Source organism: Sylvia atricapilla, chromosome 2, assembly GCF_009819655.1.
Source record: "Sylvia atricapilla isolate bSylAtr1 chromosome 2, bSylAtr1.pri, whole genome shotgun sequence".
NCBI lineage: Eukaryota > Metazoa > Chordata > Aves > Passeriformes > Sylviidae > Sylvia > Sylvia atricapilla.
In genome coordinates this window covers 80,371,602-80,515,780 of record NC_089141.1, presented here as the reverse complement: position 1 = coordinate 80,515,780, position 144,179 = coordinate 80,371,602, and the positions used below count along the sequence as shown (strand labels likewise).

Below are 144,179 nucleotides of genomic sequence, written 5' to 3'. Positions count from 1 at the left end.
CAGGGAAAAATACCCTCGTAGCACGGTACTAATAATTTCTAAGTGTGCCGCTGGTGGATTTTTTTTTTTTTTCCTTCATTTCTTCTTGTCTGAGAGCACCACCTAATGGAATCGAAAGGAAGGTATCAACCTTTGAGATTTTCCATTAAAATCCCTCTCGTTATTTTCGTGCTGGCGCTTGTGTGTTGCCAGAATGGAGTGTGGGAGGAGGTGCATCCTTTGACTTTTGGAGTAAAGGACAATTGGTGAACAGGAATTTTGTACTATGTAATCTCTTTTTTTTAGTAGCGCAGGATTTGAACTTACTGCAAATTCTATAAAGGCAACTTTATGTCTGATTTTTTGCACTCAGTTTGCTCAACTGCAAGATCTGTCATCTTGCACAGTGAGAGCTTCTTACCTGTGCATACCACTACTGCATATCACTGCAGCACTTTTCATGGGTAGGAAACAAATAACTTTCAAGATCAAGGTCCAAATCTGCAGGGAGAATAAATGAGACCATAGGACTACTCATATCCACACAAACTCCGGAGACAATGCTATTGTTATTGCTCTAAAGTAAAAAGACTTTGTAATAAAGACTTTTTGGGTGGCAAATCATTCCCAAAGATGAAATTTCCACCTTCAGTATTACCCCTGCAAACATTCAGAAATAAAGAATGACTGTCCCTTCCCTCTGCCCTCACCAAAGTCATGTATAATGATAAAAATCATGAACCTACCTTTTATTTGATTCCAGATTTTTAAATTTTTTATTGTTGCTGTAGTAATGTTTACAAGGCTTTCTTTGCAATAGGGAGGGGTAGATATTTCCCCTTTTTGCAGTGAAAGCTGAGATCCTCACAGTAAGCAAGACCCTCTAGTATCCAAGACCGGAGGGACATGATGTAGCACATCATTAAACCTGCAGCCTATAAAAACCAAGACAATTGTGTGTATTATTTTAATACCATAATCCCCTTACTGGCAAGGTGTTTTTTGCCTCAGCACAGAGTGTTAAACCAAATGGAAGATGGTAACACGGCCAGCAAGGAAAGCAAAGCAACATGAAAGCAAAGCAAAATGCAATGAGGATGCTGTTTGTTGAGGAATATGGCTTCCTGATACCTGTCAGACTAAGAAGATTTTACTCTTCAAAATCTAAGCCAAAGGATGCTACGTTAGAAAGAGGGCTGTGGGTGCTGACAGGTGTCTAAGGAAATAGAGAGAAAAGGCCATCAGCAGACAGGCAGTTTCTAGTGGTGTAGAGAGCAGCTGAGTCAGATGCTCTGTATTCAAGGTTGCAATGAATGGCTGAAGGTCAGGTAAAGGGAAATATATCCAGATAATTGTGGTGCTTTAAATACCATATCAGTATGCCAGCATTCGTACAGTAGTGTTATTATTATATTGATATTGTTACAAATATTGTATTATAAGCCATGGTAGACTGCCTCAATTCAAAAAGGAAAGAACTCCAATTAAATCCCTGCGTGACTTGGTAGAAAAGGTAAGGAGGTCACATTATTGCAAGTTTCAACTTATGAATGTAATTACTTGATTCTGAGGATGCATGAGAGGGAATAGACTGTGGAAAATTGTAAACTCACTGTAGGAAGATTACTGGGCTGAAATTGGAGAAAATTGGGAAGCTGTATTTAAATTCTGATGAAATTTATAGCAGTACAGAAGTTATAGGGTGAAATGCAATTGCTGCTTCCTGGATGGAATGTGGTTGGCATGCATGAAAACTATTCCACAGTGACTCCCCACACATTCAGCTTGCAACCTTAAGCACATGTTGAGAGGGATGAAATGGGGGGTAGAGCATAGTGAAGACATGTCAGCCAGGCTCTGCTGTAATCCTTGCGGGGAGGGGACCTCGATGGCATTATGTAGCCAATGAAGTGCACAGCACCTGCCAGCCAGGGGAGAGGGGAGCAGATGTATTGTTGCTGAACCAGCAACTGGCAAAATCGCTTTCCTCAGATGAACTTGGTTCATTATAACCTAATTATAATGTTAACAGACACCTCCCAGGTGTGCCTTGCCTGCCTCCAAGATACGACCACCCCTTCACTGGGGTCTGCTGAGTGTTTTCCTGACCATAGAGCATGATGCTAATAGTACCAAGGCCTGGTTTGGGCCCTGTATGTGTAAGAGTTGGACTCAATGATCTGTCTGAGTCATTTCAAGCTCAGAATATTCTGTGTTTCTGGGATTTAGGAGCAAAGTGAGAGAATTTTACACCAATCAATAACAAATGTATGCATGACCGGAGTGAATTAAGGTCCACCCAAAATTTAAAGAAATAGTGTGAAAGTTACGAATGGGAAGAAATTATGGAAGACTCTATCATAACTTTTGAGATCAGCTGACAAGGCTGAACATGTCTTCTCCTAGGAACACTTATTGGATAAAAAGAAACTTACTCTATGTGTGCTGAATGATTATCTCAAAATAACTTTCATTGGTGATTACAGCCTATCTGTCTATTGCTTTAAATTTGTTTTTTGCTATCAACTGCAACCTTATAAACTTAGCTTTTCACAATTTTCTGTTACCAGACTGCTTAGTGATAAAGTCTGTTATTCCATAAACTATTTAGTGTGTGTCCTTCAAGGCTGTTAGAGGTCATACTCTAGCATTCAAGGTTGCAATGAATGGCTGAAGGTGAGGTAAAGAGAAATATATCCAGATAACTGTGATGCTTTACTGTATGAATCCTGGCATACTGATATGGTATTTAGTGTGATTATTGTATCAAAACTGTTACAAATATTGTATTATAAGCTATGGTAAACTGCCTCAATTCAAAAAGGAAAGAACTCCAATAAAATTCCTGTGATAAAAGTGGGGAGATCCAGGAGCGGGTTCCTATTCCTAAATTTTTCTAAAGTATTCAGCTCTGATAGATTGTCAGGTCATGTCTCGGAGCAAGTCAGCTGTACAGCCCTCCAGTACAGCACACTGATCAGTGGAGTCTCCATAATGGGACACTGGCACACTGGGCAGGCACGAGGGTCTCAGTTTCGGGGGCAACCACAGACCAAACAAACATAAATGGTTCAAGGAACCTCTCCTTTTATATTACATTTTCATACTTGCCCTACAGAATATATCATGCTGCCACTGCTGAAAGGAGAATAATGGTTGCAGGGACTGCTGGGGTGATCCAGATGGATATTTCTACATCCCTGTTAAATCTTGTGGTTTGTACCTGCGGATAAGTGCAGAAATGAGGCTTTGTTCTGAAGGCCTTCATTACATGTCGCTGTAAATTTGTTCTGCTCTGAGAAACTCAGAAATGACACATATGGCCATGCTTACACTTTCAATGTGGTGAAGAAAAAACGTGAAGGTGTGAGTCTCACAGAACACCACTGCTTATGATGGCTTCTTGCCTCAGGCTGGAGCTAGAAGAGGCTGCTACTGAAAAGCTGTGAGCAAGCAAGGCTACAGGTACTATGAGCTTTCTTCTTGGCAAGGAGATATAGCTGATTCTTAAAAGCAAGCAAGCTAACATCTACTTCTAGCAATAGACACATTTTAAGAAATCCTGTGCCTAAAGTCTATGTAACATCTCCTGTTCTAGTTGTGGTACAGCCTGACTTGTCACGTGGACACTCAAGAGTAATACTGCAAATAATAATATTTCACTTGACAGTGTATTCTATACTAAATAGAAGCTGAAACATGCTGTGGGAGATGGAATGTGGTTTTTTTTTAATGAAACTTTGACTGTATTAATTCAGCTACAAGGCATCTTGGACTGTGATAGTCTAATTTCTGGATTATTTTATTCCTTATATATAGCAACAATGAATGAGCTTCACCTCATCAACTTTATGTGTCTGTAGTCTTGTGACCATATCTGAAGCACATCTGAACTGCCTTTGCTATAGATGGAGGGAAATAAGCATTTTCTGGTGTACCATTCATTTTGGAAACCACGACGTGTGTCATTTTCTAGAAACAGCCTTTTCATTATATGATAAATGGAGTCTAAACAGCTAATTCAGATATTTATGTCCAGCCTTGGTCTGATGAATTTTGCTCCTGATGCCTACACTAGACTGCCATATACATTTGAAAGAACAACATAACTGTTTCAGGTGCCTGACTTTCAGCTGAGACACCATGGGTTAAAGCAGTCTCTGCTTAGGAGAAAAAAAACAGTGAGAGGTCTGGAAAGATGAGATGGTGAACAAAATTTGCTGAGATTTACTTCTCAGTTGTTCCACTGCCCAATCCCATGACTTCTACTGTCAACAGCAGCTGCTTCATGAGTCACCATGGTCAGGCTGATCTTTTTGCCCTGGCCTACAAGTTCCCCAAGATCCCGTGAAGCTTTTATACTGCCAGCTCTCTGGGGTTTCCTCTCAAGTGGAATGTGGAGAGAAGTTTTTGTGGGAAAGAATGTGGTTGACTGCAATATGATGCTGATTCAGTGCTCCGGCTGAAGTCCCACAGGACATATGTTAAAATTGGCAGATGATGCAGAACTCATTTCATGTGATTCCTGTCATAACTAATACTTCAAAGTAGCTGATTTCTGCTATGTTTTATGCCATGCTTTTCATGCATTTCCTACTTCCCTCCTTTCTCCTGCCCCAGCTCCTCCTTGCCTCAGTGTTTGCTTTTCCTCACTGTTCTCTATTGCTGCCTGTGCATCATTTATGTGGTGGCTGTGTCTTTTGGGGTTGTGCTGCAATGGAGAGACAGCATCTGAAAAACAAGAATCAGCAGCAGTGCAAAGATACAGCTTTTGTGGATCTCAAAGAAAAAAAAATGTATAAAATGCACTGATCTTTTTACCTGCTTTTATTCTGCTGAGGATCTGAAATCAGTAAATGCTGCAACTGTTACTTAAGAAAGAGGAAATTATTACAAGTGTGAAGTCAACCAAGTTGTAAAGATCAGGCTCATTCTTTCATCCTTGTGAAAATTGTTCATCCACTGTTGATGAAAATTAGTTTAGCTGTACTGCTGTCTCTAAAGCTTCAGCTATGCTAGAAAGTTTAATATGCAAGGATTGTTCTCTGTCAGGGGCCAACTGACCCCAAAAACCTGCACCTTTGGAGCTCATAAATACCGACAGCAGCATGGTCACTTGCACACATCATATTTGGACCTGTCAATGGCCCAATCTGATCCCTGAGCTATGCCTCCAAATTCTCTGGGCATCTGGTCAGGCTAAAACCATGACCTGAAACACTTTTAGAGCTTAACAACATGTTTCCAAGGTGTGTTTATTGTGAACAGCCCACACATGGCCTTGATGTCCAGCCTAGTGTGACTGTCACCTGCTCTACTGCAGGGTCAGGTGGTAAAGGGGTGCTTGGCAATAAACGATCATGGGGAAAGTAAAGCTATGTATAGGCTATGCTGAATCCTGAAAGTGACTGTTATTACTATTTTAGTCTTGGTATTCCCTTCATGAGTTATCATGAATTCAAAATTTATGAATGTTGAAACTTTATAAACAAGAGACACCTCAAACTGAAGAACAATTGTGAACATTTCTTTTGTAGTGATCAATTTTCTAAAATATTTAATCTTAAAAAAATTATTAAAGTAATAAAATTTATAAAGATACGGGAATATTTGAAACAAATGATGAACAATTGGCAGATTGTTCTGCCACTTATTTATGGAAACTGGATCCCATAAATATGGGATTATTTTTGGTATTATATATCTACCCAGATGAGTATTTTTTGCACAAACTTAGAACTGGATTTTTTTTTCAATAAATTCATTAAAAGTAACATTACTGCAACACACTTCTGTTAAAGTAATTTCTTTTTTCTAAGTCAAGAGCTCATAAGCTGATCTTTTTATTTCTTTAGGGACTACCACTCTGCCAAAGACAAAAACTGTCTGCTCTGAAAAGCTAAATTATTTCTCTGGCTAAGATCCAGAGACAATATTGCTCTGTTTGAAACATGCAGGCAAATTGGCGACATCTATGCACCACCCCTCTTGAACTGCGCACTGTGAACATCTCTAGGGAGAGGTCCAAAGGCTTTTGTGTGTGAAGACAGGGAGAGGATAGTTCCTACATGCTATCCCATGAGGACTGAAGTGATTTTGGAGCTATATGCTGTCTCTAGCTGTCAAATTGGAATTATAATACATTTTAGAAGGTCACCTATGAAAGAGTTCAAAGAAGAAAAATGCAAACAAACCAAAGTAAAAAATAAATAAATATGGATAAAACTGAGAATTCTCCTGCTTCCTGCCAAATTGAAAGCTGAAAAAAAAATACTTCTGTCTAGTCAAATTAAATATCTTTCATTTAGAAGAAAAGATTTCCTTTGTTTCTGTGACATTTCTGGAGGAAACAAAGGGGGTTCTGTTAAAAACAGAAGTAAACTTCAAAACCAGCAATTTAAGGTGCTATATTGCATGCATCTTGACATTAACTGGAGCACAGAAGTCATTGAATGAATCAGATGATTTGTTCTTGTGGAGATTATTAAAATTCATAAGGTCTAACATTCTTTCCATGCTGCAGTGCAGGTTACTTTGAAGTTTCTTAAATTTCAGACCCACTCCCTTATATTTCTTAACCAGAAGCAAATCTGTTCTTCGAGATGAACCTCTCTGATTCTGTGAAATCGGTGTTTCTTTTCCTGCCAGTGTAACATGTTAGGAAACATGACTTAGGATCTCACTTTACTACCATCACCTTCAGAAGCATGCCTTCCACTGTTTTTACTGATAGCAAGGTGAGTTGTTGCTACAGAATGCAATATTTTCCTGTGAAACAAAACCTGTGCTGATTTCAAAGGAAAATTTCCTACTAATGAAGCATAGGATTAAGTAAGATGATTGTGTTTTTCACCTCAATGAAAACAGAAATTATGCAGTTGCTTTCCTTAGCTCATATTTTGTAAATAATTTGCTATACTGCAATTAAATTATACTTCGTAAATATAATTTTGTAGGCCAGAAATTGTGAAATGTAAATATTAGAGCCTAACAATCTGATTTAATTTGAATGTATGACAGCAATTGGCTAAATTCTTTCAACTCCCTGGACATACCAGCAGTGCTTTTACTTAAACTTAGTCTTTAAAATAAATTTTTAAAAGTCTGGCTGGTTTTCTAGGGACATGATTTTAGTAGCTATACAATTGTTAGATACTCATACCGTCATTTGAATAATTCTTAGCTTGAGGATAAGATTAAGAGTTCATAATCTGTATTTGTGCTTCAAAGTTATTTGTTAATACTTTATGTTTATTAATAGAACAATAGACCAATAAGAAATTCTGTACTATGCACTTGTGGTCTGGTGTTCTTAGAAGAGGTTTCTAATTAGAAATGGTGCAAATATTTGTTGTTCCTGCCTGAATATTAAAGAGAACAGCAGAATTTTGGTGAAAAAAACCCCAAGCAAAACACTAATCATGCATCATGGTATATGGACCTCTACTGTAGAAGCCTTCAAGAAGAGAATTTCATAAAGAAACTAACGGGATTTCACTAGTGGCCTTAATAGATTTGGAGAAAAGCCAACAGCAAACCCTGGTGGAAGACACATGGGCAGCTTCCCCATCTTGTCTCTCCCTGCTCCCAGCTCCTGCTGGAGGTAGAACTTTTGAGGTGCTGGTCAGTCTTTCACAGCATCTCAAGTCAGACAGGGAAGGCAGAGCTCCAGAGTGCATCTCCCCACGGTGATGCTGACCTGGGTGGCACATTTCTCAGCAGAAGCTGAGCACCTTTCCCTCACAGGGGACACTTTGGTCAGAGCAGCTCCCACAGTGGAGTCCCTCTGGTTGCAGCAGCATCACTGCATAGAGCAGCTGCTGCACATTTTGGTGGTAATCCAGTTCTGCACAAGATTCTGGTCTTGACCAAACTATTTTTGCAATATATGCAGTGGGTCTGAATGGAAGATGGCTGTGGTTTTGCTGCAGTGGATGGCAACTGCCAACACAGAGGAGGATTTCTGTGTTTCTGGGACTGTGTTTCAGGGTCACAGGCTTTCAGCTTCAGCCCAGCTGGGCATTCTAGTTTTAATGCAAAAGCACTTAGATTCAATTAGGCCAAACTATAGGAAATCATTAAGAGCTCAAAGATTTCTAAATTAGATCTAGCTGAAGGCTGAAATGTACATTTTCACATAGCAGGCACAACGCCTGCCAGGGGAGGTCTGGCAGGGCCGTTCCAGTTCCCTGCTAGTAACTCCCTTCTGACAGAAGGAAAAGAACTTAAGTCAGCTTGAGGCATTACATAAAATCAAAAATAGGGTTAGAATGAAATTACAATTACAAAGTGCTAATTGAATCACGAGCACAGTGACTACTGGAGCTAATTAGAAAGGGACAGGGATGTCTGTGTACCAGTCCCTCACTCAGGAAGGGATTTGCCCCAGTTCAGGTTCTTTGCATCACTTGATTTCCACTCAAAGCAGCTACTGGCAGACAGAGAGCTGCCTGGCTAATACAATTTCCCACCTTGGCATTTTAACATAGAATGCTTCAAGGAGACAAGGGCTTAACCACATACAGTGTTCTCTCATGGCAGATTATTCAGTTTAAAACTCTGATTTACTGCAATTTAGTGCCAGGTGAATGGGAATTGTCCTGCAATAGTAAATAGGCATGTCGAAGCTTGAATGCGTCTAAGAAAAACAAAACACAAAGCAAAAACTTGTTGGCCAACGAAATTAAATACTGCTGTCAGTTATATCTAGTATGAAGAAAAAAGCTTCCCTTCTTTATTTTTTACATTTATTAGGCATTAATTCTGTTCTATATAATGTAGAATACATTGAAAAACAAAATAAAAAGCACTGCAAAACTAATTTTTACCTTTCTGAATCTTACTGTTCTTTTATCCTTCATATAATGTAGATACTGTAAAAGATAATCATATGCTATTATGGATGATTTATTCATACTTGTTCTTTAAAAAGGGGAAAAAATGACTGTGTTATCATTGGAATTTTTGGCTTTTTTCACTATTCTATATTTGTCATTTCATCATGAAGTAGAGCAGACAAAGCCACTCGCTAAATAAAAGCACATCTCTCTTTCTCCTAAAAGCAGAAAAAGGGAGGAAAGAGAGCTTGCATTAGAGGGCTGGCTAGTAAGGAAAAAATAAATCACAGTACAATTTCACCCATTGTTACTAACTGTGAAATAAAAGTAAGATCCTTTACCATCTCCTGGCTTCAGAAATATTCAGAAATAATTCCTACTTAAGTAGTATGTGTGCTTAGGTACACACAATACTGAAGAATGCATTATGTCCTACTGCCGGAGACCCATAGAAATCAATGGATGCTGACACTGACTTAGAAAGGGATGAAAGTGGAAGGAATTTTGCCCACTGGTACCATTAACTCTTTAACATTTCCAGTTTAGTAATGTGAAAAATGTTAGAGCAGGAACAGACTATATACTTATTAACCATTTATAAAATTTCTACCAATTAATTTGCTTCCAAGTATCCCAGCCCATGTAATTGGCTTTTTTTTAGTGTGTTAGCCATAATTATAATTGATTTTTATTGCCCCTTCTGTAAATCATGGTTAAAAATAAAAAAGGAACTTACTGTTATCTTCATGTTGAAGTTATCCGAGTGGAGATTGCTGCTAAAAAGGGTGCCAGGAATTCATGAGAGGGATGACAAAATGACAATGACGTTGATATCTTTGCAACTCAGTTTTTCCTTCCATTGGTACTTGGAAACTTCAAATACTTATAAATTGTTACGTCAATATTGTAGAGAAAAAAAAACACTGTGCAGTTCAAGGAAAAATTAGAACATCTTCTATCACTGGCTGATTTAACACAGCACCAGTGTATCGCAGCTCTTCCCAGGAAAAGAATATGATATCATGATACAATGATGATGTCAGAGACATAAGCAGAATGAAGTCTTCCAGAAATGTGCTTTTAGAGCACTGAGGAGCCAAGCCATAGACTGAACTGTGACTTAGAAGCTGAATAAAGTTTGATGACTGTGCCTAACCCAAAGAATTTAGGAAATGTATATGGTGGAGTAGTACAGTTTATCGTGTGGCCAGAGTGGTACAAGCCACATGTAAATGTATCAATCTCTGAGCGTCCAGCACTTGCAGATTGGCTTAAAATAATTTTAACGAGACTGCTCTTCAGAGGTGTTTTGTAAAGTAAAAGGTTTAATGAGTTAAAAATAAAAAAGTAACAAAAATTATGGAAAACAAAAGAAAAGCCGTGCACAGGTGGCTGAGAAAACCTCTGACACCCTGCTAGAAACACTCCAAAAAAGCCCCTTAGTTCCTTTGTGCTCCTTCCTAAATACTTAATGTTTTAGGAGGGACAATTTTGGCTTGTTGTCAATAGGGAGAGGTACAGGATTTGAAGAACAGTGACAAGATCCAACAGGCTCTTATCCCTTGGTACTGAGCCAACCACTGTCAGAAGGGCATGGAAAGTTCTAGGTAAACTTCCTAAAATGTCTAAAGGTAAACTGAAACTTTTTCCTTCCACAGAGATCTCCACTTGGAGGTAGGGGATTCTTTACTACAGTATAGGAGATACAGCAAGGCTATTAGACTCAAACAGACCTTTTTAAACAATGTTTTATGAGACTGGTATGTGTAAGATAGTTTTTTGACCATGTTAAGCCAAAAAGAGATGACAAAGAACATGCAAGTCTAAGAGAGGGATGGTGTAAGGAACAGATGCTGCTTCCTGCAGAAGAAAGGAACCTAGTCTGCATATGGCTTCGTATCTGAAGACTGAAGAGCTGGTCTGAAATGCACAGGCCATTCTGAGTGTTTCTTGCAAGAATTTCAGAAGTCCTTCTAAAAGAATAAAAATCAAGCACATTTTCTTTAGCAAGTTTATCTTGGGAAATTAAATAATAGTAGAAATTCGAGCGTCATCAAAGTACCTCAGCATAATTAGCTGCCTCAAGACCTTCAGAATTTATGTGCTTGCCTATCACAATTTCCAGCAAGATAGGAGAAAAAACAGACTTCTCTAGGCTGACTCAAGCAATGCTAAGTAAAGGAAATGTTAAGCAGAAGAGCAATTATGGACTTGATCATATTACTCCAAATATATATTGATTAAAATATATATAAAGTTAGAAGAGGAGATCAAAACAAGCCAACGAAATGAAACAAAAATTTACTAATTTCTTTATATGTTTGTAAGAGTTAAAGATTTCTTTTCTGTCCTATCAGAGAAAAAAGAAAAGTAATTTTCTTAATTGATTTAATCACTTAATCCCTACATTTACAAGTTAGGATTTTAAAGCTCATAATTTTTCTCACAAACTGAACAAGGGATTGTTGATTTTATGGACCTAGTTCGTTTGTATCCTCTCATAATCTCTTCCCAATTTATTTTCCTATAATTTTAATAACACCCTATATACTTCAAGCAGTGTGCTCAGTAGCAGTAGCAAGATCCTGGAGCATTACCCTACAGGTGAGGAATTTTCCAGTTGGATTTTTAAGGACAATGAGGTTATCAATCTTGGATGAGGTTTTCCTGAGCTCCCCTAGATGGCACTCTGTATGGATACAACTAAAACTGCAGCAGTAAATCTTTCTTCACCTCAGTTTTACGTGTTTTGCTAACCAATTTCTTCAAAGTCGTTGTGAAGTGAGGGTGAAAATACAATTTCCGTCTTCAGAAGCAATAAGACATAAAGGCAAGGGGGGGGCGGAATGTAATATTCACAGTGCTTTGCACACCAAATGGGGTTGGAAAGTTCTGCTTCCAAGAACATAATCACATCATCAGTCATTATTCTTTTCTTTTTTTTTATCTTTGTTTATTTACAGGCGATCCCTTCTATACAATATCTTGCCACAGGCATAACTACAACATGTATGGCTCTGTTTTTTTGCATCTCACAAGATGGAAAAAAGCAGCTCACTAACAGAAATTTCATGCCACTATTATGTGTCTTCTTTTATTTGGAATGATAATATTAACATAGAGGGATGCTTGATTTCTCATTTCTGGCACTCCAGGAGAGATTTTTTTCATTGGTGGTGAACGTGCTAGATTTCTACAAATCCCCTCTTCATTTTTCTACTATCCTCTGAATGCCTAGCTTGCAAATGGCATGCCAAAGCAGCACACTTCCAGCCTAAAGGATTAAAAGAGGAAGTGTATTTTTGCGTTCAGCCTGAATTTTGAGCACACATTTTATGTGTGGGACTGCAGATGCATCCTCATGCCCACTTGGCTGTACCTCCTGGTGCCTGAGAACATACCCTGAATATGCTGGCTATTGGGGGACAGGTGGGCTGCAGGATGAAGTGCTGCCCCCAAAACCCTCGCTCACAAAAGTGTAGTCTGCAAAATCCTTTCATAGCTTATAAAATACAGCTTGCTCATGATTAAAGGTTTGTAGCCAGACATAGCATGTAAAATTTCTAAGCTTATTTTCATTAGCATGTTGTGAAAACAAAACAGAATGGTTCTGTCCAGTGACTGCTTTATCTTTTATTCAAAATAGAACACAGCAAATGATGAGAAAAGGAAGGAAACAGACCTACCATTTCTGGGAAAAATCTAAACAAATTTGCAAATAACTTTTACCCAGTGGCATGCTGTGAACTAGAAAGAAACACAACAGGAGAGAAAAGCAACCATATACAGTCATAGAATCATCAAGGCTGGAAGAAATCTTTAGGACCATCAAGTCCAACCATCAACCCAGCACTACCACTGCAGCCCCCAAACCACTAAATCATCCCCCAGCACCAGGCTCAGGGACTGCTTAAACCCAGGGATGGTGACTGCACCACCTGCCTGGGCAACCTATTGCAGTGAGTGTCTCAGCCCAGTGCCATTTCCTCTGCTCTTCTCACTGCAGGCACAGTAGAACTGACATATTCTCTAGTCCTGTCATGAGCCATGTTGCCCTTTTCTGGACGTGCTCTGTCATCTCAATGCTCTTTTTTACAGTGAGGGGCCCAGAACAGAATGCAGTATTGGAGGTGTGGCCTCACTAATGCTGAGTATAAAGGGATGTTCCCTTCCTTAGTCCTGCTGGCTACCCTCTTGGTACAAATGAGAGCTTGTGCCAGCAACAATTATTTGCCATAATCTTGAAAATAAAAGGGCTAGAAGGAGAATTCCATTATGAAAGAGTGAACAGTGTAAGACAGTTTGAATTTTGAAGTCACTGTCAACAATTTTTCAAAAAAAAAAAAAAAAAAAAAAAGCTGCTTCAAGGCCTGAGCAGAATCTCTAGTAGTCCAGAAGTCCAGAGAGCTGATACATGTCTGAGGCTGGGTTCAGGATGGCAAGGTGCCTGACTCCTGGTCTTCTGACCAGAAGTCTTCATTTTCCAGGGTACTATTTGCTATCGTGGACTATTCTGGAGTGGAATTTTCATAGTTGTTTAAATACAAAAAGAACAAGTCTTTCAAGGAATTGCTAGTTATCTTTTAAAAACTTTTCAACTTGCAGCTCTTGACACTTAAAACCACTAGGAACCATCAAAGGCTTTTGCCAAAATGGGGAAGGAATACAACAAAAGACAATAGGGTTTAAGGTACACATAGTTACACAAGCAATGCCCTCGAAGTCAAAGAAATGAGAAAACAAAAAACCAAACATGGATAATACTGTCATTCTATAATCCCTCCCAGATATAAAGGTTTATCCTCAGCTATTAGAGTCAGTAAACAGGCTCTCAAGATCAAGCCACTGCAAACAAAGACTAGTGCAGTGATGTGTTTTAAAGCAGCTCGTGCATTGCACTTGGTCAGCATATTTTTCCTTTTTATCACTTGCAGAAAGCCTGACTGCTGTCTCTTGAGAGGCAAATAATTTAGGCTGTGTCTAGGAGAGCTGTGATCTAAGATTAATAGCTATTATCAGAGTGGCAGAGTGACACATAACGAGTCATGGAGCCTCATGATGACAATCTGATTGCTGGTATGGAATCTTGTATTATCTGTGCTAGCATAAGAACAAATTTCTATAAATATGTGGTAGAAAGGGTGCTATTTGTTCTTCATATAATACCTGTTTTATGCTCTAGAGGAGCCAACAGAGACACTGAAGTATCAGCACACCATTACAGTGTTTTTTAAAGTATTCTCACAGAATCTGAAATTGTGTATGTCTCTAATTAGGTCATCATCAAAATTTGTGAGTATTAGCACACTGGTTCTTGCAAAGTGCAGCTTAAACCCAAGTGCTAATATAAGTTGTTCTCAAAAAATCAGGCTGCAGAGGATCCAGGCTGGACTTCCAAAACTGTGGGAAGATTTCCCCTGGGTTCCTCTGCATCTCAGTTGCTTCTTGCTTAAACGTGAAGGGTACAATCTCCCTCTCCCACAGGAACAATGTGATGGTGAATTCATTCAGTTTCTTGAAGCACCTGTATCATGGAACACAGAAAAAGTCGTGGAGAACAGGTACAGCACACAAGCTGGGCTGAAATAATAAACAAGGCAAGAGGCTTCCCCCAGAGCAGCATGCTGACAAAGGAAATAGCTGCTCAGGAAATGATTCATTCCCCTCACGGCATAGAGTGATACACCAGGACCAGTAGGAAAAACCCCAATCGTTTTAAGACTTACATCACACTACAGATTCCCAAATGGTACAAGACAGCATTCAACAGCTGCAAAATGTGCTCTGCTTCAGTATGTCTTTACTTTTGAGACATTAATTTTGTAATTCCTGACAAAGTACCAGTAACAATTTGATTATTGTTGCAAAAAAAATGTCTTCAGACAGCCTTGAAAAAGTAGAAACTGAGTCTCCTACAAAGATCACTCTGATTAAAATGAACTTTTCAGCAGTGTTTGCCCTGCAAGTCCAAAACTGTCCATTTTCCCCTGTTGGAAAGATGCTCACAGCTTTGCACTGGAAAAGCTGAGCACTGCTTTGTGCTGCTCTATCAGTATTAATTTAAGACTGTGAAGACTTAGAATATTTCTAAAGGAAAATTTGATTGAAAATTTTGAAAAAGTTGAAAATTTCAACACATTGAAAATTTATTTAGCCAGCTCCCAACCTTTATCACGTGTTTTCCCACGGTGAGTGACTAAGGGTCTCTTTTCTGTCTTGCAGCGACAACCAATGGGCATTACTTCACAAAGAAGACAAGAACCTCAACTGTGGGTGTCACTGCAACAGGAGACGTGTGTTATATACAGCTCTACGCTGTTAATTGTGACTTTAGAGTTCCTGAACACCTTCATCATGTTTTCATTGATCAGGGACTTAGAAGCACACCATTTCTTTATTGCTTTTGCTGACTAATAGCATGCAAAGGGGTATCCTGCATCGACATTCCTACAAATGGCTCTATTGAACAGTAGGGAGGGAAACACTCACATGGAAAACTTAACATAATGCTCAGTGCTGCCTGTGCAGCTCTCCCAACAAATCCCAACAATCTTCAGAGGGAATAAGGCACTTTGTGGTGCCACAGATGCCAGTTTCAAAGTACAAACATAAAATGAGCTTTGTCTACAGGGAGATGAAGGCAACTTCCTAACTCTGTGTGGAATCTGCAGATATTGTTTTGCTTTAGCTGGAAAGGCTTTAGTTGTCTTTCAAAGAAATATGGGTATAACATGAGTATGACACCTTTTCTTCATGTCTTCTATATCAAGTCACTTTATATCAAGAGAGCTCAAGTCCAAATCACCTTCTCACAGCACTTGTATCCCAGGAGTACCTCATGGCCTGTGAGATATGCTCCTGTGAGGTTCTTTAAAACTCTTTTGTTATTATTATTTGTTTTTATTTAAAATTTCACAGCATAAAATGAAGAATCAGAGGTAGAGTAATGCAGAAGGCTGCACACTGCATCTGCAGGAGGCATGCTCTCTTCTCTGAAGACAAGGAAGTTTAATAGCTTTATTTTATAAGAATCTACACCAAGATATGAAAGATGGCAATGAGAGTGTTACTATGAAAGAATAGCCTCCTGCATACTTATGAGAGTTTTGCAATACAGGTTTTAAATGTTGGTTCAGCTTTCTTTGGTCTTCTTTAGACTCTCTCATATGTAAAGGTAAAGAAGGAATTAAATTCGTGGAGTGGGTTGTTTTTTTGTTTTGTTTTGTTTTTTTTTTTTTTTTGGTTTTTTTTTTTTTTGTTTTTTTTTTTTTTTTTGTCAGGTGTTCAGCATATGACAAATCTCCATTTCTGGTAGAAAGCTTTTTTTTTTTTTTTCTATATTTTATTTGCTTTCCTGGCATATGCTGAAAGGCCAGAACTGCTCTTCTATTTCAGTTCCCAGATTTGTGTCTGATTTCTTCAAAAATCTACAGGTTTACTGTGCCTCAGATTTTCTATGTAAAACACTGTCTTGTGATATCATTAGCTGAAAACAATGAAGAAAGAATGAGTACACAGGAAGTTTGTAGAACTGGCAGAATTATATTTCTGGAAATTTGATTTCAAAACATTATTAAAAAAACTTATCAGTTTGTAGAACTTATTGGTAGCCCAAAGACATGCCCAGAAAAAGGGAGGCTTTATTTATATGGAATATAAACTGTAAGGCCAGGGAGAGAGACATCATAGTATATTCTTAACAATGACAAAGAAGGGATGGAGAAAGAGAGCACTGCTCATATGACACTTAGAATATTAGGTCATATTGTTTGTACTGGCTTAGGTACAGTTTCTTCTTTCTGCTCTAACTAAAATAATTCTTCAAAATTCACCAGCATTCCACTTGGAAGCAGGTGGGGTTTATAACAGTGGAAAAGTTAATTTTGGAAGAGAGAACTGGGATTCTTCGGCATTAAGCCAGTTACAGTTTGGAAAGCAGAAACGGAATTATGGAGGAAATGGTTTTTCTGCTGATTTTAACTGGGGCTTGATTTTTTTGTTGCTTTTTTTGTTTGTTTCTTTGGGGTTGTTTGTTTGCTTTTAAATTTAATCTTCAATACATAGAGCTATATCAGAGCAGCTACCACACAAAAAACTCCCTAAGAAGATGAACAGGACTGTATATACTCCTTTGAATGTTGACATCAGCTTCCTCTGCTAGGTTTCTACTTTGCAACCTCATCATAAAATTTTACACTGGGTTAAATTTTGGCATGATTCATAAGAAGATGAGCCAGGAATTAATGAAGAGGAAGATTAAACAACATGATAACCAGAAGCTACTGTTACTACTGTTTGAAAAACTGGGGTAGGGAAAAAAGGAGAAAGGGAAACTTTATCAGCAAATATCAGAAGATATTTGCTATTCTTTCAGTTCTCCGAGGAGATATTTTTATCACTCCTTATTGTTAGCAACACCTTTTGCTTCTGTGATTTCCCTACAGTCTACTTATAAGAAAAAAATTGTGAAGTTGTTGAATATCAACCACTACCTAGAGCCAAGTTTTGCTTTTAAAGCCAAATTTTCATTTGGATGAAAATGCCAGATTCAAAGGCTGAATACAGAACAGTAAGCTGAGCTCATCCAAAACAAATGTTAGTAGAGCAGATCTTTTGTTTCCCCAACCAACAGAGGCATTCACCTCTGTTAAGCTCAGTCTTGCGACATCTCTGCTACAGCTGCATAGTAAAAAAAAAAAAAAGGTCTTATAAAAAAAAAATCCAGTAATGATTTCCTTGGGAATATGCATTCATTACAGTGATTGCACAGCACTCTGACTATGTGTCCTTTTGCTCCTTTCTTGTTCTCCAAGGAGTGGAGATTAGTGTTAACATGACATCCCAGCTAGTTCAGCAGCTAGTCCTTTATTACAGGTTTTACTCTGCATCTGAGATAAGACTGCGCATCTTATTAAACATTGACCTTGAGATGCATGCTAGTAAAGCCATAATTTTTGTATTTATTAAAGAAAGAACAAATTATCTTGTCCTGGTGTTCTCTTATAACAAGATTTTGCTGTACAAAATTCTAACTGGTTTCCTCCCTTCATCACTCTTCTTAAGCCTCACCTAAAAGGCCACTAAAGTGATTTGTTAAAGTCTTGTTAACAGCTGTTCCCTTCCTGTGACTTTCCCCTCGTGGCTGTTGTGTGAAATAACTTTCTGTAAGAGAAAAGCAAATGAATCATGATTATTTTTCAGTACATCCTCACTCATCATACAAGCCATCAGTGTTTATCATGTCGGCTCTACAGCCACCTGGGATGGCAAATGCAAAGACAATTCAGTCATCATCTAATATTGAGGCCTATTTAGCTCAAGGAAAAATTACCTGGCTGGAAATAGAGGGATTTTTAATTTTATACATAAGACAGGCAATTGTAGCTGAAGTACAACAGAGCCTTGGGAAGCAAATAAACTTGGCTTATTTGTTCGCCTTCATGATGTTCTAATACTTATGTATAAGTAATACAAGGTAACAAGTGAATATTTTTGCATACCCAGTGCTGAAGCAGAAGTGTGTGCACAACTAGTGGTTTTCATCAGGATCGTAAATACTCAGTCTCTGCCTGTTCAGGTTGTTACAAACTGCTCCATAAATGATTTGGTTACATGACCTCTGTACAATGGCTGGTTGCTTTTTTCCCCAACAGAATGCCTCTGTTATCTTCAACATTCTTAAGAGTGTTTTCTGATTAGAGATCTAACATTGCCAGCTGTATCTTCCTGATAACCTCTGCATGCTCTGGGGTCACTGAACAGGTCACATGCACATTTTACAGAGGCACAGCTTACTAATAAAATTCATGTCTGTACTGCTTTTGGCAGCACATTTTATTAACATATATTAATATATATTAACATCTATTATTATACATTAATAGACTATTATTAAAAATATGCTAGTGGTGATCTCTTCAAGTTAGAGCTCAGCAGTAGCCAGAAGTACATAGAGTGACCTCAAAGGTAGGAGCTGTTCAAGATGTCCCTTGAGGAGATGTGGGAGGGAAGGAGTGAGAATTAGTCTCCTACTTTGCCCCTCCACTGCCTGCTCTCTGAGAAAAGGTGTGCTGGAAAGGAAACTGAAGCCACCCTCCCTGTTAGTGACTTGCCATGTCCCACCACCATGTCAAAAGTCACCATCTGCATCTTCACCTCTAGATCAGACACATCAAGTGGCTCAACAAATGCCAGCCTCTGTAGTGACCAGAGGCCCTTCCCTTCCCCTCCAGCAGCTGTGTATTCATTTAAAAGGGAGATCAGTGAGTACTTTGTCTGCAGGTGGCTCTCATGTGAGGGTTACTTTTCTTGGGACAGGGTGTTGTGCCATACCCAACTGTCTTCCCGTTGCTACAGCAGGGATCTGAAGTGCTGGTGGGTCAGCTCCTGGACAGCTGCAATTTGCAGCATGGAGTTTTCTGGTTTATAACCAAGATCTGTCACAGTTTTCAGGTTTGTAAACGCAAGATGGGTTCAATGCATCAACTATATCCAACTGCCAATTGTCTGATGAAAGAAAAAGACACCAGCGGCTCATTAATCTGTCCCTCAGGCTTCTGCATCCATTATGCTCCTTCCAGTTAGATGGAAACAAGATGAAACTCTGGAAGACTCAAGTAGTATCGAAAAGAGAAGCACTGGAGCACTGTCCAGAGGAAAAATGATGGAAGCAGCCCTGAAACAGGGAGATGAAGAAAAGGAACTCTGCTTAGCTTTCTTTCTCCTTTCTGAGAGGCTTCAAGAACCTTTCTCAAGATTTACATCTATTAGACAAGTTATTCTTCCCAGGAAAAGTGAAGGACCCACTCCAGGAATTAGGTCATACATTCCAGCTTCCTGGCAATAAATAATGGAAAAGGATCTGAGTGCAGGTATCAGTCAACAGATATCTGTGTTTTCTTCCTCAAAGCCAGGAAGTCCAGTCTATGTTTTCTACTGCACTGCTGTCATGGCATAATCACAGTCACTTACAAAGCATCACACAGCCACTGCATCTGTCCCCACCCCCAGTGGGACAGGGGGGAGAATCGGAAAAAGATTCCACCCATCAGTTTAATTAAGAACAGTTTAATAACTTAAGTAAAATATAATTAGTAATAACCTTCATAGTAGTCATAATGGAGAGAAAAGGAGAGAGAGAGAGGGAGGAATAAATACAAAGAAAGACAAGTGATGCACAATCCAATTGTCAGAACTCGCTGACTGAGGCCCAGCCCATCCCCACAAAGAGATCAGCTCCTCTTTTCCAAGTCCCTCAGTTTATATACTGATACTCTATGGCATTCCTTTGGCCAGTTTGGTTTAGCTGTCCTTGCCTCTTTCCTGCTTTTGTATATACACACTGGCAGGGAGTATGGGCGCCTTAAAAGTCCTTGACTTAGACTAAGCACTACTGAGTAACAAAAATCCAAAACATAGCACAGTAACTTAAATTACAGCCAAACCCAGAATGCCCACTCTTGGGATTTGAAGTATCATGACTCCTACAGAAACACTAGGAGGTTGTCTTTTAATTTCACTTGGCAGATCCCAAAGTTTATTATAAAATTTGTCTATTAAAATTGATGATTTCTTTTTTTTATAGTGAATGTTTATTGATTACAATTTCTAGTTTTCCCCTGTTCATTCAACTCTGACACAGCTGTATCTTTTGGTCAATATCCACTTTCTAGTAACTAATCAACCTCTACTTGCAAAGTTCAGATTTTATCGATTGGTTTCAATACAGTTATTTCAAGAAAAAAAAAAACAAAGAATGTAAACATTTTAAAAAAAACTTGTAATACACAAAACAAAACACTCCAAAACCAATCCAAATTAATCACCATGATTAATCACCAGCATGATCACCATGTAAAATTGACTACTTGGTCATTATTTTCATTTTTATCTGGACTCTGCACCCCTGCCCCATGTGCTTTTGCTCAGCCTAGAAGCCTCTTGAGGCTATGTAGCTCTACAGCACAGTTATGGATGGGAGGGCTGCCAGTACCAGTGCAAAGAGAACACTCAGCAGTGCAGTAGTACTGTACCAGAGCTACAGAGAAAATAAGACTATTAGCAGATCTCTCACAACTCTCTCCTTTCAGTATTGTGGAGTTATGCATTAGAGCAGTATTAATCTGCAGGGATTCTATTTAAAAAAAACAAACAAACAAAACAAAACAAAAAACCCCAAACAAACAAACAAAAAAAACCAAAAAAACCTGAAGTCAGAAGAAAACACACAGAAATGAGGCTTTAAAAGAGGAAGATTTTAGAAGATACATTTCTCTAAACAAAGCCCAAGATAAGATGCCCTGTATCTGCAAATAGTTGGAGTAGAAAATATCCTACCAGAAGTAAACTCATTCTTGGTGAAAAACCTCTTCTAGGTCATCTCATAAAGTCAGATCAGGTTCACTTTAATAAGGCACAAAAAGCCATTTTCAAGGTCAACATCATCTTGTTGAATAGGACCCTTGATTGATGCCTACTGGGAGTTGGCAATGTGATGTGAGATGAAGGAATTCATAGTACCCATGGGAAATTTTAAAACAATGTCAGCTTTCCAGAAACGACATAGTATGCTTGTAGAACAGTTAGAGGAGCAAAACTCTAAATCAATTACTCCTACTGACCCCTGCAACCAAACCATCAGAGGATCTTTGGAAAAAAACCCCAACCATCACCAGCCAACAAATCTTCTGGCTCTACCTGTTCCATAATTTTAAGAAACCAACCTGTTCAGATCCTTTGAAAATCCTAGGTACAGCATGCCTGTGACATTACTCACAAGAGTAGGAAAAAGTCTCCTCTCTCCAGGATCTTTATGGAGTACTTAAACGAGTAAGAATACATGTTATTTTAAAAACAAACAAACTCAGAGTGGGGTAGATGTAAACCAGGAGGGTGAAAGGAGAGTTATGACAAACAGGAGATGGGAATGAATCACTGAAAGGCAAGTGATGGAAATGCAAATGACATAAGAAAGAATTTGAAGCTTGCAAAAGAGGAAAGCATAGAATGCTTATGACTGTTTCAAAGTAATTCATCAACATTTCCCTCTCCTCTGCTGTTTTTGAAGCAATCAATCCTTCCCAAGTATATGGGGAGCGCCCGTTTCATTAAAAAGTCATGACGGAAGCTGAGATCAGCTGTGACTTCTTCCTAAAACAGTTGCTAGTTTTCATCCCTGAGATGAGCAAAGCCTGAGGAAGTTCTTGATTATAAAATACATTATTTTCACAGTACAGGGAGCTAATTCATATCCACGACTCTGCTCAAGGGCTGGATGTTAGTTCTGCATTCTATACAGCTTTTTGTGGAGTCTAAAACAGATGTGACATGCTGTTTGCATAACTCAAAATCTCTTTATATTTTTTTTGTCATAAAATGAAACCTCTTGGAATCAGGTGATTAAGAATAGACCTTTGTGTTTTCTCAATTTAAACTCTTCATTGTCATTGTTTTAGAGAAATTGTCATGGTTTCAGAGTCACAGACAGGAACTATAAATGTTAGGTGCAGAATCTGGTAAGATGAAGTACATTTTTTGAATCAACTACTGTAGTTTTTTAATAATCCAGTATCATTTGATGATCAGTATAAGGCTTGTCCTGAGCAGCTTGTTCTGGCTGACCTTGCTTCAGATGGGGTGAGTAGATGATTTCAAGAGATGTCTTCTGACTTCAAGGATTCTGTGATTCTGTTTTTGCAATGTCAGGCTGTTCATTATGATTGTAAAAGAGTACATCTTATAAACAGCAAAAAAGACCTGTTGTTTTCTGTTGCTATGTGCCAGTCATTTCCCAAATGTTTCTCCCTGTAGTAGTAAATGTGTGAGTGCAATACCCTCATATACAAACACAAAACCAGATGGTCCTTGCTCTTATCTAGTCTGTATGAATAATGACTTCAGTATGATAAAATGTAGAGCTGGAATTTCTTTTAAATACCTGTGTCAGAATGATAATTTGAGCCAATATGAAGATGATATTTCATTAATTGTGTTAAATCAGGGACAAAGGTGAAAAGTATGAATGTGCTAATCTCATAATTCTCTCCAAAACATTTATTATGCACCTCTGATATGTCACATCTCCACAAAGGAGGAAGGGAGATCTGAGAAATAAGCCTTCAAATGCAGCCCCTCATATCCCACAGTGATTGTGACGGTCTGTGGATGTGTGAGAGTCACAGTATTCCAGAAGATCCTTAGGACACTGGCACACAATGGCACCATTCCCAAGCAGCCATGTGCGAACACTTCTTGAGTACATCACCTACAGAGCCTGAACATTGTGAACCTAAAACACAGTAAGAGATTGGTAAAATCAATTGCACTGTTATTCTGTGGAAAAGATAAATCAGAGAGTACTACTTGCATTAAGGTAAGCAATCACACCTTGCCATTTTTTTCAAAAGATATCTTTCTTGGTGTCTATTAAGTTGCTGAAGCCAGTGCCTCCAGAGCTTTAATGAAATTGTAAACAAGAGTCCAACATGTACTACTAGTTTTAGGGCAGCTCTTTACAGCATTTACTTTCTGCTCTGAGCACTGCAGGACTAAGGAGAGTAGTCTACTTGCCTTTCATTTGTCAAATTTCATGTATTATACCAGGAAGACTAAAATTTTTTTTTTTTTTTTTTTTAGGATAAAAGCGTGGAGAATTGTTTTGAATACAAATACCTCTATGAAGCACACTTGAGACTGTAATGTACTTTTGGATGACAGTGGAAAAGAAATCTTATCCACAGACAATTTTTTTAAGCTTTCTTTTATTTAAAGCTGTTACAATATGTTCAATATATTGACTGCACAGCAAAGAAATCCTACAGGAGAGAGAAGAATAAATCCAATTGCCAAAGACTTGGAGTTCAGAATCCATAGGTACCATATCAAAAGCCAAGTTCCTACACAATATTGTGAGAGAATAGAATACATTAATTGAAATTGTTCTCACCCTCTTTTTATGGAAAACCTAGGCTATTACAAAACTAGTCCAAATTGTATAACAACTGAGTGTCAAGTGCACACTAATGAATCATCACTCTTCCAGAACCACAAACCTCAGGAATGGATGACTTGCAGGGAAGGGGAAGCAGTAGTCACGAAGCTGTGAAGATTATTTTGCACTTGCTGATCATCTTTAATGGATGCATTTTACCCCTTCTCCCATTCGAAACGAAGGATGTTATTTCAAATTCTCAAGTTCAACCAAATAACACCACAGAAGGAAAGGTCATAATCTGAGAGCAAATGTCAGTATCTATCAGCATTTTCACTAGCAGCTTTCCTTATCTGAAAAGCTACCCAAGCTGTTTCACACAGCTGTTTGCACTAATAATTACTTATGTCCTTGCTGTGTTAGCTTAAATGCTTATTGAAGTTCGCCACAAAAACCACGTCTATGACTAAAAAAATAGTTCTTAGCTGATGGACTGTTTGCAAATGAATGTGTACTGGGACATCAAGACTAACATTTCCTTGATTGTGCATTCCTGAGCTTCAATGGAGAGTTTACAAAATTGACTCTGCTGGCACCTCAGCAGAAAGTCTGTGGCTGGAAATGCTCCTTCTCTGAGCCTTCCAATAGACTTTTCACATGTGACATGTGGAACAGTATCAACTTCATCTGGGTCTTTCAACACAAATCTGACAAGGTGATTGCAGTGATCTCTTTGAAAATCGTCATTGATCAAATGGTAAGTTGTTTTACTTGACACATTCAACCTATATCTGTATAGAAAGTTTTGCCCAATTATATCTTCCTGATTTTCCACTCATCTAGTGAGAGTCTTCATGAAAAACAAAGCAGTTATTCTAGCTGCAAGGATAACCTTGTTCTCTAAACTGCTTAAACTCTTTTTGTATGTCCTTTTACCTTCAGAAAACAAAGTAGCATAAATGAACAAGAACCACAACATTAAATGGAACAACAATAATGTTTGTCTCTTGTTCAGTCATATTAAGCAAGTGCTAACAATGCACTTGTAGTAAATACTTAGAAAATGCTTTCTCTTGTGTTTTGGAAACACATTCTAATTGCTGAAACAAGACAGGAAGGATGTCACTGGCCTTTTTGGCCATCTAGGCACACTGCTGGCTCACGTCCAGCCAGCTGTCAGCATACAGACACAGCTCCTTTTCTGCTGGGCAGCTTTCCAGCTACTCTGCCCCCAGCCTCTAGCACTGCATGGGGTTGTTGTGACCCAGGTGAAGGACCCAGCACCTTGCCTTGTTGAACCTCACACCACTGGCCTTGACCCATCAACCCAGATCCCTCTGCAGAGCTTTCACACACTTCTGCAGACTCAACACTCCAGCCCAACTTGGTGTCATCTGCACACTCGATCTCCCCACTCAGATCTCTGATGAAGATGTGAAACAGGACTGGCCCCAGCACTGAGCCCTGGGGAACACCACTGGTGACTGTGTGCCACCTGGATGGAACTCCAGGCACCACCACCCTATGGGCCCAGCCATCCAGCCAATTGTTATGAAGTGAACAGTGCACTCATCCAAGTCATGGGCAGCTCATTTCTGCAGGAGAATCCTGTGGGAATTCACGTGAAAATGTTACTAAATTTTCCAGGCAGAAAAATTCCTTCATCCACTGAGTCACTCTGTCATAGCAGATCAGGTGGGTCAAACAGGATGTGCCTTTCCCAAAACCATTCTGTCTGGGCCTGGTCCCTGGTTGTCCTGCATGTGCTCACAATGGCACACAAAATGATCTGCTTCATGACCTTCTCCAGCATCAAGGTCTGGCTGATATGTCTGTAGCTTCCTGAATCCTCTCCCTGACCCTTCTTGTAGATGGGGGTCACACTTGCTAAGGTCCAGACAACCAGGACCCCCTTGGTGTGTCAGGACTGCTGGTAAAGGATGAAAAGTGGCTCAGTGAGCTCTTGCACCAGCTCCCTCAGTACTCTGTATCCAGTTGGTGACCACACAGACAATGAAGAACAGCAGATAAGCCATGTCCCACTATTCCAGAAGGATTTTGAAAGCATCACAGGGGCGTCATACAGAAAAAGATAAAAGATAAGAAAGCAAATATATTTTTTGACTTTGCATTCTTCCTTAACTACTTAGCAAATGACATCCATTTTATTTCCAATAGAATGAATTTTCTTCACAAGAATCAAAACCAACTCTAAAAGAAGGCAGCTACATTCTAATTGTAAAAACCTCTTTTTCAGGGCAGGCAGGAAGTGGGATGATTTCCAGACATCTGTGAGTCATAGCATGCAAACAGAAGACAGATGGGCACGCTTACTCGGCAGAACTTTTTTATAATTCGGTGTAACTATTCTCTTAGCTTTTTCCTTAATTACATTGACATGAGGTGAAAAGGATAACAGGTCCTAGGACGTTTGACTTGGATTTGCCCTATTTGTACAACTGTTATGGACAAATATTTCAGGATTTTAGAGGCTAGGACCAGATAAAGCCAGAGATTGAAATAGGCCCGTGTTTAGGACTCTATTTCTATGAAACACATTCATAAAACGTTACATTGAAAAGGAGACTAGAAAAGCTTGGATTCAGTGCTGTTAGTACTGAAAATCTGCTAAAACCCCATCAGTCTTTGTAGCTTTAAAATACATTTTTAATACTGTGTTTCACTAGTCTCAACAGTATTAATCCACCAGAAAGCCATGCATACATAGAAGGGCTGGAGGCCCAGGAATAAGATTTAAATGTTATGAATTTCCATGAGCTGAAAGGATCTGACCAGTTCAACTGCAGTGGAAATGGATTGCTACTGCCTAACCCTGCCCCAAGCACAAAATTTTTGGCTTGCAAATGCTCCCAAGAACCTAGGCTGTTACTTAATATCCTATTATCTAAGAGCAGGATTTTTGTATTTGGCTCAGTGTGCTGCATGCTCCTCCCAGAAACACAAAACTAGCTTAGCTCCAGTTTGAGAGAAGAAAGGCTGGAACACCCAATGCAAAGTCCACTGGGCAACAGATCCCCTTCCTCTCTTTGGAAATTCACACCTAGATAAGGATGTTTTAAGATTTTCTTCTAAACCCAATATTTAAGATGAAAATAACCCAAACAAACAACAAAGCCAAACTACCTATGGTTTTTCTATGTTAGCAGGTGGTAATAAATTCATTTTTATGTGAATGATGTCTGGGAACAATGAAAACAGGAAGCCTCTGAACTGCAGCTGTGCTGATCTTCAGCTCTCTTCAGAGATCATCTATTGCATACAGCAATAGAGAGAGGCTAGAGACTAAAATAGTAAAGATTCTTCACAAACCCTAGGTGCTGTAGGAGTTAGAGTTTTGCCGTATATAAATATTGCAGAAGAAAAATATAAATACTGCTCCTTGGCAAACTTTCTGGTCTATGCTTATTTATTTGGAGTTTGCTGAATATGCAGTCTTAAATGGATGGGCCATGAATTCCTGTTATCTGGTTTTTAGCCTCTATGAATAAATAAATCACAACCTATGAAAAGATTAGCAGTGTTTTCGTGTTGTTGATAAGTCAGAATCCAGTCAACTAGTGTAGTACTCCAGGCTTCTGTTGGTTAAAAGGCTCTCAAAGACTTAACTGATAGGAATTTAAAGTCTCATAGTTTCACAATGGAGCAAATCTCCTTCTGAGGGGATGATAAGATAAACTGCAGTGCTTGGTATGGAGCTATTCAGCAGCCATTTAGTCAGTACCAGCTAGGACTCAGAAAACAGTCAGTCTTGACTAAGGTTTTGAAGTTTTGCTAAGAAGTATTTTACAAAACCCAGAGCATGCAGAATTCCTGTGGGAAGTCAGGTCCTCCACCCTTTCGGTAGAACATATACTCCACATCTGCTCTATTGATGAGTGAAGCTCTCCGGAGAAAGGGAAGAAAGTTCAATCTTTGTTCAGCCAGAAAGTTCAGACCCCTCCACAGATGCAGCTGGGGGCTTTACACTGCCCTGCACAGCTGCCTAAGCAGGCATCTGGGATCTGCCAGTGTAGTGGGAGCACAGAAAATACCGATGACTAACACTTGCCACTCACACCCTTGCATTACTTGCAGTCTGACCTAGACAAGACCGCCCTTTTCTGATATTTTGTCTTGCCATACTCTCAGTCACTTCCAGAGGGGATTGTATCTGACATGGTGATTTTTTGTTATTTAGCATTTGATCTTTTGACAAAAGTCAGCATTTGGTCCCCAGCAGGCAGCTCTAGGACAGCTGAAGTGTCTAAGTCTAAGAAATCACAGATGAGCTGGTTATATCACACAAAAGCCTTTTTGTGTCATGACTAATTTCAGACCCTCCCTGTTTCTTATGCAGATTCCAGCCTTGTTCACTCATGCACAGAGAATTAAATTCTATGCCTGCATTTCTTTTTGGCTTCTCCTCTGGGACACAAACTTATTCAGATAAGCTCAAGAGGCAAAAGAAAGACATCACCAACAGCACTGGCTACCCACCCTGCAGGACTCCTTTGCTTTTCGGTGCATGACTGTCCCTGGCACTGTAGGGCTAGAGGAGCCAGCCTTCTTCCTATAAGTGTACTCTGGGTCAATGGCCCTCTTTTTTCTTTTTCCCTTTCCCAAGAAAAGCATCCTCTAGGACAAACTCTAGACTGCACTTTCCTGCTCACACTGAGATTTTAGTTTTCTGTGTTTTCCTGCATGTTCTGGCTTTGGAAGAAGTGACGCCTATGTCAGATGAGTGAGTATCTCTGCAGCTCTGTTATCCAGAGCGGTCTTGACTAACATCTGAAGGATATTCCTCTTCACAGGCACAGCAGGGCTTGTTACAGAATTTTATCTGGCCTTTGCATCTCTGTAGCCTCATACATACAAATGCCTGATACTGGTAGGAAAAAATCAAAGGGGAGGTAAAGGGAAAGTAGAATGCCTGCTCTATTTATAAATTTATTTATTCTCTAAATAAAATTAGTGTATACAGAGGTGTCCTGTTCCCAGGAAGCCATACTCATTATGAAACAGAATTCAAATATGAATAATTAACCTACTTTATTGTGTCCAGTTTGGGGCAAAACAAAACTGCAAAGAGGAAATAAAAGACAAACAAGTACATAGACCCTACTGAAACAAAGATTTCACTTCTGGTTTAATTCTGATGGGACAGCTGTCTTGCAGTTTCTGCTGCTCTGAGTAAATCTGGCAGATTTTTTCACTCACAGAGTACTGCTTTCAGAAGCAAAACTTATTTTGGTTACAGCTCACTACTCACATGCTTCTTTAAATATTTTATGAAAGCAACATCAGGTGTGTCAAAAGGCACTCCTTATGACTGCTCCTGCAATTACAAAACAAGTCTCCTAGATATTATTTTCTCTTTACATGGTTAGATGAATTCATTATATAATAAACATGCCTTCAGTTTTTGAGCATTTGTACTGTACTTACCTCAAAGGACAGACATACTCCACAGCAGGACCATAACATATTATGATTCCCAGTCACCCTGATTACGGGATCTCCTGAAAAGTCCTGCAACTATCTCCCATGCTTAAGCTTTCAGGAGAGATGTATATCTGGGTCTTCACCTTATTCAGTACAGAAATGGTGCAAAGAGGTACATCTGAAGCCGAGGGGTGGAAATCACTCCCAGGTTACTCTGGTAGAGTAACAGCTTGTGCAACTGTTGATGGAATTCTTTCATCTGTTTGAGAAGAAAGTGCATGTTTTCGTGACAATTCAGCAATATTTCTGTTGTGCATATCTCTCTACCTCCCTGCTTTTCCAAAGACAGAGAGCAGGAATAACCACATATAGCCTTGTAATTTGAAGGAATTAATACTTTTTTCAGGAACACTGGAATAAAAATTTTTGCACTCCATCCATTACATATTTAATAATAAGGGAAAAAATGCTGAAGAACCTCAATGTTCTCTGCCAGTGTCTTCCCTAGATTATTTTCAGTTTGATCCTGTTGCCTTTGCTCTAAGTTTCCTCAGATTGTAGCTCCATGACATAGCACCACTGCCAGTGTGTTGGAATCCAGGGCATTCCTCTGGGTGCCCTGGGAGACCACAGACCTCGGCAGAGAGGTTTGGGACTTGAGCGAGAGGGTCTTGCATCAGTACAGGGGGGTCTTGGTGCTGTACAGGGGGATAATAGACCCTGACACAGAGCCCACGAGGACACTGCCTTTGACTTCACTCCATGGGAACGGCTTCCAACATTGAGAGAAGAATTACAAACCACAAAGATGTGAAAACAGTAGTTTAGCTTAGTATAGGATGAAAAATTACGTAGTTTTGACTTTTTAGAATATAGGTATATGGGGTACAAGATGGAGGATTTAGGGTGGTGCCCTTAGTTCTTCCTTCTTCTCCTCTGGCCTCCATCTTCTGGTGATGGTGGCACAAAGTAGTTTAAGGAGATTGGGTCAGAGTAGAGTTGATCCCTTTAGTATAGGTGATAGGTGTTGGACATAACTGTAAACAGGCAATAGGTAATTTTCTGTATAAAGGGGCTGCGACGTCCCACTGTGATGGGAGTCACTGTGTGTCGTAGCTGCTGTTCAGATCTTGGCTGGGCACAGAGAACATTGTGAGATATGAAATAATAAACCACACGAGAAATTAAGAAAACAAGACCTTGAAGACTCCACTTCTTGCAACCTGGTTCAGAGTTTGCAGAGGCAAAAAACTCTTAACCACCTTAATCTCGGGTGAAGAAACCAAACCCAAGACCAGTGATCTTTTCCAGTTCCCCATTTCTAAAGAACAAAAGGTTGCCTCGGTTTTGCAGGTGACATATTAGCTTTTCTTCTCAATACAACACAAGGGCTGCTTTCCTTCCCCAGAACCTCAAGGACCAAGCACCATGCTCAAACTCTCAGAGCTGCCTTCTAGAGTGCTCTGAAATCCAAACAAAAGTTGACATTGAATTCTTCTTCCTGATTTTCCCCTCGACAGCAGAGGCTAACTTCACTCAGCCAATAGCAGGAACACTCCCTCAGCCATGTCCTCATCTGAGATGTCTTTAAGCAATCAGTCAGCTGCTTTGACCAACACAGTGTTCAAAGTGAAGAAAATATTTTAAATTATATGCAAGACCTACATAAATAATTAGAGAAGTATAATCAACATAAAAAAATCACACTGAAGACAACTGATTATGTACCAGAGAAAACAAAATCAAAATTATAGATATTCTAGCACAGAATTTATAAGAGAGATACAGAAACATTCCAGCCAAGCAAAGTGGGACTTGCCTTCGAGCTAAAGAGCTGAAAATATTTGGTCTTTAAGCTAAATATTTTGTGACCAACTGTTATTTGGGAGCAGCTTTGTTAGTAAGATTCACAACAATTTAAGAAGAAAGATGCAATAGCCTGAGGCTGGAACTCAGTATTTTTTTTCCTACAGTTCCTTTTTCATACTGAATTTAGTCAAAAGATTGCAAGTCCAGTGCATGGGGGGGGAGGGGGGCGGGGGGGAAGCACAAAAATTTTCAGCTTCAGTTGCTCACAGCACAAACTATGCTGACCTTTTCCAGACAATTACATAAACCAGCAATGATAAGCAGTAGGGATCCCTATTAAAATACAACACACAGTTTTTGTATGTGTGCATGCCTTCCTTTTGAACCACAGTTAGCGGCTACACAAAAGAAGATTTTATGAAGAAAAACAACAGATATCACAAATTCCAACAGAAATCAACTTCGAAATATGAGTGGCAAGCATAATCATAGCTGAATTCAGCATTTGCTTAATTCACCAGAGATGGTCTGAGGCATTTTTTTATCTTTCATATTCAACTCAAACTAGGCATGCCAGTAAACCCCTATTCATCTGTTTCATGAGTCATAAGCATCTTTGTTCTGTTCGCTCTGCTGACTGTTTCCTCTATCAGAGGGTGGAGAATGTGCTTTGTATAAAGTTTCAACTTGTGTGTAAGTTCTCTCTGCTAGAGTGTATGTGCCCTACCCAAAAGACTATTTTCCTTTACCACATACTGCTGCAGCTGAAATTAGCTGAAAAACCTCAGGCAGGAAATCCCTTAACATGAACTATGGAGCTGTGCTTCCTATAGCTCTTATTGCTCATTCACTGTGCCTGCTGGAACACCCAGATCCTCTTTTCCCTCTCTTTGTAAAGAAATGGAAATAACTCAGCTGGCCTTTGGTCACTTGCATTTTAACATAAGGGGTAGGCAGTTGTATCTAACAAAAAAGGTAACGATATCTAGCCTCAATGTTGCCTTGTTGGATCACCAATACAGTGATTGTGGTTGAGAAGTAAGCTGTGGTGAGTTTTGGCTTGCAGAAAGCACTTTTCTATGGAAAAAAGAACAGCAACCTTTCCTGCAGTTTGGAGGGGATCAGGTATCAGTTCATGGCTACTCCTTGTGACTTTTCCAGCAAGTGGGCATTTCTCAGACATTGTCCAGTGTTTGAGGATGGCAGCATAAATGAATGATCTTTTCTTCTTGAAAACAAGCTCAAAACCACAACCAGTAAAGCACTAATGGCCACATAATGCATCCTCCTCCCAGTGCAAAAAAAAGAAGAAAATTCCAGCATAAGCTTATAAAGGAACATACTTCTGAGGATGTATAGGCAATTATTTTCTTCCACTCTTCCATTCTCTACAAAAGAATATTTCTGAGCTCTAAAATAGCTCCACAAAAAATGAATGCTGTTGAAATAATGAAGGGTCTGCAAGCCAGATGCCTGAGAATTTGCTCAAGTGATCAAGTGCTGTTTTTTACTTTCCCATACTAGAACTAGATAAACTAGAACACTTGAAAAAGGATGTAAAAATCTAAGTGATGTAAACTTAATCTAATTAAACTGAAACAGTATTAGATTTTGTTTATATAACAAATAGTTGTGTGTATTAATCTCATGTTTTATATTTTAAAATCCTTTGTACATTGTACAAATGCTTCACTGAAGAAATGCTGAGTGGAGGGGAGAAGACTATATATATTATACTATGAATTACACTGGTATTTAAACATACTTGGAAACTCAGAGGAAACCTAACGAGCTGTATAAAAAAAATAAAAGTTATATAAACTATTATTTGCAAATAAAGGCAAAGAGGCATTTGCAAGAACAGCATAAACTTGACATTCAACTCTTGCCAAAACTGGTGTGCTGAGCTGAGTTTTTGTTAAATCCCATTGTGTTGAGTTTAAAAAGTTCACTGCAAAAGCATTGGGTGAGAACAGAATTTGTTGGGTCAGATGCAGGTTTGTCACCCTCCTAATGTATCCTCTCCTGCCCAGCATTACTTCTGAAGCAGAAAATTCATTACTATAAGACAAATAGATAAACAAATCTTGATTTTTCCTCTCATTAGCCAGTTTTAAAGTGTGAAGATAAGGTCAGTGAGTAGAGCTAATGCAGCAGAGAAAAATGCTGTGAAACCTGAAGGTGTTTCAAAGTATTTTCAGCTGTGCATAAGACAGTAAAGAAGAGATTCTTCTACGTCCTTCTCAGTGCTGTCTTCAGAAAGTGGGCCAGGAAGCTATTGCAGAAAATGGCTGGTGGGGAGGAGACCTTTGTACAAAGTGAAGCCTCTGGAAATCAATGGGTTGTTGTTGCTATGTCAGAGAAACAAAACATTTTAAACATCTGCTTTTTCTGGCGGTATCAGTTTCAGGATGCCAAGCCTCCCCAGCACCAGAATGTAACACAGCTGAGGCTCAGTGTGCTGCATGCTCCTGCTCACACAGCCTCTGCAAAGATGTTGCCATAAGGCTTTGGTCAGTTTTTCAGCTGTGCTAATTTCGGCTGTGCGGGCTGAAACATATCCTTCCTGGTTCTGTATCCAGGAAGACAGAAATTATGCTTATGCTACCTGTGGTTTGTTCAAGTCATCCAGTGCATCTGCAGGGGCTGTATCCAAGGTCAGCATCAAGAATATTTTATCTTGGTAGAAAAAATCAGAGCTAAATTTTGGAAGTTTCATGTCAGTCCACATGTAGAGCTATGGAAAGAAATTAGAAGCAAAGATTCTGGTGTTTCAGTAAAAGAAATAGAAATCTCAGTTTGTAATCTCTCTATTTGCATCACTAAACAATCACTGTCCTTGCTCAAAATATAGAAAATCCTGTTTGAACCTTTATACAAACCAAAAATAGTTTTGTACATTCTGTACTCTAATATAGAAGAGGTCTGTAGGACTGGGTTACTTTAATTATAAAAAGACTGTTCACACCCCATAATCACATTGCCTCACAGAATATTCACAGAGAGAGGCTTAGGGCACCTTTCTCTACCTTTCTGCAATGTTCATCTAAACCACAGGCCACAGCTGTCCCCAGTGTGCCATTACATGGCAGTCTCCTATAGGAACCCATGCGAACAGGATGCATATGGAGAGAAGGGTAAAAATACATGCTTGACACACAAAGCACAGATGTGAACACACAGTTAGTTCTTACTAATAAGCAGGAAGAAACTAATTATAGACTTCTGTATTTTTTTCAAAAAGATTCTCCCTGACACATATATCAGCAGATACTAACTTGAACTGGGGACCATCTATAATAAAATACATAATTATGGTAGAAATGCCCTTTACAGGTCTATAAACTTTACTGCCCTTCTGAGATATAAGATATGATCAACAGATGTATTCCACTTTCTTATCTGGTTTTGAAGTACTGAAGCCTGTCACTGCACTTAGCACAGTGCAGGCTGAAGCATAACAAACCATCCCAGTTATGGTTTGGCAACAAACGAGATGCAACATAGTCAGTAGCAATGCAAGACCTCATCAATACACATTTGTGCTTTTGATCCCTCCTCCACATCTGATATCACTATGTAGTTTTAACTTCTTTTAAATCTTGGCAAGCATTTAGCTTCAAATTTTACATTAGAAGGCTGCAGGGAAGGGTCTGCAGTTAATCTCTCTCTCAACATGTTCTCCTCTCTGACTTCATAGCACCAGACATAGCTGGGGGTGCTTAACATTAAAGCTGTGGTGAATTCCTTTGCTGGCTCCTGTCTAGCGCTTTCAGCTGACAGCAAAGACAAGTCTAATTGACTTTTCCTATTATCCAGATGCAGAAGAAGGAGACAAGGCAGTGAAATGGAACAGTGTCTGGGGAAAAGAAGGTAAAGCAATGATAAGAATAGCAAAGAATAATAACTGAGATTTTTAAACCTGGCAATAACAAGCCCCATAAGTGAAAAATCTGGCTCTATCAGCACAAATAAGACGTCACTCTAATTCTCCACTCTGCTCCCTGAAAAAAGAGGCAAGAGGATTTGCTGTCATTTGTTTAAGCTTTCTGATAGCACTCTGGGCAGTTAAGAAAACAGCAGCGTAAAAATAAATGAGTCACAAAAATGGATGTGGGAATGACAAATGCATGAGCTATTTTTCTCAAGTGACGCTTGATTTCCACGTTTCTCACATTCTGTGGAGAAGTTATTCACAGCTAGTGTTCCCAAGAGTTATGGTAGCTTGTTTTATGAACTCAAATTTTATGTGTTCCAATGGAAATGGTGTATTGTTTGACTTAGAGGCTTTTCTTAAATTTCACAGGCAGGCAAAAAGGGAGTGTTCCAGCTGTGTGGTTTGTATTTCACATACATACCAGTTTCCCATTTTTCCCTGTATTTATCTTTTTTTTTTTTTTTTTTTTTTTTTATTTTATTTTGCAATGCAGTAAATTTTAAACAATCAAGAACATTATAATTTTACTTTCGAAAGCTCCACTTCATTTTTTTTTCTTTAGGTAATAAGAGGAAAATATTATAAAAATACAGTTGTGAATATTCTTAATAAGAATTAAAGTGTAGATCTCCCTCTCCAGATACCAGCATTAGCAACAAACCCACATATAAATATGTATATTTTTATTCATAAAATATCCTTTAAGGAAAAAATAATAGAAAACTTGAATTAGTTAGTCTTGCTAAGTGCCTTTCTGTCATATATGCTTTTGTTTTGCATACGAAGGGAGAAAAGCAGAAGTGAAAAGGAAGCAAATAATTAGTAGAGAATTGGAGGAAAGAATATTACCCTCTGTAGTACGGAGAAAACGCCCAACCCACAGCTTTACTCTTGACCTTCAACTAAATTTAAACCACAAGTTAAAAAAAAAAAAAAAAAAAAAAGTCCAACTATGAAGCAACTGATTAATTTGTGAAATATATTATCACTTCTTGCAAATTGAATCATAATAATAATTTTAACTGCTTTTGATTTCTTGATTTTCCTTCTCTCAGCTGTACCACAATATCAGTATCTGCAACTCCTCAACTCTCTGTTTTCTCCACCTGGACAAATACCTAAACTTCCCCATCATTATATCCTTCTTTCCACACTGGAACAAACTGCAAAGAAAATGATACAAACAGCCTTCCTCTGGGACCCAAACTCAGGAAACCAATTTATTTTCACCAACAGGGTGCACAAGAACATCCATGTATTTCTGTGTCATGATCTGAAAAAGAGCTTTCAAACATTCACCTCATCAGGGGGACATTTGACTATTTGTATTCATTTGTCCCTCAGAGCACGCATGATGTGTTGAGCTCTCTCGTGCATGACTTCAGATAGATTCTGGGCATTCCCATATTTAAAGCACTGCAACTTTCTCACAGCCATGATCTTTCATTCATGCTTGTAACTATGTCTTTTCTATAACAGTGTCTTCATGAACAGGCACCAAATGGAACACCTTTCCAACACATACATGACTTGAGTTTCTTTTGGTCACTGAGCCTGTAGCCAGGATATGCAGCGACAAAGACCACTGTCTTTCAAACCGTGCTAGGGTTTCAAGCATAAATTTAAAAGCTTTAATAATAGAATGGTTTAGACAGAAAGGAATCTTAAAGATCATTCAGTTCCAACCTCTTGCCATGGTCAGGGACACCTTCTGCTAGACCAGGTTCCTCTAGACTATCCCTTGTTCTCTCACAACACTCCCTGATACGGAGTTCCTCTCGCTCTTTCCTATAGCTCCTTTAAGGCTAAGGGCAACAACAGTACACTTCATAACATACTGGAGCAGCTGCAGCACAGGGCTAAAATAGTTTATTCCTGTCAGGCTGTAGATGGCTGAAGTTGCCAACAGCATTTGCCAGAGCATCTTAATGAAGGAGATCTAAGCAAGGAACACAGAGATGGTTTTGTTTTATCAGTGGAGCTCGAAAGATTTTGCCCTGATGTGATGCATCTTGTGTGCATATACAAAAGTCATTATGAACAAAATGTCTTCACAAATGAATGCTAAATTCTTTCCATATTTGTCAGATCTGCTGGCCTCTTTCAAGAACCCAGCTACACCCTCACCGTGTTTACGAAACTTAGCAGTCACATAACTCATCCTACATAACAGAGGTGGAGATACAGAAGACAGCAAACCATAGAAGAACAATTAGCATTCATTAAACCTTACTTTTCTTCTCTGTTGTAAATCCTTTTTTTTTTTTTTTTTTTTTTTTTTTTTTTTTTTTAACTTGAGCCATCAGCACATAACCTGGGATTAGTCCATTAGGAATTCCTAAATTCTGGTCATCTTACAGTTCATGCAATTGGAATCAAACTAAAAGCCCCTGAAAGGCCACTGGTCCAGCTCACATCGCTGGTGCAGGTGGCTTTGTGACCCACACTGCAGGAGGCTTCAGCTGCATGGATCAGAGGCCATGCAGCAAAGAAAACCCTGACAAGCTCTGGTTACACTGTGATGCATCCCCCAGGCAAGCAGGAATGGAACATAGGCAGTGACATATATGACTGCTTCCTTCCATTCTTACAGAAAAGATGTTTTAGGAAACTTGACTCTGAAACAATGAGACACGCAGACTTGAGCTTAAAAGGGAGATTTTGAAGAATAAAAGAATCTTCTCCCCTTTTTTACTGTCTAGACAATGTCAGTACTGGGAATACCACAACCATTGCTCTGTTATTGAATATGAAGGCATTCCAATTCTGTTTTACTTCTTGTGAATATAACAGTTTATGACAATGAGCTATTTTTCCTTTGAGGAGAAAATGCAAATGAGAACAAAAGCCTTAAATAGGCAATGTTTAGATAATATGGCAAATGGCAGCAGTACTTGAACAGTTCAAACATATACTCACATGCTCCTGTTTTATAGAATAAAAGATCTCTAATACATGTCAGGAGTGCCAAAATCACATTCACTTAGACTTGGAAGGATGCAGCTCAATCAAACAGTATAAACTGCATACAGTGGCACTTACCTGTTTAAGAACTGCTTCAGTCAGTTTTCTCTTTCCTTTCTCCCTGAAGAGCAGAGACAAGCAGAATTTAGTAGCAGGAGAAAAAACATACAAAATCAGCATAAAGTTACCATCTTAAATTTTAATTATTTGGTTCTTGAAATAAAAAGAAAGAAAAAATTGAACATCAGAGGTTTTTCAAAAGGTGCAAACATTTCATTATTAAGAATGTCACTTTGCCAAAAAGAGGGAAAAGATATTCCAGATTTTCTTTTCAGTACATCAAATATTTGTGCTACATAAAATTAACTTAAAATACACAAAACAAAGTTTCATGGTACAATGAACAGATAGAAGAAACAGGTTTCAAAAGATATGTAGTGAACCATGAAACCTCAATGTCAGCAATTAAATACAAAGACAAGTTTATATAATTAGCATAAAATTGAAACATTATTAGCGGAATCAAGAACTCCTATCAGCAAAAGACCTACTTTACTTTCCTTGGAAAAACTTTTACTATAGCCTGCTTTAAAAGGCTTTATCTTAATTAAAAAAAAAAAAAAAAAAAAAAAAACAACAAAAAAAAAAAACCCTGAAACAATCTTTTTTGCTTTAATTTATAAGTAGAAATCTATACCATCTACTGCTACAACCAGACTGCTCTTAGCATTTATACTAGACTAGATAGTATAAATATAGTATAGTATAGTAGATATATAGTATACTATAGTATAAATATATAGTATACTATAGTATACTAGATAGTATAAATATATTCTAGCTCATACTTTATGGAAAAAACTACCATAAATGTCTCTCCAGACACCAAAAAGCTCAACTTACTAGAATTCAGTAAAGTTACTATAGTCTAACAAAACAGGAGTTAAGAAAAAACATGTTAAGTGTTGTTGTTAGAGGATTTATTTACAGGGGTGCACAAAAAAAAAAAATCTCTGTTTCAGAAAAAATGCAATATTACTGAGAAAATATTTTTAAGATATATAAATTATTTCACTAATCAATAAATTGCATTTTCTCTTATGGAACAAATCTTTGAAGGCATCCATGTCATAAAATAGCAGCTACTTTATAAACAACTTTTTGCCTAATGTCCCTTCAAATGCAGATCATTCTGCAGAAAATTGATCTAAAAATTGTATTTTCTTTTACAAACTGTTAGGAAAAAAAAAAGGTATAATAGACTTTGGACATAGAAAGGTATTTGGATAGTTACTGAAAGATAAAAACCAACAAAACAAAGTACAAAAAAAAATATGTGGGGTGAATTTGAAAAGGAAATAATACCCAGCTGGTATTTATAGTGGGAGAAATGGGCTGAGCTTTAAAGGAGATGGGTTCTCAGTTGCCATAGACTTTGGTGCCAAAGTATGAAAGCCAGTGCTGAAAGTTATGTAAGCACACTGCAATTATTACTGCTGCTGGAGGGAGCAAGAGGTACCAGCAGAAAGAGGACATTTACTGCACGAGAAGTTCAGGGTGGCAAAGATCAGGTAATTTGCAGAAGTTGTTCAGAATCACCTGCAGAAACTCCTTTCTTAAGCACTATTTGCTATCAAGCAGTTGGTTTTAGAGGAATCTAGTCTGCTTCCTTGGGAAGAAACACTTAGACTGCAGTATCTTAATGTCTCTCCTGTCCTGCAATGCAGAGAGCATCAGAAAATAGCATCCAAGGGAGAGCCAGCAGAGATTCTGAAGCCTCTTTGGACTCTTGCTTATTTTGAATATATCTTCAGAATTGGGAATATTACGGTCACTTTAAAAAAAATCAAAACAAAAACCAAAACCTAACCAAACAAAACCCAAACAAAACAGATACAGTTTTTATAATTTGTGACTAAAGATCAAATACGGCTTAACTATGTTTTTAACAAGTTATTTATACTAAATCCTTTTAAAAAAATTATTATTGTATTGACTGACTACCATATCTGTTTGTGGTCCTAAAACTTCACTTGTTGATAAAATACTACAGGAAGCTTTGCTGGTGGAACTAGCCCCTTCTCACAACTCAAGATGAAAACACTTGGAGAAAATAAGGTATTAAATTTTTGACTTTAAGTTAAAAGTACATACAAATGTAAACATTTATATCCTCACAGTGACAAAAATCCTAAAGATCAGAGCTCCTACTTCAGTAGATGCCATGACAGAAACCAGAAGTGAAACCCTTCCTGCTGGAATTCTGCAAACTGAGGATTTGGGCTTTCTGTGCTGAGGGTCACTGACCCTTATGGAGGCACTGCATTTGGCCTGGGCTGTGGAGCAGGATTCCAAAGTTAACTGATAGTACTGAGATTGTGGGTGTGTAGTTTGAATAGAATTGTATGATATCACAGGGTGAAAAATGAGAATTTAAGATTCTAGTATACAGTAATATATATGGGGAAAGATGGAGATTTTTGGGATGGAGGTGAGTTGTTCTTTTTTCACCATGTTCTTTCTTGTTCTTCATGGGTCTGGGTGATTTTCTGTAATTGGTTGATGGAGTTCACATTGCAGACTTCAAGTAGTTAGTTACTTGGTTTAAAGTAAAAATAACTTAGGTGGCATTTCACAATTGGATGGATTGTCCTTGAAAAGACCTTGTAGAGACAGAGAGGTACTCCATTTTGCACCTTGTTAACTAGAGGTACTGCAGAACTCACAGCTTGTGAGACTGTAATATGGATAAGAGTTAATAAACATCTAAGTTTGAATGCAAACTTCATCTCTCATGCTATTATTAATCCTGACCTTGGCAGAGAAAGAAGCCAGAACTGTCACACCTGCCCTTCAGTTTGATTTCTAAATGAGTAGAAAACAGGAGATACTTATGGCAAATACTCTTCTAATGCATGCTGTTAGATGGAGCCACAGCATCAACACACTCAAATACAGGCCTTGGATCTTGCTTCTTAGCCTCATAAGCATTGCACCTGAAATACAGTTATTACAGAATATTGCCAGAGCCTGGTGAAATGTAAAAGCAAAGAAAGGCAACATAATTTCTAGGGTTAGTTTTGTGCTTATACCAGTTTTATAGCAGTAACAAGTGGGATTCAAAGCATAGTTTGCCAATCCTGCCCATCTCCTTTCTTTTTTCCTTTCTGCTGTCTTAATCCATCTGCTTCACCATCCACAGACAGTGGCTGTGGCCCTCTGATTGCAAAGGGTGTCCCTGGGGGATAAAGCAATTAGGTTTTAATGGCACCATGAAGCTCTGTTTTTCAGCAAATAAAAATCTGTTTGTCTTTTCTTTGCTTCTTTGGCCATCTGGAGAGCTATCATGTTTCTGGCAAGGTTGAAAACTCATAGGTAAAAGGGGAATAAAATAGGGTGAGGCAGTAAAAGAGCTACAAGGATCTTACTTCAGAAGAGGAATTGGGGGAAACTGAGAAGAAAGAGCATTTACCTTCATAGCTCAGAGACAGCTCTTCAGCTGTGCAGAACACAGATTTTATTTGAGTTTGAACAGTTTCAACTGGGTTTACAATTTCCAGCCTTCATTGTGATGCCCTATAAAGAGATTTTATTCGAGTTTGAACAGTTTCAACTGGGTTTGCAATTTTCAGCCTTCATTGTGATGCTCTATAAAGCCACATTTTTCTGCAGATCAAACCACAGATCACACACGTCTTTTAAAGTTCATGTTTTTTTAGAAATATACCATATAGCAACTTTTTCTCCCACCACAGCATCTTCAGATCAGAAAAAATGCCCACGCTGTCTGCAGAGACTTCCTGGTAGAGGCTATGGACGGTACAGAGAGAGTAAAAGACTTGCTAGGACAACCACTGCAAGCTGGGCAAGACAAAGATGGGTGCTACTGGAAGAAGTGGGTCTCAGATTACAACAATTACTCACACAATAGGAAAACCAGCCTTATTACTAAATGATTTTGATTTTTTACAGATGAGTTGGCTTTACATGTGAAACCACAAAGCTTTGACTTTTTTTTCTAATCAAGCCCACACATAGAAGAGCTGGTAACAACAAATCAGGAACCTCATTTTCACAAAATATCAGTGAAAATTTCAGATCATAAGATTAGTAAGACTGAAAAAAAAAATCAGATATTTATAAATTTGGAAAATTTATTAGCCATAAAGTGGCTAGTGCCAGCTAGTTGTGCCCCTGCTTCAAGGATGAACCAAGTGAAAAACACAAGCTCGAGTACAAAGTGCAGTTATTTCATGTCTGTTCTAACAGGAAGTTGCTTTTTTACTTCACCTGAAAAAGATAGCTTTGATGAAGAGTGATTCTGGCAACAGGAAGCTACAGGGTCCTGTTCTGACATGGTACTATCAGTGAGAAAACTAGGTTTTCTCTGTTAGTTCTGCAGGTCTTGGGGAAAAGAAATGTTTTGGTATGATGTGGTTAAAGAAGTGTGCAGTAGTCTAAGGGATAGCAATTCGTGTTCTTTTTGGCAAGGGATCAACTTCTTAGGCGATTCCTAACAACAACCATAAGCACTCTGTTGAAGGATATCCTTTGAGAAACATTAATAATTTCCTGTGTATGTGTATATAGCATTAATGGCAAGACCCATACTGATGGATTACACAATGCATGTGCACATATTTAATCTTACCTTCTAGGCTTGGAGTATGGCAAAAATGGGAGCTGCTAACCACCGTATAATGCTGATTTCAATACTACTCCTGCAAAACTGATATACTTTAACGAAAAAGGTTATCCTTAATTTAAAACACAGCATAATTTTAAGTTTTTATCAGTACAGTTAAACATAATTCTTTTATGCCTTAGAGTAAATCTAAAAATAACCTGATTAGGCACTGTCCAAAAAAAAAAATCAAAACCAACCAAACAAAAAAACACCAACCAAACAAACAAAATAACAACAACAAAACCAAACCCAAAAAAACCACCCCCAAACCCCCCCCAAAAACCCACCTCATCCCCCCCCAAAAAACCAACCAACCAAACAAAAAAAAATCACCAAACAACAACAACAAAGACCCCAGCAAACCCCCATCAATTTATGAACCGGTGACACTGACTTGACATTCCACTTTTCCAGCTGGCAAGATCCTACAAATGCTAAATTACAGGTATGGAGCCCTCCGAGGAAATTGTACGCCTATGACTACTGAATCCAAGTCAGCTCACATAACCAGCTAGCTTCTAAATCACACTGTGCGTGTCACTACACTGTTTATTATCCAGTCAATAACCAGCGCACACCCGGCAACTGAAGAACCAGGATTTGGGGGCAGTGTATTTTTCATACGTGCCCCTCAACACAGATGAGCACAAGCGTCAAATACAAAACTCAAAACTATTTTCCTCTGACCAAAGGGAAAACAAGCCTGCGATGGGCAGCATTATTAGGTGTGCTGGTGTGTTTAATGCTGGGTAACTTTTCCTGAGGAAAAGCAATGAAAGGGAGTGCCTGGCTTAAGAGCGGGCAGCGGTACTTGAGCACCTGAGCATTCATCTCTGCTATTAAAACCTGGGAGCAGAGTTTAAGCGCCGTGGCCTCTTTTCGGAGCCCCGTTCGGTTCGCAGGCAGGCTGCACGGCAGCGGTCAGCGCCCAAGTCCCATTCCTCCTTCACCTCTGCGCAAAGCCGGCTCCCAGCCCCGCAGCGGGAAGGAAGGAGGGGCCCCGGGCGCGGGCTCGGAGCGCGGTGGGGCGGTGCCCCGGCCCCGGGGCGGTGCCGCCTCTGGAGCAGCTGCGGCGGGCCCGGGAGCGGCTGTCGGTCGGCGGGCGGTGTGTGTCTGTCTGTCAGCCTGTGGTGCGGGCAGCCATGCGGCGCTGGAGGCTCCTTCTCTTGCCGGCGCTCCTCGCCGGGCTGGTCTCCGTCAGAGGTGAGAGGGGCGGGAGCGGTGCCGCCGAGGCTCGGGGACGGAGCGCTCCGGGCCGGCGCTGCGGAGCCCCGGCAGCGGGGCGGCCCCGGGGGGGAGCCGGGCGGGCCCCTGGCTGCCCGCTTTTCCGTCTGCCCAGACCGGGGAAAAGGCTCTCTCCCTCCAGCCTTTTTTTCCCCCCTTCTTCTTTATTCTCATTTAACTCTCTGGGAAAGTATCTGTGAGCTTTCAGCCCGCCTTCCGCGCTGGAAGCTGACTGGTTTGTCAGCTGCGGTCAATCCGTGGTTCTCGCCCCAGCCGGGCCCTTGGGCGCACGGTGGTCCTCGAAGGAGATTGAAGGGGGTTTCGCGTCCCGGGGAGCTCGGCTGGAGTGTAACTTCCATTTTAGGAAAGAAAGCGGAGTTACGGCAGTCCCAGGGCATCGATAGTTACTCACCAGAAAATCTGCTGTCCCACGACAGCCTTTAAAAAATAACTCTGGCGAAACCCCAGGGTGAAACACACTGGTATGTTTCCGAAAAGCTGCTTGTTGCTTCAGTATGTATCAGGGGCGATTTTCCTGAAACGTGATCAAAAAAGTCTGTGTGTAATAGTACATTGGTATGTGGTAAAAAAGAAACATTTGGGTGTGGAGAAAGCAGCAAAGTCCCCAATATGGAGCTTTTTTTTTTTTTTATTTTCCAAGCGGACAACTGCTGAACTGGAAAATGCAGTCCAAACTGTCATTGCCTATTTATATGACTTACTTTTAAGACAATTTTTTTTTTTTTTACTATGTTAATAAGCATAGTTGCTGATATGCCTAGCTATTTTTTTCATGTACTTCATGAAAACAGCACCTCAAATCTTAAATATATTACCTCTTCTCTGTAAAAGAGAAGGAAAAATACGTGTTCCTAACGGTGTTTGGAAGCTGTAGATAGTGCGCACATGATGCCAGATAAGCAGTTTGACAACAAGGCTGCTTGAATTCAGTTTTGCTGTGGCCCTATTGTGGTCTTGATTTTCAGGTTGTAGAAAAGTGGAACTCTTGGAAAAGTAGTACTATTTTACAGAAACCACTTTTAAAACTGATAGATGACTCAGGCTGCTTACATTTATCATCTTTCTACTTGTGTGGAAAACTTCCTCCTCTACTTCTGCAAGCAGTCCTCATGGTCGTGGACAGCGAGATCTTTGCTGTGGTGCTCTTAACACGTGGAAGTATTTGGGGCCACTAAGAAACAGGCTTCCTAAACTTTTTGCCAAGTGTGGAAATGAGGTGTCTGGATTGTTCTTTACTGAAAGGAAGGTGCACAGCAGCTGCCTCTGGGGATCTTATTTGGAATTCTGAGAAAAATGATACTACATTTTAAACTGATTGCTTTTAGAAAGCTGGTTAATTTGTATGAGTACTGGTTAACGTCAATAATGCAAGCTGAGTAGATAGGTTATAATTAGTTCGGACATTTTTTCCTTGAACAAAATGTGTAAGAATTTGAGAACTGCTGAGAATGTCAGCTTGGACAGGGTGGAGCCCTCCAGGGGAATTTCAGATTTGTGCTCATGCAATCTTAAATGACAAAAGCAAAACCTGAATTACATGCTTTTGAAAAACTTGATTTCACTGTTGGTGGGCTGTCTGTAGTCTGAATTTACTGCTATAGAAAGTTAAGGGTCTTGCTTTATCAGCAGTTCAGCTGTCATGCAACAGTGTGGAGCTGAGTGGTTTCACTGGGACTGCCTGCTTTCCTGATTCAAGCAGAAGTATCTGTGCTCTGGACTGATTACTTCTTACAGGATCGTCCACTTTAGGCACAGGAAAGCTTTCAGTGTTAAATCAGTATTCAAAATATCAACAAAGATTTGAATGTATTATTAAGCAAGGGTGAACTGTGTTATTTGAGCTTGCTTAGAGAAAGAGCTCACAGTTTTAACCTCAAAGCTGCTATTTAGGTGTTATTTTGTGTGCCAAGTATGAACTCTGCCAGTCTGGCAAAGCTGGAATTGAGATGTTGTTGGGGTTGTATCCACAGGAAAGTTGAATGTGAGTTTTTTATATCACGGTTTTCTATAGGCAGATATGACAATATGCCCCTGCTGAGGAGCAGGATCTCTGTTTCTCTTCCTCCTTATTGTTTGGTCTGGTGCCCATCGAGGCCTGCACTGCGATGATTCAGCTTGATAAGTCAGCAAATGACTAATCTGCATTGGGTGTGCTCTGCGGAGTGTTTGATGTGTGTCCCTGCCAGCACAGGGGAGTGGCAGGGCATAGCACGGGAGAGTGGAAACGAGGTAGGTACAGGGGAGGAAAGGGCAGGAGGCTTCGTGCTGTGGCTGGCTGTGAGGTGTGAGACCAACTCAGCCATCTTATCCCTGCAAAATCATCAGGTTAGCCCAGTGTCTAATTCAAGACATCTTGTTTTCAAAATACAATGAAGAAAAAAAAAAGAAAAAAAAAAGAAAAAAAAAAAGGCAGTAGGCAGCATGACTTCTGTACAATGTGTATGAAGACCATAGCAGATGATAAATGACCAAAAAAAAATCCCAAACAAACTCAAAAAAACCAAACAACAACAAAACAGAAAAACCGCTTGCATGATACTCCATACATGGACTTTATTTTAGAGGTCTAAACCAGCCTCAGTGATTCCCTGTGATTCTGTGCATGACGAGCAGCAAAAACCTGCTGCATTCAGACACAAGGCTCTAAAGTCTCCCTTATCTACTGTAGAAAGATCAAGGCATAAAAAGGCTGGCTGCTTACTGAGGACCTGGAGTTTGGACAGGGATATATGGTTTAAGTATCTCTTGCAAGAATTGGGTAGAGCTTGATGATTGAAACACAGTTCCCACAAGGATGCCTGGAGGTGAGTAAAATGCAGGCTGTAAGATGAGGTATCCGTGTGTTAAGATCAGTAGCCTGGGGTGAAGTGCAGGTGGAGATCCTTTCTGTAATTAGAGGGCTCTGAGCAAGGGAAGGAAACACTTGTTTTCCTGGCTCCTTGCTGTGGCAACTCAGCGTTGGGAGAGATGACTAGTTTGACTAGTTGGGTGAAAGATGGTGAAATGATCCTGTCTGTAATCCAGTAGATGGAGCTTTCAGCTGGGACAGGGAGGTGCCGCAGGGACTCCTGGAGAGTGAGTTCTGCTTTGTGGGCTCTGGAGTTGTTTGCCTTTTAAATCTGATTTTGAAAACTCTAACAAAGCTAATAATAAGCCAACAAACCACCATATAGTTTTCATTTGAACAATTTCAGCAGCAGTGCTAGAGTGCATACATGGCAGCATGAACTTTAAAAATGCAGCACTTGTTTCTCCCTCTTTCTATTTTCTCTAATGTGAAACAGCTAATAATTTTTTATGTGGTGTTATATAAAATGGCCACTGCACTGTTACATCAAAATGATGTCAGTGCAACAATCCTCAGGCTTTCGTTAAGCCATAACTGTTAGTTTCAGTGGTTTCACTTGGCAAGAGTTAAGTGTGACTCAGCCATCTTCCATCTAGCCAAGACCAATTTCAGTATTTTCCTGATGTTACTCTGGTTCATGATTGGGTCGCTTGTGCTTGAGACTCTTGTCTGCTTTAACTCTTGCTGTCTTGAACTTCTCACTGCAGTCATCTTGAACTACATCAGATGTCAGCTGTGTTAGAAAGTGTAATGATAATAGTAGTCATTGGTTAAGATCATTTTGACAGGAGCATTCTGCTTTCTTCTTGCCTTCTGCAAACTGCTTTTGTATGCTCTGGCACAGAAACCTGCTCTTTGGAGTTTAGTAAAAATGTTTTGAGAGAATGTTATGAGCAAAAGTCTCAACTCGTGGAACTTAGTTTAACTGTCAGTTTAGGCAAACTTCTAGTCATGGGTTTGAGAATTGAGAGAAAATAATTGAGCTATCAAACACTAAAGCCCCTCCCTCTTCCCTACTCTAATTTTAAGCCAAAACAACCCTACCCTCTCTATGTCAGCTTCCCTGGTTTTCACTGCAGGTTGTGCTCAGCCCATCTTCTGCTCCTTTGCTGGGGTGACATGCAGAGCAAGAAGGTTGTAATGAGCTTAGTGTCTTTCTGTTGCTTCATGCTGATCTTCCTCTGCTCCTCTTTGCTTTTCCATGTCCAACCCACTATAGGCTGTGAAAGTCCAGGAACTTATTTCTTTGTGGTGTGAGGCCTGTTTAGAATACTTTTTCTAAATACTGAACAAGTTTTTTAAGTGTAGAACACTTCCTTTAAAACGTTTAGTTGATATGTCAAATGCAGGAGTAACTCAAATGTGTTTTGGGAAAAAGATCATTTTGAAAGAAAACTTTCACATTTTAAGTCAGGTCTGATCACACAATATCATTGACTGCATAACAAATGTATTTACTCTGTGCACATTTCAGTCATTTGTGAAGTGTCCACATGCTCTAAATATCTGAAAATGACATCCTTAGCAGTATTTGTAAAAGGAGGGCCTCGTGACTGGGGTAATGGTTAGTTAAATGCAGATGTTAATTCTGCTCTACTTTTCTCGTAGCTTGCATCCTGTAAAATTCCAATTGGATCTCTTCTTGCTTCCAAATTTTTTTGCAGGAAATGGTATCCGTTTCTTGATGTGAGTAAAGTATCCACAAAGCTCATTTCACTCTTTTTTTTAAGAGTTTTAATCATGATAAAATCAAACTTTGTTTTTTGTTTTTAGAATAGTAGTCCTTCTTTCATTGGTTAACAGTTAAACTTGGTATACAAGTTGATCTTTCCATGAAATGGAAGTGCTTTTTGATTAAATACCCATCAATTTAATTGGTAAAAATCTGATCTTAATTATAAAACTGTCTTTGCATGCTTTTTTGCTTAACCACAGAAAAAAGTTGCTTGAGTATTTTCTGTTTGTGAAGAAATCTGTGAAGCAAGAGTTTCTGGAAAAAGTGCAGTTAGAGTGTTCAGATTTTTACTTTTTTACTACTTTTTTTTTTTTGTTGTTGTTCCTTGTGATTTGGAGAAGAGTAACCTATGTGAAGAGGAAAGGAACCAGTGGAGATAGTAGCGAGATGTGGTGAATAAAAAGTGAGGCAAATGTGTTGGGTCGTATACAGTGTTTATTAGAGCTGACGCTATTGTTGGACAAATTAGACAGCTCTCGAGTCACACAAGTCCTTGTTAAACTTAGAAACAAGAAGTTTCAGGATAAGCTTTGGGGGAGGGGCTTGGAGAAGCCTATGCAGAAAGCTTTTAGATAAGGCTGTCTTTTTCTACATTCTATATCAATATCTTTCAATCTACTAATTCATCCCTCACCTCCAGCTATCCATACCCGTCTGTAGTTTTTCTCTTCAACACCAGAAATGCCTTTCTGCCTACTCTGTGTTTCTCATTCCATCCTGGATGCTGGGCATCTTGCAATTGGATCCCAAATTCAGTAGTTACTTATTATATATATATATATATATATATGTATAACTACTATTAGTAGTTATCTATTGCCTGCTCTCTCCCTCCCCAAATCATGCAAATAGTTATTGAGACATCTCTTCTTCACCTCAGAGCTACCGCTGCTTGTCTTAGGCAGCAAGTTTGGAATCTGAATTACAATATTCTTCTCCACCATTCTCACACAAACTTTCAGCTTTCCTTTTTTCTAATTTGGCCTTCTGTGAAGGTTGGCTCTTTTCCTTGTATACTAAGCAGAGATGTGGACCTTTTTTTCCCCAAATTTCAGGCCAGACTTGTGATTCTAAAGCTTGTGGCTGTAGTGAGCTGACAACTCCTCTGTATCCAGATTTCTCCCCCTCTCTCCTTCTTCTTCCCTGTCACTGTTGTTTCTACTCCTATTCCTTGGGCATTGCCATTATATCTTTGTCACTGGCTCCACTGCCAGTCTTATATCCTGGCACAGCTCCTTCAGCTTGCAATTCTTACCTGTCCTGTATCCATTCCCATTGCTTTCCTGTGGTGTTCTGTGAAATGATTAAGTTCCTAATAAATGAGTAAGTTTATAGTGCAAACTGAAGTCTGGCATGTGTGATGTCAAGCCTGCAAGTGGTTAGCACTGGAATATAAAATCTAATTTGGTTTTAGGAAGTGATGCAGAATCAAAGTGAGGATGATGAAAGTAATGCTTAGAGTGGACATGGAGAATTCTTGTTAAAGGTTTTGTCTAAATATAACAGCAAGACTTTTACAAGATGCAGTTGAACTGGAAATGCCTACAAGTCCGCTGTGAACGCATTCCAGCTGTTTTTCTGGGTTCATGAACACACTGAAAGTACTAAGAATATACAAAAGGGAAGACTTGCCTTTTTCCTCAAGTACTAAAGGATAGGAAGTACAAAGGAAAACCTCTTAACCTTTGTCAAATGAAAAACAAAACTTATGTCACGTTTCTGGCTTGCCATGTATTTGTGTCAACTTCTATGACTCAAATAGTTGTGAACACTGTACTGAGTCTGGTTTCCTCAACCCACACTTTCTCCATAGGAAACCCTCATCATAAAACCCAAAGTCTTCCTCTTTCTTTTAGCACAAGAGGTTGTAACTTGTTTCAAGTACACAGATTGAAAAGTCTGAAGAGTCTTTTTAGCCATAAGTGAACAAGCCACAGTGAATATAATCTGGAAAAGCCAAGTCAATTTTACTGTTCAGTTAATGTTTCTGGTTAGATTATAGATTTTGTTTGGACTTTACTATTAGTATACAAATGTACTGAATTGGTAAGAATTGTGGTGAGGTAGGTAAAAGAAAAAAGCAGTGAAATTGTCATCTTACAAGTATCAGCAGACATAGGAGTTCTGCTTACTGTGAATCTTAAGTGTGCTGCTAAAAAAATAAGAGTTTTCATCTGGCTCTGTATGCATTGCAAGTGCATATTTCAAATAAATTTTATTTTAAAGAAGGAATTTATTAATCAAAATCCAAGTTCCATTAATTTGTTCAACATAAATTATAATTTAACTTTTTTGTTCCTTAATCAGAGTGAGGATTATTTACTAGTCTAACAGTTGAGGTTTTGGGACCAATGTCTGTGCCAATCATTACCCAATGTCTGCCAGATCATAAATTTTGTACTTCCTACTACTTTGTACTTAGTACTTCCTCATTTTTTGTGCCAAAACTTTACCATGTTTCATCTAGTGCAGATTGCTCTAATCTTTTGGCTCATGAACCTTGCTTCTACACTTTGTTTTTCCTCTGAGCCCCCCACCACACCAGGATTACTCTTTCTTCCATTCCTCCCTAACCAAATCCAAGAGGCCACCAGAGATGCAGAGTGTGAGGGTGCAGATCAAACAAAATGCTATTTCTTAACTGTTTGAGAAGCCTTTAGTCTATCATCTTACAGACTTTATTGCTGTACGAAGTGTTTTACTGATTCGGGATGAGCAGAAAAAGCATGCAGCCCTTGAAGTCGTGCCCCAGACATCACACAATTGCCCTGAAGCCCTTCTCCCCTTCTCTGCACTAAGCTGGGCAGGGTACTGAGCTGCAGAAATTCATGTAGAGGTCTGACTACTTGTGATGGGGCCGCTGTTTTGAGGTACACACTTCTGGCCAAGAGTCTTCATGGATGTCAGATTCTTGTCAAGAACTTTTGAAGCTCTTGCTAGATGTAAATGCAGAAAACCTTGAGAAGTAATCAGAGTCTTCAACATTGGAAGAGGGAGAAGTGCTGACATTCTGGCTTTGACCTTTGGAGGATGTTATGAAAATTTGCAACAGACCCTTGCGGACAGAGAGGAGGGCTAGCATGCAAAATACAGGATTACAAGGGGAAATATTTGTGTGCATGAGGTATCCTAGCCATACTGGGCCATCCCAAAAGTAGTTTTACACGGGGTTCTTGTAGCTTTCAAATGTTGAATATGACACAATTTGACTAATCACTAACACCCACAGTACTGAATACTAGTCATGATAAAACTTTGGAAAGCACCTATATTTTATACTGCTTTTCAACGAATTCAGACATTCTTGGAGTCAGATTCACTTTATTTAATTATCTGTGATGCCAGCCAATACTAGGAGGGTTTCTAAGAGGTGTTACAAGGGTTACGATGTTGGTTGTCCAGGCATATATTTTGTTATCTCTAAGCTTCTAAGAAATAAACTCAGTATTTAGAGGGCCAAGCTGTCCTTTGGTTTATTTTACTTTAGCATGATCAGTACCAAAGTGTCCATTAAAATTCCACTACTACATTGCATTGTAATGTAAAATGTGAACTAATAAACGTTAACAAAGTTAATATACTTCTATGCTACAAAAACTGATTGATACAATAGTTAGGGAAAGGGAACTTACATAACAAGGGTAAATGTGAGCCTTGTGGTCAGAATGCACCTGGTTATGGAAATTTAGGGTATGTGAGTAGTAGCTGCGAGGCTTGTCAGCTTTGCAAAAGCTTAAATCCTGTCTGTTGAGCAGAAGGAGCTCCTGTTTGAAGCTGTAGACTGTGAGCAACATGCAATTAGAGAATTTTGGTATCTTAGTCTTATAAAAAATGAACTACTGACATTTCTTATGCCAAGACAGAACTTCAAAAGTGTCTGAATGCAAAGCAGGTGTTCGGTGACTTCTTGATCTTGGTGAGGTTTGAGAATAGATTTTCCTAAGACTGCTTCCAAGCTCCTGATCCAACCCCCTGACCACAGAGGCAGTGATAGAGATCAGAGAGGTCTTGGTCCCTTGTGAGCTTCCCTAGACAAAAAGTGATTACACTGAGACCTGGGAAGAGGGGCAGGGGTACTCCTTGCTTACTCCAGGGGATGAAGGACAGGACAGGGCTGGCTTCAGCAGGTGCTCTGTTGATGCAAGAGAAGACAGTGGCAGCAGTGGCCCTGGGCTGGCCTTGATAACATCAAAAAATGTCATGTTTAATGCACAGAGTGACATCAATGTGGTTTAGGGTTGCTGTGAGGAAGGTTCCATGAACTCAAGACCAGTTACCTAGATGGGTGAAAAATTCAGCATGCAGGAGCAAGAACTAAACGAGCTTTAAATAACTAAGGCGAGGCAATTTAATCAAACATCTGTGGCCTTTGTCAAGGATATGCTGCGCGCAGATGCTGACAAGCCCATGCTTCTGTCTGCCAGTTGCATGTTGTTTTAGTCCCTGAATTGACACAAAAGGTAACTTAGTAATAATTTAAATGCTCAGAAATTTTATGGTCACACATTTACTAAATGCATTTAGGTTTGTTAAGGGCAAGTACATAGATGAAATATAGATAAGCGTTGTGTATGGCACTTACAGTCTTGAATTGTGGTCAGGTCCTCCTGAAATTACAGGTAAGAAAAAAATGAATAAAAGATCAGATAAATATGTCCAATGACTTTTGATTATTTGCTATGTGGATTCAGTACCTTTGTTACAGTTTGCAAAACCCTTTTCCTCTCTTTCTACTTCCCATCCCAATGCCCCCAAAACTTGCCATCTCTTGGTGGAAGTGCCATCCTTCTGTCACCCAAATGTCCTTCTAACAGCTCTTGTTAGTGTACCTTAGGTTTCTGCTTACAAATTTCAGGAGACAGCAATGCATTTCAGTTCTCATTTGTAAAAAAGAATTACAGATAGACAGAGTGACTTATTTTATCTATAGTTCTAAGACTTTGTTGCACAAGGAGTATGATCCAATGGCTAGGATTGGCCCATGCCACAGAACCATAGTCTGCTGAAGCTGGGCAACATCTCTGGAGCCCTCTCGGTCCCACCACCCCTTGCTTCAGAAGGGTCAGCCACTGCAGGTTGCCCAAGACTGTGCTCAGTTGGGTTTTACTTATTTTGAACACGTGGAGGTGGTAGTCTCTGCAGAAGTCAACTTTCCCCAAAGCATGTTACAAACCAGTTTAACACAGAAGACCAAAGGAAAGTAAGCCTCTGTGAGTAAAATGGATTGGATCCAGAAAGGTTCAAAATATACCAAAAAATGTGATTAAAACCAAATGAGGTTAGATGTTGGTGCCAAAAAAAATTATGTATTTTATTTAATAGTCAAAGAGGAAGGGGAGGAAGGGCTGGTGAGCGGGTGTGTGGAGGGTGTAGGGGGACAGGGAGAGAGTGACGGGGCTTTGGCAAAGCGTATCAGTGACGTCTTATTGCTCCCCTCCACCTGGTCTTCTTGGTGGTGGGGGTCCCCTGCCACCACACCATGCTGAAAAGTGTGCAATCCTGTGGGTTAATGTACGTTTGGGGTAGGTGGGAGTGCCCACGTGCCTCTGGGGGGACTAGGTTTGACACTGTCCCTTGCAAGACTGTGGATCGTGCTGCAATGCTCTGTACAGGGTACCCCTTGGGGGGCCTTTGATGGGCCATGACACCCCCTTCTGCTGTGGATATGCTTTCCCCTGGGGAAGGGGCCCCTCAGCCGATCTCCTCTGCACAGTGGGAATGGGTGTTCACTGCCTCTGACCAGACACTTTTATCACCCCACACACCCCAAACCTCTCTTCCCCCCCACGCTGGTATGAGGGTCTGTTCGAGCCCATCAGCTGATAGCCCTGGGCTGTGGCCTCCTCCCAGAAGAGGTTAAGCTTGATCCCTCTGTGAATGTATTTATTCTCTCCCCAAACTTGAATTTACTTTATCTTATCTCCATCACAGAGCAGTTCAGAGCTTCAGTCAGAAGGGCTGTTCAGGGTGTGGTGGTTTTCTCTGCAGCTTTTGTAATACAGTTTTGCTGTAATAGGCAGAGATCCTTCATGAAGATGTTTAATGTATAAATCATAACATTCAATCTCTGACAGCATAGAATAATAGTTCAGCTCTTTCCAAGCTGCTGTCAGTGGCAGTATCTTGGAAGTCCTTTAAATCTTAAGGAGAAGATATCGGATCTGTGGCTTTTCTGATTGATGTTGTTTTGCCACTGAGTGCTATCACTGAACATCCCAGCTGCAGTTTGGAGGGAAAGTGGTCACATCCACTATGGACATGAAGAATTACAAACGGTAAGAAATTAATCAGACTGCGGTAGACAACTTATCCCTGGTTGGGTTGTGATTAACATGTCATATATTTGCTTTCATTCTCACTATCAGGTTGAAGGGACTCACAGGAGTTCTTAGTTTTGCAGTTCTCTTTCACCCCTTCTAATGAGCAGCTCAGCATTTGGCAGGCTGTTGCCATCATTTTGGTCTCCTAGCTTTGCAACTGATTCAGCCCTTCTGTGTGCTTTCTGCTGATTTAGAGCTATTTATTCTGTCCTCTTATTCCTATGTCAAATCCTCCCTTGGAAAGCTGCTAATAGTGCAGCTCTAAGAGCTCCATTGTATTTTCCTACTTTCTATAACAAAAGTTGCCTAGTCCATGGGAAACTTGTAAGCAAGCAAAATTCCCCAAACTGTTCTTCAAAACATGAGGGTTTTCTCTTCCAAATGCCTTATTTTACCATGTTTTGTTAAAAATCCCTCACACTACTGGTTATTTAAATAAATATTTTTGAGTCAAAATATGGCCTATTTATAGGCTTTCTAAAAATGCTGAATTTCCATTTTTGAACAGAAGAAAAAGTAATTTGAATATTAAACAAGTCTAAAAACTCTTTATTAGCAGTCAGATCAGGAAAAAATTAGGCCAGAGAATTGCCTAACTTTTTACGTACTGTGTTTTCTAGGTGCAAATAAAGTAACTTTTCAGGGAAGCAGCTTTTGGATCACTGTACACAAAAGAAATATGATCATTGTTAGGCTTCCCTTATTGTGAAAAACGAGATTCACTTTTAATGTAAATTTTAGGAAATAGGTTTAATAAAAGATTAGACAATTAGGAGATAAAAAAAGCAAATTACAGTCAGCCAGCTGGGTGACTTGGCATTTAGCCAAGTCCACACCCTTCTATTTCAGAGACTTTCTTTAAATACCCTTTCTATTGTATCAATTTGTTGAATATTTATATTTTTCCATAAACTAGTTTCCATATTCCAGGGACTGTTTTGCATGGCCCCTCCTTGGGTCCGCCTTTTTAGAGCATCCGTGTTCCTTGGCTGTGTCTTCCTTATCACCTCCAGATTGGGCCTTGGTCCGTGCTTTCTTCAGATGGGAGATGCTGATAGCTGGTGTATCAATAGCAGAGTCGTCTTTACATGTTCACTGGATATTATCCCAGCCAAACAGACAGTTTAAGCATACTATATCACTACTACCACTATGCCTAATTTTCTTTACTAACAGCAGAAATAAAAACTCATATCCTTACCACAAAGTTATTAATCATATAGTACACATCTTGTGAAAAGCCAACTTTATAATAGGCATTTATAACACTTATGCATCTCTTTGAAGAAGAAATAAATCTTTTCTTTGGTTATAGCAGAGATCTAGCTGACTTTATTCCCATTGGTTACATTAGTGAATGCCCCACATGTGCGGAAAGCAGACACTCCCCCAGATGTAAGAAGTTATCTTTGCTTTTTTTTGCTTATTTACAGCTGTTATTCATGCTTGAGGCATATTTATTTTAGGTAGGAAGAGGGCTTCATTTGCCAAGCAGAATTTTATGCAAAGTTTTTTGTTTTCTCTTACTCTGCTGAGAAATCAAACTTAAAAAGCACAACAATAGGTGGGTACAAGGTTTGAAAAAAACAGTGGGATTTAATTTCATTGGGCAGGGCTAATTATAAACTGTTGCTTTTCAGTGGGAGTATCAGCATTGCCTGACACGGAGATCTTGCCTGCAAACTTCTGCACTGGCTGAAAGAGTACTGTTTTAAGTACTTCTAATAGCTGCCCACCTGTGTGTACTTTTTATGTTCCAAGCTTTCCATTTAAAACCCTGGTCACCCTTCTCATAGATTTTTTTATAATTAAACAACTCTCTCGGTTTTGCCTGCATAGGACATTCGAGAAAACAATTGTCTGAATGGGAGATGAGCAGTAAAAGACTTCTAGTGTAGGTAACTAATGCTAGTGGGGCAAAACCTGGATTGAAATCAAGTGCTGGTAAGCTTAAAAACCAGTTAGAAGGGATGTAGTGTCTATATTCTTTTATTCAAAGTGTTTCTTAATCAAGTTCCAATGTGTTGGCCTTTCTGTGTTTTCTACAGGTTCTGTTATGGTTTGGTGTTGAATAATTCTACTCAGTCCCCTGAGAAGAAGGAGCACAAGACACAGGCATATAAAATCCAGTTACCCGGTTTTTGTTCTGGAAGTTGGAGAAGCTGCTTTTTGCCTGGTTGCCTGAGTGCCACCTTTGTGGCCTGTTAAAAGGTTGCCAGACCTCGTGCAGACTCTCTACAGACATGAAAGACCTCTTTGAGCTCAAGATCTTTTCATAGGTCACAAAAATAAGGGGCTAAGGAGCAGAGCAGACACAAATTGGGCAGTTACATTCCATATGAAATTTAACAAGAACGAGTGCCAAGTTCCAGGTGCCTGGGATGGGATAACCCTGGTTTTCTGAACAAACTGGAGGACAGGAAGCTGGAAAGCAACCTGCAGAAGGAGACTTGGGGGGTGGGTTGGTGGCAAGTTGAAAATGAGTCAACAGTCTGGCAACCCAAAGGGCCACTTGTGCCCTGGGGTGCATCAAGAACAGCTCAAGGGAGGTGATTGTCCCTCTATGCTTTTCGAGTCCTTGTGTGCAGTTTTAGGTGCCTCAAAGCAATAAAGAGATCAAATTATTAGAGTGTGTCCAGAGGAGAGAGACCAAGATGCTGAAAGGACAAAACTTATTAGGAGTGTCTGAGGTCACTTGGTTTGCTCATCCTGGAGAAGAAAAGGCTGAGGAATGACCACACAACAGCCTACAGCTTTTTCAAGGATGGGGAGCAGAGGGGCATGTGCTGTTCCTCTCTCTCTGATTACCTCCAAGAGGACATGAAGAAATGGAATGTGGCTGCCTGAGGGGAAGTTCAGATTGGACATTAGGAGAGGATGGGTGGTCAGTGGAACAGACAGGAAGGAATTTGGCATGGAACCAAGCCTGACAGTTCAAGAAATGTCTGAATGAGGCTCTTACTCGCATGGCTTATTTAAAGGTAGTCCTGTGAGGAGCAGGGTGCTGGACTTGGTGATCCTTACGGGTCCCTTCTAACTGGAGATACTCTGTGATTCTAAGTCAGCCACTGACGGGGTAGCAGATAAAGTCTGGCTGTGGAATGGAGACAAGATGATCACTCACCTGCTTCATAGGCCTACAACTGGAAAACCTGTTGCAACATGCAGGTTCTGTGGGTACCCTGTGGTGTGCCAGGCTCTAGGGAGAGAAGAGGGGAAGGAAGCCGAAGAGCCCCGGGACATTTATTGATTTGTTAAAAAAATATGGATACTGATCTAATACCGATATCCAACTATGACGGACAAAGACTCTCTAACAGTTTGAAGTTAGAAAGTGTGTGTTTATTACGACGCAGGGCAGCGTGAGGGACAGCTCCCAAATACACACGCGCAATTTACAGATGATCACAGGGTCTTTTTATGTACAAGAGTGTTGAATACCCAAAACACAAATGCATATTCATAACTCTGGTCCATCCCATTTCCCGCTTCATATGGTAATTAGCCAAAAAGCAATTAAGCATGCGTAGTTTGTTCTTTGAAATGGGTCAGTGGTCCTTCTTATGGGGTGGGGTCTCAAAATGATGAAGTAAGATGGGTCTTCCTCGCTTTGACTTTTTAACCTTTTAGTGTTGGTGACACCTGGATCCTGTTTTCTCAAGACTATCTGGTTTATGATCACATTGTATTCTTGGAGTCTATTAAGTTGACAGGCCTCCTGATTTATTGATTCCTTAAATCTGGCTTCTGTTAACAAAGGGAAGTTTACCTCAACAACATCCAGTTAGCAAAGGGAAGTCTACCTCAGCAATATCTAGTTTAACGAAAGTCCTTTATTTTTCAAAATTAATGTCTCATTATGAAAACAAAATTGAAGCAGTCTATTGCTCAAGTCAGAAAGTTACTTTTGTGGTGATTCATCACAAGTCTCCTTTCTTGGTGTGTCACTGTACATGTGACTAATGGAGGAAACTTTCCAAAGTTCCTGTTGCCTTCTGCAGTGGAATGTGAATATGACCAATCTAATACTGTAGCACAGAGTATGTGAAAGCAGTAACAGGGCTTTGCAAAGGTCTTTGCACTCTTATTTGCTTACTTTGAGCTCTTGAATACCCTCTAGTTCTTCAGCTGTTCAAAACCTATGTTTGCTCTTTTTGTTTTAGCTACAGTTTTTACCTCAGCTAACACAAACTATGTTGGTTACTAGAGACTGCCTGTTGAGGATCTGTCTCTTGAGAGCCAGGTATTTGTGCTAGAGACATGAAAGGAAAATGATGTAATCACTTCTGAAGTGTTCTTGAATCTGCTAATGCCCCTAGGAGCTAGAAATACCTGCTGTGTTGTTCTTTATATGCAATACCATATCTGCTTTATTCGTAAATATCTTTGTTTAGACTAAGAAAATGTTCATGAGCTTAGTTGCTCTGGGTATTCCTTAAATCTGTAGGGAGTGTAGCACATTCTCACTGACTTTTCCTTTTTGAACCCTGATAATACTTTTGTTCTAGTTCTTCACCTTTATCTCTTGTTTTCTAATTACTTTTTTCCTGGAACCAGCTGAATCATATTGAGCTTTGCTCCTTTTAAGCTAAATCACTGAAATTCTGCTTTAGTTGGACCCACCCATACCAAAACTGGAGTGAGTACATTTATAAAAGCAACTGCTTTAAAGACATAGGAAGGTTTGTCATGAGCAGCAGAGAAACACCTTTCTTTGCTGGGAAAGCCAACTTCCACCACTTAGGAGAGCAGATTATCGTAATGAGTTCTATAAGCTAAGTTTTGACATTTTTTGCTACTTTATCTCAAAAAAGTAATTTATATGAGATAAATTTAATTTTTAAATTTAATTTTACTGCTTGCTTGGAAAGCGGAATTTTTGTTTCAGAATAATAGTTCCAGTCCATGCTTTTCTTTTCTTTTATTGACTCTCAAATTTATTTATTCCTCTGTCAAAGCATTTTTTACATGAGCTTGGCAGTCAGCAGTCTCAAATTATTTCTCTGTGAAGCTCATGTGCAAAATCCCTTAAAAGAGCAGTATCACTGAAAACACAAAGGTTTCCTCCTCTTGAGAGAAACTGCTGCAGCTGAAGCCATTCTGAGTTCCTGGAGTATGCTTCATGCTGGCAATGGGAACCTCTTCATTTAGCCTCATTTCTGCTTCAGGTAAAATTTCAGCTGCACTAAAGCATAAATTTGATTGCATGTGCTTTTTTTTTTCATCTGCCTGTAAAGAAACAGGGCCCTTGAAAGATACACAAACAGTGTAAAGTTTGTTGTGGTAGTGATATACCTTTGAGTTTGAGACAGATGATGTTACCAGTTTGTGATGGTCCCTCCTCTGGATGCTACTCTGGTAGAGTGTTTTGAGGAGTGTACATCTTCAACAGATTCCCCTGCCTGCCCTCTTGGAGTTAGACTACCAAATTCTGATCAGAGGACTGCAGCCTGAGAAATGTATGCACTTGAGAACACAACTAGAATTCAGAATTCAGGTTTGAGGAACAAATATGCAAATGCCTCTTAAAATTTCTTATGAGTGCTTTGACCTTTCTTTGCCTGTCGATGTGGAGGTTTCTTCAAAGGTTTAACTTCAGAGGCAACTGGCATTTGTCTTAGCACCTGCTAATTTTACCGATGTTTATAAAATTGTATTGCAAGTTGATGTAGACTTCCGATAAATGAGTTGCAAATATTTTGCATTCTGTGAAGTAGTTTCTTGTGATCTAACAAAGTTTGTGGTCTCCACATGAAATAAGCAACACCAAGTAATATATCTTCTTGCTTTCTATTCAAGATCTACACCTGCTTATTTTATCCAGGAGATTTTAAATGTGCTTTGCTCGTGCAGCACAATAAAGGCTTCAGTTGCCTCTATTTCCATGAAGGAGCATGTCACAGGCTGGCCTGTCTCCTTACTTGGCTGTGAGAAAGGTGGTATTCAGTTCAAATGTTACAGTATGGTAGCCACTTCTTAGACTTCTAATTAGTGTTTCTGCTGTAGCAGTTCAGACTCATAGAGAGTCAACACTTTTTTTTTTATTCCGTTCCAAGTGCTTCCCCATTAAAAAAATCAACCAACCAAACAAACAAACAAACAAAACCCCAAAAAACCACCCCAAAACAAAACCCACAACCACCACAAAAAAACCCAACCATGATATCTTACTCTTCTTTTTTTCTGGAAAATAAAGGGCTTTATTAGTGCAGTTATCTGAGAAGGAAAAGGGATTTCAGTTTTGACCTCATTTACAGTGAAAGATGTCATCACGTCTATAAGCATCCATCATTCCTTGTAGTAGACTCATGACTTGTCTTAACTTGTTCTGTCACAAAAGTGAAATGTGCATTCTGCTTGTGATTGGATTTTGATGTCTGTTTTTATTCCCCTCGTCAGACTTTGCAGTAGCTGGTTCTGATGCCTCTTTGGTTGTTACATTCTTAGAGGAATAGCCAGACACAGAAATGCTTTATGCAGCTATCTCCTGAATTAAGGTAGTTTCTATCTGGAAAGAATTTTTGCTCTGGCTGGCTTGATACTCAATAGGGAGAAAAAGTTTTCCAGCTTCCATGGGGGTGAAGCAGTATATTTGGATGTCTGAATAGCTGATATGTACTTTCAGACCTTTTTCTTATTCCATGCTTCAGTGAAAGTAGGGATGATGAAAAATTAGAAACACTCCAAGCAGTTGTTGTAGCTATCCACTTACCTTGCAAGCCTCTGCTGCTGAGATCACACCATTACATTCATGCTGCAAAACCAGTTTGTTTCACATATATCCTGAGTTGGTGTGTTTGCAGTTGGCTGGATAAGCAGAAGTAGCTCTAGCAACTGGTTTAATTCAGCAAGAGACAGTGTTCTTTTCATAAGGACTGAATATAGAATATCTCAGTGGCTTGAAGACCCCATAGTGGTGCCAGGTGCATTTATCTGTGTTTTAGGAAGTTGAAAAGACTGCTCAAAATCATATGTGCTAATATCTTAGCCACCTTCATACTGCTAACCCTAGTCAGGGGGAAGATAAGACTTGTAAACCTGTGAAAAAAAAAATTTAATGCCAAGATATTAACTCCATTACATAACTTTCATAATGGCTCTTGTGCTCCAAGATTCTTCTTCAGACTTGAATCCTTTATGTTCTCATGCATTGGAGCTGTCCCCCAACTTATTTTGTGGTTGAGAAAGAAGGGTGGGAAAGAATATTCTGTGGATGGCACTAAGAAAGCATGCAATACAGTGGCAAAAAAGAAAAAAAGTGCAATGGGCTTCAGGAATATATGTTCCAAACCTTCAGGTCATTTCTATAGAGCCCATATTTAGTGTGGTTCCTTTTTGGTTTGGTTTGGTTTGGTTTGGTTTTTTTGGGTTTTTTTTAAAAAGACATATGGATAGTGACCTGGAGAAATAGGTAAGAATGTCAGCCTTCAACCCTAACTAAAAATATTTCTCCAGATTGACTCAGGAAGCAGAAAACATACCTCAAGATTGATCACAGACATGTTTATGACTTTATTAAATGTTGGGTTTGAGTAAGAAAAAGCAATGTCCTTACTGTTTCTTTTATCTTCTACAGGCCAAGATGACTTCTCCTTAGGAGATGCACTTTTTGAAGGTAGGCAGGAAAATTGTGGCTGCTCTTTTGACTTGTTTATTTCTAAGTATTACAAATTTACCCCATATGGTTTATTTAAACCTCAGTGGAACAATTCAGCCACGTGCTTGCCAAGATGTTGACCACATAGAGCTCGAATTTGTCTTTTGAAGACTTAGACATTTCTTTTTGAGGCAGAATTGTCTGCTATATAAATTTGATCTTGTGCATTTTGTTGCATAGTTGTGTACTTAAGTTTGTTGTTTGTCCTTCATGTAGCTTCTGAACAGTGTGTTGAATGGTATTTAATTTTTTTTTTTCCCTAACCATACCTGACAGAAACTACAAAGAAGCCTCCTGTAACTCGGAAGACACCATCATCAGATCTAGGTGAAGTCTGATTGGCTTGTAATGCCTTTTACTGTAAAATCAAGTTTAATGTACATACCAATTTGAGATCCTGAATTTTTCAATTTAGTGGCATATAGGGTTGTGATATTTCTATAAAAGAAAGCAGTTCCCTAGCAGCAAATGATTTCTTCATTTTGGAATCTGCTCTTAGAAATGTATTTTGTGATTTCATAAGCTTAAAGGCCCTGTGACAGTCATTTCCATTGGCTTTCAGTCTACGTGTTTGGAGCTTGCTCCCCTTGAGCCAGCCCTTGACAGGTCCCATCATCTCCAGATGCAGCAAGTCACTTGATAGGTGATGCCTGCTAACTTTGTGAGCCTTTTCTGTGAGTCACTGATGAGTGAGCAGGTCTTTCACTTATGGAGAAAACATTGTGAGGTCCATTTTGTTTAAAAATAGTCTAAGACTACTTCGGGTTTTGCATTACATTTAAAACTTCCCTTTTTTCTTTGTAGATGATTTTGACTTGTTCCATGCTCTTGGTACTGGTAAGTATCATATTTTCCTGGATGCTGCTCAAATGTACCTGTTGCAATGTCTATCCATCCTTCGTGACCTAAGTATAATATGGTACTGAGTTGATTAAGGTAGCAGACTGTCAATAAAAGCAATTGCAGTCTAGTTATGTTTGTTAATCTTAAGGTTCTGGATCACCAAAACTGTAGCAATTTCAGTAATTTCTTAGCCAGCTTCTACTTGTTTCATTGCTGTTTTTTCACTAGATGGCACTAACTCCATTAACTATTAGTTATGGAAGTAAATGTTCATTCCTAAGTAGTCTCTCCCATTCCAGGAAGTATTTTTAGTAGCACAAAGAAACGTTAATCTGTTATAAATAATTTGAAGGAAAGTACTCTTTCCATAGCTGTGAAGGCTGTGACAAAACTGTACAGAGATAATTTCTAACATCTCTTATTTTCCTACTTTGTGGCAATCCAAATGAAGTGTCACTATGTGACACTAAGTGACTCTATGTCTAGTTCTATCCTGTGTACTTTGTTTTTCAAGTAAGGTACCAAGCTCTTATTTGGTTAAAACCTGGTAATTTTAAAAGAGAAAACATCCAAGTAATCTGTACCTAGTAGAAAAATTTAAAGAACCTCAGCCTTTGAAATCAGATGTGCAAACTAAAATGCTACATAAGACTTAATGAGCTTTTCTGTGTATATTCTATCCTAGCAAGGATCTGACATGCTGGTTAATGTAGCAGAAAAACTCTTAGTGGCATTAAACACAGTGTTAGCTAAAATAACCAAATAAATAGAGCATTAGGTAATTAAAGGAAAATTACGTGGAGAAGTTTTGATACAATGTTTTAGGTCAGATCATCTTTCAAGGCCACTACTTGCTCTGCTTTTGGTTTCTTCATGCTAGCAATTTTGCTCAATTTATTCTAACTCTTATTTGTCTACAGATGATCCCAAGCCACATCCTCCTGCCAATCCTAGAGACACTGGTAAGACTGATCTAACAGGAATTTCTGAACAGTAGAAGAGTATTTGTTAATCTGCCCTAGTACCTTTCAACATTACTGTACTATAGTCTGGTTTTATCTTAACATTTTCTATCTTTTTTTTTTTTCCCCTATATCTCTCTTCTGTGATTAGACAACCCCAAGCGAGATCAACCTAAAGGCTCTGGTAAGGCTTCTACCACAAACTCCTGGTTTTGCTGTCTCAACTGCACTTCTGATAATTGATCCTTGTTAATTGCCTGCTGTGTATGTCAGATGTGGTGTACATCAAACCCTGAAGATTGAGAAAAAGTTGTCTTGCAAATAAGCTTTGCACCAGTCTTGAAATTCCATAACAGACCTGTTGAGTCACTTTCACTTAAAAGCAAGATGATTTAGGGAAGAGGCACGATGAGACAGTGTGTGTGTATGCTTGGGGAAATGCTGTTCTTTTCTGCCTGTGGTGAAGCACCCATGTAGGGGTGAGTTCTTTTTCTTTATGAGCCGAATCCTTTCTAGTCATGCTCAAAAGTAAATAGCAACTGCCTATGATCTTTATTCTTAAAGGATCTAAATTAAAGGTAAAGCTCCAAGTTAAAGGGTTGCCTTTTTTTTTTTTAATTGTAATCTAAAGGCCCTATTAAGAAATACAATTATTTGTGTTTGAAAGATAGGTTTAAAATACATATCCTTCCCTGCCTGTTCTGCTTTAGAGGTCCTCTCAGGCTTTGCCTAACCCAGAACAAAACAGATTCAGATGGATGCAGGTGTGATGATACCATTACTTACAAACATGGTGGTAAAGAGCCCTGGAATGCAAGCCTCAGTTCTTGTTCTTTCACCTCTCTGATTTGCAACAGATACTTGAATGTGAGTCTTGCATGCCTCAGTACACTGCTTTTGGCACCCAACTAAAGCATCCTCTGATGTAATACTTTTAGGTTTCCTGCCTGAAACACATTTGTTTTGTGTAACCTAAATATTCATTTGGCATCCGAGAGGAGGAGGAGAAAGGTCCATGAGGTAGGGTTCAGTGGAAATGGAGAGGGATTACTTCAAGGGAATTGCATTTGGACTGTTTTGTGGCTTAGAGACCCAACCCTGAAGAATCATTCACAGTTGCAGCCTTGAAAGTAAATGGTCCTTTTCTGTCCATGCTCTTTCTTTGCTTTTGCAGGACAGTGAGATTTGGGCTATTAGAGTTAAGCAGCTTACAAGGCTCCTTGCTTGCTTAACCTGCTTTGTGCAGTACAACCTGCTCTTGGACACTGACTTCTCTCAGTTCTTCAGGAAGTCCAGAGAAAGGAGTGCTGCTGCTAAACTGTGTAGTGCTGAGCTGAAGGGACTTGACACTTTGAGGGCTTTAAAAGGTTAAATGTTATGACTCTTGTGCTGAGCTTAAAACCACCACAAATTCAGTTGAATGGTCTTGAGAAAATTCCCACGTTACTATATGGCTTGGTGTGTCTTATTCACTGCACTTGAAACATGGTAATGTTATTTCCATTATTTTATAGGCACATTTGATGATTTAGATCTGATGGATGGCAATTACCCAAAAGGAGGAAGTGGTGGCAGTGGCAGCAATGGTAAGATAGGAGGTTGTGCTTCATGTTGTTTCTATGGCTACCTGAGCTTTTGATGAAAGCTTGTTCACAAGGTGGTTAGATGTGCTCTAATTTGTAACACATTTGGTTCTGGATCTGAAATTTAATAGCATACTTTTGAATTCAAAGTAGCATAATCTGTCTCTTAAAAAAAAACAAAAACCCAAATATTTAAGGGGTAATACTGATCTAGAGCAAAAATTTTCAGTGATTTTAACTGTTACACTAAGAAAGATGGCTTCTAAAAGTGAAATTCAAATGCAGTATTACTTCTTAAGGTCATCCAAGTGCTATCTTTGATCTTCTATTACACACTCACAGTTTCTTTTAGTTTTTGTAGTTAGGAAGTCTGTGAGTGGGCCAGAAGTGGGTCCATCTTGTGTTCTCAAAGATTTCCTTTGTCCTACAGGATGAGCTGATCTTTACACTTGTAAGTGATCCTTAGACTTCACTTCTTTACTGTGGTGGAGGAGGTGAGAAGTTTTGGATGCTCCATCCCTGGAAGTGTTCAAGACCAGGTTGGATAGAGCTCCGAGGAACCTGGTTTAGTGAAAGGCATCTCTGCCTGTGACAGAGAGTTTGAAGCTCAGTGATCACTAAGGTCCCTTCACCACCATAGCATTCTGTATTCTGAGCAGTATAAAACCACTTTAGAGCTTGCCAAACTTTTTTTGGTAATTTACTGTGTCTAGTAGGTGCATTACTGCAATTTTACTATTTCCAGATCAGAGTTAGTTTAAGGATCTTGATGGGGTTTGAGACGTGCTAATGAGGACTGACTTCTGTGAAGGGTTGCCCTGGGTAGAGATTACTAATGGCACTTTTTGGGGTAGCTTTCCCCTTCGAAGGTTCCTTTGGGGCAGTGCTTGAAAACTGGAAGGGGCAAGAAACATCTGTGGAAACATCTGTGGTGGTTTCATCTGCACAGGTTCCTGCCTTAGTGGTGCAAGTTGCACAGTGACAAATAGAGTTGGTGTTTATAGAACTTCTGGCTTGTTTGTGAAGAGAATTGCAAAGATATTTAGTAGATGAGGGTAGGATTTTAGGAAAAGATACTTGGTTCTGTGGAAATACAGCTGAATGTTACTCTGAAATTATATGAGTTCTCTGTGGTGGTTCACAGGCTTATTAAAGCAGATTTCACAAATGTTATGTGCTCATTTTGTAGAAGTGCTGAGCAGTCAAGGCCTGAGTTGGCACTGCTCTGAGCCATGCTTTGAAAACAGAAAGTTTCAGTGCCATTTTAGCACTGTATGAATATAATGGATGGTTTGTAATTTTGCATAATTAATTGACAAAATGTTTGTCAGTTATGATATGAGTGTTCTTTTAGGCATATAAAATGTAAACTCTCCATTCATTTTTTACAGAACGAAAGGGCCCAGCTCCAAAAGGTGGCCAAGAAGAGGAAGGTAAGTGCATGAATTTTTGTGTATGATGATGTTTGGATGGATGAAGCTTGTTTTCTCAGGGTTTCTGATTGCTAATCTTTTGCTAGAATGGTCACTACTGAGAGTGAGTTACAATTAAAAAGCTTTTGTGCAATCTGGAATTCTTACTTTTAAGCTCTGCTTCCACAGTCTTTTAACATTTCTATGTTAAAAATGATTCCTAAGTGTTAAGGTCTCATAGATGCTGGTGCAGTGATTTCAAGCATAGAAAGGGTGGCTATGTAAAGGTTGCTTTTTTAATTAATGGAACTTAGAACAAGCATTGCTTAAGTTCCTTAACAATAGGCATTGCTAAGAAATCAATGGGTATAAAATGAGAGGATTCTCTTTTCGTTATGTACAGTGTTGATTATTGCAATTTCACGTAATGTCAGTTGAATGGTTTTTGGAATTGTTCAGAGGGTTAACTTTGAGACAATACTTTGATGTGACTTTCAGTTCTGAAAAATGTATACAAACGTCTCTGGTTTTTTCAGCTTCTCCAGGAGCAATAGCTGGAATTGTAAGTGCTGTGGCTGCTACTGCAATTGGAGCAGTATCTAGTTTCATTGCTTACCAGAAGAAGAAACTCTGTTTCAAGCAAAGCGGTAAGGATTCCAAATGAGTTTTGTTTCCTACTGTCTAAAGAGAGGCATTTCGGTACTTTACATGTGGACTGTAAATTGATCCTGTGCATAAGGTAGTTGTAATAACCCACTGAAGTTATGGTCACAGGGAGTAACATATTCCTGTGTTCCTGGTATGTTCCTGCTAGTCATCTAAGACTAAGGAATTCCTTGCTCAAAAATTAGAGTTTCAAAACTAGGAGGAATTAAAGCTGTACATTTCTTGAAATAAAAGCACTTCTTGCTAAAGATTAAGCAGGGAAGACTGCAAAGAGTGCTTTTTAAGGAGAATCAAGTGGCGGTTGGGGATTAGAGGCTTTTTCATGCTGAAAAATACTTTGTAGATTCTAATTTTGTAAATTTTGCCTTTGTGTCTTCACAACATGCTTGTCTACTTACTAGTTTCATGACAACTTACCCAAATATTCATCCCCAAATGTTTCTTCTGCAGTGATCTATTGCTTGCTTCCTTTCCACCTAAATAATACATAGCTTGGATCAGAGAACTTTGGGAGTCCTGTGGGTGATAGGAGGGGCAGAAGCCTTGGTTTTTTCTGTTTCTGTCTTTCTGACTATTTAGTGAAGGGATAGACCAGTCATTCAGCCAGGGACCACTGTTTTGTAATTTGGGAATTTTGGAAACCAAGTAACATCTCTATTACGCATGTAAAATTAATGTGCAGACAAAACAGGGCAACTCAACTACTATCAGTAGCCCATTTTCTTCATTGCTGTTTCTTCTCTCAAATTATTTATTAAGAACCTCAAATGTAAGAGAATTTGAATGCTAAATATCTGTTTTTTTCCCAGCAGATGAAGAGAATGTGAATATGGATAGCCATAGAGGAGCACAATCTGAGCCACCTGGTAAGACAAGAATCTAGAGAGAAGATCACCTCTTTGGTGGGGACCCTATTAAATGCACTTTATTGACATCTAATATACTGGAGAAAGTGAATTGTGCTTTTGTGTTAAAAAAAACAAAACTATTTTGTTGAAATATGAGCTAACAGGGTGCCTAGAAGCCAAGAAGGCCAATGTCATCCTGGCCTGTATCAGCAATAGTGTGGCCACCAGGGCTGTGATTATCTCCTTGTACTTGGCTCTGGTCAGGCCACACCTCGAGTGCTGTGTCCAGTTCAAGTGTCCAGTGTGTCCTCACTTCAAAAAAGACATTGAGGTGCTGCAGCATGTCCAGAGAAGGGCGGTGGATCTGGGGAAGGGTCTGGAGCACAAGTGTTATAAGGAGGGACTGGGGGAGTTGGAGATGTTTAGCCTGGAGGAGAAAAGAAGGCTCAGGGGTCATCTTTTCACTCTACAGCCACCTGAAAGGAGGTTGTAGACAGGTGTGTGTCAGTCACTTCTCCTATATAACAAGCAATAGGACCAGAGGAAATGGGCTCAAACTTTGCCAGAGGAGGTTTAGATTGGATATTTGGAAAAATTTATTCATGAAAAGAGTTGTCAAGTCTTGGAACATGCTGCTCAGAAGCTCCTCAGGAAAGCAGAGTAGTTGTCATCCGTGCAAGTATTTAAAAGGTACGTAGATGTGGCACACAGGGACGTGGTTTTGTGGTGGATTTGGCAGTCCTAGGATAAGGGTTAAAATGGAAGACCTAAAAGGTCTTTTCCAGCATAAATGATTCTGCGTTTCTATGATTTTACCAAGATGACAAACTTCGAACTGAATCAAGCACTCAATTCTGACAGTATGGCCACTTCTCTCTTGTTTTTTACTGAACAGATTGATTTATTGCCTTGAGAATGCATTGAAATATATAGGAGCTTAGAGAAAGTAAAGAACTGAATTTTTTCTGCAGAAGTATCATTAGAGGCAATTGTGAAAACACAAACCTGCTCTGTCAGTGTGATGAATAACTGCAGTTGGAAGTTTATTAGTGTATATTTTTTCTGATTAGAATCTGAAATGTTTTGTTATTATAAACTGATAGAGAACACTGCAAGAATATATATTAAAAAATTTATGATATTTGGGCAGAGATGAAACTACATTGGAGGCAAAGTGGACTGAACTCACTAGCATGTTGTAATTAAAACATTCTCTGTTGTGAACAGAGAATGATTTTTGTATGAAAGAACCATCACATAATTAATCCTTCTGCAAAGGTGAGAGCTGTGGAAGGATCTCTTTTAAAGCAATGAACACTTGAGAACCTCACCCTTCCATGTATGGTTGTGTAGGGGATGTGGCCGATGGAGCATAAGCTCCAGGAATCCAAGGATAGAACTGGAGGAAATGGTATAGGTGAAAACTTGGCCTTCTAGCCCTCGTGACCGGTCAACAAAGGAAGAAGCACAATAATCTCATGCTGAAGTTCATTGGTTTTGAAGTACTGAGTATTAAAATCTCAAAGTGGTATATATTTGCAGTATATTCTTCTGTGAGTTTAATCTTAAACCTGCAAAACTGTTTCTGGGAGGTTTTATAATTAAAAAAATACATATGTCTTATTTCTCTCAGGTATTGCATCAGTTTGTTATAAACTTCAATCTGGTTCATTTTCTTTATAAACACTTTAAGCTGTTAAATATAGAAAACTAGCAAGTACAAAACATTTTCTTGTGACTGTCTGTAAGGATTAAAGAGATTAAGCTGTCTTCAATTCAGCTGTGTATTAGGGAAGCAAGTAGTATCATTCAAAGTCTTCTACCAAAGGCAATTTATCACAGTGTCAAACATCTACTTAAAGTTGTTGACTGCATAAACTGTTACAGACTAATTTATAACTTACACTGTACACTAACTTAGTAGACTAATCGTGAATTGTTTTTCACTTTTCAGTTCAACGCACACTTCTGGAGAACTAAATTAAAGAAAGAGTGGTGAAGAACAGATCTTTGAACTGGATAAACAACCCGCATTCTGCCAAAAAGAAAAAAAAAAAAAGGAAACAAAGAAACAAACAAACAAAAAAGCATAATATAAACAGCAGAGCCTGAAGTTTCATGAGAAAACAGCTCTTGTTTGAAACATCTCTGGGACTGTGACCTAGACCTGAGTACTTCTGTATGGTTAGCCCTGTGAAGCATTGTTGCACACCAATACATGGCCTTAATGACAGGAGTGTAGAAGTATGTTGTGCCTTTACATTTTTTCCTTTACTCCTCTGACAAATGGGTGTGTCTCAAGTGCATTCAGTGTGGTTAACTTTTCCTTACCTCTCCAAAACCAATATTCAGTTATGGATTTTGTTATGTTATTGCTCTCAGGCAATACAAACATTTTTTTTTTTTTTAAATGACCTATACTCAGTGAGTGGACCAACCAACCAACTGGGTGTGCGTTGTGGGCACCTGAAAGCAAACAGCTCGCTGTGTATGGATGGTGGATCTGGGTGTGGGTGTTGCTGATCCAATCTGTGTAGCTGCCTGGGCAGCTGCCAGGGAAGAGATACTTGTGCTTGAGCATTCAGGAGATAAAAATTCTGGGGTTTTTTTAGATTTTTTTCATCACATCTGTCTGGCACAGATGGAGAAAGGCCAAAGGTTATGCACACCGAGCCTTCATTCTTTCTGGCTCTTCCTGCTTAGCAAGTACTGAGCTGGTCAGTTGTGGAAAAGCGTGTTTTGCAGATCAGAAACGTAATTGGATTTTGTATTTCTGGTGGCATTGATGTTTGGCATTGTCTAAAACAGTTGTGGGTTAAGTACTTGGGAGTGGGGATTAACTTCTTCAGGTTTTTGTAGCCAAAAGCTTAAGAGAAAATAGTGTTGAATTCAGTAGGCTTATTATACATGTGTAAGGGACAGAAACAGTACCACAGTTCCAAACTACAGCAAGACTGACCAGAACAAACCAACCTCACTCCACAGGCATGCACTGAGCAGTAGAGATAGCAAACATGTGAGAAGTGCTTTTGGACTTGTGAAGGATTCCCCTAGGGTGATCACCTGTGATTGCATCCTGCTCTGAAAGCACTTGTGACCCGTGCTGTGGCTCTTGAAAACAACAGGAATGTTTCAAGGATCTGTGGAAACATGGAAAACTACAACTCATAACAGCTGAAGGACTAAATCTGGAATAATGAGTTCTGTCTGGAAGGAATGATCTGAGCAGTTTTGTTGGCTTTCAGTCTAATTGCTTTAAATTTTCATGCAATTTTACCATATGTGTCTTATTAATGGGCTTCAGCCACCTGACAAAGTTCTACAGAAAGATGACATTTTATGGAATGTCTTAGAACTTAGAAATTAATGAATTTGGATATTAATCCTGTAAATATTATCTGTACATTCAAATATGAATGTATGCCAAGGATAATTCATTTAAGAATTTCTTGTACATGTTTCTTAGCTTGCAAAAAAGCTTTACAAAAATTTTAGTATTTTCTCATGGAATTGATTTGTAAGTCTCTTTTTGCCCCAAGTCTGCTTTTAGTATAAAAATGCTAATGCCTTTAAGTGTGTTGGAGAGTGCAAAAGTGATTCCTACATAAACATTTGATTTATGTAAATACAAAAAAAAAGGAATGTACTGCTTGCCTACATGAATAAACATATATATCTATGCCAAATGTAGAGTAAATAAAAATAAGCCAGTGATTGTTAGGGATAAAATGGCAGAAGGAGCTCAAACTAGCTTTTAGCTAACCAAGATAAAGACTCTTGAATCCTTTTTCACCTTTTGTGAGCCTAAAATTTACTTATTAAGACCTATCAACATTGTGTTTTTTCTAAAAATAAATTTTAAAAAGAGATTTATTTGTTCTTCTTCTCAGTAGTTCTGAAAATAAAAAACTCGGTGCTCACTCACCTAGAGAATGATCCTTTAAATAGTTTGTCTTCCTTCTCCATCAGCAGCTCAGGTTTATTTCACACAGACATTTTAATAATTTTGAAATTAATTTGGCCGGAAGCAGCGAAGCTTTAACCTGTTTACAGGAGGTGCTTATCCCTGTGAAGTGTAGAGAAGACATCTGTCTGTGTGAAGGACAGGCATGGCTTTTGAAGGAAAAAATTTGGTAACCCAGAATCTACTGAAAATATACACTTAGATGTGCATATCTTAGTATGGGCAAACTTAAGGGCGTTCAATTTTCCTCATCCCATTGCTATCAGATCCTTTAGCAGAAGACACTTTTGCAGGGCCATGTGTTGTCTCACTTTCTGATGTGAGAGGACCATAACTGAATAAGAAGGCAAAAGAGGGGTTGCCAAGTGCCTAAATTGTAACAAATTTACTGATTTTTCCAACCTACTGGTTTGTCCAGTTATGGTTCCACGGTCTGGAGTTGTGGAAGAAGGAAGAGAGACTACCTGCTGCCATCTGGATATAAAAGGTTAAACAGAAGACTTGAAATTTCATTCTGTTCTCTTGTGAGAAGGTGCCAGTTTATGGGTTTCTGTTACTTACCTGTGGATAAAATGTAGCAGTTCACTTGCAGTTATTGGAGTATTAATTGCTACATTCCTGTTTGCTTCACTACCCATAGAAACTTTAATCTTGTTTCTTTCTCAGGCACCTGCCATTAGTTTACAGAGCTAAATATTCCAACTCATTATTGGGACAGGAATCGTTATCAGTTAACCATTATTCACCATTCCACTAAAGTAGTTCTGCAGTCACATCCCACAGATCAGCTGCTGCCCATTGTGTCCTTATGAGCTGCCACTGACTTTCAGTTTTGGGAATTAACGTAGTTTCTGTACATGTTTTGATCAGACTGTGCAGTAGAATGAAAAAACTGTTCTTTTAGGTCCTAACTCCAAGTTGATCCCTGTGAGGTACCTTTACCATCAAACTGAATTAAAATGGCTGGCAGCAAAGAGCGCTATCCCATTCCTGTGGCAAACCCTCTTCACATCCATTTCTTATTCCAGTCCACCTCCTTTGAGGGTGAGGAGGAGTTACCATCAGTAATAGGTGGAAAAATAATCAAAGCAGGATCTTGTAGAATAATATGTTACTTGAGCTTCTACAAGATAGCTGCAGTGGCAGTTTATTCATCCTGTTGGTAGAAAAATGCTTGAAAAATGTTTTGATGGTTTTCAAATGCGATGTTCATTGAAATACTTATTCAGAGTTATCCAAATGAATTCACTGGATTGTGCAAATGAAAGCAAGCAAATCTGAAACATAACATTTGGCAGTTTTTTGCTGTAGGTCTTATTTGTGCATATTTCAGTATCTGTGCCAAATTTTGAATGCTAAGAAAAACATTTTAGTTCACTCAGTTTTCAGTATATCTTGGGCTGAATTACACTTTCAATGCTGCTTTTCTGTGTTGGCTTTTTTTCCCCTACTTATTAGTTTAGGCCACCATCTCAAACACATCTCATCTATTCTATGTGTGTTTTTCACTTGAGAAAATTATGACACAAGCACTAGTTGAAACACAAGTTGAAAATATTACTTCCTTTTTGCTTTTTTCTGTTACACAGATACAAAAACCACACTTAAAAGGAAGCGAAGATATTTTTAGGAATGGGAAAAGGACTTAAATAGAGCAAACCCACAGTTTTCCCAAATCTCTGCATTTGGAGTACTTTAATAACTACAAGAATAAAACACATGTTCCTCCATCTGCTTGTGAAAAGTCATTGAAGCTTTAGCTAGTACGTAGTAATTGTAGTCTTCTGTTGTCAAGAAATTGTATCACCAATTCAGTTGTGTGTTTGGCTAACATTTAAATTAATGGCCTGTATTACTGGATGCTTCAATATTTTAATTAAAGTACTTCTGTTTTTATGGAAAAAGATGAGTAGTGTAGGATATTAGTAGCATTCCCAAGTAGTTCTAGTGTATAATTCAGTTCTTTCATCTCCAGCAGACACATAGAGCAGGTTACCCATGCCAAAGAAAGCAAAGTCTGACCTCTGCCCACAGGAAGATGGGGTTGTCACTGTGATGAGTTGTGACTGAACGCTTTTTCCCTTTTAGCTTGTCTCATCTAAAAGAGGCCTGATGTAGAGATGTGATGTATGTAGAAGTATGTGATGTAGAGAATAGACAGACACACTGACTCCTCCTATACCTACATTTGCATTTCTAAAATATTGGGGATTTCCTTAAAAGGCAGGTTAAAAAAAAAATATATATATATATAGGCAATTCATACACCTTGTCAGACAAATAGTAGAGAGAGCTTTGTTCTCATTTACACAGAAAAAGATGGATCAATGATCTTTCAAGTGCCAAAAACTGATTTACGGTCAGGTATTAGCTCATATATTTCTTTTTAGTATACAATATTTTTTTACTTGCTATATTGGACAAGCTGTTGCATGTTTTTGACAGCATCAAGATTAAGAAGCTCCTGTAATGCTCCTGAGAACAGGAGAGGGGTAAGCATTCAAGACATCCTGACTCCTACACTAGATCTACTCTTTCCAGTGCTGCCCAGTTTCATATTGTTATTTAGTTAGATGGGGCAATAGCTGGCTTCAGAAGACCTGAACAAGATGTGGATCATCTTCAAGCTTCATCTGAGAATGTTCAATATCACAATGAAGTTGTACCAGCAGACAGGTGAGACAATGTGTTTTGGGAAGATTTCACTTGCAGGAACAAACGTTTTGAAGTAAAGCTACTGAACATGTGTAAGCTGTTGAGACCTGCCTGGAACTAGTACCTAACCTTGCCAACATTCCAGTTCCCGTCAGGCAAATTCATCACTTGTATGAAGATCAGCACATATGGACCTGCTTTTGGCATTCTGGAAAACAAAATAAAACAAAACAAAATAAATAAAACAAGCAAAACCAAAACCAAACAAAAAACCTCCAGTGGATTTATGGGACTGCTCATCTCATGGTATAATTCTTGTTTTAACAGCTTGAAAAAAATCACTTCTTCAGCCTAAATGTCCTTAACTGTTCTGAGACTGAGCAATTGGCCTTGACATGGAGAATGATGATACCCAAATTGAACTTTAGAGCTTCTATGAGTAGCCATAAGCCAGACCTATATAAACCATTCTGCTGTTTCAAATTTGGGCAGGGGAGAGGGAGGGAGTTGACTTACTTGAACATCAAGCTTCTTGAGCATCCAGTATCACCAACTTCTATCAGTCCATCTTAGGTTGTTGCATCTGTTTTCTGTAGTTAGCATAAAATCCTGAGTTCAGTTGTATGCTCTGGGTAACTCAACAGAATTGCATTTGGGGGCAGCCTGTGCCCCACATCTGAACCACCCAGCAACACCATGAGTGCTCAGGCTGGCCACTCATGGTAGCAGAGTCTTGAGCTATTTGCTGCTCTAGACAAAACAGCTCTGACAAAGCCCCTGCAGCTTATCCCACAAGCACAAGGGAGGATGCCCACCAGCCACCCTGCTGGTGCTGGGCACCAGGGTGATGGCTGCAACCTAGCTCAAAGGACAATCTGTAGGCACATATGTTTGCTAGACACTTGCAGGAGATAGCTATGATGCTATGACAAAACTGGATTTAAATCAGATCAGTAATTTAAAAGTATGTCCATGTACAGATAGATGCATGACTTTTTTTTATTTTCCAAGGCTTTCTACCATCACAGTCAGCACTATCTGACATCTCTCGCCATGTAGGATATGCATGGATATTTATATTAAAAAAACAAAACCAAAACCAAACTAGATCGATAGAAACAGTCACGATGGGCAATGTTTGCCTGTGAAGATAGGCATTCACTGGGGAGCGGAATATGCTCCAGTTCAGTAGACCAACGTCACATTTTAAATTTTTAAAAGTAGGAGGTTTTTTTGTCATCCCTCTGTAGCCAATTCCAAGTTGCTGCAAAGTGGATTCCTAACCTCCATCCACTTCTTTAAATTGGTGGCCCGAGTAATGGGATAAGTCTGATAGGATTGCTTTTATCAGCTGTTATTGCTGAGCCAAGAAACAAGCAGGGAAGTGCTGCTTTGAGGACAGAGTATGTCTGAGTGGTTCTTTCAAGCATGCTTCAGAGAAGGACGATCTCTTACAAGCTACTTGAGCTCCCACAGCACCACACCCTACTTTGAGGGTGAGGATGTCAAACAGGTTGGCTTTCCCCTCTGGTAAGGAGGTGGATCCAGAGTGTTTGGGCACTCTCCTGATTGGGTGCTGCCACTGCTTCTCCAGCACTCTGTGCTTCCTCCCTGGGTGATAAATAAGTTTCTTGGAGCACAGGTAGTACCTCATGTGCTGCTCACAGCTTGGCTCTAGCAGGGCTGCTTGCTTTTGTTACTCGCCTTGTACGCAAAAAGGTTTCCTCTCTCTGGCAGAGCTTGGGTGTGGTGGTGAGAAACCTCTTTAGACAGAACTGCTGATTCCAAGTGTCTCCCTCAAACCTTGACACTGCAGTTGCGACATCTGCCTTCATTGCTTGGAAAAAAACAATTGGTGCACTCAAGGCACTGCATAGAAGAGCATGGAGAAATTCAGAAGTATTTTTCTTTTGTGCCTTGGCTTCCTTCTAGTCCATGTAAGAGGTAAGTGACCTTTACCTTGCTTATTTCAAAGGCTAGATTATTAAAAATGAAAAAAAAAAAATATAACCCCCAAACCAAAGAACCTAAGCTCCCAACCCCTAAAAGGGATGCTTGTTTATTTGGAAATGCTTGCTAGCTTTTTTTTTTTATATTCTTTTATTGTAGCTACTGTTTCATGAGAAGCATTCAGAAGTGTTTATATGTACTTCACCAGTTTCTAAAGAGATCCATGTCTCCTGGATGATTGTTCATAATAGCTGTACTCGTTGAAGTTTGTTTATTATAATTTCTTATTTTCTCCCTCATGGTGCTTCCCTAAAATGATTCACAAGTGTAGGCTTGAGTATAAATTTTTAAAATTGAAGCTGTAAAATGAGAGCTTCCAGGGGAACTTAGAGTTTCCAAAGAGATCCTTAGTCAAAGAATGACTTCATGTGTTGAAGCTTTTCTTTGTTATTGATATTCTGAAACCTATGAGTTTTATTGTAAAAACAAATTCTAATTCAGTTTAAAGGTGTTCATGCTTTTATATTGGTGCATATGCTTTAGTAATTATAAACTGATAGTTTATTGACCTTAGTAAATGTATTCCACACATGAGCATACTTTTTCATGCAGGACTAATTAAGAATCAAATACATTTTGTACGTATTTTTGATTAATAGATAGCAATAGGGAAAATGTAGCCTTTTCATACTGAGTCATTTTACTATATTCAAACATAATTTCTTTCAGCAAAATATTCTTTCAAACTTCTCTTGAGGTCGAACCAAATAGAATTACTTTTGTGTGCATCTGCCTTTTCTTTTTTGTGTATTAGCAATACTGCAGAAACTTTTAGTACAGTGTTGGCTGCAGGAAGAAATCAATCGTTAATCACTAGTTCCAAAATAGCAGCTGCTGATGATCCTCTCACCACCTCTGATTTAAATGAAGTCTCTAGGAGATCTTGCAGTGATGGGCAGTGAAAAACACCCTGTCTTAACTTAGTTCAATGGTTTCATTTTAACAAATAAGGAATCTTTTAGAGGCCTTCAGCAATTAGCATGGCATAGAAAGAGCAGAGCAGCAGGACTGTGCTGGCCTGCATGGTGTGTTGTGAGCAGTGATGATTCATGCAGTGTCTCACCTCTTGGCATGCAGACTTTCTTGTTCTGTAACTGTCATATGTTGAATAGTTCTGCTCAGACAACCTGAGCATGGGCAAGCTAATTTGCATATACTCTACTATTTTAATTACAAGGGTAGTCAGCCTAATCATACTTCATTTAGACATGTGTTAATTTAGAGCCAGTTCAGACTCTGCTTTGGGGGAGAAGTCATTGCTGAAAGTTGCTGTGGGCAACTTCGCCAGTCTTATGGCTCTGGAAACTATTTAATCCACTTTGACAATCAAACTTCATTATTTTTAACTCTGTGGCAACAGCCACTGAATTTTATCATCAAAGTATTCACCATGTTTCAGGGGATATTTACAAGAACCTCTTCTCAGTTCCATTCAAGACATGAGAAAGGCCTGACCATGCTGGTGAAAAGATGGTCTAAGTTCTTATGAAAGGAATGCCTATGGCATGATTCATCCTTTTATAGGCAGCTTAATTCTTTTCTAAATTGTAATCCTCTGTGATAGCATCTATAAACTATTGGACCACTGCAGGGAGACCAGATGACATCATTGCTCTTACCATCCAGCATTTCCTTTATGTCCAACTATCTTGAGTTAGCTGGCTAGACTTCCTGGATGGACACATCTCAACAGAAGCATAAGAGAACCAAGAACCCTATTGCACAAGGAAAGTGAAATTTGACACAGTTCAGAAACATATATGCTGACTGCAGTACTCCACTTTTAGCTACACTTCTAGTTTTTGTAATTTCTAGATTTAAGTAGATTACATGAAGACTCCTACAATTTGAGCTTCAACAACTAATTGTCCACGAGGCTTTTAGCCCAATCCAAATGAAATAAACTTCACAGAAACTTCTTCCATTGAATTTCACTGTAACGTTCCTCATCAGTTTCCTGCAGCTTGGCTGACCTCTGGTAATTCATGTTCGGCTGTGTCTACACTGCCCATTTAAGGTGTGCTCAGACACAACTCAGGATGCTCCCTGGTAACTGAGATCATGCATCTGTTTGAAACACAGGTCCCATCTGGGCTATAAACCTGTGTGCATACCTGCAGTGGGGAAGTTATGCAACCTGTGGGCTCTCCCCTGTATAGACCTCAAAGGCAGCTGAGACTTTTACTCAGACCTGACTGCTCACAATGCTCCTCAGGTGCCCAGTGTAGATACAATCCTTGTTCTTTAATATTGACTGATAGATCACATTTAGTCAGTAACAAAGAGTGCAAATACTGGTATGTCTGAGATGGTTTACATTTACTCAATCAGGTGTCGAATGCTACACAGGTAAAGGGAACAGCATTTCTTGCTAGTCAGTAAACCATGCACCATTGTTCACCTAAGGCTTACAAAGTTTTTGGCTCAAAATAAGTTTAGTCTCACTCAATCAGTTGTGCACTTTATGGGGTGAAAATTGTAGACCTGTTTGAATTTGAGACCCCATGTGACATAGTTCTATAAATAATATAATTTTCACTGGAGTTGAAAGACAGAACAAATACAGTCCTGTTTTTGTTATACTACGCCATGTATCTGCAGTCCTCTCTGTTGTTCTGTGTGAGGTCCCTGTGGACGTGCTGAAGCACTTACAGATTCAGCAGACAACAAATTCTCTTCTGCTGGCTGCCAAAACTATTTCACTCCCAAGACCTGAACTGCTATTATCCATAGGCACATCAGAGCTATCAGCTAAGGGTGTGATTGCACTTTGAAAAATCCACATACCTGAACGGGTTGAAACACTTAACAACGGCAGCACTGTTGCAACATCAGAGTTTGGGAAGAGAAAACAACTGGTATAGTTACTCAGCTTCTCGGGTTCACTTTTTCAAACATTGTTGCCATGATGCAAGCCTGAGTATGTGTTATTAACTTATTTACACCATCAATTATCAAACCCTTTCCAGCCCACTGAGGATAATAAATAACAAATAAATGTCAGAATTCTTTCAAGAGATTAGAAATCAATAAAAAATGGACCTTTCTGTGGCATTTTGCCTCATAGTAGGAGGAGAGAGATTCAGTTTGTTTTGATTAGAGCCTGCCTTCCTTTCCACAGGCTGACATCTATGAGCATTATGGGAAAATACTAAACATACTTAAATCTGACCTGTAGTACAATATCTTCTGAAGGCAAACACGCCATCCCAGCTGGCCTTGGATAGGTTATGAAAATACAAGTCCCACTTCTGCTGAATAAGCTTTACCTGTTACCAATAGATTTTTAATTAATGAAGAATTTATGTAAAAGTTAAATCACAGCAATATATTTTCAAGGGCAACAATGTTACAGAGAAAAAATTAATGCAAAGACCAGAGTAGGCACTAAGATTAGCAGACAAATTGAAATCCTCCCTTACACCCCTGGTCCAGTAACACAAGTGATGAAGGAACAAGGGGCTCTCCATGTTGAAGGTCAAGAGCTATTTTGCATGCATTTAACCAGTGTATCTGATGTGAAAATGGGAAGAGCAATAGAAACAGCAAAGCCTGGCATCTCCCTGACTACCTATATTATATTCTGTTCCCTCTGCTGTCTCCACACTACTCACTGGAGAAAGTGGAGATTAGCTAGCTGGTACTTGGGCAGCCAGTGGTCATTCCAAGAGCCCAGCAGGGCTGTTGCCTGTGCCACACTAAGGAGTTCAGTAGGAATGCTCATACAGCTCTCCTTTTTGAGTACAGTTCTCACTTAGTGTGACGATCATTATGCCTGAGACTCTCAGACCAAATGGTTGAAAAGGGCTGGCAGCTTCATGAACCTGTAGTGACAGAGAGAAGCTTTGGATTAAGAGCCCACACCGTGGGGTAAGCTCTTCTGCCTCATGACACAAAGCTGAAAATCTGAGTAAGGTGCAGAGGAAAATGTATGTTGTTCCTTCATGGCAGATCCCAATTCTTTTGCTCTGCCTGCAATTTTACAGTACACACCACCTTTTTCTGCACTCTGAAATAAAATCCAGAAAATGATATCTGCTTTATTTTATGTATGCAGGCCATATCAGATCATAAAGAACATCAGTTACCTTTGAACAGCAAGGCAAATATCATAGAACTAAAAGATTTTCTTTTGTGTTTGGTGAGACTGTGTTGCACAGAGCTAAAGCAGTACTGCCACTCCTACTTTATTAGTGCATCTTAGTAGCTGGTAATTATTTAAATGTGTTCTTGTATGAATAAGCAAAAGAATCCTTTTCATTTCCCTTGCATTTAAACTAAAACCAGAAGTGGCCTAGCAAAAAAATATTAACTCAATTATCAAGTCCACATGTTGTGGTCTATATACTGGACCTTGGATCTTAATTATATATTTTAAAGCATACTCATTTTATACCCCAGCATCAAGGGGTTGTAATGGCAATTGTTGTTTATGAAACTAAATGTCCTTGAAGGAAAAACAGGCTAAAGTAACATCATCAGGAGCTATGGGTCATGAGGCTATTACATGAAAGAAATAGTATCTGCTCATTGAGATTGTGTCCACAGTGTCCACTCTGGGGTGTAAACCTTTGTGTTCTCCCAGAAATGAGTAATTTCCTTTAAACAAACATAATTGCTTCCTGAATAATTTGGACCAGTACATGGTTATGTTCCAAGTCCCATGCATCAAAAAATACATCCTCTTTTCTCATTATGGAGCAAATGGGTTTCTTGATTGTATTACAATCAAAAATGGTCTGTGCAAAGAATAACTTACAGTTTCAGATAAAAAAAAAAAAAAATATAAAATGAGTCTCATGAGTGATTTTGGTAATATATTGTTCCCTTTTAGAAAATTTTTATTCTCATTTTTAAGTCACAGACTTCTTTCTTGGACTCTGCCAGCTTCAAAATGTTTTAAGCTCATTGTATTCACAAACCAATTCCTGTTTAATTACACTGAAGAAATCATACTTGTTCAAGTCTTTAAATAGTGTAAAATCAACTTATTCTCCCTTTCTGTCTCGCTCAGAATTAGAAGCTAGTTGCATCTAATTTATTTGTCACACAGATAATCTCATCCCAAACTAGCAATGCTCCCAAAACCAAGTAATTTAATCATCTTAATGACAAAATTATTTATCAAACATGCACATATATGCATTTTGGTGTGTGTCCAGAAACATGTACAAACATATTTTCTCATGAATTTTAGCTTCATTTTTAGTACTAGACTATGCATACTAAAAGCCTGAGAAGTTAATTTCATTTGTCACATAACCTGATCCTCACTCAGAAATATTCATTGCTGCCTTAATTAAATCTTTGTCATTTTAAGGGCTACCAGCTGTGTTCATACGCAGATGGAAAATTGCAGTAATGTCGTGGTAGCCTTTTGTCAGAAAACTTGACTGCTGTTGTCATGACAAACTGGTAACACTTGCAGAATCCAGCTTTGCTCCTCATAAATTCAACTCAAAAGCTGTAGGACCTCAGACCCTTGTGATCAAACAGATACTCAGGTACAGTGTGGTGAATCCATTCAACATTTAGATAACAAACGATGCTACTGTGTCTACATTTTAGTGATGGGATATTTGGGTAATATTTTCAGAAAACTAACATTCAACATTTGTGAACACTAAATGCAGATGTGCCTGAGGACATGACTTTGCAAGCATTTTCTCAAATTCTCTGTTATGAGTCATTGAGGACCACCCACAAAAAACATTATTACAGTAATTTGGCTTATTTGTCAAAACAGGAATACTCCCAGAAGAAAGGTTAGAATCAATGCCAAGAAATAGCATACTAGCTGAAAAGCAGTAATAACAGAGATAACTCTGAGATAATACCACCTGCACAGCTAAATCTCTTCACAACTTTATCCAGATTAAAACAAACAAACAACAAAGCCAACAGCAACAAACACAAAACCCCCAACCAATTAAAAAAACTCAGTGGAACAAAGCTCTTTCTGTCCCATTAAGATTCCTTTCATTTTCATCAGTATATTTCCAATTCTTTCCATTATGGAAGCTGATTTAAAAAAAATAAATAAATTAAAAAAGTGGAAAATTAATTTATTTCAGTCTGTTTGTTCTGTGGAGACCTTCACTAATTTATTTTGCTTGTCATTTATCTTCGGATCTTCGGAGTTCTCTGAAGTGACTGCAGCTCCTATTGAGCTAAATATTTTCTGGGACTCTAATGTGGTTTTGTTTTTAGACCGATTATGATGTGGATAAAGTCTGAGCTGTTCAGCTATTTAACCATTATCCTCCTTAAATTAGATTCTTAAAAATGTCTCGGTACAATCTCAGGAATGGTAATGGCCATTTAAAATTCTGCTCCACAGAATCTTGCTCCTTGTGGTCAATTGATGTTATTATCAGAGGAAGTTGGCATTGAAGTCCAAGCAGTATTTTGGTTTACTGCAGTATAATTTACCATGCTGCACAGATGTCCTGGTTCAAACTACCCATCTGTCAAAGTTTATGTTTAAACAGTCAAAGAGATTTCACTGTGGATTCCTGTCTTACTCCCAGGCAGTCATCCTGTGTTGGTGTCCTTTTCTTTTTATTATTTGGTTTATCATCAGAAATAATTTTTTTAAAAAATCAATCTGAATAATTTCTATAGGAGATTTTCAGTCATCTTTTTTCTCAAAATTTCTGTAGCTTCCTTCTGTTTCTCCCTTGAAGTCTCAAAAAAACACCTTCTGTCTTTTCACACCTTTTTCATAACAGAACAGACCTACAATAGGAGAGGGAAACATTGATATTATCCAGAAGAAGGGCAGGTGTCTGTAAATGTTTCTTTCAGTAACTGTTTCTGTCAGTAATTGTTGTTTTGCTTTAGTTCTCATGCAATTGAAAGCATCATCTTGCTTGAATTTCACAATCTGATTAGGTTCCACGTTCTATTTTTATTTTTCCCCAACTTCAAAGAAATGTTCCACCTGAAAGCCTTCCACAATCTTCCTTCATAAGATGATTTTGCCACATTCTCTTTACAGCATTAGGACCTCTGTAGTTGCTTTCTATATTGTTAATTCCTGCATGTCATGACCTGTAACAAAGAAGCTGGTTTGGCCAACAGCTCTTCAGTATTACAGAATTGTTTCTCATGACTCTTATTCTGATTATGGTTACAAAATTATTCCTGATGGCTCACTCCAACAAGAAATGGTTTTAGCCATTGGTGATGGTGGCATCCTGAGGCAATGGGGTTCAGGTCAGACAGCCTCCTCCAGTATTCAGGATGCTGATCAAAAAACGAGGATTTTATTAGAGGACAAAATTAAAGGACTGTCAAGCTTAAGTTGCTCCTACTGCAGGCACTGAAGAAATGCTTCAGAAAAATATAATTTGATCATATAAATAAAGGCATTGCCAGGATGTCTGCCTGTTGGTAGCATGTCTGCAGCAAGATCAAAGGGTTCCATGGCTGGGGACAGCCCATGGGCAGCAGCTCAGGGACAGTAAGGGCTGGTGGGGCATTCAGGACTCAAGAGGAAAATACCTTCTGATGAAGCAACTTGTTTATTTTATATATTTATCTGTTTAATGGATTAATATTTAAAAACTGCAACCTGTCAGGGTCTTATATTATGGCTTTAATAATGGCTTTAAATTGAAAGAGAGTAGTTTTAAATTAGATATTAGGAAGGCTTGTTTTTTTTACTGTGAGCGTGGTGAGGCATTGGAACAGGTTGTCCAGAGAAGTTGTGGATAGCCCATTCCTGGAAATGTTCAGGGTCAAATGGGTCATTGAATAATCTGCTCTAGTGGAAGGTGTCCCTGCCCATGGCAGTGAAAGTGGGAAATAGATGGTCTTTAAGATCTTTTCCAATACAAACCATTCTGTGCTTCTGTGATTCCATGAATATTATCCACCTGAAGACCCAATCCAAAAGTTATTGAACTTAGCAGTGTTGGCTGAGGGGCAGGGGCAGAGGAGAGAAAGATGGCCAAATGAGGCAACAAAACAAAATATTAAAAACAAATCAAATAATAAAGAGATAACCTGCTAACATTACTGAGAAAGTCTTATGCTGTTACCTATTTTTACTTACCAAACATATTCCTCTTGATATTTTACTGGGACAGTTTTTCTTTAGAAGCCGTTCATACTTTGCATTCCAGCTTTGTTTTCTCTCTTCCATCAGACCCTATCCATAATTAAGTTCACAGACTTACATTAAAATCCTCATGGGAATCAAAACATTTCTACTTTATATTCCTGTGCTGACTGTTATTTGAGGATCACACAGTGTTTCACCACTGATAATTAATCTTTCTGGAAGCTCTTTGACACAGGCAAGAGCTATTATTCAGGAACAGTGATTAATGAGGAGAATGCCATGAAGATGTACAGGACCTGTCAAAATGAAGGAGCTGACCTGAACGCTGAGTCCTGCTGTGCTGACAAACCTCTGTTTTGTACAGCCTCTCTCTGTTCCTCTGTTCCCCAGCTTCTTCATTGGTACAGTGACACTTTTCTTGCTGTGAAGTGTTCAAGACTTGCCAAGAAAAACTCCTCAAGGTATTAAGCCTTTTAGAAGGGATAATAACCCTGTGCAGATCAAGTGCAGCTTGAGGCTTACTCGATAGAGTACAGTAATGCATTTCTGTTTAGGGAAGTCATAGCATGTCATGACTTTTTGAGTGTTTGTGTAGGCTGATCTCATATTTGGAATGCACACACAAGGATGATGCATCCCCCTGGAAGAAAACCGGTGGATACATATTCTGCAAACACTTTTCATGAAGCCTGTATATTACAATGAAAGTGGAAGATGGTAGAGCTGAAAGCAAAACTCACATGAGTAACTGTGTGTGTTCAGTTCAAAGTCCTCTGTTTCAGTTTATATATTTAAAATATTTTCAGTTTTCTTTGTCTGCTAACTTCAAAAGTACAGATGTTAATTTCTCTGCTGTGATATTTAAAGAATTGTTGTCACCTAACAGGGAACAGGAAGAATTTTCTTTTTTCCTCTTCAGATTTTTTAATTTACAGACAACACTAACTTAATATCTTTTACTTATGGCCCACATTACAGTAAGAATTAAAAACCCAAAGTTGATTTGTGTTGCAAGTGATCACAAGGCAAGCTTGACAGTAAAGCTGTTTGCTAACCTGAGCCAGTAAAATAATAATGAAGATATTAAAAATTCTCAACTAATGATTTTGGTTCACAAGTACTATGCTGAGTGCTATTGTCAGCTGTCTCCTGGCAATAGCCCTGTGCCCTCAAACTGGCAACCTGTGCTCTTCAAAAGGGTGTTTGCACAGCAGGTGAATATGATAACATGAGAGAGCAGCTTTTCTTTAGCCTACCTGAACAAATAACTTCCTTGAATTAAGTGACCCCATCTCTCACAGTCATTGAGGGCTGTGCTGTGCAGGGATGACAGCTGACAGCTTGTTCTGTGCTTGCTGCTGTTTGATGGGTCTTTTTTCTTTTGCCTCTCACTGCTGTTCTGGCTCTGTACAGAGCCCTCAGGTCTGGAGGTCATGGAAACCTACCTTCTGACTTAGTGTCTTCTGTCACATTCCTTCTAGGTCAAGGTGATTTTGATTTAGCTGATGCCCTTGATCACCCTGGTATGTAAATTTTCTATCCTTATTTTACTATTGCATTTAGGTCTAATAAAAAATCTTAAGCCTTTTTCCTTGGGGAATGGAATATGAAGGGGCTACTACTTACATTAAAGATACACAGAACCAGAGAATGCTAGATTTCAATGTTTCTATCATGAAATGAAAAATCTTCTTTAAAAGAAACAAATGAAAAAATAGCTTCGAAAACATATTCCTTAATTTTTGACTTCTGCTGTGATATGTAAAGGTTGATTGAAAGCAGCTCTCTAGATTTGCAGATATTTGCTTTTGTTAAGTTGAAGCTGTAAATGTTTATTGGCATGTCATTGTGTTCAACAGATGACATAATTACCAGGAAGCCTACAGTGATCAGAAGACCAACAAGACCTGTGTTCAGTGAGTAATAAATAATGGGTCATAAAACTGATATTGTATATGTAAGAAACTTTCACATGAGGTTCTTTATTGTATTTGCTGCTATGCCTTAGCTGAGATAATGTGTGGATAGCAGCTGTCTTCTTAAAGTAAAATAAGAGCTCTTTTGACTATTACCAATTAAGCATCTTTACTGCTTCCAGTATGCCATTCAAGCATGGCTGACCACTATTTTATTTCCTGAAGACCTTCTTCACACTTTTCTAGATTGTTCTGGACCCCCTGAGGAGTATAACAATGGGTAGCCGTTGCTAAAGATGGTTAATTGTTCCTCTATTTTTCTTTCCTATTATCTATACCTTTTTGTATATTTATTCATTATAATAATGAATAACAGATAACAGTTGGAAAAGAATCAGAAAGAAGTTGGAGCTATTCTTTCTTCTCACCATGTATTTGATTCATATTATCTAGTATTGATTTCTATAGCCACCTGTGTCAGAAAGAAAAAAAAGGCTCTGAACAGTGGAGAGCTGTAGTCCTGAGAATGCCAAACAACAAATTCCAATGAACACTTTTTAATATTGAAAGAATCCAAATTCCAAACCAGAACAAAACTGCATTTGTAATGGAACAATTTATGACAACATAGAAATTTTTTTCCCCTGAACTGCACTGGAATAACTTTCTGTCTATCAAACAAAATAGTTGGAAAACACTAGATAAAAAACCCCAAAACCCAACAAGTTTAGGTCTTTTTCCAGACAAACTTTGCATAAAGATTTTAGGTGCACGAAAGTAGTTACATTTTCCACACAACTCTCTGGCTCCCTCTTTGAACAGACAGGGGCAGTACTTTGTGAAAGTGGTAGCTATTACATATTTTAATGGCTGCATTCTTCCTTCCCACTTCATTTGGCAAACAAAATTTGTGTCTGGCCTAGATTAGAAGTGTCTGTCTACTTTAGAATATTGTACTAAATGGGGTTTTGTTCCCATCCTAATGTAAACATTTCAAGTTATTTGAATTATGCATTAAAATACTTTATCCTTGGTCATGTTTAAAGGTAGCTTCTGGTGCCAATATCGGCACTGAAGCTGCCTCAGGCTGGTGAAAGGAATTTTTATTTTTGGGGACTCCTAAATCTGTTAGAGATATGAACACCAGATGAATGTCTGCCCTAAGCAAATCCACTTCACTAATTTTTGGGCAGGAAGAACTCTGTGTTTTCCAACTATTTCAGAGTCTCCTTCAGCACTAGAGGACTGCAGAGAGTTTAAAAAAGCAATTAAATCTTATTAAAAAAACCCCAAGCCCACAGTGTCACAAATCAGTTACTGGATTTGGTACAAAAGTATGTTCTAGCATCTGCTTAATGCTTCATCCTAACTTCAGGGTTCCCTCTATATCTCCTTCAAAAGAGAGGCTCACTGAGATTTTTGTTCAGCTGAGGCTAATTACAGGCAGTGTCCTCTGGGAATCCCATGCACCTCTGCCTGGGTTGAAGCTCTCCCATAGACACCCCCCTAGTGTAGCAAAATTCATTCACAAAATTTAATGGAAGGTGATATTTGCTTAGAAAATCTCATAGTAAGTTTCTGTTTACCCACTCACATTGTTCCTGCATTCTGTTTAATTCAGCCATATCCTCACACCCACATGCTCATGAGCACCAAAGATGTGTGTGCTTAGGTGGTCTGGTGAGCATTGTGTGCAGCATGAGACAAAACCTGACAGCTGCTGAGCTCTTATCCTGTCCCTGTGCTTCTTCTTGATCAGAAATGACAAGTACAATCCACAGATCTTTTATATCCTTTAGGAATAATCAGGTATTAGACAGAGGTCCTTTGCCTCATAATATTTCTCACTCCTGTGTGTCTCTAGACCTTTGGTCAGGTTGCTGCCCGCTTTATATTTTTTTTTTTTTTTTTCTCTCCAGAGTACACGAGTTATGTGCACAGACTTATTTTCTGTGAGGATGATCAGAAAAGTAGTGATATGCTGCAACCCAACCTTTGGTGTTAGAATGCCTTTCTGCTTTTCCCCTACTGACAAGTCATCTGTGCTGTCATTGGAGCACAGGCTTGCTGGTTTTGACAGAAACAAGACATTCCTCAGTTTTACTGCTGGGAGCAGTGACCTTTATTGTCTTTGATGTTTTTTCTGGTCCCAAAAGACACATTCCATTTTTATTTCACTCATATCAACCTTAGCATTTCTGCAACAAATCTCTACATGAACCTTCCAGAGCAGAACTTGCCTTTTACCTGAATTCTTCATCTCAATAATAAATTGAATCCGGTTTTCAATTTATTGCTTCTTACAGTTGACAGGTAAGGGCATTTTTGAAATGCAGCTCTCTGCTGGGCAGACACAGGGAGGATCTACACCTGACAAGAACAAACCAAGTCATGTATTATGAATTTGTTTGTTTTCCTGCCAGATTTCCTGGTGACATCAAAGCATTTTTGAGTTGTTACCCAAATGAGACTAGATACTGTGCAAACACAGCTTCCCATTCCTCCTAGGAATAAAGAACAGAAGAAAACACATTTCTGTATGGTGGTTTTCCTGTGTTTCAGGAATTCTGACACATCTTTAATGAAAAGAATGTTTATTTAATTGAGAGTCTATCTAGTTGTCTGTGGCAACAAGCACTGTTACCAAAATTTAGATAGGTTTTGCTATCCGTTTGCCTCTGATTTACTGTATCACTCCACACATATAAGCATCAAGAAAGGGATTCTTGGAGTTATATGATCCATCTAATGTATATCTTTTAGAGCTCACCTTCATTCCACATATATCTTAAAACACCACCCACATACTCATATCCACACCTGTGTGTTAGAAAGAGAGTTCCTCTTTATGCATCTGCAGCTCATGGACAAATTGCTTATTAAATTGAAAGATTCCACCAGGTTCAGAGAGAGACCTGTTTGGTGCTGGGCAATTGTCACAGCCTGTTGATTTACTGGGTAACTTTCACATATGGACATTTAATTCTATCTAAAAACCTTTATTGCTCAGGCCAGTAAAAACAGGCTGTCTCCCAACATCAGTCAGACTCATATGATTGCCTGAAGCAAGGGTTCACCATGGCCCTTACAGAGATTCGTTGATTCAATCTCTCCCCAAGTAGGTTAATTGCTCCCTAGTGTTTGTTCTTCAAATGGGTATTCAGTTTTTGCAGTTCAATAAATCACACTTAAGCCAAATATACGTATACCAATTTTTACCACAGACATAACTGTTAATAATTAAATATATTTTAAAAATGGGTGCAGTTATATATTATAACATAGCTAATTTTATTTTTGTAATTGCAAGTACATTGAAGAGGTATTGATATTGATTCAAGTGTAAGATTTATTTTGACATAATTTAAAGCAGAAAAAAATCCTTTGTATTTTGAGTATAAAATACTGTAGTATTTGTCAACTCGTGTGTGGGGAAATGTTAGAGTCTATCAGAGTTTTCGAGGAAAGTGTGATAAGTCCTTTGAATTTGTGGCACTGACTTGAAAAAGGTGCTTGTCAAACATGCAGTTGTACACATTCTAACGAAAATAATATGTCATTTCCCTCAAGAATTGTGTGTAATTCACTTTTCTACATCTTCCTTTTATTCATTTTAGACAATGATCTACATTTAGGAGATGCTCTTGGTGGGGGTGAGTACTCCCTTGTTTCCTTGAATACAAGGGGATTTTTTTCTTTCATAGTCTTTTCCTGAACTCCACCTAATTTATAAAAAGAGATTTCAATACTGCAGGAGGTGCTATGGTGATGAGAGTTATTACAACTCATGTACATGCAGTCCTTCTGCCTGAGGCCATCATGGAGAGTGGGGACAGCAGCTGGTCACCAGCTACCTTTGAGAGCTTCCAGCTGCCCTGCCTTGCATGAACTGAAGTTAGCTGGGGCTTGCTGTACCATGGCAGTGATGCCTTGGGAAGGCTGATCTGAAACAGAGACTAGACAGAGCTAGAGCATAAAGGAGGTATTTATTGAAAGACTTTAGGATACACCTCGGGCAGGACAAGAGCCTGCTCAGGGCTACACCCGAGGTAGACTTAGAATGGTCACAAAAATGGCTGACTGGTCATGAGGATTTATATTTTTATAAATTTTGGTCCATTTGTATATTGGGGTTTAATTGTCCAATTACAGCTTCACTTTGTGAGGTCTCATCCTTCTTGTTTCTCTCTTCAGTCTACCATTGTTTACGCTGCTGGGCAGGAAAATTGTCTTTGGTCTCCAGCAGAAAAAGGATTTTTGTCTACCTACTCGCTGAAGAGAGTTTACTAACACTTAATATGAGGCTCAGAACTACGCCCTTAGGCAGTACAGAATCTGGAAAACATGAAAGCTAAAACTTAAGGCATCAGCAGAGCACCCCAGGCATGGCTGGGAAGAGCAAACGTGGCCCATTCAGTTGTGATGGCTCAGGGTGGAATCCTCTGACAGAAGCTTGAAGATGGTGATGACTGTAGTTTCTTCAGTTACCAAAAATGAGCCTGCCTAAGATTAGAAATCAGAGGTAACACTGGATGGAGAGGTCTGAGCTTCTTATAGCTCTGCTGATGGCAAATTAAAAATTCATGCAGGAATATTTCAGAGATGAGTACTGGTGAATGCAGCTTAAGCTTGAAGTGGTCAAGCTATGGTAACATGCTGTTAAATTGCAAATACTCCCATAACACCCAGACCTGACCTAGGAACTATTAACAGTACTGTACTGAGCTGTGCAGACATAGGAAATCCTTGAGCTTGGGAATTGTACATCAAATTTTATTTATTTAGATACTAGGTGAAGTACTCTAGAAAGGTTCTTGAATACTGCAGTTACCCAAAATACAATTAGTATTGAACCAAAGCCTTAAATATCACTTTAATCACAGCCAGAAAAAAAGAAAAATTACTTCTCAGCCAATTGCACAGAACCCCTGAACCAGCTACAGTGGTCTGGCTTCCTCATGTTTCAGTCTTAGAGAATGATACCTTCTATATTTTTTTTCCATTTCCAAATTTCCTTGTGGCACTCCATGCCTTTGTTTGAATGACATATTAGTCCACATTTTTCAAAGCTGAATCTAATTTTCTTAATAATTCCCATGTTTATATTTTCATTTATTCCTCATTACAATAATTCTTCCATTCCTACTAGCTTTTACTCAAAGCTTATTAAGTTATTTATTTATTTTACTTTTATGAAAGGTTAAATATACTGACTAAAGTATTAATTAATAGTTTAGGTATCTTAACTAAACAAAATCTTTTCATTCCAAGGATGTAAAATTGTATTTCCATTGGTTTTTATTTCTTTGTTCCATTTTCAGTTCAGGTTCTTATTTGACCTTCATACATGGTATAATGAGGTTAAAATTATATATCTCATTATCAGTATTTCTGAAGGCATTATTTTTTCACCAGATATGCCAAACAATATGTCTTCTTCTCTTTAGAGAAGACTAAGAGCACCATCACAATAGAAATTCAATATAAGATTGGTGGTTTTCTGCTTTTGTGCCACAGCAAATCTTAGTTCATTACACAGAGAGCAAGTCCTTCCTCTGCTTAATACAGTGAATTGGGCAAAGTCTGATTCAGCAAAGCTTTGTGACTCTGCATAAAATCCATTGGCTGTAGGCTAAACTCACTTGAAGTTAAGCATATACCTAAATAATTTTCTGCATCAGAACCTAAATGATGCTCAGAAACAGAAGCACTGTATTTAGCAGCTAGGCAAGAAGAAAACATAGCAAAGGGGCATCTGGCATGTTTAGAATGTGAAATATTTAAGGAGAGGGAGGGAAATTGCTATTTATTTCTGTGTCCCAGTCTTGATCTGTGCAGAGATAGATTCACTGTCTGGCTATGAGAGTAGTTAAATAAATGGTTGAATTGGTTGAGAAGAAGATGGCAAGAGAAGACCAACTCTATACACACAGATCACACCCCTAGATATTAAATTTGGCAGGCTTTGACCTGAGTGAGCTCTTCAGCACTGAAGTTTGGAAACTGCAGTTTGGAAACTTCTGTTAGTCATCAGATCTCCTCTATCCAATGCATTTCTTTCTAATCCTTTGGCAAAAAATTAAGCCTAAATGCTAGCACAAAGTCCAAAACAACAGCAAAGGTAAAGTCTGAGTTCATTTTGCACAGTTCAAGAGCAGAAGATTCATTACGCAATAGATAAATTCAGCATCTGTTAGGTTAAACGAATCTGCAGGCCTTATTAATAGCTGCTGATGGAAATGAGAAACCTGTTGCCTCCTCCCCAGATGAAAACACCAGCTTCTCTGTTGGCTCTGCATAACTGCACCAGTGACACCCACAGTGACACATTTTCCTTCCCAGCTGTCAGCTTTAAACAATGTTAGCACTTGCCCAGATATACACAGAATATTTTCCCATAACGTTTTTTTGTGAATTCTTCTCTTTTGAAAATATTCCCTGTTTACTTCCAAGTCAGGTTTTGTATCTAGATATTTATTGATAAAATGCTTAAATCTTCTTAATTACTGACAAGGTCCTTTTATTAATTCATAGGAGGACAAATTGTTATAAATATAAAATGTTTTTATTTACAACTGCCAGTTTTGCCTGTTCAATCATCTAACAATATTAATTGTTAATAGGTGACATCTCAAGAAAACCTTTATACCCACCTCTTCCACCACGCCCAGGAAGTTATGGTAATTCTGGTAAGAATACCTGCTCTTAAGAAAATGTAGTGCTATGAGCTGTTCAGACCAGACATTTTTAACACTTACTTCTTTAGTAATAGTTTTCATCATCCTTTCGCTACATCTTCCTTTTCTAGTCACTGTTTCTGACTCAGAGTTGAGGAAGCTTTTTTCTAAATCACAGAATCACTAGGCTGGAAGAGACCTTCCAGATCATCAAGTCCAACTCATGCCCTAACATCTCAACTAAACCATGGCACTGAGTGCCACATCCAATCTTTTTTTAAACACATCCAAGGAGGGTGACTCCATCACCTCCCCACACAGATAATTCCCGTACTTGATCACTCTTTCTGTAAAAAAACCTTTTCCTAATATCCAACCTATATTTCCCTTGGTGCAGCTGAAGACTGTGTCTTCTTGTTCTGTCAGTTGCTGCCTGAGGAAAGAGACCAACCCTCACCTGACTACAGCCACCCTTCAGGGAGTTGTAGAGAAGGATACGGTCACCTCTAAGTCTTCTCCAGGCTAAACATCCCCAGCTCCCTCAGGCATTCCTCACAGGGCTTGTGCTCCAAGCCCCCCACTAGCCTTGTTGCCTCCTCTGGACATGCTCCAGCATCTCAAAATCCTTCCCAAACTGAGGGGCCAGAACTGGACACAGCACTCCAGGTGTGGCCTCAGCAGTGCCCGGTACAGGGGAAGAATGACCTCCCTGCTCCTGCTGGACACACCATTCCTGATACAGGCCAGGATGCCCTTGGTCTTCTTGGCCACCTGGGCACATTGCTGGCTCATGTTCAGTTGGTTATTGACCAGAACCCCCAGGTCCCTTTCTGTCTGGGCACTGTCCAGCCACACCATGCCCAGGCTAAAACACTGCAGGGGGTTATTGAGGCCAAAGTGCAGGACTCGACACTTGGACTCATTAAACTTCATCTTCTTAGACTCTGTTCATCCATCCAACCGTTCCAGATCTCTCCGCAGAGCCCTCCTACCTTCCAACAGATCTACACACACTCTCAGTTTAGTGTCATCTGCAAATTTACTAATGAAAAATTCAATAGCCTCATCCATGTCATCAATAAAAACATTAAAAACTGGCCCCAGCACAGACTCCTGAGGGACACCACTGGTGCCTGGTCCCCAGCTGGATGCAGCACCATTCCCCACCACTCTCTGGGCCTGGCCATGCAGCCAGTTCCTAACCCAGCAAAGAGTGCTCCAGTCTAAGCCATGGGCTGTCAGCTTTTCCAGAGGTGTGCTGTGGGAGACACTGTCAAAGGCCTTGCTGGAGACCAAATATGTTAGTGTTGATACCATAAAGTTTTTCTATTTGTTCAAAATGTTGGACACTGCATCTTAAGTGGCACGAGACTAACATTTATTCTTGTTTGCATTTTCACTTTGGGTGTGTATACACTGAACTATGCAAAAGTTCAAATTTGACATCTAGCCACAGGGCAGTGATAAACCTGTGTTCCAATCAGAGATGTGCATCTGAGATGGTCCTGGGACAAACAGCAGATGGAGCTGGGCAGCCTGAATTGCTTTTGAGTTTGGTTGCAGACACTTGCTTAAATAAAGTAAATGTGACATATCTATTCTGGCTTTCACCCACTACCTGTACTTACTTTGGGTATGGCTGTAGTCGTGAGTCATTGACTGGTCCTTCTGGAGTCTTTCCTGGAAAGACTGACTTTCTGCTTCAGGAATCACTAAGACTCAAGATATCCAAATATATAAGGATTTTTGTTACTGAGAGCCCAAGCCTACATATCCCACAAGTGCCCAAAACAGCCACAGAATACACAGACACCAGCAGTGTCAGTACTTCAGCTTTCAGGTGAATTTTGGTAGGTGACTGTTCAGTGTAAGACATGTCCTCCACCATGTCAAGGTTGGGATTACAAAGGTTCCTCACCTCTCCCTAGAACACTGCAAAAAGGAGTGGACAAGAGAGCTGAAGGTGTTACCATAGCAGATAATTTTACAACTGGAATCTTTATCTTGCAGGAGGTTTTGATGACTCAGATCTCCTTGATGGAAAGCCTTTACCACCAGGTAACGTTTGCCTATTTCCCTTGCAACGAGTTCCTAACACCTATAAATTGGAGCTGGTTGGTTTTGCTTTAGTGGTAATCTGTCTCTGAAAGTATAGGACCATACTCTGTTATTTTTGATTAGGTTAGTTATCCTTCATGAAAAAACATGGTTTTGAGCCTGAAGCTAGAACTTGAAACATATTCCAAAACACTTTTTAGCATTCTAGCATATGCCAGCAGCCTGCAGATTTCATCTCTTTAAATTCAGCAAGGAAAGTCCAAAAGCAAGGGGTGTGCTGAAGTAGATGGACCAAGACTAAGATCTTGATGAAAACTACTGATAAAGGATCTGATTGTCTGGCAGTAGAGAAGAAATAGAGTATACTAGCCTCCCTGTGAAATCAGCTTGATGTAGCCTGTTACATATGGTCCTTCTATTAGATGGTTACATTCTTCCCCAAAAAGGAAGTGTCAAGAGGATGAACAGTTGTTCCTCTGGCCAGCATAGCCATCATTGGGGAGTGGAAGGGGAGCGCCTCTCTTGCAGTCTTGTTGGGACACCTCTTTTGCCTTTTGTACATCACACTTTGCTGAGTAAAGTCTTAGTTCTCAAAACAGGATGACAAACGTTTCTTTGATGAAACTTCACCCTCTATTCCAGGAGAAGAGGAGCATCATTTCAATCATGGAGGGAACACAGGTATAATAAATAATTTACATTATCCTACAATTTATTTCTGATCTTTATGAAATATTAAAACAATGATAGATTTATAAAAGTAGTACATATAATAAATCAGAATTTAAGACATCATTTTCACATCAGCTGTAAAATAACACCATTTCTATTTATCTGCTTAATTCAGTAGTTTCACCAAACTGTTTTCATAATTTGGTAAAGGCACACTTTAGCTGACAATATGCTTAAGACAAACCATTTAAGTGCCTCTGAAAAACACCCTTTCTGTTTCTTTTTCCACAGATTCTGGTTTAATAGCTGGAGTTACATCTCCTGTAATTTCTGCATTTGTAATACTGGTTGTTGGATCAATAGCAGCCTACAGCGCTTACAAGAATAAGAAGCTTTGTTTCAAACCACAAGGTAAGGCCCAAACAGTTTTCCAATGATTTAGTGCTGAAGTAGATGGGAATTTGACGAACAGCTGTCTCTGCCACCACAGAGGTGCCTGACTGTTGTGGCTCTGTGTGTGGAAACAAGCCTAGGTGGCCCGGATCAGCTTCAGAAAAGCTAGCAAAGAGCACCCACAGTGGAAATACTGAATGTTACATTTTCATTTTTCAGGTGGGGCTGCAGTGTAAACCACTGAAAGAAGAGTTGCTGTCTGATCACAGTCTCCTTTAGTTGGTGACATTCTACATTGCCATCCCGACAGAAGAAAATCTTCCTCTAACGAACATTTTCTTGAGACATTGCAATCCTGCTCTCTCTAACCTGATGTCACTTTTGCACCTTGAGCTTTATGTCATCAAAGATATACTTAAAACATCTGGGGGTTGTATTGCACTCTCTGACCTGCATTCATAAGGTTAGATACAGATTTTGACTCAGAAGTCATCCTAAGTATGAAGAAATCAAGTTTGATATAAGCTAAAAATGGAAAGATTTGGGTTTGTGAGGATTCAAGTCACCAAATGAAAATTTTTTCTGTTTTTAAAATAAGCCAAAAAACTTAATTCTTTTGACAGAATTGGGATAAAGAGTTTGCGATTTCCTTTCAGTCTTTTTGGGTTTCTCCAGTATATTTCTGTAATGCTTACTATGTTTAAAAAAAATTTGTAGTTGTCAAAAGTATTAAAATTTTGAATGCCTTTACTTTGTATTTATGCTTGAATACTAGCAAAGTGAAAGAAATTATAGGTAGAAAATTCATTCCTAATTTTATGGTATATTGAAAAAAATATGCATATTGACAAAACACTGCTTAAAACACAGTAGAGAGGAACACGGGCTAATTTTATTTATTTATTTATTTAACTGATTAATTTCTGAAATGGTATTTAGCTCTTCTCAAGAATTAGTTTCACTTAAGTTTCTTTGCTCTTCTTGAAAACTTAGGCCCTGCTCTAGGAACCTTTGAAGGCATTAATCTAGATGGGTCATTTTTTAAAAAATACTATTTGTTACTTTTGACAAGGGAAAATGGGTACAAAGCTTTTTCTGATTTATTTAGAATGAGTTTGTGATGCTTCAATCTCTAAAATCTAAGTCACAATGACTTTTAAGCTTCATACTATGTGGAGGTGTGGTTGACATAGTTTTTCTAGCTAGACTGTTTCATGTCTTTCCCTCATTCCTGATAGGCCTTGCTGTGCTAACAATGTCCTCATGTAGACAAACCTATGATGAAAATCGACATTTTTCCTATCTCTGCCTTCATTTAGCTAACTGGATCAAAAATTAAAAAAAAAAATAAATTAGTGAATGAAATACAGATGAAAGCTGGCAAAGCTAGAAGTTTACTGACATAATTCTGCAATACAGCCATTTGAGCTAACTTTTTAAAGCATAAGGAAATTGGCGTGGGTTTATCTTCATTTTATATTCAAAGCATGCTTTTTGTTACTACAATTCCATTTCTATGGAGGTGAATATGATTTTTTGTTTATTACATCATTGAGACAAAGACATATACTAAAAAAAGTACTTTTTCATAAAATAAAATACTCTTTATCAAGTTATATATTAAATGGATATATAGGAGTTGCTGGCTTAGATTACCTTTTTTTTTTTTTTTTTTTTTTTTTTTTTATCCTAAAAGAAATGCTAATGTACATCACTTTAAATATAGAAACATTTTGACAGCATACAAATAAATTAACATCTTTGTGGCTATCACTTTATTTTTTAATATGGTTTTCAGAGACATTTAATATTTATTTTAAAATATTAATTTTCCATGCTAATAGTTTTAACAGATTGATACATGTTTTGTCACATAAACAAAAAAAAATTATTAATGAAATGACAAGCGTTTTGCTGTTACAACTTCAGTTATTTGTTCAGCCATGAAAAAATATATTTTGCTTCTTTGTCTTCAAAATTTTCAATAAACACCTGCTTACTGTGTTTTATCTAAGATGACCCAAGTTTTGCTTGTTTTATTTGCTGCTTTTTGGAACATATGAGGATTGATACCTTCAATATACAAGTTCAACTTTGTCCCACTATGCAAAAGAAGGAAATACTTCAAACTAAAGAAAAAATACAGGGGGAAAAAAAACACCCAGATAATCAAAACAGCTTAACTATCTGCTATTTCTATACTTTTTTTTTTTTTTTTTTTTTTTTTTTTTGGTAGGCATCTAGAGAACAATCTATGTGCAACATTTTGATTTTGTTATACTACAACAATTCATTTTAAATTGTTCATAATTTTCAAAATAATTTATTACATGTGTTGATATCAATAGCTCCAAACCAGATTTATTATGGAGCAAAACCCATGAATCTGAATGGATATACCCTGACTACCAAAGTGTTTAAACCCCTGAAGCTCTTTGGTCTATTATTTGTCAGCATATATCCAATATATCAATATACCAGTGTGCAGGTACACTTCTGTGTGTTAATTTCCCTTTTAACTAAATGATGATGATGATAAAAAGAAATTTATAATATTGTATTACTATTTCTATTCATATTATTTCAGGTAGTTGGGTGTTTATGTAGGGAAGATGTAGTGTATTTAAATTTGGATGGGAAGGAAGGAATATTAACTGGCTGTTATAACACCAGAACTCTAGCTTGTGTTACTGGCTTTGATACTTAAAATCAGTTCTATACTGTGAAACAAAGTTGCTAGCACACAAGTACAACAGATTGTCATCTAAATGTAGATATCACTTTTTTAAGCAAGAAAAGGTGATTTTTTTGTCATTAAGTCCCCCAACCGAAATAGATCTGCCAGTAAAATTATCTACAACAGCCATCATTAATACTGATAGGCATGTTGTCTAGTTGACTTGTCTACATAAGCCAATGGTGAACAAAGATCCCTGAGAATTTTGTTTCTGTGGGATAAATAAAACTTCATTTCCTATGTGTTTATGTCCATCCTTCCTTCCTTTAAACACCCCACCATTACTACAGAGCAACGACACCCTCTTCTCCTGTGGACCTTTAGGATTCTCCCAGGATCCTAAAGGTCCACAGAGAGAACAAATCCTGCAGCTTGGAGTGGCAACAGAGGTCTCTCAAAATTGTTGGAAATAAAGTTTTAAATAGTTGAGTGGTATCATAGGGCATTTTTTTTTTCAGTGGCACACTAGCTGAAAGTTGTTGACCTCTGCTATGTAGCTACTGATGTTCACAGCACATTTTGACACAAAAATGCCCCAACTGAGCCACATCAGCCTAAAATTAATTTGCAGAGACATTGTACGGCTGAATTATGTCACAATTACATGACTTCTAAGCTAGTGGCAACAGCATGCTGTGCGAGTAAACGTGCATTTATTTTATGCACTAGTGAAAATGCTTACAGCCCTCTGAGTGGCATAAGCTCTCTGGTACTGAAATCATCTACTTGCCCATCTGGGTGACAAGTTATCAGACTGTGAGTATCTGTAGGGGATACGATAGCCCCAGGGAGCTCGGGGTAGACTCCATTTACGGTGACTCCCGTGTATTTGGGTGACCACACGCCACGCTGGTATCACCCTAATCATGCTGTGAGACCTTTTGCCAAGCTCTGCCACCTTCACCATCACAGAGGCCGGTGGTTTCCTCTGGGCGCTGCGCGGCGGAGTCTCCCCAGCCCGTGTCTCTTCCTCTCGGTTTCTGCACAAACGTTCCATGGTGGGGAGGCTTTGTGGCAGCGGCTGAGACCCGGAGGGAGCCCAGAGCATCGGGCAGGGCGCGGAACGAGACGGGAGGGAACAGGAGGAAGGGCAGAGAGGGTCTCCCTCATCCCGGGGTGGGCGCAACCGCGCGGCGGCCAACGGAGCGGGAGCGGGGCGGCTGCGGGGCCGTGTCGGGAGCGGTGCCGGGCCGGGCTCCGGGCTGTGCCCGCCCCGGGAGCGGTACCGGGCCGAGCTCCGGGCTGTGCCCGCCCCGGGAGCGGTACCGGGCCGAGCTCCGGGCTGTGCCCGCCCCGGGAGCGGCGCCGGGCTCCGGGCTGTGCCCGCCCCGGGAGCGGCACCGGGCCGAGCTCCGGGCTGTGCCCGCCCCGGGAGCGGCGCCGGGCTCCGGGCTGTGCCCGCCCCGGGAGCGGTACCGGGCCGAGCTCCGGGCTGTGCCCGCCCCGGGAGCGGTACCGGGCCGGGCTCCGGGCTGTGCCCGCCCCGGGAGCGGTACCGGGCCGGGCTCCGGGCTGTGCCCGCCCCGGGAGCGGTACCGGGCCGGGCTCCGGGCTGTGCCCGCCCCGGGAGCGGTACCGGGCCGGGCTCCGGGCTGTGCCCGCCCCGGGAGCGGGGCGCTGCGGGCAGGGAGCGGGCGGCAGGAACGCGCCCCGCTGGCAGTAAAGCCGGCACCCGGAGCGGGGGCGGGGTGGGTCGTGCCAGCCCCCCCGCCATGGTCTCCGCCGCTAATGCCTCTTCTCTGCTGCTGCGCAGGAGTCGGGGCGAGTGTAATTCACCTGCGGCTGCCTCCGGCAGGAAGGAGGCTAATCCCATTGCGCGGGTTAGCGGGTCCCCGGGGAGGCGGCGGGAGCCGTGGGTGCCGCGGGCCGAGCCCTGCCCGGCCGGCCCCCGCCTGCCCAGCATGTCTGGTGAGTACCCCCGCCCGCAGCACCCCGCCCGGATTGCCCTGAGAAGCCTCTCGGGGCTGACGGGGACTATCGCAGCGTAACCCGGAGTCCCCCGGGGCTTTTGTCCTTCTCACATCCCCGTGCGGGAGAGGGTCTCTGCTGGTTTCTTATCAGCAGAGTGCTGTGCTGTAATGAGCAGCTCCAGAGGAGGATTTTAACTGTCTGGGTGATGAGGGTAAAATAGGTGAACTCATTTAAGTCTTCTGCTCGTAGGTACAGCTGGGCCTGGTTAAGTCTCTGTGTGCTTTCCTGGTGGTGACGTCCAGGGTGACAGGCTGGGGCTGGCTGTCTCAATCTAAGGCAGATTCAGAGAAAGCTTTCTCGTTCCCCTTCTTTCACAGCTGTAAGGTCTTAATCAGTTATCCACAAAGCCATGAGGTACTGGTGTTAGGGTAATCACATGGGATAGGTGCAGGTGCTGTTCTGGTTTCTGAATATACTCAGCTTTTTTTCTAGGTTTTGACAGCAGCAGCTCACACAAATCTTGGTTTATTGAACCATTTGCAGGGTGTCAGTCATCTGAACTGATGGAGGCCGAGTTTGAATTCATGTATGTAGCAGTTCAGTACTGGGAAGATGCAGAAAGTGAATCTGCAAATTAATAGATTAGAGCATTGTGGTTTTGTTTGGTTGAGGGGTTTGTTTTGGGTTTTGGTGGTTTTTTGTTTGTTTGTTTTTGTTTTTGTTTTGTTTTTTCCTTTTTGGTTTTTTTTTTCTGTTTTTTTTTCTTTTTTTTTTTTCTTTTTTTGTTTTCCTTTTGGTTGAAAGGAAGCTTTGGAAAGACTGGAAACATCTAACTTGATATGTTAGATGAATTGCTTAGACAATTATTTCTAATAATTATTACCAATTATTACTGATTTTCAAACTGGTATGTTACTGTTTTGGGACTAGTTTTGGGTGCTATGCGTTATGTTTATTTGTAACTTAAGATATTGTTGCATTTGAGTTTTCATGAGGCTCGTTTACCATCTGTTGAATAACAACATTGCAGAGTCTCAAAGTAGAATATAACAGTTTTTAACTGAAAGACACATAATAATAGCTACAAAGAACTGGAATTAAGTACTCTTCTACCTCAAGCTTAAATTCTGTTATAAAAAGGTCTGTGTAAAGTGTTTGCTGTTTATCTTCATTAGTAACATCAATGTGTCTACCATTGGACCGAAGAAAGCATGGGAATTAAAAGTGCCAGCTGTCATTTGTTTACTAGGGCAAAACCTGCCTCTTTTCTGGAAACTTGCATACCAATTTTTTGATAGGGGTCTGACTCAGGCTATTGTCTGACACTATTGTTCATTTTATCTACTTAGAACAAAATACTTCTAGACTGCTTGTAAAGTTGTGGGTGTCAGGAGGAGCAGAGCTTTCTGTTCCAGGATATGGTTGTGCTAGGCCAGAGGAGCAGGAAGCCTACAGCTTGTGTTCTCTTTTTGGTAGTCTAACACACCTTCATGGAGTGCTTCTGGGGGGAGATCCAGAGAGTCCTGTGTGTGGGAGAGGGAGTAACAGAATTGTTGTCAGGAAACGTGCTGTGATTTGGAGCTGTGTCGTTGCCACTTGATATTTCAGAGGTGCTTTGGCTCAGTGGGTGCAGGTTGAGGCTGCAGCCTGCTCATCCTGCAGATTGTCTCTGGAGTAAAAGGGGGGAGGTGACAAAAGAGCAACAGATGGTATCAGGGAGGAATTTAGGAAAGCAGCTGTACAGTGTTGGTTAGTATGAATGGCAGTAGGCACTGGAGACATAACCAGCCTGTTGGAGGTTTTTAGCTATTGATTTATCCGTTCTTGTTTTTATGCATAAAATGACAATGTGTTACTTAGAATGTTCTTACAGAGAAACCATAACATAGGAGTGTCTAGTCTCCTGTTGCCATTTTGCAATGGGCAGCTTGGCAAGTTTGACTTGCTACATTAGTTGCTACAGCTGGACTACATTTTTCCTTCCTCTATCTGTCAGAAGAAATATAAAAATATGAATTAAAATCTGTCTAATGGATTATGACAAAAACCTCCCTACCCTACTTAAACTTGTCTTGAAGTTGGAAAGTGCACTTGGGTCACTCAGATTCTCAAAAGGGGTACTTGGTGGTTTTTAATTTACTTTTTCTCTTTGAACATGAAAGTGAGCACCACCCTGTCTGTTTGCATTCTAAATAAAACTTTTAGGTGCCCTAGAATTAGTTTTCAGGCCTGTCGAAGAATTTTGCCTCTGGCAGTGTCAGAGGTACTACTACTTCTATGAGTAAGTAGCATAAAAAGTTGGTGATCTTGGCTAAAAAAAACTGTAACAAGTTCCACATAAGATCACCCTGACTGTAGTGATTCACATTACTTTTGCCATCCTTTGTGTGTAGCTGCAGAGCAGGTTCTGGAATAACTCAGCAAGTTAATTCCTTGAAATTCCTTGGTTTGTTCTAAGCAAGTATTGTTAGGTATTAAAACTGAGGAGCTGCTACTGATGATAATGATTTCTTAATTTGCATCATCATGTGCTTTGTGGTAATCCAGACAAGAGAAATGAGCAGATTTAAAAATTCATATGACAGGGTTTTAATGGGATTCTGAACATCCACTTTCTTTTCTCACAGTTTACTGATAGGCAGTGGTGTTGTATTAGCCGTAAGGATCCACAACTTGAAAACAATTAGCTTGAAAACTTAATACCCTTAACTACAGGTGTTGTCCATAAAAAATCTTATTGTTATTCAGCTCAAAGAATTAGTTATGCTTAATGGTCTCCTTGACACTTCAGAAAAACAAAACAGAACCAAACCAAAAAACAGTTGCAATGTTTAAACATTGCAAATATCTACACCTCTGGCTTGCAAACTTAAAGAACATTTGCTCTTTTAAAGTCAGTGCGTGAAACTCTGTGTACAGTACATTTAATGTGTTCTGTGTACAGTACATTTAATGTGTTGTCCTTGATTTCAGGTAAACCATTTACTTCCAAAAATGTATATGAAAACCTGATCCCTACTTTCCGTTATAAAAATAAAACATTAACTTATAGGCTATATTCCAAAGAATTTTATAAACAAAGTCAAATAACACTTCTTTCTTGAAAGCAAGGATTAAGTGAAAGAAAAAGTAATGATAAAATATTTTTTTAAAACCCATTATGGATCCTTAAGGAATTAGTGATGCCCTTGTATGATTTTAACATCACTAGGATTTGATTCTCTCTTTGCACCAGAAATATTTTAATGCTAAATATTTTGAGTCACTAGTTTGATTATCTATTTAGTTATCTCTACAATGATTCACTGTATTTAAGAAGGCCATAACATGTATCCCACATCTGAGTCTCAAAACAGACACTTAGTTTCTGTTCTTTGTGAGATATCAGCAAGAGCTTCTTAGAAGCAGCAGTTGTTTGGCAGTTTTGCTTCCTCGTGGTTATGACCACAGGGGTGCAGGGCATGAAAGTGTTTGGAGGATCTGGTAATTTTCATACCAGCTTGCTGAGCCATTTAATGAGTAGTTTGTACATTTTTATATGAATTACTTAAGTAAAGATTCAGCTTATGTAGCCAAAAGGATTTGCAAAAACTGTGTGAAGATTGTGCTCAGTTTTGTAGTTGTTATTTAAAACAGTGTTTTAAGACTGGAACTCCAACTCATTTCACAATTTGTTTTTTATATTAGCTAACTCCCACATTCCGCTCAGTAGTTGTTTTATTAGCTTTCTTTGGCTGAAGATGCTTGTTGCTTAACACAAAACTGCTTTGCCTTCCTGACTTTTTGCATCTTTTCAGAGTACCTTTATTTCTGAAGTAGCCTTCAGTGGTTTTCTGGTTTACATTGCTTTTTAGGGCTGCTTATATTAATTCCTTTAACCTTTTGGAACACTGCAGTAGGAGCAGTTTACTTCACATCTGTTGTTGTAATGCAACTCCTTATTCATAATTTCTGGAACACCCGTAACTTGGTTGAGCTGTTATTATAATGGGAGATTTGAAAGTTCAACTCTTCATTTGCTTTGTCTGGAAATTGTGATTAGAAATGTTACTGGAGTTTGCTCAGCTGTGGGCTGTGCAAACTTTTTTTAGGTTTGGATGGATGATTCAGGGGGTTTTTTGGCCAAATTGAGACTGGGATTCTCCTGAGGTGCAGGGATGTGTAGCAATGTCAACAAATGTAAGGTATGTGTGCTTGAGATGAAGCTGGCTGGCTGGCTAGGGATGAATGAAAGAGGGCAAAAAGTGAGGGAAAAAGGCAGCACACCAGTGGGCCTGTCTTTTGTCTCTGGTTTTGGAGGATGTGGAAAATAAAAATACTTAGTGTCTGTTAGCTTATCATGGGCATCAGCCATACATTGCTGCATACCTTGATGATGGTTAGGGGTTAGAACTCATTCATTTTGGCAGCCTCTGGCTGAGGCAGCCATGAGGTCATCTGTTGAGTTCTCTGCAACTAGTTCTGTGAGATTCTTTCCTAGTGTTTCTCACAGACCCTGGAAACTGTATGACAGGTTGTTTATGTTGGCATTGTTTGGTTGTTTTAATTTATTTAATGCAATTGCCGGTCCCTTAAGATGATGGCGGTTCTAAACAAGTATTTCAATGCAAGTGTTTATTGAAGTTCTGTAGAGCTCAGTGGAATTCCCTTCATCTGTGTGTCCTGCTCATCTTGTTCTGGTTAATTTTGCAGCCTAGAGTGTATCATCCTTCTGCTCTGAGGAGGCTGTTCACCTTGCTGAGTTACAGCTTCTTCCCAGGAGAGCTCTGACAGTCATGGTTCTGTCACAGGGCAAGCTGAAGAAGCAGCCCCTTGTTATCATGCCACTGCCCTGGTGTCTCTATGAAATACACTTTCTCTTGTTGTGAAGGAGTGTAGGTTGCTTTCTTTTTTATTGTAACTTGTTTTCTCATGTGTTTCCTGACAATAGGGAACACACCTGAATTCCCTGGGCTTACTTCAGGAAGGGGTTCTCAGCTTCTGGGCAGAGATCAGTGTACTGATCTTGGTAGATATTTCTCTGCCCTTGTTCCTCCAGCACCAGGTACCCCACTAAAAAGAAGGCAGAGCAAAAATAATGTTGGGTTGATTCAGTGGCATTGTGGAAAGAGCATTTCTGGCTAATACTCAGCATGTTCTTTTCCTTAGCTTTTGGCACTGTGTTAACAAGAACATTTTCCCTATCAGTTATATTATGCTATGGTCATTAAATATAAAATCTAAATATGTCCTGATCAGCTTTTTTGATTGACATTTTGTTTAGGCAATAAGATCTAGGGAATTCTCTCTTAAAGGCTAGTGCAAAAACTTTATACCTGCTGTTGTGTAAATCAGGCAAACAAAAATAATAAAAAATCAGTGACATGCATTCTGTACTCACATCCACTGGATTTTCTATTCAATTGTGACTTTTGCGGGGCGGGGGGGGTCTGTGAGAGAAAAGAACTCATGACAGAAACTGCAGGTTATTATAAGCCAAAGATTGTAGTTCATTTGGAAGAGGAGGGACCTGCTAAAAGGGCTTACATTAAAGCTGTAAAGTGACTCTTCTGAATATATTTTTTTTCAGTAACAGATCAAGCCTTTGTGACCCTTGCTACTGATGATGTGTACTGTCAAGGTGCTCTTGTTCTTGGGCAGTCATTGAGGAACCATAAGACATCCAGAAAACTGGCAGTTCTAATTACTCCAGAAGTTTCAAGTGGGATGAGGTAAATATTATGTGCATTTAGAGATCTATGTAGTGGAAGAATAAGCAACAGCATAAAAGAATTTAATTGGTTTCTGTGGATTTCACAGCATTATGCCTAGAACTTCCCTCTTGGCTTGTGGTTTCTAAGAGGAGTCTCAAATGACATCCATTATAGGATCCTAAGCCTACTAAGAATTCACTTGCAGAAGTAGAGCTTTTGGCTACAATTGAGAACTTGAGCTGAATGTTTGGAACTAAAGTTTGTGTCTTGCACAACTGTTGCTTTTACCTCAGTTTTTTCTCTCTTATACCGAGAAAGATAACCACCTGTGACATCAGAACTCTCCATAAACCTAAAGGCTCAGTTTCGCATGATTAATGTTCTTAAAATGTTGGTGAATGGCTGTTATGATAAGGAATTAGTTTCTTCTTGCCTTTTTGTATAAATCACTTTGCAGTTTATGATGAGATTCTACAGGAACTGCAGAAAAGCATTTACAGAAATCTTATAAAGTCTGAACTCAAGCCCTGTTATTTGGAGGACTGACACTTGTTAAAAGGCACATGCCATGCCATAGCAACTTAAGCTCTTAGTTCTGCTATGTCTTAGGCAGTGTGCAAGCTCCTGTTTTCTGTATGCTGTGTGAATGTATTTGCAATGCATCTGGCTCAAGAAATATATTTTCACATTTTTGCTGTGACTGGATGCACAAAAATCTGTTTTTACAGACTTTTGAAGTATGGACATTGCCAAAACACTGTAACCTTCCTGAGGGAATACTGTATCCATTTAATACATGGGATGATACTAAATCTGTAATTCTTTTAATGCCAGTTCAGTGGGAAGAAAAGCATTTATAACATGCATTTTAAATCAAGGATAATATTTTTAAAAATGGACTACTGAAATAAACCTCTAATAATCCATACTTCAGTTAGTTCTTTGCCAATTGATTCCTGTTCCTTGAAGATCAATCGGGCAAACGCTAATGACCCTGAAATCTAGATTTCAAACAGCACAGGTATTCTTTTTCTGTGTTTGAGAGACATTGAGGACTTTGATTATAATAATGTAGTGCTAACTAAATAAGCTATGTTTTAAAGACTTTATTTTTTCTTGCTTCTTGAAGGAGAATTACCTACTTTGTTATTACCTTTAGAATTCCCATAGAAATGGGAAAAACATGCATAGAAAAAAACGTTTAGCTAAAAGTCTCATTTGAGATCCTACTTAGTAGTGAGGAACTATATATGGGCAGCAGGTATATATGCCCCTTATAAAAGGTGCAGTTTTGAAGAAGTGTTTACTTGGGCACAATAGGTACAAATGAGTGTGCTGGCAGTGCATGTCTCATCGTGCAAAATGCAGAGGGAACACAGTATAGTGCCATTCTCTGGAATCAGCTGTGAAGGATGAAAGCTGCTTTAATTTTTGGTGGTATTTTGATAGGAGAGAAATGGCTAAAAGAATGATTGTTTTTTCCTTCAAGCAGCAGCTCTCACTTTTGGGATGTGCTGGCCCCCACAGTGAAAGAGACAATGTTTTATGGCCTGACTGGTAGCTGCCTCTTCAGTAGGCTGTTTGCAAAGACTTTTCACTTCTGACTTCTTACTCTAACCGATCAAACTAGCTTTGGTTATTGTCATAATTAACGTCATGCTGTGTGTCACTGTTTTCACGCCTGGAGTGAACTCTGATGAACTTGTCTAAATTCCCTTCTTTCTCTCTGCTGCTTGCTCTGGTAGGTCAGTCCTCAGCAGCCTATTTGATGAAGTGATCGAGGTGGATGTGCTTGACAGTGCTGACTCAGTGCATTTGGCTCTGATGCAGAGGCCAGAACTGGGTGTAACCTTCACTAAGCTTCATTGTTGGACTCTTACTCATTACAGCAAATGTGTCTTCATGGATGCAGACACTTTGGTGAGTGCAGTGGGAGCCATGGAAACATTTGTGTCCATCTCTGATTGTGGGATGCTTCCTTGTCAGGCAGCCTACTGGCCTGTGAAGTGATTTTGCTAGTGGCCAAAAGGTCACAGGAGCTCCATCCTGGCACGTTTTGACAATTCTCACAGTTGTTCTGGCTGAGAAAATATATATTCCATTTGGAAAGTAGCCTCAGGACTGTCTCCCAAAAAAATCCCAGACTTTTAATTTTTATATATATAGACATAAAAATGCTGATAACTTTGGGGAGGACAATAATGTCAGCCTTTCCTTGTGCTTTCATGGCTCACTGTGGGATGCATTGTAATTTAATAGGATTTTATTTGAATTAGAAAACAAATTAAGTTATTCTTCTTGAGGAGGAAGGCTTGTGATTTCTTGTTTTACATTAATGTTAAAGGAGGAAGGCAAGCTATTGTCTTTTATAAAAATTCAATTAAGTAATTTTACTTCTAAAAATATTTTCTTCTGGTTTTCACAGTGGCTCACTTGTAGGTGGGGTCCTGACTTTCAGTGACTGCACAGCTATCTTTTCACAAACTTTATCTGTCCCTTAACCTGACTGATTTTCCCTTGTCCTTGTGAAGCATAAAAGAAGAGAAACAAATCTCTGAACTGAAGTTACATTAGAAAACTGGCAGAAAGAGACAGTTTCTCTACTGCACTTTAATAGTTTAGCAAAATTATTTAGATTCCAAATTTTCATTCAGTTCTGTTGTAGTTATCAAAAATAATGGACTGTGGAAAGGTGAATTAAGAAAAAAGGAAATTGTGTGTTTTCATGGTATAATATTTAAAAGGACCTTGGATGGTCTGCAAGGTTCATGAAATTATTTCACAGGCTTTGCATTTTATCATGGAGAATCACAATTAATGTTGCCTTATATTAAAAATAGAGGTTCTGACCCCTAGGATATTTTACAATGGCACTGCTTTTATGCTCTGCAAGCCATATACTAGTCTAAGCTCAATTTGCTCCATTGGTATTAATTTGACAATGCTTGTTCTGGATAAACATTTGCTCTAACAATTTTTTCTCTTTCCCTACTCTCCCTAAGGTACTTTGCAATGTTGATGAGCTGTTTGATCGAGAAGAATTTTCTGCAGCTCCTGATTCTGGCTGGCCTGACTGCTTCAATAGTGGTGTGTTTGTGTTCCGACCCTCCCTGAAGACTTACAACCTGCTGCTCCAGTTTGCTGCTGAACATGGCAGCTTTGATGGTAAGAAGAAAGGCGTAAGGCAAGACAGTTTCCATGCCACCAGGCAGTATAGAGGAAGCAGGAGTTCTCTGAGCTTTATGTAAGAATTCAAGGTGTAAACCTTTGCCTCTTAGACTGTATTTAAGACTTGCTGACTTACTCTGGACTATGCTTCCCAGAGAAGGGCAGTGAATGGACATTGTGTCTGAGTCTTGCTCGATAAGTTTTAATTTTGCAGTCTGGCTTAGGAGAGAGAAATACAGCTGATCTTCAGTCTTCTGCTCTGAGGGACAGCAAACACTACTCCTTTCTTCTTATATTAGAATAGGATTTCATTTACACTGAACTTGCATTGCAGTGAATCAGGTATTATTCACTTGTACATGCTCATATGGTCATATTATCAAGTCCAAGTTGGAGTCCCATGAACACACCAGTCTCAGTCCCCAGTCTCACTCCCATCCTTTCATGTGAAATTTTGATACAAATTTGAGTGTACACATGTTATGGTAATAGTGTTTTATGTATTCTTTAGGAGGTGATCAAGGCCTCTTGAACAGCTTCTTCAGCAACTGGGCAACAGCAGATATTGGCAAACACTTGCCTTTCATCTATAACTTAAGCAGCAGCTCTGTATACACCTATGTTCCTGCTTTCAATCAGTAAGTAATAACACTTTTGTAAACCTCTGTAGTTTGTTAACCAACATCCTTTTATAAGACAGAGTAATAATGGCATATTCTGTTGATCATAAATTACAGTATCACAAATGATCCTATGTGGAAACCATGCAATAGAAGCTGTAATTTAGTATGAATGTCTGGACACAGGGGGAGTCCCAGAGTTGGCTACCCTGTCTTTTATGTTCTTTCAAAGAAGCTTCTTTCATTTTTGACAAAATGGAATTACTTTGGCATTAGGTTCTGACAGGTTTACTTTTAAACTTGTTCCTTTGTTCTCAAGTAATTTCTTAGAGAAACAGTTGGCATTGCTTAAAGTTTTTTGAGCTGTTCCTTAGGTTCTTCTATGAAATGAAAGTTGAGCTACTAATTATATGATTTCAGCCAATGCAGTTGAAAAATTTTTCTGCTAAAAGACAGATTTGATTTAGGGTGTCATGAATTTATGTTCCAGTTGTACAATACACTCTTACTGGAAGATGAACTTAGGCCAGTGTATTTATTAGCAATTTTTAATATGGGATCAGAAATACCCAATTTGGTGATTAAATATTAAATTGATATGTATTTGTTTGTGAATAGAGCTTGGAGGAGGACTGGAAATAGTACTGCATGAGTCTGTCAGTTTCCTTCATGAACTTTTCCACTAGAATCAGCAGTTGGAAGCAAATGGCAATGCAACCTTTTATTTTCTGTATGTTGAACAAGATGAATTAAACCAGGAGGATAGAAACAAAATATTATTATATATAATCTACCAGGAGGATAGAAACAAAATATTTATATATATAATCTAGAATGTGTTGCTGTTGCAAAATGTTAAACTACCTCACCTGTGAGTAAGCATGTTTCTTCTAGGAGTTTATGTAAGCTAAAAGCATATTTTATGTATAGACCTGTATGTTTGATCTTTACAGTTTTGGTAGAGATGCCAAAGTTGTTCACTTCTTGGGACCAACAAAGCCCTGGAACTACAAATACAATCCTCAAACAAAGAGAATTATACAGGATGGCACCACCTCTGGGTCTTTTCATCAACTGTCATTTCTTGGCCTCTGGTGGAATATATACAGTGCCAGTGTATTGCCTTTGTTGGAAAAACTTCAAAAGATGGAAGAATCAGAATCTGAGGAATGCAAGGTAACTGATAAGGAGTTAATGGGGATACGCTGTATTCAAAACCAAAAGTTCTGAAAATTCCTAGAGGAAGAAATTACGTGATGTGGTGGACTCATTCTGGCTGGATTCCAAATGCCCACCAAAGCTTCTCTATTGCTCTCCTCCTAAGCTGGACAGGAGAGAGAAAATGTAAGGAAAGGCTCATGGGTCTGGATAAGAACAGGTAGAGATCTCTCACCAGGTACCATCAAAAATGAAACAGGCTGAACTTCAGGGAATTAATCTAATTTATTACCAATCAATTCAGAGTAGAGGAACGAGAAATAACCCCAAATTTGGAACATTTACCCCATCCCTCACTTTTTCCTGGGTTTAGTTTTACTCCCTGTTTTCTCTGACTCCCCCCCTGTGGCACATTGGATGGGGAATCAGGACTGTGGTCAGTCCATTACATGTTGTCTCTGCTGCTCTTTCCTCCTCAGGGGTTGATTCCTCACTGTCTGTCCCTGCTCCAGGTGAGGAGTCCCTCCCATGGGAGACAGTCCTCCATAGACTTTTCCAACATTAGTGCTTCCCATGAGCTGTGGGACACAGTCCCTCAGGGACTGTCTGTCCTAGTGTGGGTCCTCCATGGGGTCACAAGTCCTGCCAGCAAACCTGCTCCACTGCAGGCTCCTTTCTTCATGGATCCAGTGGTCCTGCCAGGAGCTAGCTCCATCACGGACTTTCCATGGGGTTATGGCCTCCTTCACACATCAGTCTGATGTGGTGTGGGGTCCACCATGAGGCGCAGGTGGATCTATGCTCCACCAAGGACCTCCATGGGCTACAGAGGGACATCCTGATGCACCATGGGATGCATCATGGGATGATGATGGTTGTAGATTACCCATGAGATGGGTTATCTCCGTTCTGCCACCTGGAGCATCTCCTCCCCTTCAGTGACCCTGGTGCCTGCAGGGTTGTTGCTCACAGATATTCTCACTCTGTCTGCAGTAGTCCAGTGGTAAGGCAACTCTTTCCTCCTTCTTTTAAGAAGGACAATTTTCCTCCTTTTTAAATCTGTAATCCCAAAGGTGGTACCACCATCACCGATGGGCTTGGCCTTGGCCAGCAGCAGGTCCATTTTGGTGCCAGCTGGCGTTGGCTCCATTGCGTTTGGGAGAAGCTTCTAGCAGCTTCTCACAGAAGCTACTCCTAGAGTCATCCTGCTGCCAAAACCTTGCCATGCAGTCCAAATATGTGTGGGGAAACTTTGTATCTATTTGTTGGTAGTGGAAGTGTCCAAAGAAGGTATTTAGGATGAATTTATAGTTCTATCTGCTTTCCTGAGATATCCTGCAGCTTTCCTCTTAATTGATAAAGTTTTTATGGTAATGTATATGTATACAAAATATTATACAAATTAGCCAGAGAAGGGATAATCTGGACCAGGAAACAATCAGACTTTTGTTTTTCTTGTAGCTAAATTGATATAGACCACCAAACTAGCTCTTGAACTGTAATAAAATTTACCTTTTCAGAATTACATTCTAACTTATTTTATGAGGTCGTAACAAATAAATCAGGTTTGCAAAAGCAGTGTTAATTGCATTTAAGATGTTATGTACAGTACTCCTATGTCATCAGACATTTACTGATCTCTATATGTTGTTTGTTTTTTTTTTTCTTCAGAGGAAATGCAGCAATGTGCTCTCCTTAAATAGAATAAAACCCAGTCTGTTTATAAATAGATGATTTCTTAGAGTCCAGCAGCAGAAAGAAATGTATAGAAGTACAATTTTTAATTTTGTATCCAGACAAGACAAATTAGATTCCATTTATGTATATGAAAATATTTTCCTAATGTTTTGGAATATTAAATTATTAACATAATTGAACTAATTGCATAGTCCCAAAGGATCAGTTGAATATTTACCATCAAAGCCTCAGAGAATAATTTGACTTGTTAAGCTTGTGACAAATTGGAAAGCAGAGGAAGGAATGGGTAGTTTTTGATCTTACACTTTAGCATGTTTTAATTTTTAAGTCATTGCATATTAAAGAAATATTTCAACTGTGTTAAATGAAGGTGGAAATACCTGTTAGATTTACCTCATGATGCTGGTATGCTCATGAGTGCAAAAAAAGCAAAGACCTAAACTGTAGCATGCTCTGAATCTGCTACCATATACTTTTTTTGCATGAATTATATTACTCATTTAATGATGAAAATACTCTAAGGAAATGCAGCTGTTGTAAATGAGTTATTACTGAAAAATTGTATTTCAGTGGTGAAGTGTTGTTATTTTCTTTAGCACTCTTTCAATGGAGTGGAAGTTACCCTGAAGAAGGTCAGTCCTTCCGTGGCCAGTTCTCTACAAAAGCCTGAGCTCCCAGAGCAGACAAATGAAGTAAATCCCACAACACGCTCACCCGAGGAACTCGCTTTCAAAGCCGTGAGTGTGTTGTATATTATTATATGCAGTAACAAAGTGAAATTATATGCAAAAACGAGATTCTTTCATTATGCTTCTGATCTGGAAGATCATACCTTCAATTTAGCTGCAGCTGTTGAATTTTCTCACTAGCATTAAAAATAATCTAAAGCCTCTTTATTTTCTTTAATCTTTAGTAATATGTGAATGATGTGTCTGGAAGTTGAAAGAGTTTGCTTTGCGTTTTAGGAAGAGGTTATTTATTCAAAGTTGTTAAGTACTTAATCAAATGTAATATAAAAAAATCTGCTACCAAAGTAATATTTTGAATATTAATATTTTTGTGAATTAATATATTTAGAACTAAAATCCTTTCTATCATTCCTCTGTAGAAAACTTTTTCCCACAAGTGTTGACCCAGAAAACTGTTCCTCAAATTTCTGTGACTTGGGCAACAAGGAGAGTCTTGAAAAAATCCACTAAAGAATATTGCAATCTTTCTGCTTTTTTTTTTTTTTTTCACTTTTCTTGTATTTGTGTGTTTCTTTTGTACTGAATCTCCTTATTTTAGGCAGGAATTAAGTTGGGCATAACAACACAATGCATCTGCAGGTGTAAGTCATTATGTATTGCATGATGAACCATATTACCCCATGGTACAACTGGGAGAAAATAAAATTAGTGTTCTAATGTCATCTGCATTGTAATTTGTGAACTACACTCCAGAACGATGAAGGCAACTTTTAATATGTTCTTTCCTTAATTTCTTTAGACTATAGTTACCCTGTAAAGTAAAACTGTAATTTACCTTTCCCATTCCTCCCCTTCCTTCCCTTTCTTCCCTTTCCACTCTGAGTGTGAAGGGGCTAAAGGAAAATTGCAAGCCTTTCATTTCCATAACTTAAGAATAATTCATTTGCAAAGGATGTATTTTCTTGTGTGCCTTATGCATCTGATTTCACTGGAAAGGCTCAAACTAAATAGAGACACTTTATCAAGATGTTTGTTTGGGGTAAAACGTTATAATGTTCATCTAAAGTAGTTTCATTAAAATTTAAATGTCTATTACTATTTTGATTACTAAAATTGGCTTATCTGAAGACCATATTAATTGAAAAGTAATAGCCTGGTTCCCTTCTTATTTAAGAATTACATCGTTCCACTTTTTGTTCTTCAGCTTCAATGCTCTTGTGGTAATGTTTTGGGGTAAAGGAGTTTAGAATGGGATCTGTCTACTCATCTATGTTTTGCTATATTTGGGACAATATTTTTTGGGCAGTCTATTTTACCTCTGTTTTGGAATACTTGGTTCTGTTCTTATTTCATGAACATAGAAAGCTTATGTGAGAGCACGCTGTTATCCTGAAATGAGATTTTTGTTGTTGAAGTTTGGCCTCACGGATGGTAAGGATCTACTGGAATCTTGCTTCCCAGGCTGTATGTGTAGACACTGAAAAATGACAGCCACTTTGAAACTCTTTTAGGATGAGGTGACCTGCCCTCTGGAGGTACTTATCCTAGATTGATTATAGTAGGAGCTTTGATTCAATGCCATTTTTGATAGCTAAAGCTGGGTGACATGAATTTTCTCCTTGGTGGTAATGTGCTTCCCTGCTTTCCTTCCATCCATTGCTTTTACCCATTCCCAAGACTGAAAGTGATTGTATTGTATTGCACAAATTCTCATGAAAAGGAAATTATGAGATAATATTCTCCTAATAAAACCTCAGTGGCTGTATTTTAGCAACCTGTATGTGAAGTCGAACCAAGAGATTCTAACGTCCATCCCTCTGAGCCTGACGGACCTTCAGAAAAACCTGTATTTCAGCCTGCATTTCAACCAGCATTTCAGGAGACCTCAGAAATGGTATGTTTAGCTTTGTGCTTTGAACATCTGTTGATAATTGCATGTGTGTCTTTGCTGCCAACAGAATTCTGGGAAAGCTTAACTAATTATAATGCAATGTGCAAATAAATTCCTTAATCTTTTAGGCATGTAATTCCTTAACTGTTTCCAACACTATGTTGTGATCACTTTCTAGTTTTCTTTTCAAAACTTTGAGGTTTTTAAAGGTGTTTTCCTGTGCAAACCCAAGTAATCAATGCATGATGTTAAATTTAGTTCTCCAGCACTAACACAAGCAAAGCTATTTGGGTATTTTGTGTTTGTTAGTCCTGTTATGTTTTGTTTTGGGTTTTTTTTTTTACCTGCTGAAGTGATTTTTCCAAGCAAGTGGAAAGGAAACATGCAGGAGCCTGAGTGACTAGGCTTTTCTTTGTGATCTTGCACTGCATTTATGGGCAGTGTGACAACAGGGGCAGATTGGTGCTGATGGGGTTGACAGGGCAGCAGGGGTTTGTAAGGTGCACAACACAGCCGTTTTCCTGATGAGGGCTTTTGTATGATGGTGAAGCACCATGGTGAAATACTTTAAGACTGAGACATAAAACTGTAGCTCCTGTGCAGCCAGGGGTGTTTGGGCCCAAGCTAAAATACTTAATTTCTAGAAACATGATGATTCTAGTAGTCTTGTTAGTTAATGGCTTTCAAAGCTGTTGATAAAACTTGTCAATGATGAAGAAAGGAATCTTCACACATTGCTGCATGTTGGCTGTTTGAAATACCTTACCTTGTCTTGCACAAATCCTGTGACTTATCTGCCTCAAACTGGCAGACATAATGTATATTCCAGGGCATTTAGGCAGTTGAAGACATTGATTCCTGCCCATTAAATTTTATTCTGAAATATTTTTACTTCGAATTTGTCAGGGCTTCACTAGAAAGCCATTCTAGTTGATTTCAGTCTTGTATATAACATGAGTTGTTTTTCTATGAGCATCTTTAAGTAGTACTGAAAGTAGGTTTTGAGTGGCTGGCTTAATTAGTCCTTGTTATAGTTTGTCTTTATTACAGATAATAATTGTTGGGATGTTCCCTTTTTGCTGGCATTGGTCAATTGTGGACACAGTTTTTCTTTTATGTGGTAGAAATTATCACTAATAATGTGTCTTGCATTTGTGCATCTATGATGACATGACTTTGAACCAGCATTTACAATTTTGGAGTGTCATTCAAAATGAACCTGCTGTTGGTGTAATGAATAGTGTCTATCTTTTGAATTAACTTAATGAACTGTGTGTCTTACATCTGCTAAATAATACTGATCTCACTAGACTTCAAATAAAACGGTTTACAAAAAATTCTAGAAATATATGTTCACATGAAAACCTGTTGGAGACAAGATTTGAACAGATAAATTTTAAATTCTTTATTGTAGCAGATATTCTACTCTAACCAGGCAGTATCTGTAATATTTTCATTGTATTGTTGCTGAGTATGCCACAATCTGAGTTAAGATCAATAAAAAAAAATGTTTGGTATATTCAAAGATGCCATGGAAAGTACTAAAACCATGGGAAAATGAGGTCACATTATCAAAATAAGAATGAATGTTTGAGTATTGTTTGTTTTATTGTTTTAACTGTGAGTGTACAGTGTAGAAGTTTATAATTTAAGGTTTAAATCCACAATATTGAAATAAGGACAATCAAATGACTGTTTTCCCACTCTTCTTCTTCCCACAGAATGAGGTCACACGTTCCATTTCGGAGCTGTCCATTCACTTCAAACCACCAAAACCAACTCCGGAGGATGAACGGAGGAAATGGGAGGAAGGGCGCATAGACTATATGGGGAAAGATGCTTTTGAACATATCAAAAAGAAATTGGATGCGTTTTTACACTAAGACAGGATGTACTGTTATGCCCATCATGACAGATTTCTTTACAAATGCAATTCTTGAATTCTTGGCTGTCTTAACCAATTTAGCTGACACCAGTTAAAGGTTATTATGGATCCACCATAAGGTTATAATGGGGGACCTTAACAGATACAGAATCTTGGTTTTTAACTGATAAATGTGCCTCAGCTTTATTGTTACATGTGTCTCACCTTCACTGTTCTCACACAGTGCCTTCTAAAGAATAATGAATGGTACCTTTCTGAGTATGAACTGTCATGTATTTATCACTCTTCCCTGATGCACCCCGTCTGCATTCTGCAGAAACAGTCATGTGTAGAAAACATGTTGGAAATTACATTGTTTTGGAAGTTGAACTTTTCCCAAAGTGAGATTATTCCCAAAGTACTTTCAGAAGTTGCTATAAAGTATTTAAATAAAAAATAAAAATTATTCTTGAAACCATAGTAACACCTTCAAGGGTGACCATGATGTAGACTTCAATGTGAGAAAGAAGTGTTGAAATCCTGACCTTGTAGAAGTGGAGTCTGCAACAAAACTTTTTCGTTTAAACATGTTTAGGATTAGAGGAACTTCAAACGTCATCTGAGATCACTAGTGGATGCTCTACCTAGTTATAGGAATCTCTCAGCTTCATAAAAATTGTGAGGAAGCGTGCTTTAAAACTCTTAAAGACAGAGTGATAATGTATGTTAACCTTTTATATTGTTGCCATAGGATACTGATGCTTTTTAAAATATTGTAAGCTTTAGTTGCATGTTCTGAGTTGTGTGATCTGAAGAAGAAATGCTGATAGCATGGTGTAAACCTTCTGGTGCTTTTTATAAATCTGTTTACAGTACTTCAATCTGCAGCTGATAAAAGGCCTTCTTTGGCTTAGCATTGTTGCCCCATACTGCAGGCAATTTGAGTGCAACAGAAAACAAAATTGGCACTTGTTTTAGTAAAGAGGCCCTTTGAAGACCTTTTAAACAATAGCTGCATGTGGGAACCAATAAATCTCTGAGGATAATTCCAGAAAAAAAAAATTACTGATGAAACTGCATGGTATTAAGGACACTCATGGGGGAATGTTTTGTGTATTTGGGTGCTTGACTCATCTCAGTGAACTTGTTTTAACAAACAAATACAAAACTTTCTTTCAAAGCAAAAAACTTTTAAAGAAAGAGTCTTGACAGTCATGCTAACATAATAGACAGTTATTTGTAATCTTGCTCAATATTGGAATAAGAATTCTGTAGTGGTGTTCCAGGACTTGAAATGTTTGGTCTAAATACATCACAAATTTTGGCAGAGAGATACCTAATGAAATATCTTGGGAATTCCATCTAAAAGCAATGATGTACCATTATACATAGATGGTAGCAGGAAAAAAGGATAGCAGGATAGGAGGGAAGCAGAAAATTTTATTTCTTTTTTCTTCCCATCAAAATGGATGAGAAGCTGGGCCAGGGAATAAATCAGGAAAGGAATGAGAGTCAAAATGTCCCTTAAAAAAAAAAAAAAAAGTTGTTCTTTTAGTATCTCAGAATTACTTTTTAATATTCACATTAGTGGATTTGTTTTCACTTTTGTGTGATATTTCTGATTTTATTTAGTTCTCATTTATCCTTAAACTCTTAAATGGGGAATCCCATTGGTGTGTCTGTTGGATATGTACTTCTAGGTCAAGTTAGGTCTTTAGGGGAAGCAGAGAAATTGAGAACAGCTCTCTCTCTGACTAACCTTGGCAGCCTGTGTTCCTGGGTGGCTGACCTTCACACATTAACACAGGTAGGTGTGTTCTACCTCTTGGTGCTGTGGCCCAGTGCAGCAGTGGAAACAACAGCAGCTGCAATGCACCCTTACTCACGTGGCATTTGATCTTCTGATTATCCCCGTTTCTTTGTGATCCTTATGCACTGCTGAGGATGTCCTCTGTTTTATAAATACTGTTGCTAATATAATCCTAACAGATTTTGAAGACTAAATGAAGTTATAGTCAGCAATGTGAACTCATTGTCCATGTAGCTGTACTTTTTACATTAACTACTAGATCTTATTTGGTACATTGATTAGATTATGGAAGAAAAATTACTGATGTGAAATCAGTAACTGAAAGGTTTTTAAAGCAGGCATATGAATGTAGTCAAATGTGTCATTGAGTACAGTTCGAACTGTTAGTATGTACAGTGGTACTCTGTGTGGCTTATTCAATGTTTTGTAAATAATTGTAGTCCAATAATGTAATGGAAATAAAAGAAATGGAAAAAAGTATGATGTCATGTGCTTATCAGATGATGAAGAACTATAGATTGTTTACATTGTGCCAGGGAATATTACTTGTGAATAACTAATTACTTTAATTTCTTTTTTCTAATTTTATTTAATTGCTTTTGAGACATTAGCATTACCTGCTGAGCAGAATTAAAAGTTGAGAGTAATAATTATTTCTACAGACATACATAATTATAATGTTTAGGATCTCTTGAATTAGCAAACAGTAGTTTGCTAAAAGTCATGGAGAGGTCTATCTGTTAAAAGCCTTGTCCTAATTTTTGTGTCCTGTCTTCACACATAAAAAATTGAACTAGTTACTGGTAATGTGTTGTAGTGACTTCTAGCACACAACTGTTGCCACCAGGGTGTGAAAAGGGAGAGTTTTATATGTGAATCTAGTGCTATGCTTCAGGCAGCATTCAGGGCTTTTATGGCCAACATTGTGAAACCCTGGGTCACAGGCAGGGCAGAGAGGTGCTACAGGCTGTGTGTGGCCATGAACCACAGCGCTGAGGTTTGCTAAGTCAAAATGTGTCTTGAGAAAACAAAACCTACCAAGGTTCACCTGGAATTTTTTCCCACATTAAACTGTGGTATAGCCTCAAGGATTTTTAAGGTAAATAAAGTTAAGAAATGTAAGCTTTTCAGTGGCACTATTAATCTTTAAACAAGGCCAGACCATGTCTACTGTGGTATGGTAGACTTTGTATTTAGAGAGGACAACTTGTATTAAAACAATAAATGCCAATTCTTCTGTCATGTGCTTGGGGTTATTCACAGCTTTTATTTGCCATACAACAATTTTGCTGGTTGATCTTCATGTATAAGAAGGAGATAGTGTGAGTGTGCCACAAGGGAAATTCTTGAAAATTTTAGAGATGTGGGTTAATGCACTTTCCTAGCCTAAAGGAAAAGGAGATTGGTGTTCTTGAAATATTACTTTACTTACTGCCTAGTATTTTGTGAGGACATTTTAATCTGGGTTGTTCTTTGGAAATAAGTTTTCTTTGTCTCTCCTTATCATTCAGCTCACAGCAATAGTTTTTTCTAAAGCTGGTACTTGAAAAAATGCTGTGTTCTGTTTGTTTTTCTTCACCTTAATTTTTCCCTGAATGGGAGGCTGGGTTAGCAGCAGGTGCTTGATACTTTTGTGTGCTCCTATAAACACCATGTTGTTCACCAGTAAGTCTGCATTATGCCTGTTTATTCTTTAATGTGTCTGATTCTGTTGCCTCCCTGATCTAAACTGCTTTAAAAGATTCCTATGGCTTTGGACATAATGTTAAGTGGACCTATTGACCTATTTTCTTAATTCATATCTCATTAATTCAAATTTCACATTCCAGTTTCCCCCATTTTCTTTTCATTTTTGGGGGATTTTATTTCCGTGGTTTGATTTTTTCTTGTTGGGGGGGTTTTGTTGGTTTTTTTGGGGGGTGGTTTTTTGTTGTGTTGGTTTTTTTTGTTTTTTTTGGTTTGTTTGGTTTGGTTTGGTTGTTTTTTGGGTTTTTTGTGGGGTTTTTTTGGGTTTGTTTGTTTTGGTTGATTGGTTGGTTGGCTTTTATCAACCCAATATATGAGATTAAATGCATGGTAGTAAATTCCTAAATAGCCTCCAAAAATATGTAAGCCTCATTGAAGTAGTCTGCATTGTCAGTATATTGGTTGCAAAATGTTTCAGCTATAATTCTGCTCTTCCAAAACTGGGTGGCTCATAAATACTTTCTTTTGTGCTAAAAATTGAAAGCTGTGACACTCAAGTTATATTTTGCATCCTGGTGTAAACTCCCAGTTTGTAATAACATCATACTGTAATTATAGCAAAGGTAGCTGAAAAAATACAGTAATGCATAATTGACTGAAACATATAAATAATAATTGCTAGAAAATTAATAGTTATATTAATAAAGGAGAAAAAAATACAGTTGCAAGAACTTTTTTCTTGAATTTTACTCTGACTGTTGTTGGAATCCTTTTTACTTCAGCAAACTGGAGGTATAAAAGCCCTAAAATTCCAAGACAGCCGGTCTCTAAGTTCTGATTATTTTACTACTTTTCAGGATGGCAAAACATTAACTGCCTTAGAGAAGTGTTTGTTCAATTTTATGGCACTGTACATCATTCTGAGCAATGATAAATACATGAAGTAGATAATTTGGGTTTTTTTAGAGCAATAAGATTTTCAGAGCCTTCTCATAGGGTTAAGTACTTGGAACAGAACTAACTGCATGTCATGGCTGGGTACCTGTTTTATGTTTTGTTTAGTTTAGAGATTTTTTTTTTTTTTCTTTTCAAAACTCTAAATTTTTTCTGTTTCCAAAGCTTTTATTTACAGCTTTTAGACAAATGGCAGAGCAGAAGCCAGGGTTGTTTGGATCCTCTAGTAACCTCATTTACCTCAATATAGGGAGTTGTAATTTATTTTTTAGATTTTTTTTTCTGGCATTAAAAATATCTTAGTAATGCAGTAGTTTGGTAATTCAAAGAGAAACAAGGTTTTGAATTAATCTGAGCTTTTTAATGGAGCTGAGTAGATGTAACATTACAATCAAAACATCCTACAAAAATCTTCCTGTGTCATATTGAGTTCAACACTATATGTATGCCTGGGTATGTGTATATTAACCTACAGTCTGTCATGAGCAAAAGTTTTTTTGTCACTCCTCATTCTGCTACATTTATGTAAACAGCTCACAAATGTGCTCAGAGCTCTTGGGAATTTCAAGCTGGATAAATTTTTAGCTCAAATTACTTTTCTCAGTTTATTTGTTACACAACTATTTTGTATTCTTAGAAGATGGGACTTTGTGATCTGTGTGCTGGCACTCCCTTGAGTCCCAGCAGGGAGCAAAGCAATGTGTCTAATATTTAAAGATGGTGAAGTGAGGTTTCTTAGAAGCTTATTGCCTCACCCCTGTGAGACTTGACGATTATTCTATTGAGTCAGTCTAATGCAACAATTCCAAATGTCATTTAATAATGATCAAACGAGTTAAGTGGAAGTCAGCTTCATACAACGTGAATGTCAAACATTTACACAGTACAACCACAGTTCTTTCAGTAAAACAAACTTCATTTCTTACAGAGCAATACTTCCCTCTCTGTGGTGTCTATATTAAACCATGTGTAGGTTTCTTGTGTGGCTAACAATGGCTTAGAGATTGGCCAGTTGTCTCAGGTTTTCCAAATAAGCCATTTTATGTACTTGTTGTGCCTTTCTGCAAAGGGAGAAACTGTGAGAAAAGAAGGGAGAAAGCATACAATTTAGGCTTTACTCTTACATTAATATATTTTGAAAAAGATCATACTAGATGATTTTTCAAGGAAACCTATGGAACTGAATTAAGAGTTTCTTCCATCCAGCGTTATTCAAAAAATTTTATGACATAATTTTTGCCTATTAATGTGTTTTATGTGAAAGGGTTCATGTGGACAACTCGACTGCGATGTTGAGTTCATCTGCTTTACGGGGAATATACATTTGACAGAAGATCAGAAGAGCAGCTCCTGCAGAGCTTACATGTTCTTGTTAAAGTGTATACAGACAAAGAAATTTGCAACAAATCCATGGCTAGGATCTGCATGGAACAGGTAAAATAATTGACTTCCTTTTCCTGCTTACCCCTGTCTCCTCAAAATTTGTACATTTTAAGATAGATTTAGCTTTAGACAGTGAAATAAACTTAGGAGAGAGAATAGTTTTCTCTTTTGCCTCCCCTGTTTTTCGAAGTGGTGTGGATCCTATTCAGCAGTTTCCCATTACTTTGCCCTCCTTGCTTGCAGATCTGTGTGCAGTGTCTGCCCTCTCCCTCTCAGTGTGGGAAAAGCACATTTCCCTGTGCCTGCCTGAGGACTCTTATAACATTGACAAAAGCTGCTTCTCTTATGCTGCCAGCTCTATTTTTTCCTCCTCCTGCCTAAAAGAACCTCTGGTTTTCCATAGATGCCAGCCAAGATAAAATTAGCTGTGTTTGGATGTCAGAAAGGCAATGTGGATATCCGTGTGACTCCTTAGCAGCTGACTCTATACAGCAATTCAGCAAATTTAATTTTCAGGGGGATGAGGTGTTAGACAAAAGTTTAATGTTTACATTTATACAGGGTGATTTTTTCACACTGTGTTTAGAGATGGAGTTCTGGGTCTTGCTGATGTACTGGTGTTCCTAGTCTGGCTTCCTAAAGTTTGTATCTATGCTTGCATGCTGAGTGGGTACTTGAACAGCATCCCATGCCCTGGTAAATGCTCTCATCATGGCCTAGTGTGGGATTGGGCATGTCCTTGTGTGTAAGTCACAGAACATGCTGAGTTGGAAGGGACCCAGAAGGATCACTGAGTCCACCTCCTGGCCCTGTGCAAGACATCCCAAGAGTCACACCATGTGCCTGAGAGCATTGTCCCAAAGCTTGTTGAACTCAGACAGGCTTTGTGCTGTGGCCACTTCCATGGGGAACCCGTTCCAATGTTCAACCACCCTCTCTGTCAAAAACTTTTCCCTGATACCTAACCTAATGAATGGAGTGGGTGAGTCGGGAAGCCAGTGAAGTGAACAGAGAAAAAACTTATCCTTGTACTTAACTGATAATGTAGATGCTACTGAACTGACTGGCTTGACAGCTTTTGGGTTTGTTGCCTGCTGAGCAGCAGGATTTGTCCTCCATCTCTGAATCAGCTAAACTGGCTTTAAAATGTGTGGTCTTTTATGCTCTTTTCTCCCTGCATGAATCCAGTGAAATGCAGCTGCTCTGATTTCAGTCCCTGTCAGCCACAGAAAAGTGTCAAATCTGACAAGTGTGTTGAAATGCTGGTGCAGATTTAAACACTATCAAGACATGAGAACAAACATGTTTTTAGATACTTTTATTAAGTGTGACATAGAGGCATCCAATCAGTTCATTCTCATGCATGCCCTATGATTCAGGTGGAATGTTTTTCACATAACTTTCTTGGTGACCTTTTAGAGAAAAGGTGAAATAGAAAATAACCTGGAGAAATGCCTGGTCAGCTTTTTAGAGACTTGCATTTGGTGCTGCATCATGGTCACAACCTGTACTGTTTAGACAGCAGCAACTCACACCCCCTGTTCTAGCACACTGAGATGTAAATCAGGAGGTTCCCTGAAACACTGCAATGGGTGCATAATCCAGGCATGTACTCTCTTCTCTACCAGAGCTGGTGAAAGGAATCTGCTGTGTCAGCTCAGGAGCTGAGAGAGGGACCTGCTATGGACCTTCTGGTCACTTTCTGCTTCTAAAAGGCAGAAAAATTACACACAGGCAAATTTTGTCCTGAATAGTGCTGCACTGGTGTGGTTCCTCAAAACAGCAAGCTTTAAGGAACCAAGTCACCTGAAGCACCTGCTCTGCAGCTCTTACCATGCCATGATACTTTAGCTGTATAGTAGGAATTGAATATACAATGTTCATGAAGACTTGAAAGTTTGAATCTGAGTCTCTTACCCACAATCTACTTTCTCGGGGGAAGGAAAAAATACAGAAACCTCCACTTAAAAATCTGATTTGACACAAACCCCCTCCAAGAACAGAGTTAGGATTATATCTTGAGAGATGAATTTACTTAACCTAAAGGGCAGCAAGAGAGGATTAGATATTTTAATTCCCTCCCTTTCCCTGATAACTGGAGAGAGTGCTGACACTTGTTTGGCTTGGGGAAGATGACCTGTACACAGAAGCGATTAATCTGTGAGGTGAATTATTTTTAACATCTCCAACTGAAAACGAAGTGGTTTTTTCACAAAACAAAGAATATTTTTCGCAGAGCATAATGGCACTCCTACAAAATCAGAGGTATTGTCACTCAAGTGGGACACGCAGGCTTGTGAATTGGTCTCACAGATGGGTCCCAGATTTTGCAATCTTCTCAAAGCAGCAGGGTGATGATTTTCAATGCTCTCACAAGTGAGAGGACTTAACTATGTGGAAAATATATGTCAGTAAGAATTGTAACATTTCAGAATAGCTAGGTACTTTGCTGCTGATCTTGAGATGCTAACTTTAGCTATCTAATTTTTAAAACATACTTGTCAGTTCAGTTTTCCCTGGGAGTTCTTACATGACAGACCAATGATGAAGCAAAAAGTGCTGTAAACTAGTAGGTGTTTATTTCTGAGAAAACACTGCAGTTTGGCATATTTCCAAATTAAGTGTGCAATTTTATTTTTCTTTTTTTTTTTTCATTATCATCCTTTCGTTTTTGTCCAACAGTTTTGGTTTTTTTTTCATTTAGTAGATAAAGCCTGAATAGGGATACACTCTTGGGCTCAGTCCTGTTCTCTCAGCAAACATATTTCCTATACAAGTATCTATTAACATCTATTGATACAAACATATTAAAAATTTGCTTTTTTATCAGTTATCATTTGCTTGAATTGTAAGTCAGTACGAAAGTAAATTTTGTTTCATTTATTTGGTATTTAATCCTGAATTATTCACCTGAGGTATGGATGATGTAGATGATCCCTAATTTTTCTTTTTTTAAGACATAGGCCTACTTAATTTCTGTGGGTAAGAGAAAGGCTGAACAAAAACAATCACTAGTGTCCCTTTTAGTTATCCAAGTATAACTTAATCTTTATCTCTAATCTCTTTATGACTGTAGTCATGTGAATATGAAAAAATATCCATTTCTTTAAAGCTAACTGTACTTTGGCTTTAGTATTAGACTATACTTTGTTATTTTCCTCATGACACCAACAGAACGGGAACGTCCCACAGCATGGCTGCAGCCATGGCTTCCATATGTTATTGTAAAGAGACAGCTGCTGTGGGACTGGAGTCAGTGTCTTGTGATGCTCTTCCACAGCCCTTCTTATTCTCCTCATTACAGTGTCAAACAAGGGCTCAGTGTCAGCTGAGAGAGGATTTGCCTCAGATGGATCTTGTGAGAGATTGAACAGCAGCGGAGGGTCATGATGGGCTACACCATCCCCGAAGCATGGACAAATTCCTCTTTTGAAACAGGCCCCAGAGGCTTCTGGCTGAAATACTGGAGTAGCATAATGAGCTTTCCATATGGTGCCACCTGTCACAGAAGAAGCACATTTGAACAGCTTAATGCCATTAGGAGCTGGAGGGTGGTCCCTGAAAGGTTGGTTCATGTTTAAATGATCTACTTTGTTGCTCCAGGGGGAAGCTTATGTTATGGTTATTGCATACAGGGAAAAGATACTGTGGAAGCTGGCAGGCATTCAAATGTTTTTTGTGGCTCATGGGTACACCTTGGCTCGGGGTACCATGTGCAGTATCTGGATGGTTAGCCCAATATTATCAGTACAGATTGAGCCTGCCACTTCCTTGTTCCTCTTAAAAAAATTCATGTCTCTTGGGCAGGGGAAAAATGGAGAATGTAGCCCCCAGTTTCTGGGTGTATATACTGATAGATGGTTCTTCTTCTGGCTCTTTACATCTGAGTGAAGAAGTACATTCAGGCAGAAACTGACCACAGTTTATTTCCCTGCTCATGTTCCAGCACATTTCCAAAAAGGGTGGTAACTGCAGGCCTTTAAAACAGCAAAATCTGGAGTCTAGTTTTTAAGTTAACATGAAGAAGGTAAATAGTTCACAGCTTTAGAGCTTGCACTTCACCAAACTCTTGTACTGACCGTGGGATAAGCTCAGGTTTGTAACTTGTGGTGAAAAAGTGGTAAATTACTAGGACTACAGCTGAATGCAGTTCATCAGGATATTTTACTTCTCCCTCTCTCCTCCTTTTTCTCCTGTTCCTTACCCCACATTTAGAAAGCCCTACACTGGACTCAGAGGCAAGGATGTGCCCAGCAAGAAGACAGCAATTAGACACTATGTCTGAAAAGGAGACAAGAAGAAAGGGGTCATTCACTGCTTGGAGTCACTTCTGTGCTCAAAGCATTAAAGAGCTGACAACTGCATTGTCCCTACATAGAATTTTCTTTTTGGTTCAATGGAGTCAGCTGAACTTTTCTTTCCTTTTTTCTCTTGTGTCCAGAGTTGTTCTTTATGTCTGGAGCCTGCAGCTTTATTCTTCAGTCTCCCTCTTGTCACTTTGCTACAGCAATATCTTATGAATAAATAAAATTTTAAAACTTCTTAAAAGGTGAAGGGGAACAAATAACAGATATTAAGCTTTAGGTAATATCTTAGATTAAAATAGCCATCTGGCTAGATCTGTATCTATTTTCACCACACAGTTTCCACATCTTGCTTCTACACTTTTATGGAGGGATGCTGTCTCAATGGTTCTGAAATGTTTTGGTGTAAGAAAATGAAGATAAATGTTAGATATCTCCATTTCTGAAATTGTGAAAGAAAGGATAAAGAATGTTTTCTGAAAGAAAAAAGGTTAGAGCATGGTGGTCATATTGCCAAGATTGTGGGTTCAATCCCAGATGGGTCATTTCCTAAAGCATTGGACTTGATGATCCTTATGGGCCATTTTCAGCTCAGACTATCATGGATCTGGGAATAAAGATGAAATCTTTCAACTTTCTGACAATTTACTAAGGCAGACAGATACTCCTTAGGTCTGTTTGAGTATTTGCTTTACTGCTGGCTGGATGTGCTCTGCATCCTCAAGCTTATCCCTGTCTTGTTACTAAAAGAATGACAAAAGTGCAAGCATCCTTTGTGATATCAAGGTGCTCAGAGCACGGGATTTGCCTCTTATGTCTATTGGTCAGGCAGCATAGATATTTGTTACAAGGAGTTAAACAAGCACTCCCTGGAACACACATTTTTTCTGAGTATGAAGCTCTAGTTGGAGTGCTGTTGTGATATTGCTAAAAAATCCATTTATTATATGAGATGGACAGATGGACTTACCTAGATGTACGTAGGAATTTGTGATCAGTGTTCAGAAAAACTGAACTAAGTAGGGTTTTTTTTGTTTGTTTGTGTTTGTTTTTTTTTTTTTTTTTTTTTTTTTTTTTTTTTTTTTTCTCCAAATAATTGAGATGATTTCTTTATAATTTATACACTACATGGCAATTTGGAGTAGTGAGTGTAGAGTGTCTGGGGAGAATTGCTCTGATTCTGCTCAATTTTAACATTCACTTTTCGCAGCTGCAGATAATTACTGGCGTTGCAGAGTGGGAGACGGGTCCTTGTTAGTTCACTTTGAAGGATAGAGAGAGGTGGATTTTAATTAACCTGTGTTGGTGAGCTGAGTAGACATCTGGGTTAGACAGAAGGATAAAAGAAAAAAGGTAGAAATCAGTGCTTATCTCCAACAGGCAAAGGAGGATATACAGTCTGCTGCTGAAGTAGCTCTGACAGAATCTGGAGGGTGCATGTGCATGTTAGGGCAGCGTGTTAATTTAGCATATCCAAGGGAAAGGAAACCTGCTGCCTCTATCCAAACATGTCTCAAACCCATCTCGTAACAATCAATCAGTTTAATGAGCAGAAAGAAATGGACAGTCACTAATAAGACTTATGGTGCAGAGGTAAAGGAAAGGACTCTTTAACATTTTAAACAAAGGATTTTTCTGGCTTCAGTGAAGGCCTTAAAGGACAGGTTCTGCCTGGGTGACATTAAGACACAATGGCTTCGTATCTAGGCTGATCAAGAGACAGATATTAACAGATAATAAAAATGTAATGTAAGTGTGACATACTTGCAAATGAGCTAAAACAGACTCTGTCTGTCAGCCCAATCAGAAGAAATTGCAGTTGGAGGAAAGAATCAAAATTTCTGGCCTGGCTGAAAGCTGAGCTATGTATTTGATTAGCTGGTCTTTTATATGCAGAAAATGGCATTGTTTTCAGGCCCCTTCCATAGGCAGTTCAATGAGAAAAATTGTAGAAATGCATAAGAAATCTTGATGTGCACATGGCTTCATAAGAATATGAAATGCTACAAATTCCACCTTGCATCTGTATGTTGTATGCATAGCTACTTAGGTAGAACTTATATAGCTTAGAAGAACAAGCAAAGTAATTTAACTAAGGGAATATCAGGAGAATCTGAAAAGCAATTCTTCAAATGCCCCGTTTGATTGGAGTATGAATTTAGCCTCTCACTAAGGAAGTGAGGTATGACTCTTCCAGCAGGAATATTATCCAGGAATTGGGGCAGTCAGACAGCTTTCTCTGCCCAGAAACTTTCAGTTTTCACAAAAAAGTGTTGTGCATTATAGAGAAACAAAGAGAGATCTCCAAGACTCTTTAAGCTCTACATCCCAGGAAACAAACCCCTTCATCTCAGGCAAGGCAGGACTATTAGCAACGAGGACTTGCGAAGAACTGAGAGTTTGAGACAATGTATCCATACATATTTATGTGTAAATACTTGTATATGTAGATTTTTACAATATATTCTGTTGGAAACTAGGGGACATACATATTTATGTGTATATACTTGTGTAAGTACATCTTTACATTATATTCTGTTGGAAACTAGGGGACATTACGTCACATCTGACCTGCAGGAGGGGGATGTCCATACTCACTGTCCTTCTGGTGCCAGCGCACTGCATGCAGGAGCACACCGCAGTAGTGGAACAGGAACTCGTGCCTGGAGTGCTGCTCTGTCCCCTGCAGCAGGGGGAGCAAGGTGTGCCCATCCAGGACCCTGAAGGAGAGCACTAGAATAACCAAACAGCTTGAAAATGTTAAGTCTGCAGCTGAAGCATGAGCAGTATTCACTCTATATGTGCAGTGTTAAGATTTCAAGTGTCATCATTAAACCAGGGTACTGTTTAGCTAATGGACCCTGAGATTTTTAATTGGGTGAATGTGTGGAGACCAGTAATTAGCAATTACTTAGAAGTTTTTGCATTTACAGCTAGTTCACACATCCTGCCTGGGGAGATCAGACATCATTACTCTAATTTTCCTGGAAGTGATAGCAATAGTGAAGGCATGGTTCACAGATTCTAATTTTGCCACCTGAAATGGAAATCGCTGACTGCCCTGTGAGCACCGGGCTTTGTAAAAATGATTTAAAAAATAAGTCATTTTACTGGGTTTAGTTACAATCTACCAGTACTTCCATGATTTTTTGCTGAAATGGCTTAGCCACACACACTTTCCCATTGGAGAGGTCTGTTTTTTTCAGTCATCCTAGTGTCCCAAATCAACCAAGTTGCTTTTCAGTGATAGGAGAACTGAGTTAGCTAAATGACCCTTGATAAAACACTGTGGGTGTTAGGATGCGTGACAGAGTCGCCTTCTGTCTAAATAAAGAAAGAGAAGCAATATAATCTATGAAGCCACCTCTGTACCTGTCCTGAGGCACTGCCCCTCCAGCCAGTTGAACTACTGTAGGATAAATGTCCATGAGGCTTGTAGGTTCATCAATAACTGTCCCTGCAGGCAACACTCCTGGCCATCTGACTATACCTGGAACACGGATTCCTCCTTCCCATCCTCCCATTCCTTTGCCACCTGTTGTAGAAGGGAGAGAAGTGTCAAAAAGATAAAAGAATAGGAGATACTAGATGTTTATTGTGCATGAGAAAATGTTTTAAAACTTTCAGAATATTTCATGCACCGTTAATGAAAACATACTAAATCTCGGAAAACAGTATACTATCATTCAGTAGTGGCTCTGCTTGTTAATTTGTATGTGTGGTTTATTTATCTGCTTGTTTTTAATATGTGGTTCTCAATAACAAGAGTAAGTTTTATAGATATTTATTAATTAGCCTGTATTTTTTACTCTTGCTAGTTTGTCTCACTGGCATATCCCCTTCATGTGGACATAAACACTTATGTCTTTCTATTATTGATAGCTAAATTGATATTGTATCCCCTCTTGCCTTCTCTCTAAGTAGGCATGATTTCATTATTGTTCTCTCATCCTAAACTTCCTAATCACATTTCTCTTTCCCCTCTGGACTCTCTTGTTACCAATATACTTGTGTTCAGCTAGTGGAAGTGAATTCCTTAGATCAGATTCTAAGCTATTCAAGTGAGCCTCTTGGCCTTTCTTTTTGCATCTATTACTGGCGTGGAATCTTCATATCAAGAACTAAAGGCAAATTTTACATTTTGGACTGTGTGTAGGTGGATCCCAGCTGTATCAAACATTGCTTGTGTGGCTCATCAAGTAACTTATTACAAGACAATGTGCATTGTGATGCTGAGCAAGATCAATGTGCACATGACTCCTCTTCTGTAGGGAAACGTGATGGATGCAGCTTTCAGACTTCATTACACAGTAAGTGCCAAGCTGCCCAAGATGTCACAGTGGCTTTTCAAGGCTTGGTAATCTGGAGGAAGCACATACAAAAGATACCATAGAACTTCATTTACACAGAGATTTTTGTCACTGTGTTGCAAGCCAGTCATAGAGAGTCTAGAAGAAATTTCACAGGATGGGTAAGAAACTGGAGAACTATAATAAGAAAAATAGGCATCATGATATCTACCAGTGTTGACACAGATAATCTGTAGAGAGGAGCCTTTTGAAATTCAAAAAAGGCAAATGCAGGGTCCTGTATCTTGGGAAGAATAACCCCATGCCCCATGACAGGCTGTGGCTGATCTGCTGGAAAGGAGCTCTGCAGGGAAGGATCTGGGTGTCCTGGTGGACAACAAGCTCTTCATGAGCCAGAAGTGCCCTTGGGGCCAAGAAGCCCAAGGGTGTCCTGGAGTGTCAGGAAGAGCATTGCCAGTAGACTGAGGGAAGTGTCCCTGTCCCTCTACTCAGCTCCAGCCCTATGAATAGCAGATGCCCTTTGTTTCAGCCCTGAAATCCAAGATTATAATCCTATCATATAGTTTATTAAATATAGTCTGTTTAGATGTATTTTTTCTATCACTGTTTTTTCAAGAGGAAGTGTCATGCACGTACAAACTACTAAAACTTTACCTTTATATATCCCATTCCATCCACCCAACTGAGAATTTCCTCTGCGAGCCTCTAAGAATCCTCCATGATCAGATGCAAAATAAACAAATGTAGTATTCTTCAAGTCCTTTTTGTCAATAGCATTCAGAAGCCTGCCTATAAACAAAGCAAAATATCATAATTACATCAGCAGATGCAGTCAGATTTTTAGGTCTTGACTCCACATTCAGTGAGGAAAGTTTAAGCTTTCATCCTAAGAAAATAAAAAAGAGGTATTGTATAGTTATGGTATGGCAATCTCTGAAACCGACTGTGTAACCAAGGTCAGTTTGCTGATTTTTACATATCCCAAAAGGGAGTTTGGTGATTACCCTTCTAATGTTATTTCCACATCCAAGTGAATGAAGAATTTTCTTCAAGACCGACACTTACCCACGATCCAGTCCATCTCCTCTACATTATCTCCATACAGGCCATGCCTGCTTCTTCCTTGAAACTTTTCTGTGGTAATGAGAGGGGTGTGAACATGTAAAAGGGAAACAAAGAGAAGAAATGGTCTGTGCTTGTTTCTGAAATAAAAGAAAACAATAGTCATTTCTCTTCAAATTGTCATTCAACCCAAAATATAACAGTGGTATTGAAGTTACACTCTCAATTTATATTATATTGTGATCTCAGCAATTTTTATTTTGACAAATTTTTAGCTTTGAGGTCTTGAGAGACAGAGGGATTAAAACATGCCCCTCAAATATGTTTTTGCTATGTTAAGCAAAACAGTAATGGGTCCTTTCTTTTTCCAGTTCCATATTAGATATTCATTAGACAGAACATTAAATAAACAACTAGAAGAGGTCATAGCCAAAAGACTGACACATTCCTGTAAGCAGGGAGAATAGGACTCACTTGCCCAAATTTAAATATGCATGTGCATCACTGAGTATCTGAGCTGTCCTCATGGAGGAGGCAGGTATCACCCACAGTGAAACCTTATGGCTTCAACATCAAGCCAGGTAGGATATCCCATGAACCTGAGATTACCTATGCTCAAAGTTTTAGAGAAGGAATTTATATTAACTCAAATTTCCTTTAAAAAACAAACACACAACCCTAAACCCTGACAGAAATATGGATATGCCCAGATTTAACACACAAATACTTTTAAAGACTTAGCAGTTTTTGTTGCAAAGTTTCGTAGAGAGCGAGGACATGATTTATATTTGGATTGAGGGTTGAGAAACCCCAGACTGAGCCCTGAAGCCTACGAAGCCTGTGAGCCCTGTGGCGTAGGTGAAAATTCATGTTAAGGCACACCCAGGAAATAGTGGGTTTCTAGGTGTAGTGCTGTGGCATGAACAGTTCAGCCACCTTAAGAATAAGATAAACAGTGTTTGTTTGCATTCTTTGTCTGGCCTGTCATTATAAACTATACTAAGAATCTATATAACCCATCATCTGAGGGGGAATAAACAGAGAATGCCGTGCTAACCACATTGGTTCAACGTCTCGTTTTGCTCTCTGTCTGCACTCCTGTTATTTAGAGCCTCTGTCAATTGGTTTTCTCAATTCCTATTGAGGTTACTGATAATAAATGAAGGACACCTTTGGGAAAAAAAGTAAACAAACCCACAAAACTAAACAAAACTCTCTATCACTGTCCTGTTTGTTAAACATTAACTTCATTAACTTCTGTGACAGTCCATTCACCACCCTAAGATCATTTTTCTTTCCTACTGGCAAAGGCACAGTATTTGGCCAGGACCCCTTTGTGTCCCACCCCAGTCTGCTCCTCACCTGTGCTGATTACCTTTCAATGAATGTAATTGCCTCCTTCAGCATATTAGAAGTAGTCTTTTGTAGGTTCATTGGTTGTTCCGTGATATCATGGTTTCTCATCAGGATACAGTTCCAGTACTTGGTGAAACCATAGCTGGAGAACCAGGAGATGAAATGAAGGAGACCACAAATGGCCAGACAGATGATTATTTTCCATTTTACTGGGAATAAATTGGCAAGTTTTCCAATCACAAGAGTAAATACTGCAAGGATGATCATCTGAGTGTAAAACCAATACATTTCTTGCAAAGACTTAGCCAGTTCAGGGTCATCAGTGTCTTGACACTCATTCACAAGGGTAAAAGGCATGCCATAAAAATAATCAAACCCATGATTTAAGGGATGGTGGCAGTGATCATGGCGGGTTTTGCAGTTCACACCCATATGCCACTTCCCTGGAAATAAAAAACAAAGATCCTAAATCCAGTAGTAATCCAGGGTGTGTCTGTCTGTATTTCTCATTTAAGGTGCAGCCAAGGGAGGAGCTGATGTGCAATGGGGACAGACTCATGGAGCAGTAGTGTACCCTCCCTTGAGACACTGACAGACATTGATGAAGCCCCTCTCAGCCATCTCTTCTCAAGGCTGAACAGGCCCATCTCCCTCAGCCTTTCCTCTCAAGAGAGATGCTTCAGTCCCCTAATTATCTTCATTATTGATGAATACTGGGTGCTGACTCTTGGGAGCATCACTGGTGACAATTAGACCCTGTGCCACTGATTATAACCCTCTGGGATCAGCTGTTCAGCCAGTTCTCAACCCACCTCCCTGTCCATGCACCCAGTCCTCTCTTCCAGAGTTTGCCTATGAGGATATTGTGACAGACAGTGTTAAAAACCTTGCTGAAGTGAGTATCATCAAAACCACTGTGCTGAAATTGATATAATTAAGATTGATATAATGTGGTGTCTTGGTGCCAGCTGGCAGATGACATTTTTCTTCTCTAATACATCAGTGAATATCTCTGTTGGTTCATCCTAAAGCAATCTGTGCTGGGCAAACAAGATTCTTTCCTTTCAATTTATTTCCACTTGCAGTGAGGTTTTATGTATTACATACACCTCATTTTGGATTTACCAGATATGCTGTACTCACATTGGACTTGTGGATAGTGTTCTAAATACCCTGCTGATTTTGAAAGTTATGGATACAAGAAAATCTAGTGTAACTGATCCTGGACATTTTGACAAAATAAAAAGTATTTACAGAAGTAACCCAATTAGAATAACAAACAATGAAAAGGCAACAACTTTCTTTGTTTCATACCTATAAGTGCTGTAGAATAACCTTGCTGGTAGAGTATTTTGGCAAAAGTAGTTTCATTTGGTGGAAGCCCCCCTGAACCCCCATTCCAGAAGAGAACCTGCCGCTGAGTGCTGGATGCCATGCCTAGACAGGAATAATTGTCTTTAAAATAAAACAAGCCAGATTTCAGATTTTCAGTCTTAGATTGTGCTTTCTGATGAATGGGACTCAGTTCCCTAAGCCTAGTGCTTTTTTATAAGCCATTTCCTTGCCCTAGGATATTATGCTTGACCTCCAAAATTATGTCTTTTCCAAATTCCGTGTCATCATGTGCTAGTCCAATGCAGATGCGGTGCTGGGATGTCTACAAATGGCAGGAAGACACCTACATTTGGATATTAGGCAACTTCTTACAATCAAAGTTCTAGCTAAATATGATGTTAACTTAAAAAAAAGGTAAATAAGTTTTATCTAGAACAAAAGTCTTACAGGGTTAGGGAAAGACACTTCTGAAATGTACAGTTCATGATTACATTTCTCTTTAAGTGAGTCAGAATCACATCAGAAGCTACACTGATTATTACTACTATATGCAGTGGCTGAAGTCTTCTGCCATAAATTTATATGGCTGAAGTAAATCTGTTTTAAGACACAATTGCTAAGAACTATTCCACAGTCTGACACACTTCACTGTGAAAAGGTTTGCCAGGATATAAGAAATATTACATTTAATATTATCCTATTGCCACTGAACATACAACATCACACAAGTTTTTTTTCTTTCTTTTTCTACCTCTGGGTGCTTTGTATTGTTTGGTTTTTTGTCCATTTCTGTGTTATCATTTAGCTACACATAATGTGTTTTACATGGGAATTTTCCCATAGAAATCAATCATTAGTCATCTCTAATTTTTGCCCATTTCACTGAGACTCCAAATCCCAAGATTAACTGTCTTTTAACATGGTTTATTTAAGGGGATTTTTAATATCAACACTGACTAGACTAACTGCAGCAAACCATTGGAGAAAGGCCCAACCTGATCTGATCGGGTATCTGCCAGTCAGGAAAGCGGCTCTGCTTGGAGTACAGACAGCTGCTGCAGCAATGTGCTGAGTAAGTCTCACTCCATCCTTTGCCAGACCATCAATATTAGGAGTCCTAAAGAAAAAAAAACCCATCTCTGAAAAAAAATGTATTACACAGAAATTCATGGCAAACTTCTTGTTTTGTTGAGCATGTCACCATCAAATTTACAAAAATCTGTGTACCTACAACTCAGCTGGAAAAGTCTGTATTTTATATGTATTTTTGAGATATCTTGACTTCTTAGAAATGATTTTTCCATGGGTATATATGTTTTTATTAATAACTAAAAAAAAAGAGAGGAAAAAAGACAAGGTATCTCAGGTATGTCCCACATCAAAATTCCATGCAGCATAGGGAACAACAGTCTTTTCACAATGCAACATCCAAGACAATAATAGGCAAGAACAAAGACACATCATTCTCTCAATCTATATAGAGATTGCAAACTGCATTAGGGATAAATATATCCCATAAACTGACCTGTCATTTCACAGTAAGTCTACTAGACTTGTTAAGAAAATATTAAATTCTAATCTCATTCCTTCATATTTCAACCGTGGAATTATGGAAATTTATGTATTATACTCATGCCTGAGAAGTACAGTGCATAAACATTTTTGCAGAGAGAGTCCTAAGTCCCAGGGAGTTTCTCAAGGATGCCTGTAAAATTAGAACTTCAGTAGGAATTACAGTAGAATATGCATTTTGTACATAGTTTGAAAAAAAAGTGTATCAAGATAAACTAATAAATTAATAATTAATTTTAATGCTAAGTATCATCAGTAGGTTTTTTAAATGAAGTTCACCAGGAATGGATAATTTATTTCATACCTTATTGTATCATTGCCATAGCAACCCACATCTCCAATGCCAAGGTCATCAGCCAGTATCAGTAAAAAGTTAGGTTTTGAAGGATTTGATACACAGATTCTTGGAAGCAGGCACAAAATTAGCCAAATGTTTAGGTAGCTCCTAAAAGCAAAAGTAAAGAGGTAACATTACAAAAAAACAATTTTAAGTTTTATAATAGACTTTAAACTCCTATTCCTAAAGCTTTATGGGGACTCAGTGTAGGTGCAAACAGCAACTGAAGAGTACCAGCAGATGGAGCTCCTGAATATGTTCAGGACATTACATGAATATGTACAACATTGAGTTGTATAATATTAATATAATTTTGTGGGGTGGTTATTTATAATTGTTGTTGTTGTTGCTATTGTTTTTGCTGTTGTTATTTTATTATTATTTCAGACAGGAATTTTCTGCATTTCTGCAGAAGAAAAATGCAATCTGCATTTCTTTATTGACATTTTCACTGATCTCTGCAGGTGTTCCCAGGAGAATGAGTGGATAATTACAAGTGTCCTGAGGCACTCCCCTGTATGGAGCTGTAGGATGCTCCTGTCAAGGCTCCTGGAATGAGTGGGACAGGAGCACAAAGGTGGTTGGTGTGGAGTCATGCTGGCCATTATGGCAATGGCTTGACTGTGGCATTTACTGCACCCCCTGCTACACACAGTTTCTGGAAAGTGCTCCTTAAGCCATAGGACCATCTGAAAAATCAAGGTGCAACAACAGGCTTAAACTTGATTATCTTCCTAGGAGACCTTCAGAATATGTCTGCACATTTTAGTTGCTCAGAAGGTTTGCAATTGGGAGCTTACAGATGCTCACCTGAAGTAAAATGCGTATGCTAGAACACATCATCTGACTGCTAGCTCATTAATAGATACGACATTAGTTCATTAGTGGATACTACAATATGATAAATGTATGGTAAGTATATTATACCACACACTTTATACACTCCCAAACTTCCATGGCTTATAAAAATAGACTAATATGTTTTGAAATACCAGTAGAGTCAAACCTGTGTTGGCTACTATTAGAGTCTTATTGAGTTGGAGTAGTGGTAGCAGGGAAAATGTGAAATTAACTGCTTATGTTTTCTTAAGCACAACATCTAAAATATAGGAAAGAACATCAGTGAATGTCTTTCTTACCATTGTTTTCCCTGGTAAACTTCATAGTTTTCCATTTTATGAAATGGGTACATAGTTGGTCATTGAAATTCTGATGAAAAAGGAAAAGAAAGAAATCTGAACTGAGAAGTTCTGGTGATTTTGCATGCAGTTTTGCAAGGTCTGGCCTGCTTCCAGCTGCTGCTAACTCCAGGGGGACTTGTGAGGATTTGGAAACAAGGCAAAATGTTATTGTTTTAAAAAATGCTAAAGGTGCCTATTACTCAATACATGCACAGAACTGTTGGTGTTCACTAAAAGGGAATGTTCTCACCATTTTACAAATGAGGTGAAAGTATTATCTCACTTTTTGCTTAACTTCAGATCAACTTTAGGGAAAAGAATTTAACCTTTATTGTGAGTTTATAAACTACAATAAATATGTCAAATAAAAGCCATCCTGGAAACTAAATTTGTCACTGTTATTCTTAGGAAAGGGGCAGTATTGTTCTTTGGTTTAGATGCCATCTAATACATTCAAGAAGGTGTTTCTATCTGAATTGTTACTAAAGACATCTGGAAACTAGAATTTACTAGAGACATAAATAACTTTATGATTATTTCCTTAAAGGACTCCAAACCTTAATGTTTATTTGTAAATTTAACAAGACAGTTTTTCTACCTACCAACTCTATGAAGTCAACTTGGACTTTAAAAATCTAGAAATAATCTTTTCATTTTTTATTTTTTTCTGGTAAAGCAACTTTTATGAGTGGAAGTGTTTTTCTCTGCTTGCTGAAATAGGTTCACTTTGGAAAAAAGAATGGCTGGGGACACACACTCCTTTTCTTTGTGAGTGGCCTAAGAGATGTACAGATAATGTTGCACTGGAATTGTGCAGAGTCCTGTAGAAGTACATGGTAAACTGGCTGCAGTGGGGATTGGCACATGCTCACCTTTGTGGAGTACACTGAGCTAAATTAAAGATGATATTCATTCCATCACTGACTAGAGACAAAAAAAATTTGGAAATATCCCCTCCATGCAATATCCCTGCTTTTCCACACTTCTTTCTGTTTCTAAACAGTGCAAGAGCAAAGACATTGTTGGCTGTACCAAAGAACAGATTGAAAGTAATAAGAACTTTTACTTTCTATAATAACTCAGAACACATTTGTAAACACAGGGTCACTTCTAAACACAGAGAACTGAAAAGTTCTATCTTGACTAATGAAAGACTTGGGGTTTTTTGTCCAAAAATGAAAACACAGTATTTTCTGAGAGCTTTTTTTTTCTGCCTTTTTAGTACACAAGAGTTCACTTGGAGTGTCTGAAGAATACTAAACTGCCCAGAGCAGAGTATAATCCTGCCTTATGAATTTCAGAGGATGAGCCATAAGACAAAAAAATTGCAGATACTGATCAGGAAAAGAGTATTATTATTCTGCTCAGGAAAATGGTATTAAAAGAGTCAGAACTTGGGGTCCATTGATAATTTTTTCAAGCAACACCTATATTCTTGTTTGGCTGTGGCTGAGACAATAAAGGAAATAAAAAACCCTAAAGAGACCCCTAAAATCTACCACCACCAAAACAAATAAACAAATCAAAAACAAAAGCAAACAAAAATAAGCCCCTTAAGCAAACAACAAAAACTCCAAGAACAACAACAAAGCAACAAAAACCTAACAAACTTGATCGCTGTTAGTTATAGAATTTTCTGGTATCGATATTTCCCTTTGCTGTTGGCAAGATCCCAAAAGGCAGTACTGGAAGCTCATCCTCCCTGCACAGTGGGTGGCTCAGAGATTAATGGGAAGGCAACAAAGTCTCTCTGATTCAATGCAATGGCTGTTTGAAGCAAGACCTTACGGTGAATGCAGATGCCAGAAGCTCAATATCAAAAATGCAGACTGTATTAATATGAAGCAAAGGACTTGCTACTAGGATCTCCAGCCTTTTTGAGACAGCAGTGTGGTGGCATTTTGCAGCCTGGATGCAGCTCCCCCAAGGCCCCAGTGAGCTCTGGTCCCATAGGACAGAGCCGGGTCAATGATGAGGCAAGTGCCTAAAGCCATTAATCTGTGACAACAAAGAGTGATGGCTCTGGTCAGCACCTATTAATGACAGCATCCTCATGGTGCTTTAAAAACAGGCAGAGCTCTGCCTTCCCAGCATTACATTTAAAGAGCCTGTGGTACATGATTAAGCCAAAACTATTACAATGATAATCTTCACTCTACACCAAGTAGCTGAGGATCAGCCCATGTGAGCTGTGGTGGAGCAAAAGAAGCAGGCAGATCTGAATATCTAAGAAACCCCTTGACTTCCCAGGGTGTTGATCAGCTTTGCAAGCTCATACAACAGCTCTGCTGTCTTCCACTTTCTCTCCACAGGTTCTTGCACCACAGCCAGCTGCTCATAGCAGGCACATCAGTATTTAGACAGAAACATATGCAGAGTCCCTCAGGAAAACTGTGAAATTGAATTGAGGGCATACCAATGGTATTAAAAACATCTAAATACCATTGGGTGTGGCACTATCTGATTAATTATAAGCCATTTTAGGAGCACTTCTCTCACTGAAGGACTACACTTACTAAAAAAAACCACCACAATTTAAATATGCATATTCACATTTGTCTGTTAGGGTTTGATTCTTTCTGAAAGCAGAGCTCTCACTGACAGCACTAGGATGTGAAGAACCCACTACTGGGCCCTTGGGCTTATCCAGTTTCCTTAGCTGTTAAATGAAAAAACCCAACATAATTTAAAAATCTAACAGCAGCCACTATAAATCAGCAATCTCTTACAGAAATCCAAGAATATATCAGATAGCAATTCCCTCTGTAAGCCAGTAAGCCACAATAAAATGATCATCAGGACTAATAAAAAAGGCCATCCCCTTTTAACAATGTGGAAAACAAACCCTCTTAGTTATTCCTGTTGGGAAATCCCTCTTGCTCCTGGATGTGCTGTGCAGTCCTGATTCTCTAAAAGGTGTGTGGGTGAAAGCCGGTGGGAACTCAATACTGTTCTTGCTTTCCCTTCCCCCTCTCTCCAGCATGGACACACTGGGATTCCTGCCAACAACAGCCCATAAACTGGAACAGCCATCAAATGGGAACAGCTATGCAGGTTTTACATGAATTCCAGGCAGAGTACAAAGTCCTCATTGTTGAAATACTAGCACTACATGGCTACTGCCTCTTCTATGTTCCCTATCTGGTTAATTCTGGGAAAATATGTATAAAGTCTGTCACTGCTCTATTCCGGTGCTTCAGAAGAGATGCTATAAATAGTAACAGGATATGCTACAAAAGGTTCTGTTTCTCCCACACAGCTTTTCCAGCCTTCCAGATGACATAAAAGGACTGGTTTGTCCTTCCTTTCTTCTGTCACGTTATTTTTCTATTTTCATTGTATTTTCTAGAAAGGTAGGCATACCTGTGCTGAAGATGTGCTTATTTGTAGTTTTTACTATCCATCCTCTTCTTTCAGATCTTAGCTCTGGTGTAATACATTTTACTGTTCAGAAGGTCTTGGGAAATTACTTGGAGGAGCCTCATTTACGTGCTGATATTTTGGTTCTCCATGCTACTTTAATATAGCAATTGCTGAATTTAAGACTATGTTCTAGAGAAGTCAGTAGGAGTTGGTAAGAAGGAAAGATGATGCAGATAAAATTAACAGATTCATGTAATCCAGTGACAGGGATAAGCAGGGTTGGAGACAGGTTAATTTAATTTTATTTTTTTTACATCCTTGCACTTAGGACTATATTCAGGGTTTTTTTGTGTTGTGACATTGAGCTACTTTGATTCATATATATTTGACTGTAATACTTATTTTTGTATGACTGCTTAATGGCTTGTGATGCTTCTGGTGAAAAGACTTGAAAAAATTGTATTTCTCAAAAACTACAGCATGCTCTGGGAATGATAGATCTTTGAAAACTGCCAATAACACAAGGAATAACTTTCACTGGCTTCCATCCAAATTATGACTACATTTTCTCTATTTGCATCTTTCTCGCCATGTGTTTACTACTGAGGATGGGCCCATGCTGCTGCTGGCATGACTTAAAAATGCAAACTGAAACAAATTGCACTGCCTCTGTTACCCCCACACCCTGGGGGGGGAGGGGGGGTGGGAAATCCCACACCTTCACATTTTTCCCTGCTAGCAAAACTCTATCTGGTAGCAAAGACCTCACACAGTGTTTCTCACCACTATGTTAGCAACCTAACACAGAGTTAACAGCCATGATTACTTAGTGTCTTCCACAGAATTAAATTTTAAACAAACAGTTTTTCTAACCAAAAAAAAGTAAATAAGTAACACCAAACCAGAAGGGAGATTATTTTTTATCTCTGCAGGTTGAGCCAAGCAGTATTTCCTCCTCTTCAGCTAACTGATTTTTCACTG

General features: G+C 39.0%; 4 protein-coding genes across 7 annotated transcripts; 3 read left to right on the top strand and 1 right to left on the bottom strand.

Annotated features, from left to right (window-relative positions):
* Positions 1-43,031: 43,031 nt before the first annotated feature.
* Positions 43,032-72,570, top strand: LOC136375126 (CD99 antigen-like). The gene is made up of 12 exons (XM_066340486.1): positions 43,032-43,052; positions 43,487-43,787; positions 62,309-62,347; positions 62,666-62,716; positions 63,194-63,226; positions 64,153-64,194; positions 64,346-64,378; positions 65,709-65,780; positions 67,169-67,210; positions 67,726-67,836; positions 68,668-68,721; positions 70,658-72,570. Exons 1-12 carry the CDS (start codon positions 43,032-43,034, stop codon positions 70,681-70,683), a joined length of 825 nt encoding a protein of 274 aa, XP_066196583.1. The 3' UTR covers positions 70,684-72,570.
* A 4,195-nt stretch (positions 72,571-76,765) lies between these two features.
* Positions 76,766-98,468, top strand: XG (Xg glycoprotein (Xg blood group)). Its single transcript, XM_066313526.1, has 9 exons — positions 76,766-77,266; positions 86,882-86,923; positions 87,260-87,316; positions 90,934-90,969; positions 93,940-94,005; positions 96,004-96,051; positions 96,694-96,732; positions 97,015-97,134; positions 97,336-98,468. The coding sequence occupies exons 1-9, from the start codon at positions 77,206-77,208 to the stop codon at positions 97,350-97,352; spliced, it is 486 nt and encodes a 161-aa protein (XP_066169623.1). The 5' UTR covers positions 76,766-77,205; the 3' UTR covers positions 97,353-98,468.
* A 3,086-nt stretch (positions 98,469-101,554) lies between these two features.
* On the top strand, positions 101,555-120,938 carry GYG2 (glycogenin 2). 2 transcript variants are annotated; one of them, XM_066313523.1, is made up of 9 exons: positions 101,555-101,761; positions 107,334-107,475; positions 109,203-109,377; positions 110,460-110,622; positions 111,137-111,263; positions 112,199-112,421; positions 114,698-114,838; positions 116,562-116,684; positions 118,403-120,937. In XM_066313523.1, the coding sequence occupies exons 1-9, from the start codon at positions 101,566-101,568 to the stop codon at positions 118,562-118,564; spliced, it is 1,452 nt and encodes a 483-aa protein (XP_066169620.1). In that variant the 5' UTR covers positions 101,555-101,565; the 3' UTR covers positions 118,565-120,937. The 2 variants fall into 2 exon arrangements, with proteins under 2 accessions (XP_066169620.1, XP_066169622.1); XM_066313525.1 differs by lacking the exon at positions 116,562-116,684 and having other exon boundaries at positions 118,403-120,938.
* A 6,007-nt stretch (positions 120,939-126,945) lies between these two features.
* On the bottom strand, positions 126,946-139,858 carry LOC136357887 (arylsulfatase D-like). Of its 3 annotated transcripts, XM_066313520.1 has the most exons (11): positions 139,178-139,343; positions 138,873-138,900; positions 138,622-138,762; positions 137,741-137,862; positions 136,725-136,847; positions 135,430-135,853; positions 134,058-134,194; positions 133,647-133,781; positions 132,055-132,217; positions 131,281-131,402; positions 126,946-127,877 (listed from the first exon to the last, which is right to left on the bottom strand). In XM_066313520.1, the coding sequence occupies exons 1-11, from the start codon at positions 139,341-139,343 to the stop codon at positions 127,519-127,521; spliced, it is 1,920 nt and encodes a 639-aa protein (XP_066169617.1). In that variant the 3' UTR covers positions 126,946-127,518. The 3 variants fall into 3 exon arrangements, with proteins under 3 accessions (XP_066169617.1, XP_066169615.1, XP_066169616.1); XM_066313518.1 differs by lacking the exons at positions 138,873-138,900; positions 139,178-139,343 and adding an exon at positions 139,794-139,858; XM_066313519.1 differs by lacking the exons at positions 126,946-127,877; positions 138,873-138,900; positions 139,178-139,343 and adding exons at positions 130,039-130,932; positions 139,794-139,858 and having other exon boundaries at positions 131,277-131,402.
* Between the last annotated feature and the right edge of the window lie 4,321 nt (positions 139,859-144,179).

Excerpts from the sequence above, each read along its gene's own strand:
- LOC136375126 (XM_066340486.1), top strand. The coding sequence starts at position 43,032 with ATGGAGCCCTCCGAGGAAATT. Across the intron at positions 62,348-62,665 it reads AGGAGATGCACTTTTTGAAG|AAACTACAAAGAAGCCTCCT; the intron begins GTAGGCAGGAAA and ends CATACCTGACAG. Across the intron at positions 62,717-63,193 it reads GACACCATCATCAGATCTAG|ATGATTTTGACTTGTTCCAT; the intron begins GTGAAGTCTGAT and ends TTTTCTTTGTAG.
- XG (XM_066313526.1), top strand. The coding sequence starts at position 77,206 with ATGGAGAAATTCAGAAGTATTTTTCTTTTGTGCCTTGGCTTCCTTCTA. Across the intron at positions 86,924-87,259 it reads TGATGCCCTTGATCACCCTG|ATGACATAATTACCAGGAAG; the intron begins GTATGTAAATTT and ends TGTGTTCAACAG. Across the intron at positions 87,317-90,933 it reads ACCAACAAGACCTGTGTTCA|ACAATGATCTACATTTAGGA; the intron begins GTGAGTAATAAA and ends TATTCATTTTAG.
- GYG2 (XM_066313523.1), top strand. The coding sequence starts at position 101,566 with ATGGTCTCCGCCGCTAATGCCTCTTCTCTGCTGCTGCGCAGGAGTCGG. Across the intron at positions 107,476-109,202 it reads GAAGTTTCAAGTGGGATGAG|GTCAGTCCTCAGCAGCCTAT; the intron begins GTAAATATTATG and ends TTGCTCTGGTAG. Across the intron at positions 114,839-116,561 it reads AGGAACTCGCTTTCAAAGCC|CAACCTGTATGTGAAGTCGA; the intron begins GTGAGTGTGTTG and ends GCTGTATTTTAG.
- LOC136357887 (XM_066313520.1), bottom strand. The coding sequence starts at position 139,343 with ATGGTCCTATGGCTTAAGGAGCACTTTCCAGAAACTGTGTGTAGCAGG. Across the intron at positions 135,854-136,724 it reads TTATTCTACAGCACTTATAG|GGAAGTGGCATATGGGTGTG; the intron begins GTATGAAACAAA and ends TTTTATTTCCAG. Across the intron at positions 132,218-133,646 it reads ATGGAATGGGATATATAAAG|GTGGCAAAGGAATGGGAGGA; the intron begins GTAAAGTTTTAG and ends CTTCTACAACAG.